Genomic DNA, 121,896 nt, shown 5'->3' with positions numbered 1-121,896 from the left:
GATTATCAACTGTGGAAATCTTCTCCATCTTCACTGCTCTTGAGCTTACATTTTCTCTAATGAAGTGATATCTAACATCGACATGTTTGGTCCTTTCATGAAACACTTGATTTTTACGCAACTGAATTGCACTCTAACTGTCTAAAAATATTTCCACTACACTATTCAGCACTCCAAGCTCTTAACAAGTCCTTGCAACCAAATAACTTCTTTCATGGCCTCAGTAATTGCTATATATTCAGCTTCGGTTGTTGAAAGTGCCACTATCGATTGTAGTTGTGACTTCCAGCTAACAAGTCCTCCAAATAAGGTGAAAATATAACTTGTAGTTGACCTTCTCTTATCAAGATCCTCTGCAAATCTGAATCCACATAACCTGTGATACCAACACCCTCTTTAGAATATCCAAACTTCAATCCTACACCAAAAGATCCTCTTACATATCTTAGCAACCATTTAACTCCATTCCAATGTTTTCTACCTAGGTTAGCCATAAACCTGCTCAAAACACTTATTGAATGAACAATATTTGGTCGTGAGCACACCATTGCATACATGAGTGACCCTATAACATTAGCATATGGAACAAAATTCATCTCTTTCATTTCAACTTCAGATTGAGGAAATTGTGTCATTGACAATCTGAGATGTCCTGCTAATGGTATACTTACAGGTTTTGAATTCTCCATGGAAAACCTTTTCAAAACCTTTTCTAAGTAGCCATTTTGTGATAAGAATAAAGTACGATCCTTTATGTTTCTTACAATTTCCATGCCGAGTATTCTTCTTGCATTCCCAAGATCCATCATATCAAATTCTGACTTTAGAATCCTCTTCACCTCTTGAATTTGTGACTTATCTTTGCAAGCCAATAACATATCATCGACATATATTAGAAGAAATATCATCAGACTTCCTTGTAACTTCTTATAATAGAAACAACCATCATAACTGCTCATTTTGAAACCAATCTTTAGTATAAAGGTGTCAAACCTTTTATACCATTGTCTTGGGGATTGTTTCAATCAATATAAGGATTTTTTAAGTAAACACACTAGATGTTCCTTTTCTGGCTCTTTAAAACCTTCAAGTTGAGTCATTAGATTTTTTTTCTTCTAAGTCTCCATGTAAAAAAGACAGTTTTAACATCTAGTTGCTCCAATTCCCAATCAAATTGAGCTACAATGGACATCAATACTCTAATTGAGGTATGTTTCACCACTGGAGAGAATACTTTGGTGTAGTCAATGCCCTCTCTCTGAGTATACCCTTGAGCCACTAATCTAGCTTTGAACCTTATGGGTTCATTCTTAGTGGCACCCTGTTTTCGCTTGAATATCCATTTACAACTTACCACTTTTTGATTTGGCTTTCTTTCTACAAGCACCTAGGTTTGATTTTTCTATAAGGATTCAAATTCTTCAGTCATTGTTGTGAGTCATTTCATCGATTCATTGTTGTTTATAGCTTCTTGGTAAGAGAGTGGCTCACTCTCTTCATACTCCATAGCAGTCAATAGAGCATAGGTAATCAAATCTACAAAACCAAACCTATCTAGGGGTTTTATGTTCCTCTTAGCCTTATCCCTTGACAAGAGATAATCAAGACTGGCTTCTTGTGAGTTGGTTATTACACCACCTTCAACATTTGAACCTATCACCTTAGTATCTTCTGTCTCTAGGCCATCATGTGCTAAATCATTTTTGTTGATCATGACCATCTTGAGATGATAACTCCACCTCAAACTCAAAATGGTCTTTTTCAAGTGTTAGACTCCTATTTTCAGAATCTTCCTTTGTACCTGCAGTGTTAGTCCTCATAGAAAGCATTTCATTTTCATTAAACACAACATCACGACTTATTATTATTTTAATACCCGGAGATTCCTTATTTCATAACCTATAACCTTTAACACCCTCTGGATAACCTAAGAAGATACATTTTATTAACCTTGGTTCTAATTTTCCTTCACTTTGGTGAACATTAGCTGTGCACCCAAAGATTCTAAGGTGATCATAGTTAGAAGGCTTTCCAGACCAAAACTCTTCTGGAGTTTTAAAGTCTATTGCACTAGATGGAGTTCTATTTACTAAAAAGCAAGTTGTCATTACAGTTTCAACCCAAAAATGTTTATATATGCCAGAACTATACAATATACACATGACTCTATCTAACAATGTCCTATTCATCATCTCTGCTAGGCCATTTTGTTAAGGTGTATTCCTTACTGTTTTGTGTCTTAAAATACCTTGATTTTTACAAAACATTTCAAATTCCTCATTGCAAAACTCTAGCCCATTATCCTTCCTTAACACTTTTACTCTTTTATTAGTTTGATTTTCAACTAAAGCCTTCCACTCCTTAACCTTTGTTAAGACAGTATGTTCATCTTTAGTTTTTAACAAGTATAGCCAAACTTTTCTAGAGTAATCATCAATCAAGGATAGAAAGTACTTATTTCCCCCATGAGTAGAGACTCTTGCAAGCCCCCATAAATCTGAATGTACATATTCCAATACATCCTTTGACTTGTGTATTGCAACTTGAATGCTAACCTGTGTTGCTTGCCAAGAATACAATATTGACAAAAATCAATCTTGTTGATGCTATCCCCACACAATAGGCCCTGCTTGTGCAATTCTTTTAGACCTCGATCACTTAAGTGATCAAGTCTTATATGCCAAAGAATTGTTTTATCAGTTTCAGTTCTTAACACCGATCCCACTAAACCTTTCAATGTGTGACCTTCTAGGATATACAACCCATTTCTCTTCTGACCCTTCATGACAACCATGACACATTTTGAAATGGTTAATTTCCTATTTTATGCTTTGAAGCTATAACCTGATTCGTCCAAAGTTCCAAGAGATATTAGATTTCTCTTCAGGTCTAGTACATGCCTAACTTCTTTGAGAGTTCTTGTCATTCCATCAAACATGTTAATAGCCACCGTGCCAATTCCAACCACACTACAACTGATGTTGTTTCCTAGCAACACCTTTCCACCATTAACTTCTAGATAGGATGAAAACCAATCTCTTCTTAGACACATATGCTAGGTGCAACCCGAGTCCAAGACCCATTCTTCATGATTTTAATTCAATGTAACAGTGAGTACCTCTACACCGTCATAACCATCATCTATAATGGCAACACTTCCTTGTGCTTGAGTATTTTCTTCTTCTTGTCTATCTAGACATATTCTTCTTATATGTCCCATCTTGTTGCAATGATGGCACTTGACATCCCTATAATATTTCTTATCTTTGGACTTTGATCTTGAACCAAATTTTCCTCATTTTCCATTGTTATTTTTATTCTGAGGTCTTCCTCTGGCAATTAAACTTTCACCACTATTAGTTTTGTTAGAAGACTTCATATCCAACACCTTAGCATTCAAGGCATTCTGAACATCATAAAATGTAATGGCATCTCTGCCACATTTTAAGGTTTCTTTAAAGTGCTTCTAAGATTTAGGTAGAGAGTTTAAGAGAATGATTGCCTTATCTTCATCCTCCACCTTGATATCTAAACTCTCTAAATCCAACACCAATTTATTAAACTCATCTAAGGCATCATCAATTGGCCTGGATTCTTCAATCTTGAAACCATATAAATGTTCCTTTAGATAAATGCAATTTGGAAAAGCTTGGGTTCTGTACAGTTCTACCAGCTTTTTCTAAACCCCAACAATAGTTTTCTCATGAGATACTTTTCTCATAACTTGATCAGAAAGACTTAATATGATCGAGCTGTAAGCCTTTCTTTGAACTTCTTGCCTTTCCTTTTCAATCATGCTTTCTGGAAGTACTTTATCAGACAGTAAAGTAATGCCCTGTTGAATCAAGATGGCCTCCATCTTCATCTTCCATAACCCGAAGTCATTTCTACCATTGAAATTCTCAATATCATACTTTGTAGTCGACATTCTTCTTTCCCTGTTCTTGATTTGGCTATGATACCAGATGTTGAGGTTTTATCCAAGTTCCTCAATAAATTGAGATCGAGCACCAATTTAAGAAGACAAAGAAAAACAATATCATAAATCAGAAAAAACAGAGCGAAACAAGCAGAATTTACGTGATTCAGATCTAAGATTTGAATCCTACATCCACGGATCAAGATCACCTCCAAAAATCCACTAAGATTGAACCATTTTACACCCTTAAGAATCTCTAAGAATTTTCAAGCTCTCCCTACAATACAATGAAGAAGACTCACACTCTAAAATCCTCTCACACATGTTCTCTAATTAAGAAAACTCACACACTTCTGTTTTTTTTTTTTCACACTTTTATACAAGTACATGGAAAAAACTAAGCAAAACATGTATGCTTTCAATTAGTTAATCAACTAACTTTGCTTACTTGGCCAATCAATTTTTGGACTACCAAATTCCACAATTCGATCTTGAATCGCTTTAGAATGTCTATGACATATTTCTTTTGCGACCTTGAAGAAACCATTATCTATTTGTTGGAATTCAATTCCAAGAAAATAGGATATTTATCTTTAATTTGTCACCTCAAATTGTTGTGTCATTGCTTTCCTAAAATCTTCAAATATATGTTAACAATTTCCTATAAAAATTAAATTATTCACATAGAGACGTACAACAATTACATCACCATTATAATTTGACTTGATGTATAGTGTGTTCTTAAAAGGAATAATTTTGAAGTCTATGTTATAATAAATAAACATAAATAGTGTGTACCAAGCACATGATACTTACTTTAACCTATACAATGGATTTTTGAGTTTATAAATTTATTTTTCTTGTCCTTCCTTAATATATCATGGTGGTTGTTCAACAAAAATCTATTATTCAAGTACACCATTAAGAAAAAAATTATTTTACATCCATTTGGTGAATTTTTTACTTTTCTTGTGTTACAACTGTAATTATCATGTGAATGGTGTTTGGTCTAGTAATTGGTGCAAAAAATTCAAAATAATCAATATGTGGCTTATGTTTATATCCTTTTGCAACCAATCTTGTCTTAAATCGATTAACTTTACCATCAGGTTTATATTTTGTCTTATAAACTAATTTAACACCCATTTCTTTTTGACTGGTAAAGTGGTTAGTTCCCTTATGTTGTTATTCTCTATCAATTGAATTTCTTCATTCATTACTTGAATCCATTTTTCATCACTTGCTACTTCTTCATACAAAATCGAATCACAATTTGGAAATAGACAAAAGTTAACTAAACCTTCATTGGTAATTTTGATATCTATCATGACTTCATAATCTTTTAGATGTATAAACATAATATGGGAACGTTTTGGGATCAAGTCCTTGTGATTTAGACTCATGCCCTATTTTTGTTTGCATAGGATAACTTTTAATTAGAGAATATATGCTTGAAATATAAATATTTGTTAAAGAATCCTCTTGATAGTCATTGTCTTTCACATAGTCTTTTTCAATGAAAACATTTTTTTTTTCTCATTTGTATTTTAGTTTGTTGGTACATTAGGTTATGTAATTTAAGTTAACAATGTAGTTCCATTCATTTTAGCATAAGACTTTTCTAGATTATATATCTTACTCTTCATTGAAGACTCAAGATCGTTGCGTCATCAACCGAGATGACATGAGAAAGTATAAAAAATGTCTGAGAAAGGTTAATAGAATTTATATAAGGTTTATAGTGAACTAAAGGTTTTTTAAACTAAGCAAAAATATTTTTAAAAGCTTTTAAAGACACTCAAGCACTTGTGGGAAAATTCTAATTTTGCACAATTGGATTAATTTTACAATTGTACCTCAATTTATTTTACATTTGTAATTGGATTTATTTTACAACGTATTTAAATTCATTTTGAAAATATTTATTTTACAATTATAATTGAATTTATTTTGGAAATTCTAATTTGAGTCCATTAGGTATTTGTATCCTATAAATACCTTACCCAAAAAGGTTTTTGATTTGATGCAAACATTTTGAAAAACCTAGTTTGTCTTCTCATTCCTGAAGCTCTCAAAAAGGTTATTGTATTTCTATTGGGTTGTGAAGGAGATCTACATCCCGTATTTATATGAGATCCATTGGGAGCACATGAGGTGTTGCTTCATGAATGTAGGAATGTCGTATAGATACTGGAGAGTGAGTCTTAAGGTAGTGTATGTCAGGTAAAATTGTGTACTACATTATCATATAGTGGATTAATTGTAGATTTGAGGTCTTTGACCTCATGGTTTTTTTTATCTCCTCATATTGTGTGGAGGTTTTCCATGTAAAAAAGCATTTGTCTTTATGTGCCTGTTGGTTTTTAATCTTTTTTATTTTTTAGAGAATGTGGTTATAATTGAAAGATGTTTTTTGAGAGTTTCATCATTGTAACTCTTCTCGTTTTTTTTATTAGTAAATTCTTGAATGCTGGTATACTTGATGGATGTAAGACTCATATTGATTGTCAACCCTCGTTAAAAATCTTATCTTTTTTCTTTATTTTTTTACTTGTGTGTGCATGGTTTGGTTAATGGTCTCGGGTTTAGAAGAATTCCAATGATAGAAATTTGGTAATACATTTAGAAGCGGAAACATTAGTCTAATTATTTGAAACTTACATGAATTTCTATTTTAATTTGAGTTGGTGAAGGGCATCCTTGTTTTCACCTATTAAAGCTAAAACTGTGGCCGCAATGTGCTTCGAGGTCAGCCCAGCCTCCTCAATCTGCTCCCTCTGTGATCCATGATCGATGTATCTATCGGGTAGCATCATAGCCCTCCACTGCACCAATAAGGACGACATTAAAAATATTAATTAAGGTGTTGTTTGGATATACCCCTTTTCTATTTAAAAAAAATATAAAATGGTAATAGTTGCAGACCTTAAGAGTTCCATCCAGCAATCCATTCAAGGCCAAGAAATGGGAGACGTGAGAGCCAAAACCTCCAATGGATCCTTCTTCAACAGTGAGGAGGACCTCATGCTCTCGAGCCAGCTGCCTGATCAAATCTCCATCAAGAGGCTTGCAGAATCGTGCATCGACCACTGTTGCTGATATGCCGAACCTTTGAAGTAGATGTGATGCTGCCACACAGCTTTGTACAATTGTGCCATAGCCCAGTATAGCCACCCTGGTTCCCTCCTCCAGCACCCTTCCCTTACCAACCTACATTCAATTTGTTTTAAAAGATATTCCCATACAAATGTTTATTTAGGCTAAAGTCCTGGTAATTACCTCTAAAGGTGTCCCTTTGTTGAAGGGAGGGATAATAGAACCAATGCCGTTTCCTCTAGGGTACCTAAAGCAACTGGGTCTGTCGTCAATGGCTGCAGCTGTGGCCACCATGTTCATGAGCTCGCGTTCACACGAAGGGGCCATGACCACCATGTTAGGTAAACAAGCCATGAAAGTAGTGTCAAAGGCCCCGCAATGGGTCGGACCATCCGCACCAACAAGGCCAGCCCTGTCCATTGCAAATCTCACTGGAAGCTTTTGAAGATCCACATCATGAACTACCTGATCAAAAGCTCTTTGCAGAAAAGAAGAATAAATAGCACAAAAAGGCTTGAGGCCTTCAGTAGCTAGACCAGCAGCAAAGGTGACAGCATGTTGCTCTGCAATCCCAACATCAAAGCATCTATTGGGGAAGCGTTTCTGGAATAGATTAAGTCCAGTGCCTCCCCCCATTGCAGCATGGATTGCTACAATCTTGTCATCTCTTTCTGCTTCTGCAATCAAAGACTCTGCAAAGTATTGGGTGTATGAGAGTGTGCTCGATTTCGACTTCAACTGTTTTCCTGAATGGGGATCGAATTTAACGACGCCTACAGATAGAAGATGAAGTGTTAAGCCAAATGATAACATGTCTAAATAATAATGAGGAAGTATAGCAGAAGTTTTCAAGACACTTCACCATGCATCTTATCAGGGGCAGCTTCAGCAGGAGCATATCCTTTTCCTTTCTCAGTAACAATATGGATTAGAACAGCTCCCTGCCCAGGAATGGCCTTAACCACCTTCAATATATGGACAAGTTCTTCCATATTATGGCCATCCACTGGACCAATATAGTGCAATCCAAGCTCTTCAAAGAAGCAGGCTCCTAACCCATTGATCATCCCTCTCAGGTACAAGTCTACTTTGGCAGCAATTTCATGGGCCTGGCCTCCAACTCGCTCGGTGATGGCCTATTTTATGAATATATAAATGGAGATGATCAATAAAATTCATGAATGTTTAGTTAATGAAGAATAAGCTAATGATCATAGGTTTACCTTTGCGGTTTGATGGAGCTGCTGAAATTTTCTACTGGACTGAAGCCTCTTTAGGGCTTTGCTTAGAGCTCCAACGGGAGGAGCAGGGCCGTCAGCGGTGGCAGTGGGCAGAGAGACTTGATTGTTGTCATTGAGGATGATGATAAGGTTTGAATCGAGATAACCTGCATTGTTCATTGCCTCATATGCCTGTCCTGCTGTCATGGCTCCATCCCCGATCACCGCAATCACATGGTTGTTCTTCCTTAACAAGTCTCTAGCAACTGCCATCCCTGAAAGGCATTGAAAGAGAAAGAAAACAAATTGCATGATTAATTAGTCCGTGCCACGTACATATTTTTAAATCTTGTTATTTGTACCAGTCTCATTTATTTTTACCCTTTTACCTTAGTCTCATTCATTTGTAATCTCATTCAATGTCTTAGATTTCAGCACACATGTTGAACAGTTTAGATTTCTATTCTGTAGGTATCATGCTACGGTACCATAACATTTTCCTATATATATAGGGACTGATAAATCTACAAGGTTTATGCTTAGACTTGTTGTCTGATTAAATTCTGAAATTTTCAAGTGATATGAATGTATTCTTGCCAAGTGGCGAACTTGGTAAGAGAGATAAGAGCAAAGGTCCATGGCTAAGACTTTATGATAAAAAGGTCTGTACCTAAGCCAGCTGAAATGCTGGTAGAGCTATGGCCAGCTCCAAAGGCATCATGCACACTCTCGTCCCTCTTGGGGAAGCCAGCAAGCCCACTAGTCTGTCGAATGGTATGCATTCTTGATCTCCTGGCAGTCAATATCTTATGCGGATATGCCTGCAACAGAAGAAATTCACTCAAGCAAATGATTTCTATGCTTTAAAAACATGTTTACAACAGAAAATATTTTTTTGAGAATTTGTTCTAATAACCGGATGATTTTTACATATAAATTTTGAGTCGCTTTTAGGTATACTACGATTGGAAACATGGAAAATAGACCGAAATTTTTTGCATTATACATAAGAGCATAATTCTACAAGGACAATGAATCAAGGAAACCATTTTTCATATTTGAGTCTATAAAACAAAATTTATTTTTCCTGAGAATTAGTTCTTGGAAATATCACAAATTAAAAGCAGATGCTGTAAAAATATACGAATTAAAATTCCAAGATCACCTGATGTCCAACATCCCAAATGATCTTATCATCTGGGGTGTTGAAGACATGATGAAGGGCAACTGTGAGCTCAGCCACTCCTAGGCTTGCACTGAGATGCCCACCAGTCTTTGAGACTACATAAACCAGCTCTTCCCGGAGTTCATCAGCCAACATCTCCAGTTCCTAAAAGTAAGAATTAAAATTTTGTAAATGAGAAAACTTGGAAAATATATGAAGTATAGCTTGAACAAACATCAATGTAATCTTGATTATATAGTTTACCTCAATGGAGAGATTCTTCATATGCTTTGGGTGGTTGATGGTATCTAAGATGGAAGTAGAAGGCTTTTCTCCAGAGAAATTGAGGGCCCTTTTGACTTTCAGTTTCTCTTGCTTTTGCTGACCACTACTCATGGCTCCAGGATTAGTCTTGTCTTCATCTGCATTATGGTCTTCGGCACTTGCTACAACATTCAGCTGAAGATTTCAAGAATAAAGGATAGAAGAATGCACATTAGATCTTGTGAACAATTCAGATTGTACGTGTTTTGAGGTAAAAGAAATATCTGAAATCTTATTTGGATTCATGTTCCTTCTCATTTTTAATGCCATTAGGTCACGATTTGATTAATTGGATATAACAAGAGATAGTATAAAAAAGGGGATGAAAAATATATTTTATTCTATGTCTAATGATAGGATAAATGGTTAAATATATTATCTATTTTTTTTTCTATATAAAATATGTTAATCTTAAGTTGTAATATAAGATATATATATATATATATATATATATATATATATATATATATATATATATATTTTCATCCATTTTTAATTTTTTTATATTACTTATTTTGAAAAATATTTTTTTATTAAAAAATTAAATTTGTAGTTAAAAATAAAAACTAAGAAAAATAGTTATGAAATATATTGTAAAATATATAAAAAAAAATTCATAGTATTATTTAGTATATAATTTTTTATTTTATAAATTGAATAATATAATATAAGTTTTTTATTTATAAATTGTAAATATTTTAATCATAAATATTATAAATAAATAAATATTAAATATTAAATTATTTAATAATTTCTAAGTATCTTTAAATGTAGGAGAAATTTCATAATTTTTTTAATAGTAAATATTGGAATATAATATAGTTTTCATTTTAAACAAATATCAAAACATTGAAAAGCAATATTTTATCTTTTTATTCATTTTATAAATTAAATGTAAGTATGAGATAATATATCTTAATAGATATTTAAGGCCTTAGGATATCCCATTGAATATGATATCAAATGATTTATTAGGATACATGTATCATATCTTATCATGTCAACCAAATTATAGGTTTGAAGTGTTAACTTTGATGGAAATTAGCCCATGGTTCAATAAATTTGTCATAAAAACTCAAAGGGAAAACATATAGTATGTGTATTTACTATAAATTTAGTATAAATTAAAGTCTAAATATGCAAGACATTTAAAAAGAAGATGAAGATTCTTTAATATAAATGTTTCTACATATAGATGAAATGTATAAATATGTGGTACATATAAAATAAGACTCTAGATACACAATTATAAAAAAAAAAGAAAAAAGAAAGAAAGTATTAATACAAATATTTCTATATACTGATAAAATGTATGAATATGCTGTGTGTTTAATAAAAGATCTTATGCATTTATAAAATAAAAGAAAGAAACTATTAATATAGATATTTCTATATATTAGTGAAATGTACGAATATGTTATAAGATCCTAAAAATACAATTATAAAATTTAAAAAAAAAAAATGAAAGTACAAAAAACTTGCATCTTCCAACACAAGAATAAAATATCATTTTCAATGGTTTTTTTTATTATTATTAATAATAGGGATTTGTTTTTTCGAAATCCACTTAATTATATATATTTCAAAATCCTAAATGTGTAAAGAATAAAATGAAGGAAAGAAAATGAGAGCTAGTGAAAGAAATTAACCTTCCACTTCTTGCAATGGAGAGAAGTTGACAACCTCGAAAGAGAAAACCCATCTTGAGAATGAAGCATGGGGGAGAAATTCCCTTTGAGAACACTACAAGAAGCCATTTTCTCCACTAAAAGGAAAAACCCTAATTGAAAGGAAGAGACTGTAAACAAAATTTGAAGAAGAAGAAGATTAATGGAGTGGCTTTTATAGAGAACTAGCACAAGCACTAAAAGAAATAAAGATATAGAGGAAAAGAATACTCTAAATATTGGATTATGAAAATCAATTTTGGATGGAAAGAAAAGTAATTTTTTTCCATATTTATTTTGGGTGAAGCCAAGAAGATACCATAATAATAATGAAGGGAGGAAAATAAACAAATTAAACGACCATTGATTTCCAAAATTGTTAAAAATTTTAAAATAATTTTAATTTCAGCCATTTGTATGAGTACAATATTAAGGCTCTAATTTTAATTATTGTTAGAAGAAATTTTTGGAATTTATTGTTGAAAACAAATTGGTTCATTAATGATAATTAAAAACTCAAAAATTAGAGGAAAAGAATATTAAAAAAGAAAAGGAATGGCTATCATTTTTGCAAATATATACTACAAAAGACCTCATCTTAACCATTAATTTCCCTTCAATTAATTAGATATATGTATTGACAAACATATTAATTTTGCCAATTAAAATATTAAATTTTGATGAATTAAATATATCAAAGTACAATTGTATTAACTATTAAGGACCAACTTTTATAACTTATTTGTCACTTTTCTAAAATATTTGGCTAATTACCAAATTAATTTTTTTTCCTTTTTTTTTTAAGGTGAATTGCTCTGGAAAAACATTTAGTTTTTCACAAATCCATTCGGATATTCTTTGTATTTTTTTTTTATAGGGAATAGTACATTGATATTTTACTCTTTCACAAATCTGAATAAGCATATTACAAAATCCATTTTTATGTAAGATTTATTTAAAATACCTATTTTACTCTATGGAGTATGTAAATAATAAAAATTCCAATTTAATCATAAGATTGGGTTAACATGTCATCCATTCTAATAAACATATCATGTACCAACAGCAAGAGAAAAAAAAAAATCTATTTATAGATATTTATCTTTTTAAAATTTCATTTATACAAACCCCTTTACTTATTTATTTTTTTCTTTTCATTTTTTTTTTTTTGTTCTGTTTTGTTTTATTTTGTTTTTTTATGGAATAGTATTTTTAAGCTATATATTCATTATGCAAAATTCTAATTGATACTATTAATTGGGATAGAGGTGGGAGCATGGATGAAAATATCGTGATATATAGAAGATATATTGCGTATTGGAACTTATGGAAACAATATTATGTGGAGAAATATTGATCAACGCGCTCACCCAGTAGGTGGACAACCACTGGGGCAAGTTTGCCCCTTGTTAAATATAACGCACCAAAATAAAAGTCATTATATAAACAAAATTTTAAAAGAATATTTTAAAGAAAAAATTTATTATAATTATTTTATAATTAAATAAAAAAATCTTATTTAATTGATTGCAAAAAATATACAATTCTTATGATAATTTCTTCATAGTGTTTTTAATATCATAAATAGATTAATTAAGTATTAAATATATATATATATATATATATATATATATATATATATCATAATTTATTTTATATTATTTAATATAATTGAATTAAATGGATCATAATTTTAGTATTAAATATATTTTAAAATTAAACATATTATAATCAAATATCATAATATTATTATAAAATAATATTTGATGTAATTTAAAAATAAATGTACACATATAAAATTCATATTTTGTTATTAACATATAGGATATTGTTATCAAATATGATAAATTATATCATATATATATATATATCAAATAATTCAACAAAATAACTTTAAAATATTTATTATATTTCTAATTACATTTCTATGAGATTTTATATATATATATATATATATATATATATATATCCATGAATTTTGATTAATTTTAGGTCTATCGATATTTTTTTCTAAAATATCAGTTGATATATTTATAATATATTCATAAAATTGAAATACTAACCGATATTTTTATCATTAGGTGAGAAGGGGCTGAATAGGTCCATGATTCCTAGAATTAATTCAAATTTAATTAATTAATCCAAGTCCAATCTAAACAATAATCAAAATTAAGAAAATAACTTATTATAAAGGATACACATATAAATTCCTTCAAATAATTTGGGGAAAAACTAGGGGTGGTAGTGTTGCAAAAATCTTCATTAGATCTAAAGATTATTATATTATACCAAGCAATGATTCCCAATTCAATCTTGGTAAAAATTTTCCTTCACTTTAAACTTCCATTGTCTTTGACTTTGCTCAATGAAAATCCAAACTCATGTATCAAAGGTATGAGTATTTTTGTTTTCAAAAACACAATTATTTTGAATGGAGTTCTAGGTTTTGAAATATGAATAGTATGAGAGTGAAAATTTATATTCTAGATCAACTATATGTTGCCCCCAATGAAAAATTGTGTTTTGGGATGTATTTATCTACTCAATACTTAAATGAGTTGATTGAAGAAAGGTTCCACAAAATATTCAAATTAAAAAATTTCTATGTTTGAGGGTTTTTAATATTTTGATACCTACCTTAAGAGAAATTACAAAAGTCTAAGCGGGCATGTGGATGTACGTTCTTTTCCCCAAATACAACGATATTCTAAAATCAAATTATTAAAGAAAATTTAATTTCACGAATCAAGTATTCACTCTTGCTTAATAATAAAAAAAAAAGTAAAAAAAAAAGTATTATTATAATGGAACTCCTACTTCACGTTTAACTCAAAGTTCTATTTCCAATATATAATTGCTCAATTTATTTAATATATTAAAATTAGTAAAAGAAAAGAAAAGAGAAGGTGGTTATGCTAACTCCAACTCCATATTCTCCTTAAAAAAAAAAAAAATCACTCACTCAGTGTCCACAACAATTTTTAAAAAAGAATAATAATAAAATTGTGATAAAAATATATAAAATTAAAATTAACATAAATATAATAATTATAAATTTTAATATAAATATAAAAAATCCCCACATAAATTAAATTTAATATACTGAAATTGAGCAAAATTATTTTATAATAGGTGTTGGTGTCTTTCAGATTTGAACTTACACTAACTTTTTATCTAAAACAACACAATGACTTAAATTTTGAATTGGGTTCTTCAATTCATATTTCCTTTTATTACATGCAGAGTAAGAGTCATTGACTTGATTCAATCCGGTTTTGCACTTTTTTTTTATCATGCACGTGCCTTATTTCATAAATGTTTTTAGGGATTAGCATAACTTCCCATGGTAGCTATCACACTACTATACCCACAGAGGTGAGTTCTTCAAGGATGATTTGCAATCAAGATCTTGCAAAAGTCTTGACTTGGATTTATTCAGAGCTATGCTTTTCCTAAAATATTATCACAAGAATAAGCACAATTACCATTTAATTCACCTTTCAAAAATATTGTTTTTACATCTGATGTACTTCTAATTTATAAATTAAAGTTATTGCAATTAACACTCTAATAGTTGTAACTCTAGTTACATGTAAAACAAATGTCAAAGAAATCTACTCCTTCCTTTTGTTTAAACCCCTTAGTAATAAGTCTAGCATTAAATGTTTCTATAATTACATTTGTTCTTAACTTTTTTTCTAAAAGATGAGTTAAAAAAAAAATCATAGTATTGTTAGTAATAGAATTCATTTCACTATTTATTGCTTTTTTCCAAAATAAAACATCCGATAAATTCATTGTTTCATTATATGTCTTAGATCATCTTCAACTAAGTATGTGAAAAAGTTAGCACCAAAATTCTTTTCAATTCTTCCTCTTTTACTTCTTAGATAATAATTTTCTTTATTTTTAAGTTTAAATTTGAAATAATTTCTACAAGAGAGTTAGAGTTTGAGTCTTCTCCTAATTTGGATAATTTATTTTTCATAGGGAAGATATGTTAAAAAATGTAGCATCATGTGAATCTAAAATATATAGAATTAATTGGGATTTTAAGAATTTATCACCAAAAATCCATAAGTCATGCTATTTAAAAAATATCCAATAAATATGGAGTCTATAGTTTTTGAACCTAATTTTCTCTTTTTATTTATTTGAATATGTTTACTTTACCTAGACACCCCACACTTTTAAATATTTTAGATTTGGGCATATGATTTTTTCAAATTTCATATATTGTTTTTTCTAAACTTTTATAAAGAACTCTATTAAGAATGTGACAAACAAAATAAAAGACTTCATCCTATGAATTATTTGATAATCCTAAAATAGTCAACATAACATTTACCATATCTAACAAGATTCTATTTTTCCTCTTTACAAATCCATTAGATTGTGAGGAATAGGGTGTAGTTATTTAATGAATTATCCCATGTTGATCACAAAAATTATTCATCTCTTTTGATATATATTCACTCCTCTATATGATATTAAAATTTTAATTTTACTTTCTAATTGATTTTCTATCAATTTTTTTTATATTTTGAATTTGTCGTGTAATTCATTCTTAGAGTTAATAAGGAAAATTCACCCCTTCTATATGACCTTAAAATTCTAATTTTATTTTCTGATTGATTTTCTATCAAAGTTCTATATATTTTGAGTTTTGAGTCAATCAGATAATTAAATATAACAATATTACCTCCATGGGTAATAATATTGTTCAAATCACATATATTACTATGAATTAGATGTAATAATTTTTTTTCAACATTTAGCTTGTACACAGACTTCATATTTTGTCTTAACTTTTATTTCAAGCTTATGCAAATTAAACCACTTTAAAGGTATACTTATACGGATATGGTTGCTTATGCACTTAGTGTGGTAGAAAGTAGTGAACATAAGGAACCTTATACTTATAAGGAAGTCTTCACTAGTAGAGAGTTTACACCATTGATTGTTACTACAAAAGAAAAGAATGAATCTCTTCAAAAGACCCATACTTAACAACTAGTTGAGAAGCCTAAGAATCAAAAGATTGTTGGTTGCAAATGCATCTTTAGAAGAAAGGAAGGAATTCTAAGTGTAAAGGATGTTAGGTTTAAACTTCAGGTGGCAAGGGATCACACACAAAAAGAGGGTGTAAACACTTCAATGAAGTGTTTTCTTCGGTTATGAAGCATAGCTCAATTAGTGTAATATTACTTACCATGATCACTTTAATTGATTTAAAATTAGAGCAACTTGATCATGTCAATACTGCTTTTTTACATGGTGAATTGAAAGAACAAATTTATATACATTAATTTGAGGGATTCATTATTTTAGGAAAGGAGGACCATATTTGTTTAGTGAATAAATCTCATTATGGTTTGAAGTAATCTCCTAGATGATATTATAAAAGATTTGATACTTTTACGATTAGTAGATGAATATTATAAAAGTGAATATAAAAATTATATCTATCACAAGGAACTATTTGATGACTCTTGCTTATTTATTGTTATACGTTGATGACATTTGCCGGTAAGAATATGTCTAATATCAACATCAACTTTAAGGAGAGTTTGTAATGAAACGCCTTGGAGTTACAAAAAATAATAGGGACAAAGATTACTTAGAAGGACTTGTTCCTATATATAAAAATATATATATATATCCATGTGACCCCATGAAGCTAATTTGGAGCTTAGTATCCATTGGGGTCTTGAAAAGAATGAGTAGAAGGCAAGAGAAACGCTAGCTAGGAATAGCTTCTATGAAAGCATTTCTGTTTCCAATTCCTGATTACCAGGTACAGTGGAAGTATGTGGTCATATAAGAAGAGGTGCCTCCAGCCCCACCCACTTGTCTTTCTCTACTTCATCATCAGTCATGTTCTGAATTTTGGCGTTACAATTCTTCTCCACTGTTAATTAAGTTTTCCAAAACCGAAACTGATCACAAGTTTCCACGTTAAGATTCTATTTGTTTGTAGTCATGATCTGCCTTGGTCTTTTCTCTCTTGCTGAATGAAATATAATTAATATTGCTCCAACCTGGGTTGGCGTTCTTTCTTATAAATCCCTTATATATCACAAGCACCCTCCACTGAATTTTAACTACAAATTCAGAGACTGGTTCAAGCATTAATCCAAAGGAAAAAAGTGAGTTAAATGTTCAGAAGATCAACTGCTGTAAATTAATCAATTATCGGAAGAGCAGTGGACTTGTGTGAGTGATTAAAAAAGAGAAAAAGGAAGAAAGAAAGAGAGGATAAGATTGAAAGTTCTGGAGTGTAGGACAAAAGTTTCTTTAATTTGAACCAAAGTTGAGATGAGGCCAAAAAGTTCTTTTGCCCTATAGAGTTCCCAAATTAGAAATCATGATGTTAACTTGGCTTATTGGCTTTGGAAGTTACTGGTATTTTTTTGTAGTGAACTGATATAATATCAATTTGAAAGTTGAATTCTACATGGCTAGCAATGGCCAAAAGTGGTTTCGCTGAAGGATTCATCACTGCACTTCCTCACTTTCTTAGCAATATCTGGTGTTATACAAGGCCAACTGTTTCTCCTCCTGCTATCCAGCTGTTTATTAAATTTGTATCTTCCATCACCGACACCGCCTTTACCTCATTATAAATACAGCAAATGAGCCCATTGTTATTCTTCACAAATCAAGCTTACCACCTGATCACATCCATGGCTTCTTTTTCTTCCACAGTGCTGCTGTTTCTGATCTCTCTTATGGCTGCCTCTTTCATAGCTGTTTCTGCAGGTACCCTTTATGAAGATATTGACATCAAATGGGGAGATGACCGCGCCAAGATACTCAACAATGGGCAGCTTCTTACTCTTTCCCTTGATAGAACCTGTGGCGCAGGGTTCCAGTCCAAGAATGAGTACCTATTCGGAAAGATAGAGATGCAGCTCAAGCTTGTTCCTGGCAATTCTGCTGGCACGGTCACCGCCTTCTACGTATGTTCCCGATTCTTACCTCATTCTGTGAATGAACTTATTGAAGCTATTATATGTACAATTACTTGAAAAAACCATCGCCATCATGTTGTGTTGCAGTTATCTTCACCAGGGCCAACCCGTGATGAGATAGACTTTGAGTTCCTGGGGAACCTCAGCGGGGATCCTTACACAGTCCACACTAATGTATATACTCAAGGGAAGGGTGAAAGAGAGCAGCAGTTTCACCTCTGGTTCGACCCAACTGCTGATTTCCACACCTATTCCTTTACCTGGAATCCCAAACACATAATGTAATAACTACTAATTCGTCATCACTTCAATTTGGGTTGCTTTTTTCTGGCTTCTGCTTAAGCTTGTTTGTTGGCTTTCTGGCTGCTTTTCCAGCTTTTCCGTTGATGACACCCCTATCAGAGAGTTCAAGAACCTTGAGTCAATTGGAGTCCAGTACCCGAAAAACCAGGCGATGAGCTTATACTCTAGTCTCTGGGATGCTGAAGACTGGGCGACTAGAGGCGGGCTTGTCAAGACAGACTGGTCGCAAGCTCCCTTCACTGCTTCCTATAGGAACTTCAACGCCAATGGCTGCATTTGGTCTGCTGGGAAATCCTCTTGCAGCTCAGTTTCTTCCTCTTTGATCTTGGCTGATAACTCATGGCTGGCTCCAGAGCTTGATGCCCGGAGCCAAGAGAAGCTCATGTGGGTGCAGAGGAACTACATGATTTACAACTATTGCACCGACACAAAGCGATTCCCAGGAGGTTTCCCTGCAGAATGCCATGCCACCAGCAATTCCTAGAGCAAACACTGTGATCATATATTCAGCTGTTTAATTAGTATTAGACTATCAGTTTTGTTTTCACCAATAAAAACAAAGTGAACCTTCTCTGGTATATATATAAAGAAGGGAAAATGCAGCTTTGCATTCTGAAAAGCCATGAATTTGCTAACATTTTGGCCCTGATCTCGCAAACAATTAGAAGTAATTATTATGTATGACTGAATTTTATGTTTCAGAACTCTATTTTAAATATGTTTTTATTAAAGATAAAAGATAATTATAATATTTTTAAAATTTTTAATTTAATAAAAATTGATTCCTCCCTTCATATTTGATAATGAATGAGTTCTTTTGAGATACATCATGTCAGGGAGTGCATAAGGTTTATGGTTGAGATTTCTATCTAATTGATAAATGTTACTTTTCAGTGTTTGAGAAACTCCGCCCAACAGGGCCTTAAGTCTCAATATACGAGTCAAGCTTGATCTCATCACCAACCAGTTGGTCCAGATAGGCCCGGTATGGGCATGGGAGGGCCTGACAGTGATCCACTTTGGACAAGAAAGTGGGCTTGACCCCTTCTCATAGTAGGTGGCCAACCATCCTGGGTTAGGCGTAACCAACCCACTTTGTTTGGTCCTTAGCATTCCAGCCCCATTGGGATGGGTCTTGTGAAATTTTGGTGACAGGACTCATGGGTTCATGGCCCACTTGTGTAAAGAAACCCACTTCACTTCAGCTTGGTCATTCCTGTCCCAAATGGGTTGGGTCTTGCATAAGCTGGGTGATAGAACCATGGGCTCATGACTCGGTTCGGTCATTAATGATGTCAAATCAGCGAGACTTTCCGGTCTGATTGCCCGAACCCCTTAGTCTAATTAAGCTGATTAAGTTTCCATTAAGAGAACTCAACTGTTCGGTCATTAATGATGTCAAATCAGCGAGACTTTCCGGTCTAGTTGCCCGAACCCCTTAGTCTAATTAAGCTGATTAAGTTTCCATTAAGAGAACTCAACCAAACCTTGACTTGGGTATTAAAAATATTGTTGAAATTGAGTGATGTGGCCCACCCAGTTACACTCCTGATAATATTTGTCTATGATTCTCATTTTCAGTGAATATATCCTGGATAGACCTACTCTTATTTATATATGTAATAAAGCCTGTTGCTGGCCCATGTAAGTGGCTTGGCAATTAAGAAATATATAAAGGTAGAGAGAGGCAGGTGAACAATTGTATTGACCATTCCAAAACCGCGTCCAGTAAAGAATGAATCTATGAATTCACTTTTGATATGATGAGGCGGCACCTAACCCAACTTATGTGATTATTATGGGAACAATCTGTGTGTGGCTTTGCCATACCCAGCTGTTCTCAACTCAACCATTTCAATATCAATTGTCACAAGGAACCTTCCACACCCTTCTTCTTCACGCAGCACACCTTCATTTGCTCTATATATATATATATGCTACCACGTTGAGGTGACCATCATCAACTTCAGTGCTTTGAAAAATTCTAGCTTCCACTCAGCCTACTCCCACCCATATCAATGGCTTCCTCTTCAATACTTGTGTTGATGTTGTCTATGTTAGTTGTTGCCTCTGGAGGCAACTTCAACCAGGACTTTGACATCACATGGGGTGATGGCAGGGCCAAGATACTCAACAATGGACAGCTTCTCACCCTCTCCCTTGACAAGGCCTCTGGCTCTGGCTTCCAGTCCAGGAATGAATATCTGTTTGGGAAGATTGACATGCAGCTGAAACTTGTGTCTGGTAACTCTGCGGGCACTGTCACTGCCTACTATGTAAGCCTCCTCTTTACCATGTGTTTTTCCATCAAGTTCTTTCTTGGCTTCATCTTCTTCTGAGTCACAAATCACCATCCTGGTTTGTGTGATTGCAGTTGTCTTCACAAGGGTCTGCCCATGATGAAATCGACTTTGAATTCCTGGGGAACCTCAGTGGTGATCCATATATCCTCCACACTAATGTGTTCAGCCAAGGCAAGGGAAATAGAGAGCAGCAGTTCTACCTCTGGTTCGACCCAACTGCTGACTTCCACACCTATTCCATCCTCTGGAATCCCCAGCTGATTATGTAAGTAGTACAGTAATTAGTCCCAAAACTTCAACCTGGGTTATGCTTTTTGGGTTTTTAAATTGACTTGATCATCTGGGGTATGTCTGTTTCAGCTTCTCTGTGGATGGCACCCCCATCAGACAGTTCAAGAACTTGGAGTCCAAAGGTGTTGCATACCCAAAGAACCAGCCCATGAGGATATACTCCAGTCTCTGGAATGCTGATGACTGGGCAACAAGAGGCGGGCTTGTGAAGACAGACTGGAGCCAAGCACCATTCACTGCCTCCTACAGGAACTTCAATGCTAATGCTTGTGTGTGGTCTTCTGGATCATCTTCTTGCAGCAAAAATTCCAGTTCTACTACCTCCAACGCTTGGCTCTACCAGGAGCTGGACTCTTCAAGCCAAGAGAAGCTCAAGTGGGTGCAGAAGAACTACATGATTTACAATTACTGCACAGACACAAAGCGTTTCCCACAGGGCCTTCCTCCTGAATGCACTGCCACAAACAACTCCTAGAAAGAGCACAGCCCATGTTGCCATTCACACCCATTATTTCGTTCTACTTCCCTGTAAATTTTGAACTATTTTTGTTAAGAAAAGCATGAAATCAATCCTACAGTATAATAATTATTACTTTGTCAATGAATGATATTAAAAGCTTTTCTGTCACAACATAGAACAAGGAAAACGTTGGGCTGGATTGACTATGCTTACGTGTTCGAAAACACTTTCGGGTTGTTTTGAACAGCAAAATATGGACGGAAATTCAAATATAACCACCATTGGATTTAGATTTAGAGTATGTTTTGTATTTATTTTAAGAAAAGTTTTTAGTTTTTTTAATATTTTAAAATTTGAAATTTTTAAACATTAAAATTATTAAAAATGTTTTTAAGAATTACTTTCAAACATACTTTTAAAATAGATTTACGATATTTTCTATTTAAAGTATTTCTACTTGAAATATTTCTTTTAGAAGAATTAGAGATTCATCTATCAAGATCTTCTATAAAAAATATTCTAAATAATTTTTTAACTTTTTAAAAGTATTATCTAAGTTTTATTAAATATCATAAGTTTTTTTCAAAAACAGTTTTCATATTAAAAGTGTTTTTAAAAAATAATACAATTATACGAATTCTTCAAACTACGACATACTTATATATGATATGAAAGTTTTGAAAGTATTCTCTATATTTCTAATTATTGCTAATGACATTATATAATAAATAATCGAAAACATTTTAAATTTATGCCCGAAAAATATCCTACTTGTATGCATATTTTCTAAGTTGGAAATTCGCCTTTCGTCCCAAAAAAAAACAAAACATTTGCATCCCAATTTAGAATTCAAACAAACATGCCTTTCAAGGACAGCTTCTAATAGAATAGGTCATCAAGAATTAATTGGAGGAGAAGAAGAGAACTTGAAATGGTCCAACGTCCAATGCAAGCTTAAGCACGGTGTCTAGTCCTCATCCTCATTCAGATAGGAACAGAAGAAAAAGGGCAAATATAAGCTTCCAACTCTTTGAAAATTGACACATTCAATGTAATTTTTCTTTGACACAGAAAAATGTGCCGTCATTTGGAATAAATTCTTTATTTTATGATATGAAAATTCCAAATGAAGTCTGCAAAAATTTGGTGATCCATGGGCCGAAGATGAATTAACAAGGCCCTCAATGGGCCTATTCCGGGGTGGCCAGCCCAGGCTCTTCTTTGTCCAAAAGTGTGGAAACATTTATTTTTCTTAAAAAGAGAACAAGAGGAAAAGGAATAAGGAACAAGGAATGAAGCTGGCATTCAGGAATGCAGGTGCCTCGTCCAATAAATCTCAAAAGGTGAGTAACCAAATTCTTCATATCTGTTGGAAACGTGCCTTTAGTTGCTACAGTTATGGGCAAACAAAAAGTTGCTGAATAATTGGTCAATAGACCAAGTCTTTAGGAATATTTTCTGGATATATATATATATATTTTGTTTTGGCTTGATATTAGGAATTGGTTAGACATGGCTAGAAATTAGCAAATTCTCTTGACTTTCTGTTATGTTTCAGCTCTATATAAAGAGCAATGCAATGAATAAAAATATACTTCCAGATACCAAGTTTTTCCTTTGCTGTCATAAATTTCTGCCCTGTTCTTGTGCCATATATCAACATTCTGGTATCAGAGCTCTTCTTCTTGAGGGATCTGTGAGTTGAGTGAATCCAGAAATGGAAACTGAAACAACTTTCTCCCATGTTGCACCACCAATTTTTGATGGTGATAACTATCAAGCCTGGGCTGTTAGAATGACAGTCCATCTTGAAGCATTAGATCTTTGGGAAGCTATAGAGGAAGACTATGATGTTCCCCCATTGCCGGCGAACCCTACGATGGCTCAGCTTAAGAGCCACAAAGAGAGGAAGACCAGGAAGTCCAAAGCTAAAGCCTACTTATTCTCTACTGTTTCAAGCACTATATTTACAAGAATCATGAACCTGGAGTCAGCGAAAGATATTTGGGACTACCTCAAAAAGGAATACCAAGGCAATGAAAGAACCAAAAATATGAAAGTACTCAACTTGATCAGGGAGTTTGAAATGCTGAAAATGAAGGAGACAGAAAACATCAAAGACTACTCTGACAAGTTGCTGGGCATAGTAAACAAGGTGAGGTTGCTTGGTAAGGACTTCTCTGATGAACGAATTGTGCAAAAAATTCTTGTAACTCTGCCTGAAAAGTATGAGTCTAAAATTTCTTCATTAGAAGAATCTAAGGATTTGTCAAGCATATCCTTGGCAGAATTGGTGAATGCATTGCAGGCACAAGAGCAAAGGAGAATGATAAGAAAAGAAGAATCGATGGAGGGTGCGCTTCAAGCAAAGGCAGAAAATTCAGGATGAGGCAAAGACAAGAAAAACAACAATAAGAAGAAGAATAACAAGACTGACAACAACAACAAAAACAAGGATGGAACTTATCCACCTTGCCCACACTGCAAAAAGACAAATCACCCACAAAGAAAGTGTTGGTGGAGGCCTGATGTCAAGTGCAGGAAATGTGGTCAGATTGGACACATGGAGCGGATTTGCAAGTCACAACAACATGAAGAGGCAAAAGCTTCTACTGAGCAACATCAAGAAGAGCAACTTTTTGTTGCAACATGCTTCACAACAAGTAACAGTTCTAGCGATTCCTGGTTGATTGATAGTGGCTGCACAAACCACATGACCAATGACCAAGAGCTCTTTAAAGAGCTTGATAAAACTATCATCTCCAAAGTAAAAACTGGAAATGGTGAATTTATTTCAGTTAAGGGTAAAGGAACTGTGGCTATAGAAAGCTTAACAGGTTTGAAGTATATTACTGATGTTCTATATGTGCCTGACATTGATCAAAACTTGCTTAGTGTTGGGCAGCTGATTGAAAAAGGTTTCAAAGTCATATTTGAAGACAAATGGTGCATGATCAAAGACGCGAAAGGTAGAGATGTATTCAAAGTGAAAATGAGAGCAAAAAGCTTTGCTCTAAATCTAATGGAGGATGAGCAAATAGCATTTTCAAGCACTGTAAGCAATGCAGAATTATGGCACAGAAGGCTTGGGCATTTCCACCATGTTGGACTTCTATATATGCAGAAACAGAATTTGGTGAAAGGTGTGCCATTGTTGGAAGACAAGCTAGCTGATTGTGTGGCTTGTCAATATGGCAAGCAAACTAGAAGACCCTTCCCTCAAACAGCATGGAGAGCAATGCACAAGCTGCAACTGGTACACACAGATGTTGGAGGACCTCAGAAAACACCATCTTTAAATGGTAGTAAGTACTACATTGCATTTATTGATGATTATACCAGATTTTGTTGGATTTATTTCCTCAAATCCAAATCTGAGGTTGCTAATGTATTTTGGAAATATAAAGCATGGGTGGAGAATCAAAGCAGTTGCAGGATGCAGAAGATAAGGTCAGATAATGGGAAAGAATACACAAATGAAATTTTTGATAAATTCTGTGAAGAAGCCAGTATAGAGCACCAACTCACAACACCTTACACTCCACAATAGAATGGAGTAAGTGAGAGAAAAAATCGAAGTATTATGGAGATGACAAGGTGTATGCTACATGAGAAGGAGTTGCCAAAAAAATTGTGGGCAGAGGCTGCAAACACTGCAGTTTTTTTGCTGAATAGGCTGCCAACTAGAGTTTTGCAGAAAAAAACTCCATTTGAAGCCTGGTTTGGTTATAAACCAGATTTGAAGAATTTAAGAACTTTTGGTTGTCTCTGTTTTTCTTATGTGCCACAGGTGAAAAGAGACAAACTTGATAAGAAGGCAGAACCAGGAGTTTTCATTGGATATAGCAACTCTTCCAAGGCTTACAGAATTTTCCAACCACAAAATGGAAAAATTCTTGTAAGTAGAGATGTCAAGTTCATGGAGGATAGACAATGGAACTGGGAGGAGTCAATAAAGATGCAACTGCCAAAGGTTCCACAATATTTTGATGAAGACATAGATGATGTCCCAGTTAGAGGTATAAGGTCCTTATCTGATGTTTATGAAAGAAACAATGTTGCTGTTTTTGAGCCTGCAGAATTTGAAGAGGCAGAGAAGGATGACAAGTGGATTGAAGCAATGAAAGAGGAGCTTAGAATGATTGAAAAGAATGACACCTGGGAGTTGGTGGACAGACCTCAACACAGAAAGGTCATTGGAGTCAAATGGGTTTATAGAACCAAACTTAATGCAGATGGTTCTGTAAATAAATACAAAGCCAGATTAGTTGTGAAGGGGTATAGTCAAGTGTTTGGAGTGGATTTCTCAGAAACTTTTGCTCGAGTAGCACGCTTGGATACAATCAGAATGTTGCTTGCTTTGACAGCACAAAAGGGATGGAAAACTTACCAGTTGGATGTAAAATCTGCTTTTTTAAATGGTTATCTTCAAGAGGAAATTTATGTAGAGCAGCCCGAGGGATTCCAAGTCAAGGGACAGGAGGAGAAGGTCTACTTGTTGAAGAAGGCCTTATATGGTCTTAAACAGGCTCCCAGGGCCTGGTACAGTAGGATTGATGAACATCTTCAAAGTCTTGGATTTGTTAAAAGTCCAAGTGAAGCTACATTATATGTAAAAGGAACAGATGCTAACTTAATTGTAGTTTCTGTTTATGTTGATGATCTGCTTGTAACAGGTAGCAATGAGAAACTGGTAAAAGAGTTTAAAGCTGAAATGCTCAAAGTATTTGAGATGACAGACCTTGGCTTGATGTCCTATTTTCTGGGTATGGAGGTGAAGCAAGATCATGATGGAGTCTTCATAAGCCAAAAGAAGTATGCAAAGGAAATTCTTAACAAATTTCACATGGATGATTGCAAAAGGACCAGCACACCAATGAATCAGAAGGAGAAATTTAGCAAAGATGATGGAACAGAAAAAGTGGATGAAAGCCAATATAGGAGTCTGATTGGTTGCTTGATGTATCTTACAGCCACCAGACCAGACATAATGTTTTCAGTAAGCTTGCTTTCAAGATTCATGCATTGTGCCAGTGAAGTGCATTTTCAAGCTGCCAAAAGGATTGTAAGATATATCAAGGGCACAACAAATTATGGCATTAAATATTCTTACTGTCAGAATTTTAAACTTCATGGTTATTCTGATAGTGATTGGGCAGGTTCTATTGATGACATGAGAAGTACAACAGGATTTTGTTTCAACTTTGGATCCGGAATTTTTTCATGGTCCTCAAAGAAGCAAGATGTGATAGCTCAAAGTACAGCAGAGGCAGAATATGTAGCAGCCAATGCTACTGTAAATCAAGCAATTTGGATCAGAAAAATACTTGCAGATCTACACATGAAGCAAAATGAGCCAACACAGATTCATGTAGATAACCAAGCTGCAATTGCAATTTCAAATGATTCTGTTTTTCATGGCAAGACTAAGCATTTCAAGATCAAGTTGTATCACTTAAGAGAAGAACAAAAGGATGGTGAAGTTAAACTGCTTTATTGCAAGACTGAGGATCAAATTGCAGATGTGTTAACCAAGGCTCTACCAAAAGCTAGATTTGAAACCTTAAGAGGTAAAATAGGCCTTTGCAGCTACTAAGGCAAGAAGGAGTGTTGGAAACGTGCCTTTAGTTGCTACAGTTATGGGCAAACAAAAAGTTGCTGAATAATTGGTCAATAGACCAAGTCTTTAGGAATATTTTCTGGATATATATATATATATATATATATTTTGTTTTGGCTTGATATTAGGAATTGGTTAGACATGGCTAGAAATTAGCAAATTCTCTTGACTTTCTGTTATGTTTCAGCTCTATATAAAGAGCAATGCAATGAATAAAAATATACTTCCAGATACCAAGTTTTTCCTTTGTTGTCATAAATTTCTGCCCTGTTCTTGTGCCATATATCAACAATATCAATTACTTTTCTATCATAGTTTCTATGGAAACAAACACATCATTCAGAACTTGAGGATAGCAGGCAAAAAAAATATAGGGATTTCAAAAAGATTAAATTGGGGATTCCAAGAATAACAAGAAATTATAATTTTTTATAAAAAGAAATTCTCAATCCCAAAACTAAAATCAAATGAAAAACTTGTGGCTTGAAAGGTTAGGAGAGTCTTGGTTAAAGACTAGCAGAAGGCCAACAACATAGGCAATGAATTGAATTTGAGAGAGAGAGAACCAAAGTTATCATTCTGTTTATATTCAAAGTTTCTACATGCAAACTCATGATATTAGCTGTATATGGAATTTTTGTTGGTCATCTTTCATATCAAGCAAACACCTTTTGCATACCATTTCTGTATCAATCTCATTAATTTAGACAGGCATAAAAAAAGAATATGGTTAAAGTAGAAAAAACACAAGCAGGACACGAGGAAAGTGATTAGCTGTGAATAAGATAACCAAGATATGAAAAAAGTGATTAGAATGTGAATACAATCAGTCTGATCTATGAGCATCCTGATTTACAATCAGCCTAATCTATGAGCACCTTCCTTGGTCTACCCAACCTTATTTCAAACTGTGATCGGGGTATAAACAATATGATATACTAAACTACACTTTTAGCAATCTTGAATTTCCGGCTTCATATAGGTCTATTGAAAAACAGTTTTTACAAATATTTTTTTACTCTTTAAAGTAAGAACAATGAGATTTTATTTTATTTTTTGTGTGTGTTTTAAGAAACAGTGGAGGAAAATATTTTAAAGGCTTTTGTATTGGACATAAAAGCAAGATATCTTCACTAAAGTACTGTTCCAATATAGAAGTGCACAGTTTGAAAATAATGACAACTGTTTTTAAAAACCGTTGACTAGACAATCTCTTGAGAACTGTTTTGAAAAAACATTAACATTGCCAAATGGGGCATATATTTCTTTCTTGTAGGTTAGTGTAATGCAACTGATCATCACATTGTTGTTTGGTTGACAAAGTAAGAGGATGGCATTTTTGTGAAGGCATGCTTGCCTGATACATATCAAATTTGTTGAGAAAGCAGCCCTATAAAACTTGGTAACTGATGGGAAGGTGGAAGAAGCAATGCTGCAGAAGTGTGTGAATGGTGTTTTATTCTGTAACTGAGCAGAAAATCAGGCAGTTCAATGCGTGACTGCACTGCCACAACCTGTGTTCATCAAAATGGAATGATCAGCAATCCTCATGAATGATGGAATCACTGTTCTTTTCCAAAACTTTGTATATCTTCACCCTCTATATAAGTTCTAGCTCATAGAGCTCAATCAAATATCGATTCAATGGCTGCTTTCTGTTCTTTTAGACGCGGTTTAGCAGGCCTACAAGTGTCTTTAATCATCAGCTTCTTGGCTGCTGCCTCAGCAGGTAACTTCTACCAAGACTTTGATATCACTTGGGGGGATGGGCGTGCTAAGATACTCAACAATGGGGAGCTTCTTACTCTCTCTCTTGACAAGGCCTCCGGCTCGGGTTTTCAGTCCAAGAATGAGTATCTGTTTGGGAAGATTGCTATGCAGATCAAGTTAGTCCCTGGAAACTCTGCTGGCACTGTAACTGCCTATTACGTAAGCCCTCCTCCCTTGTGTCCAGTTTTAATTTCTTGAAGGCTAGACGTGATATTTAGTTCTCTATGTGTGAATGTGTGGATGGTTTCAGTTGTCTTCAAAAGAGTGGGAGACTCATGATGAAATAGACTTTGAATTCTTGGGGAACCTCAGTGGTGATCCTTACATTCTTCACACCAATGTGTACATCCAAGGCCAGGGAAAAAGAGAGAAGCAATTCTACCTCTGGTTCGACCCAACTGCTGATTTCCACAACTACTCCATCCTCTGGAATCCACAATGCGTGGTGTGAGTAGAAACCGGGATACTTTCAGCATTTTCGCTTTCCTTTTGCATGATCCAAATCGATCTAAATCAATGTACTGGCTTGTTTTCTGTCCATTTCAGCTTCTGGGTTGATGGCATCCCCATCAGGGAGTTCAAGAACTTGGAGTCAGCTGGTGTTCTCTTCCCAAAGAGCCAGCCCATGCGGATATACTCCAGTTTATGGAATGCAGATGACTGGGCAACAAGAGGAGGCCTTGTCAAAACTAACTGGAGCCAAGCTCCTTTCGTGGCTTCCTATAGGAGCTTCAATGCTGATGCTTGTATATTGTATTCTGGAACATCTTCTTGCAGTTGGGACTCTCCTCCATGGCTCTCACAAGTGCTTGATTCCACAGACCAGCAGAAGATGAAATGGGTCGAGGACAACTACATGATTTACAACTACTGCACTGATGCAGAGCGGTTCTCCCAGGGCCTTCCTACAGAATGCATGGTAACTTAAAAGCCGACCCATGGTTTTATTCTTTCCTTGTTCCTCATCTTAGTTTCCACTAAAAAACTCCACAAAAATCAGTGTTACAATGTATATATATATATAGACAATATATATATATATAATAAAATATCAGAAATGAATACATTGTTGTGTGATGTTTGGCATTTTTCTTTCTTTTTTCTTGCTCTTAATTCAGTGCAAATAATAAGAAGTAAACTGCATTTGAAGCCATGAGAATCACCTGCCTTTTTCGGGCTGTAACTCGGCTTGTGCTATCAGTGTTTGTTTGTTGTCTGATTGTTGCGCTTGCAATTACCAACTGGCAGCGATGGTGGCTTGGAGAGGTGCTATTTGTCTTTCTCTCCCCTGTTGGCATTTAGGATCTTTCACATTATGACAAATGGCTGAGGGAAGCTGTGGTCCAGCACATTGTTACTGAAATGCCCTTTTGTGGTCTGGATCTTAAGCCAAAAGCTTTACTACAGTCAAAAGAAAATGATTGGAATTAAGTAATGATCAACACCAATTGATCACGACAAGCTTTTGTTAAGCTGTTAACAACTTAGATATACTGGAAAGGATTCCAAACCTGGTTGGGGGACAGGGCAGAGGTTAAAAGCAATGATATTTGCTGCTTACTTTTCTATTGTGATACCGTGTGATTGTGACGATTTCAAAAATATCAGAAGGAAGGTAGTTTTGGTTGTATTATGAGTACTGATGAAGGAGGCCCATTTGCAGATGGGGTTGCCACTGCCACCTGTATACAACTCATTTTTTGGCTCTCCAACTTTGAACCTTCCCAGCAGTAACCCCTCTCTCTCCACCATTAGTATAAATCTGAGCTGAGAGTGATCAATTTCAATTCACTGAAATCAAACTTCTCTTCAAACACCTCCTACCAACCATACAGCATATCCCTCAATGGCACCCATCTGTTCTTCTTCTTCAGCTGTTTCAACAGCCCTGCTAATGTCTGTAGTGGTGAGCTTCTTAATGGCTGCCTCAGCAGGTAACTTCTACCAAGACTTTGATATCACTTGGGGGGATGGACGTGGTAAGATACTCAACAATGGAGAGCTTCTCACTCTTTCCCTTGACAAGCCCTCTGGATCTGGTTTCCAGTCCAAGAATGAGTATCTCTTTGGCAAGATTGATATGCAGCTCAAACTGGTCCCTGGAAATTCTGCTGGCACTGTCACAGCCTACTATGTAAGTTCCCCATTCATATTAGTTGTTGCCCATCATCCTCCATTTGATGATATGTTCTCCTGATTAGTATGTAGTTCTCATTCATGTATGTGTGTAATTGCAGTTATCTTCACAAGGGCCAACCCATGATGAAATCGACTTTGAATTCCTGGGGAACCTCAGTGGGGACCCCTATATCCTCCACACTAATGTGTTCAGCCAAGGCAAGGGAAATAGAGAGCAGCAGTTCTACCTGTGGTTCGACCCAACTGCTGATTTCCACACCTATTCCATCCTCTGGAATCCCCAGCGCATTATGTAAGTACTATTATCCTAATCTCCAAAACTGCAATCTGGTTTATGTTTTTTGGGTTTTCGTATTGATTTGCTCATCTGGGGCATCTCTGTTTCAGCTTCTCTGTGGATGGCACCCCCATCAGAGAGTTCAAGAACTCTGAATCCATAGGTGTCCCATACCCGAAGAACCAGCCCATGAGGATATACTCCAGTCTCTGGAATGCCGATGACTGGGCAACAAGAGGCGGGCTTGTGAAGACAGACTGGAGCCAAGCACCATTCACAGCCTCCTACAGGAACTTCAATGCCAATGCTTGTTTGTGGTCCTCTGGATCATCTTCTTGCAGTTCAACCTCTCCATCTTCTACCTCCACCAATGGGGGATGGTACTCACAAGAGCTAGATTCCACAAGCCAAGAGAGAATGAAATGGGTGCAGAAGAATTACATGATCTACAATTACTGCGCAGACACAAAGAGATTCCCACAGGGCCTTCCTCCTGAATGCTCTGCCACCACCATGTCCTAGAGGGAACAGAACCTAAGGCCATTCACTTCGTTGTTTGCCTCTATAATTTCAAAATTATATTCTTTCATTCTTTATCGTTTTTGTTGCCATCAGAATTTCAGAAACACCACATTGTTGACAATGTAATACATGAATACAACAAAGATTACTTTCTCAATGAATGGCATGTATATCATTATCTCAACCTCAATGTTGAACCCCACAAAGTAACGAAGAGAGTGAAATCACAATACTATTGTTTCTACATTATATTTGGTTTTGAAAAATAATAAGGAAAATAAAAAATATGACCTCTTTTTCAACAGCTGCCCTCCTTTCCCTACCGAAATTAGTAAACATAATGTTGTCACCCAAGATTTAGGTATTATTTGGAAATTACTTTTTAAAATGGTTTTATGTTTCCATGATAAAAAAAAATAAAAATAAAAAAAGAAGAGGAAAACATGTTTAACAACCAAATATTAAAAAAAGATAGTTTTATATTTCTAAAAATTGGTTTCAAATAATATCTTTTAATTATTTCAATTGTTTTGGCTTATTTTTCAAAAATTATTTTAAAAAATAATTATACAAATATAAATAATGATTAAAAATAAATTATTTTTAAAATATTGAAAGTTATAAAAAAAATATTTTAAATTCTCAAACAAATTTTTATTCTTTATAGAAGAGTTTTGAAAATCTATCCTTAAAACAGTTTTGAATAATGCTTAAATTGTGTTGATTTGTGACCTGTTGGTTTGACTTGAACCATATAAAAAGCTATTGGCAATTGTAACAATGTCAACGTCATCAAAATAATGGCTCAAGAAGTAAGATACTTAGGTGGTATTTTTTTTTTTTTTTTTTACTAAAAGTAATTTGTTTTCAAAATTTAGGTTGTTTGATTTTCTATTTTTTCATAACTTATTATAAACATTTTACTAAATAAAAAATATGTAGTTTTTTTTAAATAAAAAAAATAATATATTGATTTTTTTTTAATTTTTAATACTTAATAAAAATAAAATACTATAAAAATAAATAATTTAATATTTAACATTATTAAGTATTAAGATTCTATTTAAAATTAAGTAAAAAAACAAACACCGCATTAGTATAAGATATTCTAACATTGTCCAAAAGAAATATCGTAACCAGTTGGTTTAAGCCTTCAAGCACATGGCCCACCCCTTGATCCATGAGTTTTAAAATTTAAACTCTAAGCCAACCCATCACAATTAAAAATTAGTTGAGCAGAGGGCAGTGAGTAGTTCTTTTCAGGAAACCAAGTAGATGGTGGTTTCATCGAAGCACAGAGCTTTTGGGCTGTTACTGGCTCCTACTATTATGACTTTATTTGTGGGCTTGGTGATTCTTTTTCGGATACAACTGGAGATGAAAAATAATAATGAGAGACACGGTTTCAAGGGTTTGATTCGCTTTTGTTTTTTACTCAGTGGCGGTGGTGGCTTTAGTTATGAGCGATGAATGGTGCTTGGGAAATGGGAAAGTGGATCTGCACTTTTCTCTTTTAAATCCATGCAAAATCCGCGTGAAAATGAACTGGGTTTTGCTATTTGATGACAACTGTTGTCTTTACATCTTCAACCGTGTACAGCTGCTGACTGAACCTTCTTCTCGATCTCCTTCCACTTTCCCCCACGACACCTACTATAAAACCCCCACATACCCACGCCATTCTCTTCACTTCCACGCTCAAAACTACTTCCATTTCTCGTCTCTAAATTCACATTCAATGGCTTCTCCTTCTACTTGGAATCTTTCACCAAAGTTGTTCTTGGTCTCTCTTCTGCTCGGTTCCTTTGTGGTTGCTTCTGTTGGTAACTTGTACCAGGATTTTGAAATCACTTGGGGTGATGGCCGTGCCAAGATACTCAACAATGGAGAGCTTCTCACTCTCTCCCTTGACAAAACCTCTGGCTCTGGCTTCCAGTCCAAGAATGAGTATCTGTTTGGAAAGATTGATATGCAGCTGAAGCTTGTGCCTGGTAACTCAGCTGGCACTGTCACTGCCTACTATGTAAGCCTCCTCTTTACCAAGTGCTTTTCCATCAAATGCTTTCTTGGTTTCATCTTCTCCTGACTCACAAATCACCATTCTGGTTTGTGTAATTGCAGCTATCTTCACAAGGGCCAACCCATGATGAGATAGACTTCGAATTCTTGGGGAATCTCAGTGGTGATCCATACATTCTTCACACTAATGTGTTCAGCCAGGGCAAGGGCAACAGAGAGCAGCAATTCTACCTCTGGTTTGACCCAACTGCTGATTTCCACACCTATTCCATCCTTTGGAACCCCCAGCGGATTATGTAAGTAGTACAGTAATTAATCCCCAATAGTGAAATCTGGTTTATGTTTTTTTTTTTTTTTTGGTTTCTTAATTGGCTCAATCATCTGGGGTATCTCTGTTTCAGCTTCTCAGTGGACGGCACCCCCATCAGAGAGTTCAAGAACTCTGAGTCCATAGGTGTTTCATATCCCAAGAACCAGCCCATGAGGATATACTCCAGCCTCTGGAATGCTGATGACTGGGCAACAAGAGGTGGGCTGGTCAAGACAGACTGGAGCCAAGCCCCCTTCACTGCTTCCTATAGGAACTTCAATGCAGATGCTTGCATTTGGTCTTCTGGAGCATCTTCTTGCAGTTCAACTACTCCCTCTTCTACCTCCACCAGTGGTCAGTGGTACTCACAAGAGCTAGATTCCACAAGCCAAGAGAGAATGAAATGGGTACAGAAGAATTACATGATCTACAATTACTGCACAGATACAAAGCGATTCCCACAAGGCCTTCCTCCTGAATGCACTGCCACCACCTTGTCTTAGAAGGAATGGAACCTAAGCCCATTCAATCAGATAGTTTGCTTTTGAAATTTTCTTCATTTCTATTCTTTCATTCTTTATCATTTTAGTTGCTATTACAACAGCAGAAATATTATATTGTTTACATTGTAATATATGGCACAATACAAATAATAAAATATTCTTTACGAATGACAAAGAAAAGAAAATTGTTGAAAATAACTGAGGAGATGAACCATTGTCAATGTAACTTCTAGCCCTTTCTCTGTTTCTGCTTGTTCTTTAACTTCTGACAGATATGGATTGGGCCTTACACCAAATTTAAAGAGTAAATAATCTTAATTTCTTTCCACTTCAATCACAAACAGCAAGAAACTTCAGTTAAGAGTCACCAAAACTATGCACTGAATCATTCAAAATGCTCCATGCATGATGAAGGCGGCAAACAAACAAATCAAAAATCACCAATGTTTCAAATTAACCTAAATGAAACCTTCTCCCCCAAATCCATGATCCCTATAGTTAATTGGCCATAAAAGCAATCATTTCCCTCACTGGCTTTTGAGTCTGATTCACTCTCTGATGAAAGATAGATTGATTATTAGTTACTATTACAAGAGATATGATTCATGAATACTAAGCCACCTGTGAATTTTGTAGTATGCTTTTTAAAACTTCAATAAGAACCCTATTCTTGAGACCAAGAAAAATTATCACCTGGTTCCATAAAATTTGAAGAAAACGGGAAAGAAAATACAAAGAAAAAGTAAAAGGAAAGAAAAAGTGAATAAAAATAAAAAAATAAATTAAAAGTTGATAAATTATTTTTTTGTTACTTCAAACTCATTTTATTTATTTTAACTCATCAATATAAAAATTAAATAATTTAAAAATATATAAGTTTTTAATTAGTTTTAATTATATTTGATTTTCTTTTATATTTTTTATAAGACAATCAAACATGAAAAAATTATTTTCCTTTACATTTTTTTTCTTTCCTTAGTATTTTCCAAAAACCAAACATAATCTTAATAAATTGTTGATTTACTTATAAATGAATAATTTATTAATTTATTGATAAATAAATATTTATTAATTTATAAAAAATATTATATTTGTATCATATAGTACTTGTACATAATGACTTATAAATCTAAAAACAATAGATATAATAAAAAGTTAATACTCTAAAATATAAAAGATGGTAGTTAATTATAAAAGATAGCAATATTCTAAAAAAAAAAAAAAAGATGTAGTGTCAAAACTTAAAGTGTATGTTTGATAATATTTTTAAATATTATTTCTAATTTAAAAGTATTTTTGAAAAAAATAAAATATTTGATAAAATTTAGAAATCACTTTTAAAAAATTAAAAAATCATTTTCATGTGATTTTCCCAAAAAGTACTTTTAGAAAGAACGTTTCCAATAAAAGCACTTCGAAAGACGGTGGGCTGTTTTTTATTACAACTGGGCATGATGATGGCTTGGGCAGGTGCTACTTATCTTTCTCTCCCTGTTTTGGCATTTAGGATTTCTAGACATAGAAAGACAGTGGGTGGAGTGATGTATGTAGGAAGCTCTGGTCCAGCACATTTTTACACTGGAGAGCTGTTTTTTGTTGAACTGTTTGATATATTGGAAACGGACAAAAGCAATTTTGGGGGGAGGTGGGGGAGGTGGGGGGGAGACAGGTAGACGCGGCAGAAGTTAAAAACTATGGTACTTCCTGAATACTTTTCTATTGCAAAACCGTGTGATTCTGATGATTTAAAAAGTATTAGGGGGGAGGTGGAAGCCCATTTGTAGATATGGTTGTCACTGCCATCTGTATACAACTCATTCTTTGTTCTCCCACTTTGAACCTTCCCAGCAGTACCCTCTCAATCTCACTATATCTCTCCCACCAAGTATAAATTGGAGCTCTGAGAGATCAATTTCAAGTCACTAAATTCAAACTTCTTCTCTTCAAACACCTCTGACCAACCATACAGCGTATCCGCCAATGGCACCCATCTATTCTTCTTTTTCAGTTGTTTCAACAGCCCTGCTAATCTCTGTAGTGGCGAGCTTCTTAATGGCTGCCTCAGCAGGTAACTTCTACCAAGACTTTGACATCACTTGGGGAGACGGGCGTGCTAAGATACTCAACAATGGAGAGCTTCTCACTCTTTCCCTTGACAAGACCTCTGGATCTGGTTTCCAGTCCAAGAACGAGTATCTGTTTGGCAAGATTGATATGCAGCTCAAACTTGTTCCTGGAAACTCTGCTGGCACTGTCACTGCCTATTATGTAAGCCCGCCTTTCATAGTACTTGTTGCACATCATCCTCCATTTGATGACAATTTGTTCTCCTGATTAGTATATAGTTCTTATTTATGTATGTGTGTATTTGCAGTTATCTTCACAAGGGCCAACCCATGATGAAATCGACTTCGAATTCCTGGGCAATCTCAGTGGTGATCCATACATTCTTCACACTAATGTGTTCAGCCAAGGCAAGGGAAACAGAGAACAGCAGTTCTACCTTTGGTTTGACCCAACTGCTGATTTCCATACCTATTCCATACTTTGGAATCCCCAGCGGATTATGTAAGTGCTATTATTCTAATCTCCAATACTGCAATCTGGTTTATGTTTTTTGGGTTTTTGTATTGATTTACTCATCTGGGGTATCTCTGTTTCAGCTTCTCTGTGGATGGCACCCCCATCAGGGAGTTCAAGAACTCTGAGTCAATCGGTGTTTCATACCCAAAGAACCAGCCCATGAGGATATACTCCAGTCTCTGGAATGCAGATGACTGGGCAACAAGAGGTGGGCTTGTCAAGACAGACTGGAGCCAAGCTCCCTTCACTGCTTCCTATAGGAACTTCAATGCAGATGCTTGCATCTGGTCTTCTGGAGCTTCTTCTTGCAGTTCAAATACTCCCACTTCTACCTCCACCAATACAGAGTGGTACTCACAAGAGCTTGATTCCACAAGCCAAGAGAGAATGAAATGGGTGCAGAAGAATTACATGATCTACAATTACTGCTCTGACACCAAGCGATTCCCACAGGGCCTTCCTCCTGAATGCACTACCACCACCATGTCATAGAGGAAACACAACCTTAAGGCCATTCACTTCATTGTTTGCTTCTGTAATTTCAAAATTCAATTCTTTCATTCTTAATCATTTTAATCGCCATTAGAAGAACAGAAATACCACATTGTTTACATTGTATATATACATACAATAAAAGATCACTTTCTCCATAAATGGCATGTAACAGTGTGTCAACCTCATATCATGGATCCTTTCAAAGTACTAGACAAAGAACAGAAGGTACATTGAAAAGGATTTCCTTTAGTACAAACCAGAAGCAGCTACAGTAGAATCCACTTAAACATTAATCTATTAATAATGCATATTTAAGTGATTCTAAAAAACGTTTTAGTATTTCTAACACTTAAATAATAATAAATTTTAGATGTTAAAAATATTAAAAGAGTTTTCTAAATATCAGGATTTCTGAATACATATATGGCGGTCAAAGAGATTTTAAAAGTCTTATCCATAATTAAAAAAATTATATATTTGGTTAAAAGATTTTAAATACTTTTGAAATTGGAATAATAACCTAAAATGACCCATTTTGGATATTATTACCCTTCCTTTTTCCTAAAAAATGGCATCTCTCTCATTCCCTTCCCACAGAGCCAGCCTATGGGGATATACTCCAGTTTATGGATTGCAGATGACTGGGCAACAAGAGGGGGGCCTTGTCAAGACTCACTGGAGCCAAGCTCCTTTCACGGCTTCCTTTAGGAGCTTGAATGCTGATGCTTGTATATTGTATTCTGGAACATCTTCTTGCAGTTGGGACTCTCCTCCATGGCTCTCACAAGTGCTTGATTTCAAGGACCAGCAGAAGATGAAATGGGTTGAGGACAACTACATGATTTACAACTACTGCGCTGATACAGGGCGGTTCCCCCAGGGCCTTCCTACAGAATGCACAGTAACTTAAAAGGCGTTCGACGCATGGTACTATTCTTTCCTTGTTCCCCATCTTAGTTTCCACTGAAAAACATGAGAGAAATCAGTGTTACAATGTAAAATAAATAGACAATATATATAATAAAAGATCAGAAATAAATACATTGATATGTGATGTCTGGCATTTTTCTCTCTTTTCTTGCTCTTAACCCATAGCAAATAATAAGTAAACTGCATTTGAAGCCATGAGAATCACATGCCTTTTTCGGGCTGTAACTCGGCTTGTGCTATCAGTGTTTGTTTGTTGTCTGACTGATGCACTTGGAACTACCAACTGGCAATGATGGTGGCTTGGGCAGGTGCTATTTGTCTCTCTCCCTGTTTTTTGGCATTCAGGAGATTAGAATCCTTCACACTAGGAAAAATGGCCGAAAGAAGCAGTGGTCCAGCACATTTTTACACTGAAATGCCCTTTTTGTGGTCTGGATCTTAAGCCAAAGGCTTTACTACAGTAAAAAGAAAATGATTGGAATCAAGTAATGATCAACGTCAAATGATCAGGATAAGCTTTTGTGAGCTTTTAACTACTTTGATATACTGGAAAGGACTCCAGACCTGGTTAAGGGGCGCGGCAGAAGTTAAAAGCAAGGATATTTGCTGAGTACTTTTGGATTGCGATACCATATTACCACGTTATTGTGATGATTTTAAAAATATCACTTAAGGCAATTTTGGTTGTATTAATTATTATGAGTACTTATGCCACTGCCAGCTGTATGCAACTCATTTTTTGGCTCTCTAACTTCGAACCATCCCGACAGTAACCCCTCTCTCTCCACCATTAGAATAAATGTGAGCTGAGAGAGATCAATTTTAATTCACTGAAATCAAACTCTTATCTTCAAACACCTCCTACCAACCATACAGCATATCCCTCAATGGCCCTGCTAATCTCTGTAGCAGTGAGCTTCTTAATGGCTGCCACAGCAGGTAACTTCAACCAAGACTTTGACATCACTTGGGAGAATGGGCGTGCTAAGATACTCAACAATGGAGAGCTACTCACTCTTTCCCTTGACAAGACATCTGGATCTGGTTTCCAGTCCAAGAATGAGCATCTGTTTGGGAAGATTGACATGAAGCTCAAACCTGTTCCTGGAAATTCTGCTGGCACTGTCACTGCCTATTATGTAAGCCTGTCTTTTTTCATATTACTTGTTCTCCTTATTAGTATGTAGTTCTCATTCATGTATGTGTGTAATTAATTGCAGTTATCTTCACAAGGGCCAACCCATAATGAAATCGACTTCGATTTCCTGGGGATCCTCAGTGGGGATTCATACATCCTCCACTCTAATCTCTCTCTCTCTCTCTCTCTCTCTCTCTCTCTCTCTCTCTCAGTGAGTTTGTTGTTTTGGGCAAAATAGTCTTATTATTATTAATTTAAGTTGAAGCCACAATATTATGAATATCAATTAAGCGAACAATGGAAACATGTGCACTACACTCCATCAAAGGTAATATTACCAAGTTATATGAAGATAATGTTACATGCATTGCATAGATTAAAGAATGATGCATTAAAGGTGATAAAATTAAGCATATATCACCCAAGTTTTTTTATATTCATCAACTCCAAAAGAATAATGAAAATTGTTGTTTAATGAGTAAGATCAAGTGACTATTTAGTAGATTTATTCACAAAGGCATTATCAATTACAATACTCAAGAAGCTGATTGGAATACGTCGACTCAAAAATCTTTATGTTGAGCTATTAAAGAAAATATAATCATGTCAAAGGGGAAGCTAATTGATAAGAAAATCATTACACTATATTCTTTTTCCCTTCATCTAGGATTTGTCCCATTGGGTTTTACTAACAGGGTTTTTAACGAGACAATTGCAGTAGTCCAAAAGAATATTATACTCTTTTTCCTTCACTAAAATTTTTTCCATATGGTTTTTCCTAGTAAAGTTTTAATAAGGCATACTCTTATGATCATTTGTAATAATGTATATTTCTTTGTGACTCCCTATAAGAGGGAAGATCTCTAATGAAAATTCATTCCGTTTTCTTTTATTCCACTTTTTTTTAGTATTTATGTTTATTCTCTCTTCTTTTCTTTGATTTTCTCATTCTTTTATTTTATGACATAAATATATTTGTTAAAATATTTAAAATTTATATTAAAGAAGAAGAAGTTTAAAAGCTATTTCTAAATTTAAAACATCAAAGTCAATTTTAGTTTAACTTTTAATTTGATTTTTTTATTTTATCATAAATTTGAAAATATTTTTTAAACTTTCATATTTTAAAAAATTAATAATAACAAATTTTATGCAATTTACTAAACCAATAAAAGATTTTATCCTCAATTTCACTTTATTACACAACTTATCTAATTTTACTTTATAACTAAATATCATTAATTTCATAACAAAAATAAGAAAATAATTTAATTAAGATGACCCACTATAACTAATAACAAAAACAAAATTATAACACTTAAACTATCCCTAATATTTTCTTTATTCAATCATTGCATTTAAGATGGTCTTGCACCATGCAATAATAATTCTAAACCTTTCATATATTAATTATAAAATTCAGTTCATAAATATATTTACTTGCTGTAATAAAGAAATTATTAGTAGCACATGAGTTCATGGCATCTCTTTTAAATTAATCCTATTTTCCAGTTAATAATAATAATAATAATATGGAAAAATCTATATTAGGAACATGTAAAATACAAATTAATAATCCTTTTTTTATAAAAATAAATAAATAAAATAAAATAAAAATCCTACATCTAGGTTACTTCTCAAGATATTTACCTATCTAATTTTTTTTACTTTTATTTTGTTATTTTAAAATTTTGTTTCATCTTAAAACTATAATTAATAATTGTGATTTTAAAATAGAAATTGTCGGGGCGTACCTTTCAGTACACTGGACTTAATAATAATAATAATTATTATTATTATTATTAAAAAAAAATTAAAAAGAAAGTAATTTAGACCTGGAAAATGCTAAAAGGTAACTGCCGTTTTGGCATTGTTGTTAGTTTCCATTTATTGTCTCTTTCTCATGATTCTAGGAATATTTCACACATTACTTAATTCTCTTCCCTTTTTAAATCCAGATGACTTTCACATAACTTTTATTTCCTTTCCCATATTCTCCTAGATTCTCCCGAGAAAAAAACAAGAAAATCTCGTCAACTTTCAAGAAGCTTTTGGAATCTGCAAGTTTTTGGACTTGATATGTCGGACGATTATGAAACCCCGAGTCCTGATGGAACCCAGTTTCCGGATGGCTTGAGGGTCCTGGCGGTTGATGACAATATAGTTTGTCTGAAAATCCTCGTAACTTTGCTTGAGCAATGTCGGTACAAAGGTCAGTTTCTGATGCTTTCTTGATCGATATATAAAACCCTTGATCTTATATTCAAGAACGAGTTGTTTCAAGAAACCCCTTAAATTCATGGTTAGATTCTGTAAGAACTTATGGAAAAATTCATGGTTGGATATTGTCTTGATATGTTTAATTCTTGTGAAAAAAATTGAACTGGGTTGATGCAGTTACTGCTACAACGAAGGCTTGTGAAGCTCTGGAGATGTTGAGGGAGAACCGAGAAAATTTCGATATTGTGATCACCGACGTGAAGATGCCGGACATGGACGGATTCACGCTTCTGAAGATCATAGGACTCGAAATGGACATACCAGTAATCAGTAAGTAACCTTAGAAACCGGCCATTAATGATCATCTGTTTCTTGATGATGATTCTCCGACCATGGATTGATTCAGATATGGTGATTATTTTGAGTTGCAGTGACGTCTGTGAACGACGACAGAAGCACGGTCTTGAAGGGGATAAGGCATGGCGCCCGGGACTATCTGCTGAAGCCTGTGAGGGTGTTGGAGATCAAGAACATATGGCAGCATGTTGTAAGGAAAAATTTGTTTGATTCCGGTAAGCCTGGCGTCAAGGAGGAAAAAGCTATGGAGATGGAGAAAAGCAAGGAGAAAGGAGGAGGAGAAGAAGAAGAAGAAGAAGAAGATCATCCCAAGGAACATTCTTTTGAAGATGGATCTGTCCGGAAGAAACAGCGGCTTAATTGGACGTCTGAGCTCCATATCAAATTTCTCAACGCCATTCACCAGCTGGAAACAGCAGATAGTAGGTGTTTGATTTAAAAAGTAGTCGTTTCTCGTAATGTGGTTTAGGTCTAACTCAATCTTACATGCCTTTTGTATCTGCAGAGGCGGTTCCAAAGAAAATACTTGAAATCATGAACGAGCCAGGGCTTAGTAGGGAGAATGTTGCTAGCCATCTACAGGTGAATTCAACTTCAGTATTCGTCCTCCATTATTCGGGTTTTATTCGCATACATATAGTCTAATCTAATCTGCGATTTGGCTCATGTAGAAGTACAGAAAAATGCTGAGGAAGAATTGCGCTAAAGTGAGCCAACAAATGGATAATAGTAACCTTGATCCGAGTAGAAGGGGCCGGCGCCCATCACATGCTGCCATCTTTTCTGAAAGCCAAGGCTATGGTTCAAGAAACCCGGATAGCAGATGGGAAGTAAATGGTGATACTAAAGCTGAGAAGCCTTATACACCTAGCTCTTCCCTTATGTATGCAAAGCCCCTCCTGCAACCTGTGGAGAATCAAGATATGTTGTTCCAGCAGTGCCTGCAATCTCCTCAATTGGCTGTGTCTTCAAGGATGCATTTGCCTGGGCTTGGAGGGCTCCTCTCAGCTCCAGCGTGGCCGGGAAGACCACCTTGTCCTCTGCCACAGTTCAGTGGGCCAAAGGTTAAGACCTGTTTTCCAGGACAACAGCTGCCTGATGGCTCCATGGATGTTTCTCCGCAATTTCCTAATTATAGCACCAGCTCTGAGCCTTGCCCTTTGCCATTTCCCGAGCCCTCTTTCGCATTCGCTGATTTCTCTCCTTCACCTTATCAAACACTACCAGATGCTTCAACTGGAATGGAGACTGTCAATCCAAATTTCTCTCTAGGTAACTTCATGAGATCCTTCAATTTTCCCAATATGAATGTCATCTGCAGATGAGAAACTAGCTGTTCAGATTTCTTGCAACTGAATCATTGGTTTGTTGTTTCAGTTCAACATGAGGGAGGCCTGGTTAACTTCAATCGGGGGCAAACAACAGCAGGGTGTCCACTCAACATACAAGGTCCAAACATGGAGAGCTTAAACGTAAATAGCCAGATATTTATGCAGCATTGTCAGGAGAATTTAGACACAGAGAGTAGCATCCATCTCAACAGTTGTAGGTCCATGGATGATGACCTTAGCGCAATGGTGAAACAGGTATAACAAAGTCTTGTTAAGAACCACATTCCTCAGCTAGTTGCAGACAACAGTGTTTTGCAATAGTTCTTTAATGATCTGTTATACATAAGGATCTCTCCTTGATCTGAGTACTTTTATATTGCAGTTTAACTACAACGGCCCCGCCTAATTTGTGATCAAGCCCTTGCCTTTTCCTTGAAGCTGCCTTACAACTAATCACACCATACAAGGCTGATTTGCTGATTATTATTCAAGTGGGGATAAATCCCTTGTTAATAGTGATACAGAGCTAGCTGCTGATTTGAATTAAAGATTAGATAGAATTTTTTATTAGATTCAGTGGAACACTCTGTTTATTGTAGAGATTGTCATAGCCAATGGATCAGTGAGGATCATTTCATGTTCAGTCTCTTTCATTTTGCTTGCTTTCATTTTATCAGAACTTGCGAAATGATAGTATGCCATTCAATGAAACCCGGTCCAGAAACTACTAAATGTTGAATTCAAAGCAGGACTCATAGATGGTACTGGTACAAAACAGACCTTAAAGAGTACATGTTACTTGAAAACCAGAAAACTAGAGAGAAAGGAGGAGTTCACAACACAAAAAACATAAGCGTAGACACATAGTTAACCGAAAAAACTAGCAGAGAAGGAAGCAGATTTTTGCTTATCTGAATTAATCGATAGGCTTGCGAGCGAGAACAACTGAATTGATGACTTCATTAGTAGGATGGAAAATGGTGAGAACCTCAAATCCAAGCAAGTCCTCCTCCTCAACCACAGGGTACAGGAAAGCTCTAGCCCCTTTCGCGCTTCTCACAAGTAGAGTTCCCCCTTCCTTCATATACTTCCTCACATGCCCAAGAATCTTAACCTTCTCCTCCTTACTCATCCCCACCAGTGCTGCCAAAAAGATGCAGTCATACTCCCCAAGCTTGTCCCTAACTTCCATTATATCGCGAGTCTCAAACTTCACGCGCCTCTGCAGCTCAGCATCAGAGGCTACCAATTGGCGAGCCACAGCGTTAGCTGATTCATCCATATCAAAGTTGTCGAAACAGGTGGATTTCATGTGATGTGTGGCCATTATAAGGGTGGTAAGAGGCAGTGGACCAGAGCCAATGAAGGCCACCTTCTTGGGCTGCACAACCCCATTGTCACTAAGAATTCTGTACTCCAAGTTGGCCAGCTTAACATAATTCCCATAGTATGGAAACAGGTTGAGATTGTTGAGGGCTTGGGGGACATTTGTGAGGAAAGTTGAGAACTCAAGCTCAAGTAGGCCTTCAGCTCTGCCACAGAGAGTTATGAGGCTTTGGCGAATCAGCTGAATTTCTTCTGGTAAGGCTGTGATGTCTATGGATGATGGAGGGGTGCAGAGCTTCACAAGGTGGGTGAAGAGGCTGTTGACTTGCTTTGAAGGCCTCAGGGACTCAAGCTTGCAGATGTTGGCATGGATTTGTACAATGCGAGCTATGAGAAGCTCAGTGGAGACATTGGTTTTGAGGGAAGATTGCTGCAGAGAAGCCATGGTTTGAACAGAGACTAGGTATATAAGTTGCGTGAGGAGGTTGTGTGTTGGCCATGAGAAGGCTTTTCCACTATTTATAGATGTAAGTTCAAGTGATTAGAATTTTTCTTTTTTTAATATGCAATTATTTTAATATTGATGTTCATCACCTGAAAAAGGGAAGAAAAAAAAGAAGAAAAAGAAAAGAAAGAAGCTGATTTAGAGGTCAACCAAGGCATGGAGCTCCATGCAATGGGATTCAAATAGCAACATGTGTCAAAGAGGGTTTGATGAAAAAACAAATTTGATGTTGGCATAGGTTGATAATTTTAATTTGATAGCTTCATATTCTTTGTTGGTTCACATGAGCTTAAGTTTTTAGACCCTTTTCCAGCCTGAATTTGTTCATTTAGATTCTGAATTATTCTATTTCATTTTTATCGTCACTTAAAATTTAAATATCCTAAATTTAAATCTCATATAGAAGCCAATATAATTTCGTGTTGAGCATAAGGTCCCAAAAATCAAATCCATCTTTAAACCAAAAGAACTATGTATAATTTTTCGGGTTTTTGAATCATATCAAGTGTTTCTTATCACTTATCCCATCTTAATTTATCACCAATTTGCTCAATATAATTTTGGATCATATCATGGTATCCAAAAGTAACATTTCAATAACTTACTATCTATGACAACAAACTTAGTCTAACATTTATTTTTGTATCTTTTTTTTTTTTTGAATATTTATTTAACAATCTAAATTAACATCCTTATAATTTTGTGTAAATTTCATGAAAAGTTTATGTTCATGGGTGTCACTATACCATATCCATTATAGCACACAATCACCAAAGGAGGAAACCTAGCCAGATGGGCATTGGCACAAAGATTTGTTTGAAAGAAAAAACAAAGTGTAGTGTGTTGGGTGCGTGGCTTTGATTCTTTCCACACGAGGTGTGGTGGTGCCTTGGGTGAATAGATATAATGAGGTATGCAGATACTCTAGCTTGGGTCATGTTCACACCTTGATGTAGTGAGAGACGCATGCCTCATGCCTCCTTTCCTATTTCATATAGTCAAATGTTGGATCTCATTCTTTGTTTGTTTTTTTTTAAAAAAATTTTGTTGAATATTCAATTACATGGTCCCCAATTTTAATTTACTTTTCCTAGTTTTTCACTTCTAAAATTTTTGTCAACTTTTTTCTCATCATTTGAAAATTTTTCATATGAAAAGTGATGGATATCTAATCCGTTTAGAAAAAATATCAACTTCTTAAATTTCTTGTTTCAAACTTGTTTGTAAAAGCAACTGACCCTTGACCTTACACGAAAGGGTTACTTAAAAATTTATATGGCGTGTGAGAGCAAATTTACTAAAAAATAATAATAAATAAATAAAGTTTTTAAAAATTTTGACAACGATTTATACTATTTCAAATTTTCTTTTGTTAGTTTCATACCATTTCAAATTAGACATGTTTCTTTCTTTCTTTCTTTTTCTAAAGTTAGAAAATAGAATGGATCATTTTGGAAAATATTAAAAATGTCATTTTTTTTCATGTTTCAATATATATATATATATATATATATATATATATATATATATAAAAGAACAAGAAAAAAAAACATTTTTTTAGACGTGTGTCTTATTTTCATTTCAGCTACTAATTGGACCTGGGCTTCTCGAGGCTCAACACGCTATGTTTTCAAAATTAAAAAAGAAAGAAAGAAAAGGTCACTGCACCATGGAATTGGGCTTGTCCAGCCCTTGGAGCCCAATTCCATGGTGCAGTCACCATGGAATTGGGCCTAAGTTCTCAAGCTTTAGACTTGCATTGATTCAACATTCAGCCCACATGTGTAACAAATTTCAAATTTTCAACACATTTTATAAGTTTATAATTGATCTTCATAAGATTATAGACCTTCAATATCTTTTATATATGTTATTGAATTTTATAAAATTTATTCATATTTTTTATATATATTTGAACTCTATAATTGCATTTTATGGTGATCACCAAGAAGTAATCACCATCAATATATTTTATTTACTCTTTTAAATAAATTTATAACCCTAAAATTGATTATATATTTTAAAATTATTATAAGTAAATATATTATATGATTTTGAGCCAAAGACATTCCATACTTTAGGCAAGGACTTAGGCTATGTTTGGTTCTTAGAAAATATTAGGGAAAGAAAAAAAATGTTGAAGAAAATAATTTTCTCATATTTAATTTTCTTATAAAAATACAAAAGAAAGTTAAATATAATTAAAATTATTAAGATATTTGTATATTTTTAAATTATTTAATCTTTATATAGAAGAGTTAAATAAATAATAAAAAAAAGTTTGAAATAGTATATAAAAATTATTTATTTATTTTAAATCTATTTTTTATTTTCCTTCACTTTCTCTTTCTCTTTCCTTTTACTTTTCTTCTCTATTTTCTTTCCCTTACATTTTCCCTCAAACTTTTCAAGAATCAAATATAACCTTAGGGAATGTTTGATAAAGCTTAATACTTATTACTTAATGACTTAAGTTGACTTTAAATTAAATTATAATTAAGTTATTAACTTAAAACTTATTATTTAATTTTTATTTTTAAGTTATTTGATAAAATTAATTTAAAATATATTTTAAGTCATCAAATTTATATATTTATTCTCATAAATTATAATTAGGGCAAAGGAAGTTGAGTAAGAATGGAGGTCATGGAGTAGCAAATGAGATCCTTAAGGTAATTAGGATAAATAAGGGTAAAAAGGTAAAATAAAGATATAAACTTAAAAATAAGTTAATTGTTTTTACTTATTACTTAAAATTGTTTTTTACTCTAAATCATATCATTAATTTATTTTACTAAACATACTTAATTTAATTAATAACTTAAATTAAGTTATTAAATCACTTTAAAAGTTGGTTTACTAAAGACCCACTTAGATACATAAGAGACATAACACAGAACTAAAAATCTTTCCTTAAAAACATTAAAGTTTAACGCAATCTAAAAGGAAAAAAAAATAATAATAATATGGCTCTAATTTATTATGTATTAAAAAAAATCTCAATAATAGTTTTTGATAACACTTGGTCAAAAGTAATTTTATTTTTTATTTTTAGAATTTTAGAAACAAAATCATTTTTAAGAATTCAACTCTTGCCAACCATTTTCTCAATTAATCTTACATGAAAGCAATATACAAATTTAGATAATACTATGTTTACAATCTATTCTTTGTATATTCAAGTATTTTTCAAAACACTCTATAAAAAACACCTCAAATTTATTTTGAAAAATAATCATATTTTCAATTCTCAATCTATCTTCAATTCAAAATCCGTTAAACATAATTTTAAAATTTTAAAAATATTTTCTATTCCAAAAAATAGAAAATTATGTTTGTTAATAATTATCAAACACGATTGGTTTTTGTAACATGAAAAGATATAGGGTTATTTGACAACTATTTTTAAAAGCAATTTTCTATTCTTCAAAAAAAAAAAAAAAAATAGGAAAGCATGTTTAACAACCCAAAATTGTTTTGCGTTTTTTGTTCTTAAAAACAAAAAAATAAGGTATTTTTAGATAACATTTTTAATTTTTTTTTTGTTTTTTTATTTATTTTCCAAAGGTTGTTTTAAAAAAATAATTATGCAAAAGATGTAAAATGATTAAAAAAACATTAAGCATAAAAATTATTTTTGAAACATATTTAAAAATATTAAAAATAGATTAAAAACATTTGAAGTTTCAAACATATTTTTTCTTTACAAAATATCATATAACAGAAAACTATTATCAAAAATAATTTTTGTAGAACTATTTTTGAAAATAGTTATCAAACATGTCAATAATGTTTGATATAAATTGGCCATAAATGTTGAGTGGCTAATGACTATCCTCTTTGTTGACTAGGACCTTTTGTCTAGGATCAAAATTTGAGTCCCCTCCATTCCAATCAATAATATATGTTTACTTACCGGGAAAATATGAGGGTAAAAGATTAAAAAAATAAATAGTAGTAGAAAATGGAATGTATTAGATTATGTTTGGTTCCTTCAAGACTTGAGGAAAAATAGGAAAAAAAAAAAAAGAAAGGAAAAGTAGAAAAAAATAAAAAGTAAAGAAAAATAAAAATATATTTAAAGTGAATAAATTATTTTCATATGGTACTTCATATTCATTTCACTTATTTTAATTTTTCTATATAAGTGAGATCGCATAAGTTTCTAATTATTTTAATTATATTTATTTATTTATTTCATATTTTTATAATAAAACAATAATAAGAAAATCATTTTCCTTAAGTCATATTTAGTTCTTGAAAATTTCAAGAGAAAATGTAAAAAAAAAGAAAATAGAAGGAAAAAGTGGAAGGATAAAAAAACGAAAGAAAATAAATAAATAAAAAACGTATTGTGAACCCCGCATTTCGGCTCATGCACTTTCACTCGATGGTGAACTCACTTTCTACTTGAAAATGATTTATTATTTTATTATTATTATTATTATTATATGTTTTTTTTTTTAGAAAATGACTTGAAGTCGTCATTTATTTTTGTTTTATTTTTAAAGGATAAACAAAATAAGAAGAAAAAAAACTTTAAGTGTGACTCCTTATTTAGAAAAGGTGGTCTGTGAAAAACCAAATCAGGTTCGGAGGTCATGTTACTTATTAAGAAGGTACAGTAAAGACCGTAGCACCTTTCTAAGTCCCTAAAAATGGGTCTCTACCGATGAAATGAAGCACATATGACAATTGATTGATCAAACGCGGATACCAAGAAGTGATCATACACAGGGAGCCAAGATGTGCATGGAGAACAATCAAAGTGTGAGTGGGTACATACCTTAGCAGCAAGCCATTATGCGCTATTATGGAAACAATGTTAACTCAAGTATAAAATTATCAGGAAATGACCGAAACTAGAGGGTTGGAGGTAAGAGGATTGATGTGCGGCCAACACGGACAAGCGGCATGCAATCACACAGAGGAGAGCAGTCATGCAACATACAATCAAGCAAAGTATGAATATACCACTCATGTCCATATACAAGCTATGACAATCAAAATGAATAATGACAAATACAACATGCTCAAAGATGATCAAGATAATATCCAAGCCAGAGAATCAACACATCAAGTCAAATGATATACAACAGTAAGTCTATGCATGTGAAGTGAACAGAACAATCATGACAAAATCAAAGTCACTATGCTAAGACAAGCAAAATAATCAATCAATACAATCAACGTGTCAATGTCTCAAACGAATATAGCAATGAAGCATAGAAACATCGCTATATCAGAATCCTCAATCAACACAATTAGCATGTCAATGTCCCAAATGAATACAATAACCAAGCATGCGTCCAATGATACCAAGAGCTCTCAATGTGCAATCAAGAGATAGGTACCCACTGATCGACCCATCAAACGCCACATTTGCCTCATCTTAAGTTTAAGCTTAACCCTCTAGTTGATCCCTAATAGAGTCATCATTTTGTGGACCCTGTATTTCGGTTCATGCACTTCCACTCAATGGCAAACTCGTTTTCTACTTGAAAATGATTTATTATTTATTATTATTATTATATGTTTTTTTTTTAATTTTAGAAAAAAGACTTGGAGTCGCCACTTATTTTTGTTTTATTTTTAAAGGGTAAACAAAATAAGAAAGAAAACTCTAAGTATGACTCCTTATTTGGAAAATGTGGTCTGTGAAAAATCAAATCGGGCTCGGGGGTCAGGTTACTTATTAGGAAGGTATAGTAAAGACCATAACACCCCTCTAAGTCCCTAAAAATGGGTCTCTACTGATGAAATGAAGCACATATGACAATTGATTTATCAAACACATATACCAAGAAGTGATCATACACTTGGAGCCAAAACGTGCATGGAGAACGATCAAAGTGTGAGTGGGTGCGTACCTTAGCAGCAAGCCATTATGCGCTATTATGGAAACAATGTTAGTTCAAGTATAAAATTATCACATGCAAATCAAAGAACAAGACTAAGATTAAGCAACATTCATTAAATATAACAATCAACAATCAGAAGAGAAAACTCATAGGTAGGGCCCTTACCAAAACTCAATTTATCTAACATGAATTGGTCTCACAAATTTCATTATTTCGGAATTAAGAAAATTTATTCTTACTTATGTAAAATCAAGAGAAATGGAAGATTACTTGAGGATCGAAGTTTTGAAAATTAAATTATAGAAATTGGAAACTTGAAAATTATTTGAAGATGAAATTTTTCTTCAAAAAAAAAAATAAATAAAACAATAATGATAATAATAATAATAATAATAATAATAATAATAATAACGGTAATGATAATAATAATAAATAAATGTGAAAATTGGAATTTTGGGAATTGAAAATCAAATTCAGAAATTGAAAATTTGGAATTTTGAAAGTTGTGAATTAAATTTGGAAATCGGAATTTTAAAAATAGATAAATAAATAAATAAATAAATAAATAACGAAAATAATAATGATTAAGTAAATAAATGAGAAAATTCGAAATTTGGAAATTAATTTTGAAAATCGAAATTTCGAAGAATTATAAAATAAAAAATAAAAATAAAAGTTTTAGAAGTTAAATTTGAGAATCAGAATTTCAAAAAAAGATTATTTGAAAATGGAAATTTGAAGATTAAATCTAAGAAAAAAGAATTTTGAAGAATTATTTGAGAATTGAATTTTTGAATATTTGATTTGAAAGGAATGGAGTTTCAAAAATTTATTTGGAGGTGACATTTTAAAAATTAAATTCGGAATTATGGAATTTTTAGAAAATTAAATTTAAAATTTTGGATCTTGGAAAATTAAATTTAAAATTAGAACCTTAGAAAATTATTTCGAGGATTGAACTTTGAAGAATTAAATTTAAGAAATTGGAGTTTCAGAAAATTGAATTTAAGAATTGGAATTTTGGAAAATTATTTTTAAGAATTGGAATTTTAGAAATTAAATTCAAGAGAAATTGGGGTTTCGAAAATTTAAACTCAAAAATTAGAATTTTGGAAAATTATTTTAAAAAGTAAATTTAAGAATAGAATTTCGAAAAATTAAGTTTTAAGGATTGGAAACTTGAAAAATTAAACTTTGATATTAAGGTATGAAGAATAATAAAAAATAAATAAATAATGAGATATGGTCTTTTAGGTGGTGCAGAGACCATGGCCATGTAAGAGTGGGGCCCACACTCATCATTCCTTACCAACAACACAAAACTGAGTTTCTTTGTAGCCAAATATCCCGCCACTTGCTTAAAAACATAGCTATTCTGATCCGACTCGAGAGAACGCATCATACACTCACAAACCTTCACTCTCTCGTCCGTTAATTCCTTCCAGTCGGACCTCAACACCACTCCCGACATCTTCGACCTTGCCATCTGTCACGACCCAAATTCCGGGCGACCCAAAATTTGACCCGTGACCCCAGGTCAAAGGTTTGACCCTAAGGGTTCCTTTTATTCCACGTTGGCAGTCAACCAAAACACTTTGGATTTTTTTTTTATACATCCCACTAGAATTCTCATAAACCACAATATCCCAAAACTACTCAAAACAACAAGATTAAATAAATATTCATTATAGTTCAAAATAAAAGTTCACAATTAACACTTAATCAAAATAAAGCTTCATAACAAATCCATGAGTCATAATTACTAAAACAAATCCCAAAATCCAAACAAAAAACACAATAACAGAAAATGTCACGCTCCACTAGGCCGCTCCAGGAGCATCCTGAAGTCCTTCCTGCTCCACCTGTGGATCCTCAAGAGAGATATCTGCATCTAAAAAAGTGTAACAAGGAAGGGGTGAGCATTTCCACATTGCTTAGTAGGGTGCCTAACACCCAAGGGGTTAAGGGGATTACTAAGTTTCAAAGAATACGAAAAGAACACTTCAACACCACAGGACAATTCAACAATATCAATCAAACCACATAGTTTAATATATAATTTTATACACAATTTCACAATATTCAACAATTACATGAATGCACATGAACGTATGACACACAGTCATACAATGCACTATTGTTCTTGGGCTTTCACCGAAGGATAAGCGTCCGCACCCAAATACACTCCCCATTCGGAGTCTTCCCGGGGTAACTTTTGGGTCTTTCACCCTAAGGATCTCTCTCCCTTCTTAATTCGCTCCACACGGCTTTCACTTCTCATCACTATTTCTTTTCTTTTTTTTTTCCATTTCATACACTTTTCACAATCTTCATAATTTTATTTATTTTCCACATAACCATGATGAAAATGAATGCCACAATTCCAAGGTTCCTCAATAATTCAACAATTTCAACATTCCCCAATAATCCAATAAAATAATTTCACACATTAAAATTTCTGATAATATCCCAAATAAATATTCAAAAATTTGCATATCAAAAATCTTGAAATTTTACCATACTTACGGAATTTTTCAACCATTATAATAATTTCTAATATTCGAAATTAACTAACTTTCTATCATAAAAATTCCAAAAATTTTCTAACTAATGCCTAAAAATTCACCAATCACTATTTTTGAAATTTAGCCTTAATTTTGGAATTTTTCAACCCTTCCAATAATTTTTTTACAATTCAAAACAATTAATTATCAATCAAAATCAATTTCCCGCAATTACAAAAATTCCAAACAAATTCCAAATATTCTAGAAAAATTCATACAATCCCCATAATTCCTAATTAACTCATAATGACAATATTTACAATTTTTTTCAAGGGAAAAACATAAAAATTTAAGTTTTAGGGTTAGGGTCCCCTACCACATATCTAAGAATTCAGCCGCTAAAAATACGATTGGCCATCGTAGGATTGTTCCCCTCGTCGAATAGAACACCCCCTCCAAATCTAAGCTGAAACGGAGGTCGTTTGACCACCCAAACGACCGGTCAAAGCTCCGGCGAGGTGAGATTTTCTACAGTGTCGTCGCCCCTTTTCTCCCAGATCTGCTACTGTTCCCTTCTTTTCCACTTAAGCTCATTTCTTTTTAATTCACTTACCAAACAGCCCACTCAAGCCCATTTCGTTTCCTTTTAAACAACCCACTCAAGCCCATTCCTTTTCCTTTTAAATAAGCCCACTCAAGCCCATTTCTTTTCCTTTTAAAACCCTATTTCATCCAAGCCCAAATTACTCCCTTTTTTTTTTTTTTCTTTTCTCTTTATTTTTATAAAACACACAATTTAATATTTTTCTCAATTTTTTTAGTAATAAGGAATTTAATTTAATTATCTATTTTTTTTAATTCTAATTAATTTTAATTAATTAACTTTTCATTTTTGTTTTCGTTTTTTTTTTCTTTTCCGGAAATTCCCAATTACTAAAATCCTAAGAAATTTCCACCCTAAAGCTGACATGACATAAAATTTTCAACTCACCTAATTGACCAAACACAATAAATTGAATTTCACCAATCCAAAACTAACACGTGTTCTTCAGACACTTTTCTTTTTGACTTTTCAACCATCATTCAAAATAAGACTTTTCAAACTAAAAATACTAACGTGACATAAAATACCTGGTCATTACACCATCCCTGACCGCACCGGAGTGCTCGGCACAGAACTGGAATCCGAAGTCGAATCCGCCGAATAGAACGCAGGCTTCACAACTGAATCCAGCGCAAAAGGAACGCGCCACGACTTGGCATAATCAGACCAACACTGCTCGCTCCGCAATGAAGTTGTTGGAGTTTTTTTTGCGATACCTCGATTAGTTCGAGAAGATGAAGGTGCACACCCGGATGTATCCCTTCTTCGGCCACCTACACTGGTCGGTTTCGCGTCTGTGCCCACTCTAACAAACTTAGGGAAGCTTGGAAGTACTCGTTAGCCACCTCCAGGCAGCTTTCGAGGAGAACGGGAGCTTATCGGAGACCAACCCGTTCGGCGCACATGTTGTGAGGTTGTAGCTTCGAGAGGTTCGTGATGCTCAGGCCAAGATGAGAGGCATAGCGTATGAGAAGAAGCAAAAAGCCATGGCAGAGACTAAATGAGAACAAGGACAACATAAGATAAGGAGGTAAGGATGAGCGAGAATGTGGTTTGATATGGTGATGGGTTCAGGGGTAAAGGATATTGGTCGACTTATTGGAAATGATTCGATAGTGGAGGTGGTGGGTATGGGGATGTTGGCATGGCGAAGGATATGATGGGTAATGAGAGCATGGAAAAATGGGTATGAAGAGTATGGGTTATCAGTGATGAAATGGGTTTATAGTGAAAGAAATGGGTTTAGCGGGTATGAAAGATAGGAGAGTGGTGGAATAGTGATGGGTATGATAAGAGTATGAAGGTTGGGAAAACGGTGAAATGAAGGTTCACCGTGGTCGTGCTTGGCCATGCAAAGGAGAAGGAAGACGATGACTTCATCAGCATTTATGTGATACCCAACACTCCAAAAACACCATAAACAGATAAGAAAGTGAAGAAAAAAACAAAGCATATATAGGAGAAAAACACACTGTTAAATCTAGCTCCATTTCATGATGATCAATGAGTTGGATACAGGTGGAAAGAAATGTTAAGCAGATTCAAAGCATTTAAAAAAAAAAAAAAACACTCACCAGTTTTTCAAACTAAATCAAGGAAACAGAGGAATAACTTGCAGCAAAAGGTGCATAAACGACCCAAAAACGTCCAGCAGAATAGCACACAAAATAATGAAATATATGGCTCACAGTGAACAAACCTAAAGCGTCTCCTAGAATCGGATTGAATTGTCCTTGAGCTCTCCTTCCTCTCCAGCAACCCACCTCACCTCTTCTCAGGTTCTCTCTCTCAAACTCTCTCAAAATTTCCTTTCCCCCACCTATCCCTCTCTCATGTCTCAGTCCCCCCTAAATCAGCCGACCTTGCCTCCTTCTCCCACGAGCCACTACCTACTCCATTGCTTCTTATTCAGGAGGATGTCATCACCTTCAACCACCCCCATGGTGAGCCATGCTTTTTGCCACATGTCCATGCAGCTTGGCTCCTCCAGGAAGAGGTCCCTCACTTCAAAAGAAAATTTTTAACTCTTACCCGAGTGGCCATGAAATACCCTTTGATGCAAATTATAAAAGCAACAATAATAATATAAAAAAACTAGGACTTGGTTTGCAAAAAGGGGTCTACACGTATTTAAAGTCAAATTTTAAACTCATTTTACTTCTTCTTACTCTTTTATATAAAGATTAAATAATTTAAAAATATAACCTAATTCAAATTATATTTGATTTTCTTTTATATTTTAATAATAAAATCAAATATAAAAAATTATTTTCTTTAACATTTTTTTCTTAGTATTTTCCAAAACCAAATATAGAGTAATGTTTTTTTCCCCTTAGTGCTTTCATAGAATGGGGCATAATACAAAAGTAGAAAAAACATAAAAAATAAATTTAAAGTCAATAAATTATGTTTGTATATTATTTCAAACTCATTTCATTTACTTTAATTGTTCTAAAATTATTTTCACCGTTCTAAAAAATATTAAATAATTTGAAAATATATAAATTTCTATAAAAAATTAATTATATTTAATTTCTTTCTATTATGTTTGGTTTCAAGGAAGTATTAAAAAAAACAAAGGAAATGATTTTTTTCATAGTTGGTTTTATAATGAAAAATAGTGATGAAAATCAAATATAATTAAAATTAGTTAAAAATTTATTCATTTTTAAATCATTTAATCTTTATATAAAAGAATTGAAAGAAGATAAATAAGTTAAAACTAGCATATAAAAATAATTTATTAATTTTAAATCCTTTTTTATTTTACTTTTTCTTTGTTTCTACTTTTCATATTTTCCTTTTCCTTAAAATTTGGGTGAACCAAGCATAATCTTTATATTTTTAAAGGTATAACCAACTATAATAAAATAATTTCCTTTAAAGATATTTTTTCCCTTTCTTATTATAGATCCCAAAATTTGTCCAGTGTCTTTTTATCCAAAGTTTTAGTCCCATATTTTATTCCAAGATTTTTAAGTCATTGAATTGGAATTTTTTTTTTTTACTCTCTCTTTTTATATTTATTTTATTTTATTTTTGGAAAGGGAGAAAAAAATAGAGTAAAATTACTTTTATATTTTAATAATAAAACCAAATATAAAAAATCATTTTCTTTAATATTTTTTTCTTAGTATTTTCCAAAACCAAATATAGAGTAATATCCTTTTCCCCTTAGTGCTTTCATAGAATGGGGCATAATACAAAAGTAGAAGAAACATAAACAATAAATTTAAAGTCAATAAATTATGTTTGTATATTATTTAAAACTCATTTTATTTACTTTAATTGTTCTAAAATTATTTTCACCGTTCTAAAAAAGATTAAATAATTTAAAAATATATAAATTTTTATAAAAAATTAATTATATTTAATTTCTTTCTATTATGTTTGGTTTCAAGGAAGTATTAAAAAAAAATACAAAGGAAATGATTTTTTTCATAGTTGGTTTTATAATGAAAAATAGTGATGAAAGTCAAATATAATTAAAATTAGTTAAAAATTTATTCATTTTAAATCATTTTATCTTTATATAAAAGAATTGAAAGAAGATAAATAAGTTAAAACTAGCATATAAAAATAATTTATTAATTTTAAATCCTTTTTTTATTTTACTTTTTCTTTGTTTCTACTTTTCATATTTTCCTTTTCCTTAAACTTTGGGTGAACCAAGCACAATCTTTATATTTTTAAAGGTATAACCAAATATAATAAAATAATTTCATTTAAAGATATTTTTTTCCTTTCTTATTATAGATCCCAAAATTTGTCCAAGTGTCTTTTTATCCAAAGTTTTAGTCCCATATTTTATTCCAAGATTTTTAAGTCATTGAATTAGAATTTTTTTTTTTACTCTCCCTTTTTATTTATTTTATTTTTGGAAAGGGAGAAAAAAATACAGTAAAATTACAAATTTTTAAGAGAAAAATAGAGAAAAAAAATTAAAATAGAAAATTAGAAATTTTTAAGGGAAAAATCAGAATTATTGATGGAAAATCAGAAGTTTTTAGGGGAAAATCAAATTTCTCTTTTTTAAAAAAAATATAAAATTAGGATTTTTAGGATAAACTCATAATTGTTTAGGGAAAAATCAAATTTTTTTTTTTAAATGGAAAATGAGAATTTTTTTAGGGGAAGATCAGAATTTTTTTTAGGGTAAAATCAGATTTTTTCAGTGAATATATATATATATATATATATATATATATATATATATATATATATATATATATTAATTAATTAATTAAAAGACCAAGATTTTGAGAGAGAGAATCATATATATATATATATATATATATATATATATATTAAAGATTTTCTTTATTTTTTTGTGTGACTTCAAACTCATTACAGTATTTTTACTCTTGTATATGGATTAAATAATTTAAAAATATATAAAATTTTAATTAAATTTATTTATTTTATATTTTTCATGATAAAACTAGACATGAGAAAATAAATTTTATTAATAATTTTTTTCTTATCTTATGTTTATGAAAATCAGACATAACTAATTTTTTTGTTTTTATAAAGACCTACGATTTTTTTTAAAATAGTTAATTTGAAGAAAAAAGTTCCCTTACTATTTAATCTTTTCATTTTATTTTTTTTTGGACCCATTTAGGAAAAAAATGTTAAAATAATTATAAACTCACATACATTAATAATTGTTTATGATTAAGCTATCTATATATTATATTTATTAAGTATGGGCCACTTTGTATGTAGAGGTCAAGTTACATGTGTCTCACATTATAGGCCTAAAACACATGTGGCCCAACAACCCAATGGGTATGTGTCCCTAAGGCATAGAGGAAATTGAAGTGTGGTATCACTGCTCTTAAGCATTAATAAAGATATTTTTTTCCTTTTTTATTATAGATTCCAAAATTTGTCCAGTGTCTTTTTATCCAAAGTTTTAGTCCCATATTTTATTCCAAGATTTTTAAGTCATTGAATTGGAATTTTTTTTTTACTCTCTCTTTTTATATTTATTTTATTTTATTTTTGGAAAGGGAGAAAAAAATAGAGTAAAATTACTTTTATATTTTAATAATAAAACCAAATATAAAAAATCATTTTCTTTAACATTTTTTTCTTACTATTTTCCAAAACCAAATATAGAGTAATATCTTTTTCCCCTTAGTGCTTTCATAGAATGGGACATAATACAAAAGTAGAAGAAACATAAACAATAAATTTAAAGTCAATAAATTATGTTTGTATATTATTTAAAACTCATTTTATTTACTTTAATTGTTCTAAAATTATTTTCACCGTTCTAAAAAAGATTAAATAATTTAAAAATATATACATTTTTATAAAAAAATTAATTATATTTAATTTCTTTCTATTATGTTTGGTTTCAAGGAAGTATTAAAAAAAATTACAAAGGAAATGATTTTTTTCATAGTTGGTTTTATAATGAAAAATAGTGATGAAAGTCAAATATAATTAAAATTAGTTAAAAATTTATTCATTTTAAATCATGTAATCTTTATATGAAAGAATTGAAAGAAGATAAATAAGTTAAAACTAGCATATAAAAATAATTTATTAATTTTAAATCCTTTTTTTATTTTACTTTTTCTTTGGTTCTACTTTTCATATTTTCCTTTTCCTTAAAATTTGGGTGAACCAAGCATAATCTTTATATTTTTAAAGGTATAACCAACTGTAATAAAATAATTTCCTTTAAAGATATTTTTTTTCCTTTTTTATTATAGATCCCAAAATTTGTCCAGTGTCTTTTTATCCAAAGTTTTAGTCCCATATTTTATTCCAAGATTTTTAAGTCATTGAATTGGAATTTTTTTTTTACTCTCTCTTTTTATATTTATTTTATTTTATTTTTGGAAAGGGAGAAAAAAATAGAGTAAAATTACTTTTATATTTTAATAATAAAACCAAATATAAAAAATCATTTTCTTTAACATTTTTTTCTTACTATTTTCCAAAACCAAATATAGAGTAATATCTTTTTCCCCTTAGTGCTTTCATAGAATGGGACATAATACAAAAGTAGAAGAAACATAAACAATAAATTTAAAGTCAATAAATTATGTTTGTATATTATTTAAAACTCATTTTATTTACTTTAATTGTTCTAAAATTATTTTCACCGTTCTAAAAAAGATTAAATAATTTAAAAATATATACATTTTTATAAAAAAATTAATTATATTTAATTTCTTTCTATTATGTTTGGTTTCAAGGAAGTATTAAAAAAAATTACAAAGGAAATGATTTTTTTCATAGTTGGTTTTATAATGAAAAATAGTGATGAAAGTCAAATATAATTAAAATTAGTTAAAAATTTATTCATTTTAAATCATGTAATCTTTATATGAAAGAATTGAAAGAAGATAAATAAGTTAAAACTAGCATATAAAAATAATTTATTAATTTTAAATCCTTTTTTTATTTTACTTTTTCTTTGGTTCTACTTTTCATATTTTCCTTTTCCTTAAAATTAGGGTGAACCAAGCATAATCTTTATATTTTTAAAGGTATAACCAACTGTAATAAAATAATTTCCTTTAAAGATATTTTTTTTCCTTTTTTATTATAGATCCCAAAATTTGTCCAGTGTCTTTTTATCCAAAGTTTTAGTCCCATATTTTATTCCAAGATTTTTAAGTCATTGAATTGGAATTTTTTTTTTACTCTCTCTTTTTATATTTATTTTATTTTATTTTTGGAAAGGGAGAAAAAAATAGAGTAAAATTACTTTTATATTTTAATAATAAAACCAAATATAAAAAATCATTTTCTTTAACATTTTTTTCTTACTATTTTCCAAAACCAAATATAGAGTAATATCTTTTTCCTCTTAGTGCTTTCATAGAATGGGACATAATACAAAAGTAGAAGAAACATAAACAATAAATTTAAAGTCAATAAATTATGTTTGTATATTATTTAAAACTCATTTTATTTACTTTAATTGTTCTAAAATTATTTTCACCGTTCTAAAAAAGATTAAATAATTTAAAAATATATACATTTTTATAAAAAATTAATTATATTTAATTTCTTTCTATTATGTTTGGTTTCAAGGAAGTATTAAAAAAAATACAAAGGAAATGATTTTTTTCATAGTTGGTTTTATAATGAAAAATAGTGATGAAAGTCAAATATAATTAAAATTAGTTAAAATTTTATTCATTTTAAATCATTTAATCTTTATATAAAAGAATTGAAAGAAGATAAATAAGTTAAAACTAGCATATAAAAATAATTTATTAATTTTAAATCCTTTTTTTATTTTACTTTTTCTTTGTTTCTACTTTTCATATTTTCTTTTTCCTTAAACTTTGGGTGAACCAAGCATAATCTTTATATTTTTAAAGGTATGACCAAATATAATAAAATAATTTCATTTAAAGATATTTTTTTCCTTTCTTATTATAGATCCCAAAATTTGTCCAAGTGCCTTTTTATCCAAAGTTTTAGTCCCATATTTTATTCCAAGATTTTTAAGTCATTGAATTAGAATTTTTTTTTTACTCTCCCTTTTTATATCTATTTTATTTTATTTTTGGAAAGGGAGAAAAAAATATAGTAAAATTACAAATTTTTAAGAGAAAAATAGAGAAAAAAATTAAAATAGAAAATTAGAAATTTTTAAGGGAAAAATCAGAATTATTGATGGAAAATCAGAAGTTTTTAGGGGAAAATCAAATTTCTCTTTTCAAAAAAAAAAAAAATTAGGATTTTTAGGATAAAGTCATAATTTTTTAGGGAAAAATCAAATTTTGTTTTTTAAATGGAAAATGAGAATTTTTTTTAGGGGAAGGTCAGTATTTTTTTTAGGGTAAAATCAGTTTTTTTTTCAATGAATATATATATATAAATAAAAGACCAAGATTTTGAGAGAGAGAATCATATATATTTTTTTTTAAAAATATTTTCTTTATTTTTTTTTTGTGACTTCAAACTCATTACATTATTTTTACTCTTGTATATGGATTAAATAATTTAAAAATACATAAAATTTTAATTAAATTTATTTATTTTATATTTTTCATGATAAAATTAGACATGAGAAAATAATTTTTATTAATAATTTTTTTCTTATCTTATGTTTATGAAAATCAGACATAACTAATTTTTTTTGTTTTTATAAAGACCTACGATTTTTTTTAAAATAGTTAATTTGAAGAAAAAAGTTCCCTTACTGTTTAATCTTTTCATTTTATTTTTTTTTGGACTCATTTAGGAAAAAAAATGTTAAAATAATTATAAACTCACATACATTAATAATTGTTTATGATTAAGCTATCTATATATTATATTTATTAAGTACGGGTCACTTTGTATGTAGAGGTCAAGTTACATGTGTCTCATATTATGGGCCTAAAACACATGTGGCCCAACAACCCAATGGGTATGTGTCCCTAAGGCATAGAGGAAATTGAAGTGTGGTATCTTTTAGTTTTTTTTTCTGACAAAAAAAAAAAAAAACAGATAGGTGGTTTACTCCTATATTGCCTTAGAAGAACCATATTTTTTCAAGATCAACAATGGATTTATGTTTGTCTACATTTTCTTCTTTACGATTTAACATGAGATTTCTGACTTTTGGTTGATAAAATATTTGGTAATTTATAAAACTATTCTACAAAAAAAAAAAAAAGAAGGTAAATTATGATCCAAAATGAAGAGAAAACTCGTTTTTAAACTATTCTTAATTTTTTTTTTTGGTTAATATAACACATTTTTAAAAAAATAGAAACATATTTAACAAATTTGACAATTTTTTTTATTTTATAATTTGTTCCGAAAATAAGTTATTTCTTATAACAAGCTTGAAATATTTTCATTTGTTTTTCATATTTAAATTTTCTAACAAAATTTGTTGTTATTATTATTTTTAATTCCACTATTATTATACCACCAGTAAACATTAATAACTTAAAAAAAGTCCAAGACTTATTATTATTATTATTAATTCCACTATTATTATACCACCTGTAAACATTAATAACTTTAAAAAAGACCAAGAAAGTATTATTATTATTATTAATTCCACTGTTATTATACCACCTGTAAACATTAATAACTTAAAAAAAAAAAAAATTCACTGCTCTTAAGAATATTTTTCAAATGTTTTTAGGAACAAATTTTGATTAAAAATTCAAACAGGAAAATATTTCTCTCGATATATTTTTCATCAAAGTAGTATGCCCTCTTATATAATACAAAGTTCTTAGATTATCCTTTATATTTTTAATTATTCCTCAAAAGACTATAAAAACATTTGAAAATATCTCAGATTTTAAAAACTATTTTTTTTTTAAAAAAGGTCAAACATGTTTTTTAAATTAAGAATTTCCATTAAAAATACTCTGGAAACAAACCCATAGAATAAATTTTCCAACCTAACTGTATCCAATAGGCATTAATTTTTGAAGCCATCATGTAAAGTGATAAACACCACACCCATTAAATTGCAACCTCCAAATATGACAATTTGCAAAGAAATGAAAAGGATTTGTGAAGCAAAACGTGCAGTTGTAATCATCTTTCAATTTCAACAATTTATAGGCACAAGGAGTAGGGAACTCTTGCTATTAATATTTTGATGTGGGTGTCAATGGCCCAGTTGTGTGGTTTGTTAGATGTCATAATTAAGGATATATGTCCTTTCTTTTCCTCACTTTGATTCAATTCATGCCAACTTTTGCTTTTTATCTACATGTACATGTGACTCTAAACAGATTTTAAAACTACAAAATTAAATTTTATTTTTATTAAAAAAAAATGGTTAGAGAATATTTATTTTTTAAAATTGTTCTCTAATTTTTTACAGAACAAATCTGTGGAGAAAAACCTAAAATGTTTTCAATCTACTTTATATTTTTAAATAAATTTTATATATGGTGCTTTATTTTTAATCATACTTTATATTTTTATAATTATTTTTTAAAATAAATCTCAAAAAATAATTAAAATAAATTATTTAAAAATACCATATTGCTTTTAAAAACAGAAATTTCTCTTTATTTTTACGAACAAAAAATTATTCACTATTTTCTAGTTGTTAAACTTATTTTCTTTTTCTTTTTTTATTCTAAAGAATAAAAAACTCTTTTCAAAAATAATTACCAAATTGGGCTTAAGATTTCTTAGTTCAAAAGTGATTGTGGAACTAATAATTTTTTTTTTAATATTAGTAAAATTTAAAAATTCCTTTAAAAAATCTAAAAAATCACTTCAATTGATTTTTATAATGTGTTTAACAATCTTTCTTTGTTAAATATTTTAAGTGAAAACATTTTCTCTAAAAGTGTTTTTGAGAGAAACTTCTATCAAATGTTTCTCCAAAAAGTAGTATAAGTAATTTTTCAACTGTTTAAAAGTTGAACAACTAATTTTTCTTCAAAAACACTAAACTATTTTTTAATTCAAATGCTCTATCAAAGTAGTTTTGGTAAAAGTATTTTGACAAAAAAAATTACAACTAAAAAGGCTTTTACCATAATGTAGACCCCCTTTCAAGGGCCGGGGACTTTAGGTTTTTTTATATATACAATAACATTGGAAAGGTGTCTCGGGATCACTAGCAGCTAGCAGCACCTTAGGCAAGTGGGGGGACCCCTTTCGGCATGAAGGCAGCTACGAGAGATGGGATGTGCAGCAAGTCAAGATAGAGGGGCCATGCTGGTGATTGGAGGGCCATGCTGCTGATGCGAGGAACAGTAGGGCAAGTAGTGGCTTGCCAAGGAAGATAGAGGGGGGATCTGAGGGAAAGACAAAGAAAAGAAAAAAAAAGGGAGAAAATGGAAAAAAACAGAGTAAGGGTAGGGGGGTGAGTTTTTCCTGAGATAGAGGGTTCTGGAAAATTTTGAGTGCATGAGGGAGAGTGAGAGAGAACCGAGAAGAAGAGTTTGAAAGCCATGGAGAAGCTGTAAGCAAGAGGAGCTATAGGGAGGTGATTTCGAGCTGAGCAGAGGAGGAGCTTCTCGTTTTGGTCCAGGTATTTTCTATGCTAGATACACAAAGCCTATGCTACACTGCAGCTACTTGTACAATGTTTCATAAGTCTGCCATGGATTCTTTGTGTTATGCCACTATTGACTTGACGACAATAGTTTCCAAGGTTAACAATGCAGCTGTATTTACAATGACCCAATGAGCAGGAAAAGTCCTTCGGTAAGTTTTTTTTTTTTTTTTTTTTTCTCTTTTACCTAGATCTCTCAGGCTTGGTATAGTTCCTGGTCCATCTTTGTTACCCGGATCTTCTCAGCCATTGGTTTATACCATCAGGAATTCCATAGATGCAGTTGGTTTTTTTTTCATGGAATGTTAAAAGATCTAGACATGGGAAGGAATCATCCATTCTTTCCATATCCTGCTTAACAGCTTCTTAGTGGGGATAGTGGTGTTGTTGGGGCCTTTTGAAAAGATTGCACTTTTACCACATTGAAAGAATGGATAACACAGCACTATATGAGCATGGCTACCCTCATCTCACCACCCATCAGAAACACCACCCTCTCATTTTCATCATCCCTTCCGCGAGCATGAGGACTGTACATGCACGTCGTCACCCTTCCTCTTTCCATCACCACCTTTTCTCTCTCTAAAGCACCTCTCCATTTCGCTCCTTCTCTACCTTCCTCTCTGTAGATCCTCTCTTTAAGTCATCAATGGGTACGCGAATCCCATCTCACCAGCTCAGCAATGGCCTTCACATATCTAAGCGGCAGGATCAGCACAAGGAGCGGCAGCCGACGACAGGGTCACGTGCAGCGCCGACTACCGGAGACGACTTGAAGAAATCCGGCGGCGTCGGGGGGCGGCGGTCAGGGCAGTTGGAGCCTTCAGGTTCGATGGGGGAAGGTGGTGTACGGTTCGTCACTGACGAGCTTAAACGAGGAGGCGAAGTTCAGGCTCAAAGTGTCAAAGGCGGCAATGTGGGTTTTTCTGGTGGTGGCGGGTGCAGATTTGAGCCCAAGCCCAAGTTTGTAATGGAAATGGCTGTTTTGGGGCGGGCCCATGGTTCGGATTTGGGCTTGGGTTTGGAGCCTAGCCCACGCATTGATGAGGAGCCTCATTGTTCCTCAAACTAGCTACCCTCATGGTCCAAGGCGATGTTGGGTTAGCCCACTTGGCTGCCCCAGCTCTAAAAAAAATCTCTAAACTCCTAATCCTCATAATCTATTTATTATTTATTTTTTTATTACACCTTATTACATTATTACCTACCTTCTTTAATTTGACTTGAGCATAACTAACGGATAAATCATTAGGGGTAAACATCGTTTTTTGAAACACAAAATAATTTATATTTTAATTATGTCTAATCACCATATATGAAAAACTTTTGTATAAATTAATTTATATTGGACTCAAATAAGTTTCTACATTCTAGACTTTACATTCCATTTTCAAAACTTAGGTCTTTAAGTAATCCTTCAAAAATCCTATGTTTGAATTTAATCCTTCAAATACTCGTTAAAATCTCATTTTCATTAAATAGAGTGATTAATTCCATATTTATATAGTTATTTAAAGTCTAACCCTTTTAAAAAAATCTCATGCCTCAATTTAATTTTTCAATAGTTCGTTTAAATCTTATTTTTATCAAATAGAATCATTATCTCATACATATATAGTTATTTAAAGTCTAACCCTTTTAAAAATCACAGGTCTTAATTTAATTTCTCCATAAGTCGTTTAAATCTCATGTACGTCAATTAGAATTATTATCACGTATTTATCTAGTTATTTAAAGTTTAATCCTTAAAAAATTCCATGTTTTAATTTAATCTTTCAAATCCTAAAAACTCTACAATTCAACTCAATTTTATTTTCATCACTTAGAGTTACAATCCCGTATTTATTTAGTTATTTAAAGTCTAATCCTTCAAACATTCCGTATATTTTTTTTTAAATTTAATTTTTCAATCCCAAAAATTCTACAATTTGTTTAAATTTCATTTTTATCAATTAGAATCATCATCCTATATTTATTTAAAGTCAAATCTTTCAAAAATCTCAATTTAACTTTCAACCTTCGAAATTCTATTATTCGCCTAATTGTTATTTTCGTTAACTAGAATTCTTATCCCCTATCTTTTTATTCATTTCAGGTCCAACTCTTTAAAAATTCAATGTTCTAACTTAATTTTCAAACCCCTAAAAATTCCACTATTCTTTTTATTTCGTTTAAATGTTATTTTCGTTAATTAGTATTATCATCCTATATGAGTTTAGTTATTTAAAATCCAATCCTTTAGAAACCAGATGTCCTAATTTAATTTTCAAACCCCTAAAAATTCCACTATTCTTTTTATTCGGTTTAAATGATTATTTTCGTTAATTAGTATTATCATCCTATATTAGTTTATTTATCCAAAATCCGCCCCTTTTAAAAGATCCAATGTCATAATTTAATTCTCAATCCTAAAACCCCACTATTTGTCTAAATGTTATTTTCTTTAATCAGAATTAGTATCCTATGTTCCTTTACTTATTTAAAGTCTAATCCTTCGAAAATCCCATGCCTTAACTTAATTCTTCAATAATTAGTTCAAATCTCATTTTTCATTCATTAGAATTATCCACCCCTATTTACCTATCTATTTAAAGTCTAATCCTTCGAAAATCCCGTGCCTTAACCTAATTTTTCAATATTTCGTTTAAACCTTATTTCCATCTATTAGGATCATTATCCCATATTTATTTTGATAATTTAATATTTCAATAATCCGCTTAAACCTTATGTTACTCAATTGGAATCATTATCCTACATTCATCCACCCAAATATTGTTTTGATTAATCGGTAACATTACTCCATACTTACCCATTTATTTCTCTTAAAAATTTCAATCATTAGAGTCTAATTCTTCAAAATTCCGATTCCTGAATTTAGCTATTTGAATTTCCAATTGTTCTATCTCCGAACTTAACTTCTAGTTTCCCATGCTCCAATTCCCATATTTACCCCGCTACTTATTATCGTCATTATTATTATCATCTATTTCATTATTTCTATAGATTTTGTCTTCGAATGATTTCTAAGATATCCATTTTTTACACATCAACCTTCATAATTTCCATGTCTCAAATAACTTAAGATTCCGATCCCTTTCAAAATTTAACTCCCATAATCCCGATCTTCGTAACTTAATTTTTCTTAAAAATCCCGAACTTTCAAATAACCCTTCAAAATCCCAATTTTCTTTCAAATTTAATTTCTAAAAGTTCTCATTCTTACATTTAATTCCTAAGAATCCAATTTTCGAATAATTTATAAGATTCTGATTCTCAAATGAATTTAAAAAATCCAGTTTTTCTTCGAACAATTCTAATCCCTGTTTAGTGATGCATGGATATGTTTTGTGCTCTATATGGTGTACTAACCCTCTCTATGGATAGCGCATGGTGGCTCGTTGCCCAGGTATGTACCCATTTTCCCTCTAATCGTTGTCTATACATGTCTCGATTCTTACGTGTGCATGATCATTCAAAGTATTCATTGACTTACTCATCAATTGTCACGTCAACTTCATTTTATTAGTAGAGACCCGACTTTAGGGACTTAGAAGGGTGCTACGGTTTTTTTCCGTACCTTCCTGATAAGTAACCTGACCCCCGAACCCGATCTGGTTTTTCACAGACCATCTTTTCCAAAACAAGGAGTCACACTTAGGGTTTTCTTTCTTATTTTGTTTACCCTTTTAAATATAAAACAAAAATAAGTGGCGACTCCAAGTCATTTTTAGTCAACAAATCAATTTTTCAAGTAAAAATCGAGCTCGCCATCGAGTGGGAAACGCATGAGCCGAAATGCGGGGTCCACACATAATCACTCCTAAATAAGCTCTAAAATATTTTAAAGAAAATTCTCTCTTTCTCTCTCTACATATATTTGGAAATAAACCCTTTCTAGTTTTGAAGAAATAAACAGTGTCAAAAGTACAATTAATTCTAATAGTTGGAACTGTAGTTATAGTTCCACTGATTCATTGAATGTATTTATGACCCTTGATAAAAAATTTCATGACATCATTTTCAATTTGTTATTAAAAAATTAAAAAAAATGATCTAAATAATATTTTTCCTATTACAAATGAAAATTAATAACAACAAAAAATAAATAAATAAGAAATCATATTCCAATAAGATAATCAAATAATCATGGACTTTCCTATCAATTATACCTTGCCTATGAAATTGATCTAAATAATGTTTTTTCCAACTTCAAGAAGTCTTATAATAAAACAAAAATGAAATAAAAATATATAAAAATTAATGCAAAAAAAAAGAAAGTGAAAAATCATAATATATGTTTTAGGAAAAAGTGAATTTTCATGCAATCATATAAAAATAATAAAAAATAGAAACCCTTTAAAAATAATTCAAATTTTATGTACTCATTGGTCAAAGATGATATATATGGTAGTTAAAGATAGTACTTATATCATTAAAATATACTACCTGAATGGTTAAAGGTGGTACTTTGACCAAAATGTGCATGAAATAACATTTAAGATTTAATGTTAATATTAATTTAAAGCTAAATGAAAGATCCGACCATAGATGTTTATAACTTTAATATTATGAAATTTTGGGTTTTCGATTGGTATAATAGCCTCAAGATAAATCATGGACATTGTTACCAATGTAAATATTGTTTATCATGGATTGACTAATTCTCACAGTTTTAAAAATGCATGGGTCTATATATGATTGATAAGTTGATTTTTATAAATGCTAAAAATTTTGCCCTCAACTATAGTGATTCCATGAAAGAGACTATAACCGGGACTAGATATAAAATTGACAATTTAAGTTGGTTGTGACATTCAAACTTACATTCAATATGAAAGTGCTACTTCCTAATAGCATAATCAAGGGCCATTTCCTACTCCTTCATTTGATTTAACATTTTCCCATTCATTTATGTTTGTTAGCGTATGGCCCTGTTTTCATGATGTGAAGGTGCCCCAAAATAAAGACAAATTAGAAGAAACTAAAAGAAGTAATTGGAACTACCCTTTGGGTCAATTTTGTTCGCATGTCTTCAAGTTTTGACCAAATAGATCTAACTCTCATAATTTGAAATTTCGTCGAATGGTTTCTCTATTATTTTTATTTTTTATTTTCACTTACCTCATTTTTCACTTAAAATAAAAGAGATATTTAATAAAATTTCAAATTCATAAATCCTAAGCATATTTACCCAAAAGAGCGAGAATTATATATGTCTCTATCTTGCATATGTTGGTAATAATTTCATTAAAAATATTTTAAAGGAGACTAATTAATGAATTTTATATTGATGGAAAATAAGGATTCAGATTACATTTTGAAATGCTCAAAATCTAAATCAATTGTTTCATTAACAAATTCTCTACCTAAGTTATGAATGAAATTACAAAAAGAAAAAAAACTCAATTTACATAGTATAAATGTTTTAACCTTTGTTTTTATAGAGAAAATATATATATATAAAAAAATTTAAATGATTTTCTTGTAGAAGCGTGTTCTTTCGAACTTGACAATTTATAGATAATTTTAATTCCCTGAAACTATTTCCCCATTTCTCATTTTTGTTGGATTAGGTCAGGTCAATCCACTTGGTCATCCAAACCCAACTCCAACCCCAACTCCAACAAACAAAAAAAAATGTTCTCAAAGTGTTTCCAACAATGGTTTCAAATATCACCAAAAACTTATTTTGATGGTAGATAAAAAATTACTTTAAATCATTCTTCACAAATAGTTTTAAAACTTTGTCAAATTCTTTCAAATATTTAGAATTAATGCTTAATTGTTTTTTTATTTATAATATGAAAAATATGTTTGATAATGATTTTAGAAAACGTTTTTAATATTTCTAATACTTAAAATTTTTATCATTCAAGTGTTAAAAATGTTAATAAAACGAGCAAAAACACTACATGCTAAAACCTCTTCTCTAAGGATGGGATTTTTTTTCCTAAAACCCACATAAAAGTCAGGAAAGTAACTCAAATAAATAAGTAGGCATTTGCGAAACAGGCGGTTCTCATATACCCAGTTATTAGTTATTACTATACTAGGGTTGACCCAGAAGTGTCAAGTGGTGATGCCACCACTTCACCTCATAACTGCAAATCCAGACTCATATACAGAGTGGGACAGCCCTTGCCGTGCCTCCTTAATTTCTGAATCAATTCCATCACGTTGGTTTCCAATCTGTATCTCATAAGAGCCTAGCTTCTTCCCATCCCCCAAGCTCTCGTGGACCTTTCTTGGCCATTGATTTTGCGTCTCTCCCTACCCACTTGGCCTCCTCAGTCCTCACCTACATATACAGATGCATGTCGGTATTGGGTGTTGGCCCTAGAACAGTCACACCCCACCTGAGAAAAGGGATGATGGAGTCTTCTTCTGGGATCTCACTGGCCAGAGCTGAAGCTTTTCTGAGGCTTTTTGCCATACTGGTCTTGGTCTTGACTGCTTGTTTGCTGGGCTTTGACACCCAAACCAAGCTTCTCTTCTCCACTATTAAGAAGACTGCCACTTTCAGAGACTTGGGTGCTCTCCAGTGAGCTCTCTGGCTGATCTTTTCATCATCTGTTCTTGCTTTTTTTGTATTGAATGATAATGATTTTTCTAGTAAACGTTTGGTTGTTTTTTCACAGAGTCGTGGTTTATGTTGATTCTGTGGCTGCTGGGTATAATCTCCTTCAACTAGGCAGGGGTTTTATCTCTGCTAAGTTGAAAGGGAAGCTTATAAACGTGTCATATGTCACTCTTCCTTGGGTTTGTTTCCTCTTAGATCAGGTATGTCTTCTGTTTTTTGCCTGGTTCATGGCACCATACCTTCAGAAATTCAGTCATCGAATATTTGAACATATTTTCATTTTTCTTTCTTCTTTTTTTTTTTTTTGAAAATTCATTTCCATGTTTTTCTTTAAGTTTGACCCCCTGGACAAGCCTATGCTTTAGTTAAACCTATCTTTTAGGTGACCATATGATAGTTTAATAAGGTATCAAGATCTTAATATTTACTATTATCATTATGTTTACAAAAAACAAATAAAATATCATATTGTTCAACTAAGAAAGATATTTATAATTTAAAGTCAATCATTTGGATATTAGATTTTCCTATAAATATTATAAAGTTTGGTCTCGAAGATTATTTCGAAGATTTCTTTCCGTTAAAAAAAAATGGTAGCAAAATCTTGAATGTTAAGATGTCATTTCCAGATCTCATTGATGCTTGTTTTGTAATTCTAAAAAAAGCTCTAAGACAAGATTTTAATGCTTTAACTCAAATATAAATTAAAACACATAGTTGATGAATTAATTCAATTCTCAATTATTTGAAATTCAATTGAATTTTTTTGCTTAATTTTGTAGTATTGGATGATAAAAAAGGGTAAAGATAAGGCACCCCAATGGATCAATGCAACTTTGAGCTTGTCCCTTTATTTCTTCTTAGTGTTGGATGTGGAGGAGAGCCCATCTGATAATCAACCTACACCAACTAACTTTGTTGCAATAATTTAAGCTTATTATCCAATAATTTAAGTTTTAAAGATAATTTATAGTTTAACATGGTATCAAAAATATTATCAGCTTGGTATATATTATTGAATGATTATCTATTATTAAAACATGATATATATTATGTATTTAAATTTTAATAATTAAAATTGTTAGAAAAATTGATAATTAAATATGATAAGGAACTTCTAGCTAACCCAAATATGATATGCCGAAATTTAAACTTTAGTCAAAATTGATAATTGAACGTAATATAACCGAAGTCTCAAATTCAAGTCCTTTTCTCATTTATTGTCCATGGATCCCACAAATGGATATATCGATTTATAGGTCAACAATCGATAGTTTAACGTGGTATCTAGAGTCCCATTAGCTGAATATAAATTATGTCATTGTCTAAAACTTAAACTTTTCGGTTAATTGATCGTTTAACATAAAGTCAAATCCTCGATTGTATGAACCGAGGTCCAAGTTAGAGAAAACAATGAGGCAGGGCGATTGGACATATCATAGCCATTCAGTCTTCTTTGGAGTAATTGCTTCCAGAGCCACTAAAATCAATGTTGATCAGTTAAAGCATGCATGGTAATAAACCAGGCCACCTGCATTCATCTCTGTCAGTTATGGTGCCATAAATTATGTGGTCCTTTCCTTGTGATCAAGCTACTTTTGATAAAGCTAAACTCTACCAAATGGACTCAACCAACGCATATGTCCAGAGCCCACTGTCTCTATCAAATATTAATGAGTTATGCTATGCATCTCTTTTGAATATTTTAGGCAAATATGAAAAACCTCTGCATAGCACAAGTCATTTTCCTATTTAAATACTCAAGGCTTTTGCTGAGGGTTCTATATATAGCTGTCAATATTGATTAGCATGAATGAATTGTTTTGGAATCTTTGACCCCTTGAATGCCTAGAGAAGACAAGTCTCTTAGGAATCTTCCCATACCATCTTACCACCATCCTAAAATCATTATACCAATTTCGATAAATTTAAAGTCTATTTGATAGTGATTCTTATAAAAATATGTTCAGTTTATAACGTTTTTACAAGTTGTACTTTTATTATTGCTCATACAAATTTAGGGCTTGTTTGAGAGTGATCCTTGTAACAGTATGTTTAGTCTATGGTGCTTTTGCAAGTTGTTTTTTTTTTTTTTTTATTAAAAATGTTTTTGTAGAAAAATGGCTAGTGTTTGGGTATATATATATATTGATGTTTATAAAAGATTAAGGTGTTTGGTAAAATTTAAGATTTATTTTTTAATAATTTAAGTTGAATTTATGTTAAATTATATTTAAATTGTTAATTTAAAATTTGTTATTTAATTCTTACTTTAAGTATTAAGATTGTTTAATAAAATTAACTTAAAATTTATTTAATTTTTTTTAATTAAATAATTAATAAATAAATAAAAGAGAAGAAGAAGAAGAGGACTACTAGAACTGTTGTAGTCCCTTGAGAGTTGAGCCAAGAAAACAAATGGGCCTAAAGGTTGGTCAATTTTTAGTCATTTATAAAAGGAAAAAGACATTTTATTTGCTAATTAATTGTCTCTCAGTGGTGTAGATTATATACGTTTCACTCACTACTTTAATGTGATGGGAAACAGGCAGCAGTGTACACCGTATTTTCAGCAAACACAGCTGCATTGCAGGCCTCCATTATAGCTGTCACTGGTGAGAGCAGCCTTCAATGGATGAAGGTATGCAACAGATACACCAGGTTCTGCATCCAAGTTGGTGGGGCTCTTCTCTCTGGCTACCTAGCCTCCCTCCTCATGGTCCTGCTCTCTTCTCTGTCTGCCTTCTCTTTGTTCAGACTCTACTCACCTAAACAATTTCACCTCCTAAAGCCCACTTAGTTCTTTTCCATCAAGGCTGATAAATTATGTGCCTTTGTAATGTTGGCTTAATGCAGAATGTACATTGTATTTGTATCCATGCAAATACCTCTCTCTATAAGGTATGTCTGAGATAGTGTCAAACTTTTGCGTTTAGCAATAGTAGAAGTACAAAGAGAAGTAAAAGTAAATGTGATTCGATGTAATTATGTTTGAAAAGTGTATTTTAGAAACGTTTTTATTAAAATTAAGAATAATTTTTATATTTTTAAAAGATTTAACTAAATAAAAATCTTTTTCCCGTATCAAAATTGAGAAAAAGTATAGGTTTTCTATTTTTTCAAAATAAGGATAAATCAAACTGAAAAGTAGAAGTCACATATTCAAAATTTTTATTTAAATTCTCCAAAGTGTTATATTCTATCTTCATATATTGCTTTTAATGATGGAAGTAGTAGTAAAAATAGTTTTGTTATTTTATTATTCATATTTTTAATTATTTTTTCTATTAAAATTTGTATTATTAGGTGACATGTAAGATAACTTTTTTGGAGAATAATTTTCAATTGTTTGAGAAAAATTCTATTCCACAAGTCAAATATCAAAAACCCTTTTCTTAATATATTCTCCATAATGGTATTCCATAGTTACATAAAAGTTTTAAATTCTTTTCAATATTTTCAATTATTACTCGTAATACTTTACAAAAGCATAATATTTTAAATTTATTCTTTAAAATAATTTGTTTCTAAAATAAATTTGGACCCATTTGATCATGTTTCTTGACACTTGTTTTTTTTTTTTTTTTTTAACTTAAAAATAGTTTTTAAAAAACAAGTTTAAGAAAACATGACAAAAGGGACTCATGTTTTTCTTTTATTTTTAAAATTAGTGAAAATAATTTCTATTTATTCTCTAAAAATTATTTTCTATTTCACTTTGTTTTTAAAACTTGTTTTCAATAAACAGTGTTAGAAAATTTTTAAAACAATTTTTAATCGTTAAAAACAGAAAATTATTTTTAAATCATATAACCAAACAAACTCTTAATTTTTATTTTGAGTGCATTTGATATAAATGAAAATGAAGATGAATTACTGTACAACGTAGAAAAGAGAAAAATCTTAATAAGAATGGTTTTTGGTTTTTATAATAATAAAAAATATTCATAGAAAATTTTTGTTTTATCAATTAAATAGTAAGTAATTTAATATGAATAATAGAATATGAAAAAACTTCCATATCTTATTGCACCAAAATTAAATTTATATTATTCTATATTTGGAAATTATCTATTGTGAAAGCCAAAGAAGAAGAGATAATTATTTAAATTAGAAAAAAATTTCATTCTGTTTTTTTATTAACTTTTCATTTTAAAAACAATAACTAAAAAAATAAAAACAAATTATTATATCTTAAATATCAAAAAATAAAAAAATTTAATTTAAGAAAAAGAAACTAAAAAAAGGTCCAATCAAAACGACGCCGTATTAGCGTCTTCCGTAGACTTTCCCCGGAAAGGGGTTCCTCGAGCCTCTTCCTCCTCTCCGACTTCAGCTACTCATTACGTTCGGTTTGTTTCGCGAGAAAATGTGTAAAATATAAAAGATATGGAAGCTTTCATGCCTGTTCGTTCATTGTAACCCCAGTAAAGAATATACTCCACCCAGGTGAGCCGGGGCAACCTTTTGTCTTTTTTGAATTGGGGTTTTCATTTCTTGTTTTGTTTGGGAAAGGTGAAGATATGAATTTTTTTTTTCCTTTGTTTTCTTTGCAACCAAACGGAGGGGTTATCGATTTGCAAAGTGGGTCTCTCTGATACTGTTTCTATTGCCTGCCAGTTGTTTCTACTGGCAGTGGTGAATTTTATTTTATTTTATTTTTTAAAATTTTTTTCTTTGATTCCTGAATTCAGGATTGGTTGGTTGCTCTTATGGAGGAGAAGCCAGCGCGCTCTATGAAACGCCCACTCTCAGCAGATGATGTCCTCAACAAGCCCCCAATGTAAATCTCTTCCTCTCAAAACCCTAACTCCTGTTTTTTTGCTTTGTCTGATTCAACTCTTCAGCTATTCACTGATTCAATTCAGTCCATTATTTGTCTAATATGATGATTCTTTGCGTTCTTTAAAATCATTCTCTTTGTTTGGTTGCTTAGAGGAAAAGGGAACAGATTGGAATCTAAGGGAGTGTTTGGCAACTGGTTTTAAACTGAACAGGAAAGATTTTTCCTACTTATAAAACACGGTTGACAAAATTAGGATTGAAAATAGTTTGTTTTATGAAAATTGGGTGATTTTTTAGAACAAATTTAAGATATTTTCACATGTTTTTTAGATTGTTTTGACAAACAGTTAGAAATACGGAGAATTATCTAGAAACATTTTTCTATGCATAAGTGCATGGACTGCATAGTGCCTTCACGAAAATAGGTCAACACAATTTACAAACAGAATTTTGTTCATGAAGACATCATAAAACTATTTTTAAGAACTATTCTCAAAAACTGATTTTTGAGAACTGCATTCAAAAACATTGCCAAACAGCCCCTAAATCTTTCTTATTAATCAAAGGCAAACATTCAGATAGCAAAGCAACAAAATCCGGATTAATGATGCATATGGCCTAACTTACAAGTAAAATGAGCAAAAGTTCAGCATAAGTCAGGCCATGGTTTTTTACAGACCAATTGGCGTCGTCTTGGTGGTCTCTGAAAATTCTGATGATCTGATCACAGGACATTCTCTTAGGTCATCAAAACTGATACAATGTCGTTTCACCGTCCTCATGAAATCATCCATATTTTCATGTATCAAAACATAAGGGACGTGTTTATCGTAGCAATATAGCAAGCTATTTATCCCTCCATTCCGCCACCCCTAGTAGTCATGTGAGCCTTGTTGTAAATTCTCTTGCATTTCAGTCTCTTTGAAGCACATGGTTTCAATATTGTGACCATTTGATAATAGACTCATGTCTCATTGAGGATCCTTTGGTTCTTTTTTTTTTTTTGTTTCTTTTCTTTTAATGGGAAATATTTTCTAGAATTTTTGTAGGGAAAATTGATTTCTTGTGGAAAGAGTTATTGTTGCTTTCACGATTCTATCTATGTTTTATGCCAATATACCATCTAATTCATGGAGATTCATATAAAGTATTTACATTTTTGAGGAAAGGTTTTAGGCTGTTTATGAAAAGAAGTAGCTACTGGAAAATATTTTTTCTTTAAAACTCCATTTGTGGTAATGAAAATTTTCCCTTTGAAGCTTGGAACAAATTGCCATATCACTCAAAGGAAACTATCTTGGGAAGAATTTCCATGTAAATGTTTTTGGCTGAAACAAAAAGAACATAGTTGGTGCATGCATGTATGCATATCCAAGCCTAATGATGAGGTGTGATAACTATTCTCCATGACACAGTATCATTTTCAGAAGCTAGTTTTCATCTAGTTGCATAACCTGGATGCAAAAATGCTTTTATTTACTTTGTAACCAGTTCATGAATTTTCTTCTGTTTTTTTTTTTTTTTTGAACAGGCAGAAGAGAGTGAAATTTCCGAAGGGTAAAAAGGTGAAACCAGGAGATGAAGTTTTAAATGCAGGAAAAGATGAAGATGTCCCAAGTGAGTTGAAAGATCCACGTCTCGCTGCGAAAGAACGTGCAAAACATCGGACTCAGATTACTGCTGAACTCTTCAGTGAAGAAAGTAGGGGGATTTTTCATGACATCTCAGCTGCAGAAATGAACTATGAGGTTTGTTTCTGAGTCCTCTTTTTAGATTTGTATAATTATTATTTTCTTTCTTTTCTCTCTTCATATGTTGCTATCTCAACAACCTCATTATTGATATGGCTGCCATCGTATTAGCCTTTTGCTTTGTTTTTTCTTAATGAAAGAATTGCAAAATTTTTTATCATAAATTACAAGAAAATTTCATGTATACCAACCATAATTGTTCAAGGTGAGCCTCTTTTTTTTATTTTATTTCAGTTTATTGCAAGGCTTTTGATTGGCCTCTTCCCTATTTGGGTCTTCCATTGGGGGGAACACAAAGGCTTGTGATTTTTGGGATCCGGTGATTGAGAGAGTTGTGCAAAGATTAGATGGGTGGAAAATCATTGGGTGGAAGGATAACTCTTAGTTTGCTTCCTCTAACTGTGTCCACCATATCCCCATTAATCTCTGTTGAAATTAATGGCCCAAAGGAGTTAACCTCTTCTAATTCCCAACCAGGAACATTGGTGATGGACCTGGGATTCTAGTAACTTCATGCCTCTGATTGACTCAGATTCTCCACCCTTGTAGCTTGTCTATAATCCCTATTCTAACTCACCTTCAGAGTAACTTCTCAACACCACATTTTATTCCAAGATTTTACCTAAGCCCATCCCCCACTTTGTTGCATTTGTATGTAGAGACCTCTTACATATTACTCTTCAACAACTCCATCCCTCGTGTTCCCATGCCTTTCTAAAATTCCACAATCTCTTGCTTCCCTCACTCCTCGATGGTGCTCTTCTCCACAAACTGTCCCATTTCACAATGAACCTCCATGGCTATTTCCTTGGCAATGGTTTGTTAATGACTGAGATCTTTAATACTTTAACTGCTCCACTTCTTGGAGAAAACACCAACTCTCAATCAGCCAGGTGCATCTTATCCCCTCCTCAAACCTACCGCACAGAAATCCTGACATTTTTTCCCAATCTTTCTCACTAGAACTGGGATAATAAAAATGGATATGAAGTATATTGGTGGACTAGATTGAGTACTGGTACGAGTTACTCTTGCTCACTTAAAAAGATACCGCCTTTTCAACCTTTTGAGCCTAACCTTTATTTGACCCCAAGTTTGTTGAAGGAAGAGTTCCCACCTTGAATTCTGACATTAATGCCAAGCATTGGGTATCCTGTAGGAGCCCTGCAGAAAATAAGTTTAATCTTCCCCAAAATTCAGCTTCAACCCTAAAACTGCCTTAAAAGCAGAAAAACCTGAATATGAGATATCTCAGGTTTTCAAGGAATCTACTTCAATACCAAAAAGTAACATTAGCAACATTTGCATCCAACTAAAACTGAGGTAAACTCCTGATCCTCTTCTCTTGGCTGCATTTGGGATCTGTTCACAACATTCCCTTCCACTGCCTTTTTTAACCAATGTGCTGAAGTATCCATCAGCATATCCAGACCTTAGTGCCCTAGAGCACCCATAAAAAACCTGTGGGAGATCCACTGATTATTACCAAGAATATAATTGGTGAGATGAGCCAGATGATCAAACCCACCCATTTGTCCCTAAAATCCGTGGGAAATGAATAAGTACATAATTAAATTCTAATGGAAATGATCATAAACCCTTTTGTATATCTATATTTTAATGTCAAAATATTATTTTGCATCCGGATCCACATTTTAGGTTCTGACATCTCTCCACAAGCATTCTAGGAACTGGAAATTCCTACCACCATCCCAAGCTTCTCAACTAAAATCTTTGCTAGAAATATATATATATATATACCTCTTCCCAAGTTTATAGGCCTGGAATCTTGCAATTTCTTCATCCACTCCCTTTATGTTACCACAACGATGGAATAAAGGTGGCTTTTATACTGTTATGAAAATTCAGTCACATGAAATAAGGACCCATTCTTGTCAGATTCCCTATAACAACCTCCCAACTCTACCGGCAAGACACTACTGCCAACGCATGTGATGCTAAATCCTTATCCTTCCTAAATCTTTTAGTGCTATCATCAGTTCTTCACCTAAACCCCTCTCAATCCGCCCCCTTGTCTTTGTACTGAGGTTGGGGATAGTAAGGTCATCTAGCCTAAATTTCCATCCCATTGGTTCCAAATACACTTCTTTGAAAAGCTAAGTTGCTCACTACTAGTCTCCTCTTCCCTAATCCTTTACTCTCTGTCAATTTTTGACTTCCTAATATAATTGCTTCTCCATTATGTAGTTTATATGGGCCCCTCTTCCCACCAAAGAGCTGTGAACCTTGTCTCCAATTGATATTACAGTTTCATCAATCTCCTATATTCCTTTTTATTCTTCATTACTTTGGGCATCTCATCTCCCTGGAAGGGGTAGAGGTGGTGAAGGGGCTCATGTGTCCTACTTATTGTTCACCGATGACACTTTGGTTTTCTGTGGGGCTTCTCAGGATCAGATGAAGCATTTAAGTTGAACTCTAATGTGGTTTGAGGCCATTTTGGGGTTGAGAATTAATTTGGATAAAAGTGAGTTAATCCCAGTAGGATGTGTGGAAAACGTGGAGGCTTTGGCTGCAAAACTTGGTTGTAAGGTCGGAAGTCTCCCCTCCTCTTATTTGGGATTGCCTTTGGGAGCTCCTTTTAAGTCCTTCGCTGCTTGGGATGGAGTGGAGGAGAGGTTTCGGAAGAGATTGACAATGTGGAAGAGACAATACATCTCTAAAGGAGGGAGACTCACTTTGATTTGGAGTACTTTGGCTAGCTTGCTCATTTATTTCATGTTTGTGCTTACTTTACCTAGGACGGTCAGATTGAGGTTGGAGCAGATTCAAAGAGATTTTTTGTGGGGAGGTGGGCTCTTGCGGAAACCTCATTTTGTAAGATGGATGCTTGTTTGCTTAGACAAAAGAAAAAGGGGTTTGGGGGTGAAGTGTCTTTCTTCTCTTAATAAGGTGCTTTTGTGCAAATGGAATTGGAGGTTTACAAATGAGAGAGGGGCCTTTTAGAATCAAGTGATTTGGGGAAAGTATGGGGAGGAGCAAGGAGGTTGGTGCTCCAAAGAAGTGAGGGATGGGTATGGTGTGGGGTTGTGGAAAACAATTAAGAGGGAGTGACATGTTGTGAGCAATAGACTCTCCTTTGTGGTGGACAATGGTCAAAGAGTGAGATTTTGGAAGGATAGATGGTGTGGAGATTCACCTTTTTGTGTTACTTTTCCTACTTTATTTGCTCTAGCTGCTTCCAAGGACGCTTGGGTAAAAGATGTGTGGAGTTTCATTGAGGGAGGGGGGAGTTGGAGCCCGCATTTCTCTAGACCATTCAATGATTGAGAGATGGATGAGGTGCACAGATTTTTATTGGGCTTCAATGGGAAGAGTGTTCGGTAGGATGTCGAAGCTAGGGTGCTTTAGATAGAGACTAAATGTGGGAAGTTCTTTGTTAAGTCTCTCTACGAAGCCTTAGAATCAGGCCCTTCAGTCTCTTTCCCATCAAATGTCATTTGGAAATCTTGTGTGCAACCCAAAGTGAGTTTTTTTGGGTCGGAAGCAACTTGGGGGAAGGTTCTTACTTTGGACCAACTTCAAAAAAAAAGGATGACCTTTAGCAAATAGATGCTACCTTTGCCAAATGCACGAGGAATCGATAGATCATATCCTCCTCCATTGTGCCAAGACAAGGACTCTTTGAGCGTTGTTTTTCACTCTCTTTGGGGTGCAGTGGGTGCTGCTAGCCTCTGTTAAGATGACGCTCTTGGGGCGGGATGGGTCTTTTGTGGGAAAAAAGAGAAGGGAAGTTTGGAGAGCAGACCCTTTATGTATTTTTTGGACGGTTTGGAAGGTAAGAAACAGAATTGCGTTTGAAAATGATTTGCTGTCCATTCAAAGACTTAAGAGCTCTTTTGTTTATTTTATATGATCAGAGATGAAATTGTTCATAAAAGATGGTCCTTCGACTTTAGTTGGTTTCATTGATTGGGTGGGATATCGATGAGGGTGGTTTTTTTGGCTCCTCTGCTTTTGACGGCTGTTTTTATGTCCCAACCAGGGAGGAGGGTGCATCTCTTTTGTATTTTTTTGAGTTGCTATTTTAGCGTCTCTTTTCAATACAATTTCTTTTCTTCCACTTAAAAAAAAAAAAAAAAAAAAAAAAATCTCCCTGGAAGGCCCATTTCCCTTTCCCTCTATGTCCCAATTCTTAATTTCTTTTTGCCTTGTAACTGTTACACTACCATAAACTTCTCTTTTCCATTTGTCAACATTTTTGTCAGCTTCCACCTTCTTTGCCAACCTAAAACTTTAAAGTACCAGTGGACTTTTAGCTTTCACACCAAGCTGTTCTATTGACAAAATCATCTGCCTTGAGCCACATTCTTCAAACACACACAACCTTATTCCCATTCTTAATCCATCAATGTCAAGCAAGTTTGGGGCAGTTCGGAGCATGAGCTGATGTCATTCTGGAAAGAATTCATAAGGACATATCTACAGAACGATTTTCTCATTCTGATGTGATCTGACAGCAATTGATCCTGGAAGCATTAAGTCAGCACAAGCACATAACTTATTCATTGTGTTTCATTTTCTTTGATTTTTGATTGTTGTTATCTAGATTTGCACATTCTAGTTCCTTGATTTTTGCTCTTACAGTGTCCAATATGAACTCATTTGTCAAAGTATATTCAATTTGTCTTTTTCTTATTATTATTATTATTATTTTTTTCATTTTATCAGCTGATCTACAAGGTGTTTTTTAGTACTCTAATCTGAGAGCAGAAATTGGTATTTATGTCATTTTCTTCTCTGTTACAGGTTTAACTCTCTACAACTACATGTTTATTTATGGTGCTTTATATGCTGTTTAATTTCAGTATATTTATAATTAAAATGTTCCTTTCCTTGGATTGGCAGCATTTTTACAGTTTCGATAACTGCCGGTTTCATCAGTTATTGGGTCCAAGGAAAGGCAATGACGGGGGATTTATTTTGGCAGGGTGATGAGAACTTTGATGATGATGGGATTCAAATAGAACCTTTTAATCTGAATCAAGAGAGGGAAGAAGGCTACTTTGATTCAGAGGGAAATTTTGTGGAATATGTAAACGAGAAAGAAATTAAGGTACACAATATAGTTAGTCTATATTCAATTTTCAACTATAGAATAAAAACCATTTATGACAATATTTTGGGACAAGTTAAAAGCTTTTTATAAAATTTATTTGAGTTATTGTAGGATGCATGGCTTGATAGTGTTGATCTTGAACCAAAATTTGACAAAAGAAATATGGTGACAAAAGTTGAAGATGACACCCAAGACCTTACAACAGCAGCTATTGGAAAAATAAAGAGACGTATTGCCGACCTGCTTGAGCCAGGAGAAACGGTAAACTTCTCTTGTTTATGTTTTCCAGGATCCACTGGAGCATTACCCAAACTATCATAATTTTTAATGTCTTTTAATATGGATCTTTATATTACAGAGCTAATATAAATTATGATGTGGTGAGTTTCTATATGAAGGTTTTTTGTGCCCCCCTAAAGTATCAAATTGGAGGGTGATATTGCTGAACTGATTGTCTATGTTGACACTATGGATTTTTTTTTTTGGGTACCACCCTCAAATTTTGTTTGACACTATATCCTTTTCTATTACAACATTTCCAAAGATGTGTCTATTCCATCTCTTTCTATTTTCCTTCAGTGCTTTCATGTCCTTATTCAACCTGAAATTCAAATTCCCATAAAATTTATAGACCTTCCATCTCTTTTTTTATTCTGTCCTCAAAGCCCTTGGATTTGGCCCACATATTGTCAACATGAAAGGGCTTACTTTGTTCTAGGTCTCCAAAATCTAGCATGATATGATGTTGTTGAAAGAGAGAGAGAGAAAGGAGAAAAACCTTAATTCTCATTCATTTAATATCTACTTACAATTGAGATATATATATATACAAGGCTAAGAGTCCTAACTACCATACATGTGACCTATATTAACAAGGAAAGATAATATACTATAAATACATTATATTCAACACTCCCCCTCAAGCTGGAGCATATACGTCATATGCACCAAGCTTGTTACAAATATATTTAATCCTAGGACCTCTGAGAGATTTAGTGAAGATGTCTGCTAGTTGATCATTTGAATTGACAAAACTTGTAGCAACACATCCTGATGCGATCTTCTCTCTAATGAAATGACAGTCAACTTCAATATGCTTGGTCCTTTCATGAAAGACTGGATTGGATGCAATATGTAATGCGGCCTGGTTATCACAGATGAGTTTCATCTGTTCATCCTTTCCAAATCTCAACTCCTGAAGAAGATGTCTTAACCATATGAGTTCACATGTTGCCAAAGCCATAGCTCGATACTCGGCTTCAGCGCTAGATCTGGCCACTACATCTTGTTTCTTACTCTTCCAAGATATTAGATTACCTCCAATAAAAACACAGTACCCTAAAGTGGAACGTCTATCTGTGGGTGAGCCAGCCCAATCTGCATCTGTGTAACCAACAACTTGAGTATGACCTCTGTTCTCGTACAATACACCTTGGCCTGGTGTACTTTTGATATATCGAAGAATACGGATTACGGCATCTCAATGGCTATCACATGGTGACTGTAGGAATTGACTAACAACACTCACAGGAAAAGAAATGTCTGGACGAGTAATGGTGAGATAGTTCAATTTACCTACGAGCCGTCGATATCTCCCGGGGTCTCCTAAAGGCTCCCCCTGTCCTGGTACAAGTTTGACATTCGGATCCATAGGTGTGTCTACCGGTTTACAGTCTAACATACCGGTTTCTTCCAGGATGTCTAAAGCATACTTCCTTTGGGAAAGGACCACACCAGAACTGGATTGAGCTATCTCAATTCCCAAGAAATACTTGAGTTTCCCCAAGTCTTTGGTCTGAAAGTGGGTAAAAAGATGTTGCTTTAGTTTCTGAATACCATCCTGATCACTGCCTGTAATGACGATGTCGTCCACATAAACAACCAGATAAATACACTGCCCCAAGGAGTTATGATGATAAAAAACTGAATGGTCTGCTGTACTGCGAAGCATGCCAAACTCTTGAACAACAGAACTAAAACGGCTAAACCATGCTCGAGGAGATTGTTTCAAGCCATATAGAGAACGGCGTAACCTGCACACTAAACCAGACTCCCCCTGAGCAACAAAACCAGGAGGTTGCTCCATATAAACTTCCTCGGCAAGATCACCATGAAGGAAGACATTTTTAATATCCAACTGATAAAGAGGCCAAGAACACATAGCAGCCATGGAGAGAAGCAAGCGGACAGAAGCAATCTTGGCAACAGGTGAGAATGTGTCACCATAATCAGAACCATAAACTTGAGTATAGCCTTTAGCAACTAAGCGGGCCTTAAGGCGATCAACCTGACTATCAGGACCAACCTTAACTGCATAGACCCAACGACAACCAACTGTAGATTTACCAGAGGGTAAAACAACAAGATCCCAAGTGCCATTAGAGTGCAGAGCAGCCATTTCATCCACCATTGCCTGTCGCCAGCCTGGATGGGAAAGAGCTTCATGGGTGCTCTTTGAAAGAGAAACAGAGGATATAGCAGAAACAAAAGCAGAATAGGGTGAAGATAATCGATGATAACTCAAAAAATTGTAAATAGGATGAGGATTACGAGTAGAGCGAGTACCTTTCCGAACAGCAATGGGTAAGTCATTAGGAGAAGGCAGAGCCGGGGCAGGTGAAGCCGAATGGATAGGAAGTGAGTCAGCAGGTGCCTCAGGAAAAGGGAGAGGAGCAACGACACGAGGGCGACGATGATAAACCTGAAGTGGTCGAGGGGGCATAGCATCAGGTGGGGAGACAATGGGAATGGGCAAGACTTCAGAAACAGGAAGAGACTCAGAAGTGGTGGAAAAGAATGGTGAGTCCTCAAAGAAGGTGACATCAGCGGAGATAAAGTATCGATGAGTCTCAAGGGAATAACAACGATAACCCTTCTGAAGTCTGGAATATCCCAAGAAGAGGCACTTCATGGCTTTGGCGGAAAGCTTGTCCTGTCCAGGAGTGAGAATATGAACAAAGCAAGTACAACCAAAGACACGAGGAGGAAGGAAATAAAGTGGTTGGTCAGGGAAAAGAAGGGAGTGAGGAATCTGATCGTGTAAGACAGAGGAGGGCATACGATTAATCAAATAACAAGCGGTAAGAACAGCGTCCCCCCAAAAACGAAAATGAACGTGACTATGGAGGAGGAGAGTACGAGCTGTCTCAACAAGATGTCGATTCTTGCGTTCAGCTACCCCATTTTGTTGAGGAGTATGAGCACAAGAAGACTGATGAAGAATCCCATGATGAGACATAAACGAAGTAAATTGGGCTGAAAAATATTCCCTGGCATTGTCACTGCGTAACACACGAATAGAAATATTGAACTGGGTTTGGATTTCAGTATAAAATTTCTGGAAAATAGAGAATAACTCAGCTCGATTTTTCATTAAAAATAACCAAGTACATCGAGAATAGTCATCAATGAAAGTGACAAAATACTGAAATCCTAAAGTAGACGCAGTCCGACAAGGACCCCAAACATCAGTGTGGACAAGCTCAAAAGGAGACTTTGCCCGATTATTCAAACGCTTTGGGAACGAGACACGAGTATGTTTCCCAAGCTGACATGACTCACACGGAAGCGACGACAAAGTGGAAAAACGAGGAACCATCTTCTGGAACTTGGAGAGACTAGGGTGGCCCAGACGATTGTGAATGAGGAGAGGAGCATCAGTGGAAATGCAAACTGCAGGAGATGAATCTGAGGTGAGGTGATAGAGGCCTTGAGACTCACGTCCTATGCCAATCGTCTTCCCCGTACTCCGGTCCTGCAAGGTCACAAATTTATCAGAAAAGGTAATAGAACAATTAAGAGTACGAGTGATTTTGCTGATGGAAATAAGATTAAAAGGACATTCAGGAGTATAAAGGACAGAAGTGAGAGGTAGAGAAGGCAGAGGAAGGGCCAAACCAATACCTTTAGCCACAGTTTGAGAACCATTAGCTAAGGTAACAGTAGGTAAATCAGAGGTAGTAGTAATAGAGGAGAAAAGATCCTTATTACCAGATAGGTGATCAGATGCTCCAGAATCTAGAATCCAGGGTCCAAGAGAAGATGTGTGGGTAAGGCAGGTAGAGGCATTACCAGGCTGGGCAACAGAGGCAATAGAAGCCTGAGATGTCTGAGATGCGGAGGAGCTCGGAGGCTGAGGCAGCGGAGAATCAGAGGACTGGGCCATATGGGCAGTGCGAGGAGGTCTTCCATGTAACTGATAGCAACGATCGCGAGTGTGGCCAAGTTTATTGCAATAGGTGCAATGAGGACGTTGGCCTCTACCTCGGGTACCACTGCGTCCTCCTCGAGAGGTAGTTTGAGAAACTAACACAGAAGAATCTGAAGCGCTATCAGATGGCAAAGTCTGAGTGGACGAGATACGGAGGAGGCGAGCAAACACATCATCCAAGGACGGAACTGATGAACTACCAAGAATCTGATCACGAATAGGCTCAAGATCCGGACGGAGGCCAATAAGAGTAAGGACCATGAAGAACTTGTCAAGCTGTGTTTGTTGAGCCCTAACATCAGGAGTAAGAGGCATCACAGTCAAGAACTGCTCCTTAAGAGAGACAATCTGACCAATATAAGTAGATAGATCCAAGTCCTGTTGGCTGAGATGGACAATAGCAGAAGCCACCTTATAAAGACGCTGGATATCATTCGTGTATAATCCTTTGGCCTGAGTCCAAAATTTAAAACAAGTTTTATAGGCCTGAAGATGAAGAAGAATCCGGGGATCAACCGATTGCCATAATACACTACATAACTGTGCATCTATCTTCCTCCACTGTACGCGGTCAACCTCAGGGATATCTGCCTCCTGGGTAACCAAGTGATCCTCATATCCTTGACCCATAAACCAAAGTTCAACAGAGGCAGACCAGGAAAGATAATTTTCACTGCCAACCAATTTCTCTGAGGTAATCATAGGAGATCCAGAGATAACAGAGGTAAAGATCTGATTTTTGGTGGTCATATTCACGTATTTGGATCGAAGAGAGCCCTAATACGGCTTCAGATTGCGGCGTGGCACCACCGAAAAAGGGAGACGGCCTCAGATCGCGACGTGGTACCACCAGAAAGGTAGAAGAACACTTCCCAAGGCACGTGCAGGGATTGGGGTGGAGAGAAAGTAGCCGGAACTTCGTCGGAAAGGCTGTTTGGAGGGCTGACGGAGACAAAAATCCCCAAAAGAGGTACGTGCAGGGCTCGGATGGGAGAACCAGGTAGGTAGGGATGCTGGTCGGCGGCAGGCGAGGCTGGAGGAGGAGGCGCGTCGCCGGAAAAGGCCTCACGCGCCCTCACGCGCCGACGCGTGAGATGCAGTCGCCGGCCGGAAAATGGCGCGTGGATGGCGCGTGGATCGTCTTTTGATGCCGGTGCCTTCACAAAAGTTGGAGATCTCCTCCAGGCGCTCCTTCTGGTATGGTCAGTGTCGGAAAAATAGGTCGCCGGAAAAGTTCGCCGGAAAGTTCGCCGGAAAATTTCGCCGGCGGTGAGTGGTTTCTAACGATGATCCGACTGACCGGAAAGTGTTGGGAGATGGGGAGGGTGACCGGAAAGAAACACAGTCACCGGAAGGTTTCCCGGAGTTGATGACACGGGAAACAGGAAAGAATTAGGTTTTCTTCCTTGGCTCTGATACCATGTTGAAAGAGAGAGAGAGAAAGGAGAAAAACCTTAATTCTCATTCATTTAATATCTACTTACAATTGAGAGATATATATATACAAGGCTAAGAGTCCTAACTACCATACATGTGACCTATATTAACAAGGAAAGATAATATACTATAAATACATTATATTCAACAGATGTGATTCAATGTAGATCTTGGAAAAATACTCAGGACAAGATCAGGGAAATGATCCTCCCGTTCTTTTAATATGAGGAGATTCCAATTTTGGCCACATGTCAATATTTCCAACCACCAATCCTGGTGAATCTTCCTTCCATAGGCAAACCATTCTAGTTGTAATTAGCAATAAAATCAGAGTTATAAGTTTAAATACTATAATTGCCAAGTTCAGATGTCGACAGAGTGGGAGTGGGTAGGCTTGAATGCAAAAAGTGAGAAATATTGTTATTAGGACAATATTAATATATTGAAGAAGGTTTATTGGAAGATGCTGGAATTCCAGTTACATACTGAAACATAGATTTAAATTGCTTATTCAAATATCTTGTAAATTTTTTAGCATTTTTTTATTGGTAAATGCACAAAATATATTAATAAAGCACCAAAGAGGCACTCCAAAGCACACAGGACGTATATAACGGTCGCCACAAGGCACCAAAAAAGGATAAGAGAAACAAAAATACTCCCTCCCTCGACAAGAACCCAACCAATCAATGAAGTTGAATAAGGAAAATGGTCCTTCACCTATATACAAATTGGTCCAATACATCAAATTACAAAGAAACCTGGTTAATAGTCTTTGGTCCAAAAGATCCTCATTATCAAAAGCTCTTCTATTTCTTTCCTTCCACAATGTCCAAAAAAGGCATAAAGGGGCTCCATCCCACACTTTTTCCTGTTTCCTTCCAACAAAGTAGCCATGCCACCCTAGCAAAGTCTCTCTTACATTAGATGACAGCACCCAAGAAACACCAAACAAAGAAAACAAAAGCTCCCACAACATCCTTGCCTTTTCACAATGTGGCAAAATGTGATCAATTGACTTCTCTTTGATAAGACAAAGAAAACAGCTATTAGCCAATATCCATCCTCTCCTTTGAAGCTGGTCAAGAATCAATACTTTTCCCCAAGATGCCTCCCAAGTGAAAAAACACGCCTTAGGAGGAACCCATGCATTCCAAACAACCGCTTTTGGAAAGGAAACTGATCTCTTAGGCTCAATAAAAGTGTAAAGAGGCATGACAGAGAAAGTTCCATCTTTTGTCTTCAAAATACCACTTTATCCTCCTTGTCTCCCATAACCACTTTATCTTTCAGCCTTGCGAAGGAACGCTTCAAACCCTCAATCTCCCAATCATTTAGATGCTTGGAAAAAATTGGGGACCAAACACCCCCCTCACTTGATTGAGTCCATAAATCCATTGCCCACGCCTCCTTTGAGCTAGCTAAGACAAATAATGAGGGAAAAGAAACTCCCAATGCCTCACCCCCACACCAAATATCCTTCTAAAATTTTACACTCCTCCCATTGCCACCTAAGAAGGAGACTCTACTACCAAAAAAACTCCCCCAATCTCCTTATGGCCTTCATAACCTAACCCGGTACGCACCTCTCACCTCCTTAGAAGACCAACCCCCTTCATTTTCCCCATATTTCCCACAAACTACTTGCCTTTAAAAAGCCTCCCTTTCTGTAGCAAATCACCAATTCCATTTACAAAGAAGTGCCATGTTGAGTAAGGGAAGGTGCTTAACTCCTAAACCCCCTTTACTCTTATCTAAACAAACAGTAGCCCAATTCACTAAATTACCCCAAAGAAAATCCTTTTGAATCTTCTCCAACCTCAAATTGACTAACCTTGGCATCTGGAATAATGACATGAAATAGATAAGGAAACTAGACAATGTGCTCCAAATGAGGGTGAGTTCAATCCCTCCCCTTTACAAATGTATTGTCCTTTCCACATTGCCAATCTTTTGCGAAGTCTCTCTTCCACTCCATCCCAAGCTGTTGAAGAGTCATGAGGGCACTTAAGGGAAGACCCAAATAAGTAGAAGGAAGCTCACCCACCTTACAAACCACTTTAAAGGCCAACTCATTTAAGTTTTCCACCTCCCCATTGGGATAATCTCGCTCTTGCTAAGATTAATTTTGAAACCCGAAATTGCCTCAAATCACATGAGTAACCAACTTAAATGGGTTAGTTGATCTTGAGAGGTCTCACAAAATACTAAGGTTTCATTAGCAAATAGCAGGTGAGAAACCTCTAATCCATCTCCACCTCTACCATTCACCTTAAAGCCTAATAAAAAACCACCCTCCTTAATAGAATGTTGAGCGCTTCTATGGCTAACACAAACAAATATAGAGAAAGTGGGTCCCTTAGAGCATTGAAGAAAGCCAGAAGAGGTGTCATCCACCAAAACTGAGAAGCTTACTATTGAGATGCACCATCTACTCCAACAAATCCACTTTTGACCAAATCCCATTTTCTCTAACACTGATAACAAAAAATCCTAACTTACATGATCATAAGCCTTTTCTATGTCCAACTTGCTCCTATCAAAAAAAAAAAATGTCCAACTTGCACAACACCCTAACATTATTGCTTTTTAGCATTGAATCATTTGCCTCATTGGCTATAAGCATTGCGTCTAATATTTGTCTTCCCTCCACAAAGGCATTCTGGAACTTGGAAACCACTTTGCTCACCACCTTCTTAAGCATGTTTGTCAACACTTTAACCAATAGCTTATTAAGGCTATTCACCAAACTTATAGGCTTAAAATCTATAAGATCCCATGCCCCCTCCCCCCCTTTCTTAGGAATCAAAACCAAGAAAGTTGCATTGATGCTTTTTACAAATCTTCCCTGGTTATGGAAATCTCTAAAAAAATCCCATCGCCTCTTCCTTCACAAAACCCAACTAAACTTTCAAAAAGCCATTAAGAAACCATCTAGAGCTTTGTCCCCATTCAGATCTGAAAGGGTGACACCTTGCTCTCCACAAATGGCTCCTCTAGCTTTGCAGCTTCCTACCCATTTAACCTGTCAAAATTCATACCCTTAATGTTGGGGTGTCAGTGCCACTCCCCTGGCTCTATTAAGAGATTCCTGAAAGCCCGAACAATTCCCCCCCTTAATCTCAATTTCCTTTGTAAAAAAGACCCCATTAATTTTTATCTTAGACAAAGAGTTCCTTCTTCTGTTTGCATTTGCCATCTAATGAAAGAACTTTGTATTTCTATCACTCTCTTTTAACCAAACTTCCCTTAATTTCTACCTCTAGCTCATTTTTTCCAATAGAGTCCATTTTAAAAAATCCAATCTTGTCAGCTCTCTAGTAACCACCTCCTCTGTAGATAAGGCCCCCAACCTTTCTTTAGAATCCTAGAAACCCACTTGAGCAAGAGTCGAATTCTTTCTTATTGCAACAATGCTGAACACCTCCATGTTCCAACTCTTCAAATTAGATTTTAACAATTTCAATTTCTCTGCTAGTACGAAGTTGTATGGACCCTACCCTAGAAACCCATCCACTAGTTCTTCAACAGTTCTTTGAACCCTTCCTCCTTAAGCCACATATTTTCAAACTTGAAAGGAGTGACACCTTTTCTTAGACTACCCCCATCCAACAAAATCAGCGCATGATCTGAGACTGGTTTAGGTAAGATATATTGCATTACTTCACTGAATTGACTTTCTTATCCCTCAGAAACCAGAAAATGATCTAAACTCGACTGTGACTGATTATTCAAACCCCCACTCTTAGTAAAAAATCCCCCAAGTAACGGAAGATCCCTCAACTAAAGATTCTTAATGACTTTTGAAAATCTTCTCATGGCCTCTGAAAACCTACTAGCACCATTGTGCTCCCTTGGAAATCTGACGGCGTTAAAGTCACCTCCTACACACCACAGATCATTCCACAGTTCCCTGATGACCCCTAACTCCACCCATAAGCTCTCTATACTACTGCCTGAAGATGGACCATACACTCCCATGAATATCCAAACAAACCTATACTCAGTTCTTAAAATGACACAAAACTGAATACTCCCCTACTTCCATGTCCAACAACTCAAACACCTTTTTGTCCCAAAAAACCAGGATCCCACCTGCAACCCCTTTAGAATCCACCACACCCCATTCTAAGAATCTTTCCCGAACCTAAACTTCGCACCAACTTAGAGGACATAATCTTAGTTTCCTGAAGACAAACCAAGTCTACCCTCTAAGATTTAATCAAAGACTTTATAACCATTTTCTTATTACTGTCAGTAGCCCTTCTGATATTCCATGACAAGATTCTCAACTTCATTTATCGCTTGAAGAAATAGCCCAACCCTCTCTGCCTCTTCCACCCATTAAATATGATCTGTTGTAGTTCATTGACCACTCCAACTTTTTTAGCACTCTCTTGGAATGTGATAAGACAAAATTATTCTTTCTTCTATTGAATACCTGACTATCTTGTCCCTTCATTACTTTGATTCTATGAAGAGAGTCAAGATCTCTTCCTCGAACCCCTCTATCAGCATGCCTAGGAAATTACAAAAGGTTACCAACCTTCCAAAGGACCAACCCTCTGTCGAAAGCTCTTCCCCCTCTCCAACACCGACAAGCCTTCCCCTCTCGGTATCTTACCCACTTTCCACACATACAATCTCCTTTCCCTTTTTTGACGGGATCACCACTGTCCTTCTGTCATTCAAAATCATCCTTAGTGGTTTTGAATCAACCTGAAGAATTTCTGAATTCCTTTTTTATTAATTTTTTAGGTACACACCATACACATATATATACACAAATGACTGAATAAGAAAATATCAATCTAGCTTGATTCTCTCCTAAAATTAGGAAACTGAATCATCCTAAATGATCTCTCCTTTTTTATTCCTAAAACACTTTCCTAAATTAAAAAACCTAACTTTGAATGCTAAATTTCAACACTCCCCCTCAAGCTGGAGAATATATATCATATAATCCCAGCTTGCAAGTTAAGTCATCGAAGTTAGGCCTAGGTAAAGTTTTGGTGAGGATGTCTGCGGTTTGGTGCTTGGTAGGAACATAGTTCAATTTAACCGTCTCACTAGTCACCTTCTCTGTGATGAAGTGTCTGTTAATCTCAACATGCTTGGTCCTGTCATGATGCACGGGGTTCTTTGCTATGCTTATAGCTGCCTGATTATCACACATCATCAGAATTGGAGATGAACTCGTTTGTCCCAGTTCACTAAGAACCCTTTTTATCCAAATCCCTTCACAGATTCCCTGTGCAAGAGCTCTGTACTCAGCTTCTGCACTACTTCTGGCTACAACTGATTGCTTCTTACTCCTCCAAGTAACAAGATTTCCCCAGACAAAAGAACAATATCCAGAAGTGGACCGCCTGTCAATGATGTTTCCTGCCCAATCCGCATCTGAGTATACTTCAGTGTCACGGTTCTCTGTCTTTCTGAAGAATAGACCTTTCCCTGGTGTCATTTTTAAATATCTAAGAATCCTATAGACTACTTCCATGTGTTCCTCAGTGGGGCTGTGCATGAATTGACTTACAGCACTCACTGCAAAGCCAATATCTGGCCGAGTGTGTGAGAGATAAATCAAGCGTCCGACAAGCCGTTGATATCTCCCCCTGTCTACCGGTGTACTTTCTTTCTCGATACCAAGTTTCTTCTGACTATCCATAGGAGTATCAATTGGTTTGCATCCAAGCATACCGGTCTTCTTAAGAAGATCGAGTATGTATTTTCTTTGAGAGACTACAATTCTCTTCCTTGATCTAGCCACTTCCATACCAAGGAAATATTTCAAATTTCCAAGGTCTTTAACTTCAAACTCTTCTGACAAATATTTCTTCAACTTCTGTAATTCCTCCATATCATTCCCAGATAGAATAATATCATCGACATAGACTATCAATATGACCATTTTCCCGGCATGAGACTTCTTGACAAATAGAGTATGATCAGCCTGACCTTGTTTGTAGCCCAGCTTCAGGACTGCTTTTGTGAATCTATCAAACCAAGCTCGGGGAGATTGTTTAAGGCCGTACAAGGATTTTTGGAGTTTGCAAACCTGATTCTTTGCCATACTTTCTTCGAAACCAGGTGGTATTTCCATGTAGACTTCCTCTTCTAGGTCGCCATTTAGAAACGCATTTTTTATGTCTAGTTGTTGCAAGCACCAATCTTGATTGACAGCCAATGAGAGAAGAATCCTGATAGTGTTCAGTTTTGCAACAGGAGCAAAAGTCTCCTGATAGTCTATCCCATAGGATTGTGTAAACCCTCTAGCTACCAAACGAGCCTTGAATATCTCGACTGATCCATCTGCTTTGTATTTTATGGTGAAAATCCACTTGCACCCCACGGGCCTCTTCCCAACCGGCAAATATGTAATAGTCCACGTCCCATTCTTCTCAAGTGCATCAATCTCATCTTGTACTGCCTTCTTCCATTCTGAAATTTTGAATGCCTCTTGTATTGTGTTGGGAACCTGAGTATCATCAAGAGAAGTAGCAAATGCTCTGTAAGATGGTGATAGCCCTTCATACGTAACATAATTCCCAATTGGATGATCTGTACATCTCCTAACACCCTTCCTCAATGCAATCGGCAGAGTAGAATCATCAATGCTGGGAATTAACACCTCTCCAGCCCTATCCTCACCCATGTTCTCTTCAGGAAGACTTGAATTGGAGTCAATATATTGGCCACATGTTGACTGTGATCCATGCTCTAATTCCTGTCTTTTCCTCCTCCTGATGTAAACTTGTAAGTTCTCATTAGCAAGTTGTGGGGCTATAGGTTGAATAGGCATGGGAGACTGGATGGTCACAGGAGAAGGAACATTTGTGTGTTGGGCTGGCTGGACTGATGACGGCATGGGTGTGGACAACTCAGTGGGCGTGAATTGGGAAGGATTTGGTGACTCTGAGTGAAAAGAAGGTACACCCTCAAGAAGAGACTCCCAAACTTGATGTTCATTCATGCTCTCCCCCTGAACATGAGATTTGGGATAGAAGAAGACATGTTCAAAGAAAGAGACGTCCATGGTGGTGTAAAATCTTTTGTTGGTTTGAGAATAACATTTGTACCCTTTTTGGGTTGGAAAATACCCTAGGAAAATGCACTTATTGGCTCGAGGAGCAAATTTGCTACGATTTTGAGGATACACATGAACGAATGCCGTGCAACCAAATACTTTGAGTGGTAAATCAGAAGAGGCTGCACGGGTGTGAGGAAATTGTTTTAAGAAAAGTTGACGTGGGGATTGAAAAGTAAGCACTCTGGATGGCATACGGTTAATCAAATAGGTAGCTGTGAGAATAGCTTCCCCCCAGAAATAGTTTGGAACATTAGAGGAAAACATAAGGCACCGGGCAACCTCCAAGAGATGTCTATTCTTGCGTTCAGCCACCCCATTTTGTTGTGGGGTGTCAACACAAGAACTTATGTGGATAATCCCGTGATTTTGAAGATAAGTACTGAGACTATTAGTAAAGTATTCCTTTGCATTATCTGACTTGAGGACTTGAATTTTGGAATTGAATTGATTTTGAACCATAAGATTGAAGGTTTGAAAAATGTGCCCGACCTCTGACTTTTCTTTCATAAGGAAAACCCATGTTACCCGTGTATGATCATCAACGAATGTCACAAACTATCGAGTGCCAGAAATATTTTTTATCCGAGAGGGACCCTACACATCACTATGTACTAGAGAGAAAACAGTCGAAGGTTTGTATGGGATTTGAGGATATATTGTTCGAGTATGCTTTGCAAACTGACAAATTTCACAGTGATAAGATGCTGGATTTTTATTGATAAATAATTTGGGAAACAATTTTGCAAGGTAAACAAAGCTAGGATGACCAAGGCGATAGTGTAACATTATAATCTCACTATCTTTATTGACCTTAGAATTTGACACAGAATTGAAAGACTCTAACATACTCTGAGACTGTACGCAACTTGCTTGAGAGACTTGGTTTGAGAATTGGCCACATGAGAGGAGGTAGAGCCCGGAACACAGTTCAGCACTGCCAATCATCTTCCCCGATTTCAAGTCCTGAAAAACACACGAGTTTGGATAGAATTTAGTAACACATTGGAGATCACGGGCCAATTTGCTAATGGACAAAAGATTACAATCCAAGTTTGGAACATGGAAGACAGAGTCAAGATATAAGTCTTTAGTAAGTTTTATAGAACCTGTCCCGGCAATTTTTGACTTTGAACCATCAGCAATATGGACGGATGAATGACCATTACTTGGCTTGTAATTTTGAAGAATGACAGCATCTCCTGTCATGTGATCAGAAGCACCTGTGTCCACTATCCACGGCTTCATTCCTCCTCGACTAGCAGTGAGGGCTATCCCGGTAGTACTGCCACTGCCAACTTGGCTTAATAGTTTCTGTAGCATCTCCATCTGCTCTTTGTTGAATGGACTCGGCTCGGGAACAGATGTGCTCTCAGAGTTGGCAGCCACGTGTGCTCTGCCATCTCTGTCAGACCGTGACTTTGGTTTCCAATCAGCCGGTTTTCCATGAAGCTTCCAGCAAGCCTCCTTATAATGGCCTGGTTTCTTACAATAATCACACCAAGGCCTATCTCGTTTCTGACAATCTCCACCACTACTGTCAAATGACCGAGCAGCAAGGGCAGAGGCATCCAATGTTGGGGCAGGTTGCTCTTTGGATCCCATCATCACTTTCTTTCTACTTTCTTCACGCCTAACCTCTGAAAAAGCCTCCCTGAGACTTGGAAGGGGTTTAATGCCCATGATTCGGCCTCTAACATCATCCAATTCCCTGTTTAGTCCTAGGAAAAACTTGAACAGTCTCTTTTGTTCCACAATTTTCCTGTATGTTGCTGCATCATCCGAACATTTCCATGAGTGAGTCTCGAATAAGTCAAGTTGCTGCCAATACCTTGTGAGTGTGTTGTAATACTGAGTAACTGACTGCTCTCCTTGGCGGAAGTCATGTAAGGCTGATTCAACCTGAAAAAGTTCTGAAGTATTTTCAGAACTTGAGTAAGTTTCTTTGGCTGCATCCCAGATGTCCTTTGCAGTCCTAAACAGCAAAAAATTTTCACCTATGTCATTGTTCATGGAATTGATAAGCCATGACATGATCATGTTGTTTTCAATCTTCCACTTCCTGAAACCCGGTTCTGTAGTTTCTGGCATGACTGCTTCTCCAGTGAGGTACTCATCCTTTCCGTTACCTCAAATGAACAGCAACACAGATTGTGACCACTGTAAATAGTTATGGCCATTTAATTTGTGTCCTGTGATGAGAATAGGAGAGGAATCACTGCCACCAAGGTTTGGAATTTCAGATCTGCCCCTTGATTCTGGTGACGTGACGCTGGATACTTGTGATGATGCCATTCCGTATTTTGTCATGGACCGGAAAGGTAGAAGAACACTTCCCAAGGCATGTGCAGGGATTGGAGTTGAGAAAAAATAGCCGGAGGACGCCGGAAAAACTGATCAGAGGGCCCGCGGAGGCAAAAGAACCCCAAAAGAGGCACGTGCAGGGCTCGGATGGCAGAAACAGGTAAGAAGGGTGGCTGGTCGGTGTCAGGCGAGCCTGGAAGAGGAAGCGCGTCGCCGGGAAAGTTCGCGCGGGAAAGTTCGCCGGAAAATTCGCCGGAAAAGTTGCCGGCGGTGAATGTTTTCTGACGACGATTCGACCGACCGGAAAGCGTTTTCTCCCTTGGCTCTGAGAACAGGGACTGATGATCGGAATGAGAGATGGCCAGAGAGAGAGATGGTCGGATTGAGAGATGGCCAGAGAGATTTGGCCAGAATGAATGATGGCCTGAATAAGAGGTGGCCAGAAGGGATTAGGGTTTCAGAAAACTGACTCTGATACCATGAAGAATTTCTGAATTCCTTTTTTATTAATTTTTTAGGTACACACCATACACATATATATACACAAATGACTGAATAAGAAAATATCAATCTAGCTTGATTCTCTCCTAAAATTAGGAAACTGAATCATCCTAAATGATCTCTCCTTTTTTATTCCTAAAACACTTTCCTAAATTAAAAAACCTAACTTTGAATGCCAAATTTCAACACAACCAAAAGAGGCATCTTTCTAATCGGGTCTTCCACCTAACCACTAAACAACGGAAACTCCTCTTGTAAAGCCTCCTCCCACGTGATCTCTAGAAGAATAGAAGAAGAAGAAGAAACTGAATCCCGCAAAGCAAGAATAGGGAGTGAGAAAGAACTTGGAAACCTTGCTGCTTCCTCCAAAAGGGCCTCGTCAGTGAGCAGAAGACTAAATGTCGACGACGAGCATGCCTGAGAAGGGAGCAATTTGGCAACGACAAGCGGATTGAACTTCAAAGAACCCCTCTCCCCCTTTAATAAGCCCTTCCTGTTAAAAGCCTCATGGGCCACACTGCCCTGGCCTAAAACACCCTACCCAAAATCTATAGGAGGAAAAGGCTTGCTTGGCCCACTTCCAGGGGAAAGGGTTGCTTCCCTTTCCATTGGGCCTCCACAACTCCCGACCTGTACACTGCAACTACTTAAAGGGATATGGGCTCCAACTGAGGCCAAATACTCTCCCTCAGTACACGCCTCACCCAAACAGCCCTTTCCATTGCCAATTGGGCTCCTGCAGATGTCAACTCCCCTTGACCCCTCTGTCCTAACCTTTTCAGAAACACCAATCGCCCCTCCTCCTAACAGCCTACTCCGGCACTCAGAGGGTGACAGGCACATCCCACCTTTTGCACCAACCCAACCTCCCTTCTCACCTGTCTGGCTCACGCCGTCAGCCCTAACCTCCAAGCCACCACTCACCCTCTTCGGCACCACTTGAGAGAAACAACGAGGTACTTCCCACCATAACTGGATAGCAAAGACACCTTGACCCCTCTTTGGCACCACTGGATTGCATCCACCACCTGCAATGACCCTGGTGTTGAATTCCCATTTGATCTCACCAAAACCTTGGCCCACTGTAAATGCTGAAGATAAGCAGTTTCTTCATCCACTCACCAATCTTTGTGAATAGCTCACGGCACCAGAGGCGAAGACGAAGCCCCCCACCCTTCTCACCCACACCTCCTTAGTAAGGACTCCTCTTTGAACGCAGCCTACCTGGGGAGTCCACCTTTCCAAATGCAACACTTTCTCCTTAAATCTTCTTACCCCCTTGAAAGCACCCTTTCAGCATCATAGCTCTCTTCAAAATCATAACATAGGATACTTTGGTCACTGTTGAGGTTTCCTCAAAAGAAGTTTAAGAAATGACTAACCACTAGATATCTTTCCTTACATGGCCAATTCAATTCTCATTCAGAATGTTTGTTCATTTATTCCCAATATCTCAACTCTTGGAATTGTTGAATAATTCTTATTTGTGGCTTGATTTCATTTTGTATTTCACTATGATTGATTTTGAGGGCCATCAAATTCATGTTTTCTACCTATTTTATTATATTAAGGTTAATTTTGTTTCTCCTTACAGGTTTTACAAGCTTTGAGAAGATTGAAAGGAACTTCAAATAACAGGAAGGAGAAGATGTCAGCAGAAACAAAGCTTCTTTTTGACCAGTTAACTGAAGATGCTATGAAGCTGTTGGAGAATGGTGAATTCAGTTAAGTGCATTATTTTGATAAGCTTTTAGTTCATTAAAACCACAGAATAATTTCAGTGTTATATGATACTTGATGTTATCCACCTGTTCTTATTCAGCACCAAGGTGATATGTTGCCTTTAACTCTATTTAAGGTACTATTGTCTAATTTTTCAGTCATATAATGCTACTCCTTCGTCCATTTTTTATTTTTGTTTTTTCCAGATGTATACCATGAAAAGCAGGAGGTTTTTGAGCGTGAGGCAGGTTAGTCCCTCCTTCTTGCCTTTTTTTTCCACAACTGTCTCTCTATGCTTCCTAATTTTTCTGTTTCTAAGAATCTTCTTTCTATGAGCACCTATAGAGGTTCCTTTTGTACAGAAGTTTTTTCCCTTTGGAATTGTTTAAAATTACCATTAGTTTTAAAATACATTCAGATGGTAATAAGGAATTTCTTCAGATTCTGTATTATGTCTTGTATGCAGTATTGTTAAGCTGTGAATAGTAGGCTTCCTCTGCTTTTTTGTAGTTCATATTTTCATTTTATTCTATATGATTGGGACCCTGCTCTTGCACTTTACAGCATCTCTTGTATTCAGTTGCAGGCTACTGCATATTTTATTTTAGATTTTTATTCAGGTAGGATAAATAAGACTTATTTTTCCTTTCATCTTTGGAATTGATTACATATTCAATTATTTTTCAAAAAAAATTCTTGATATTTTGATTTTCCTTTAGCATTTCTTTTTGTGACTACATGGGATCAAACTCATGGGTTCTTGGTTGTAGTGATATCTGTCAGCTGATCTGACCTTTTCTTCAGCTCTAAATGAAACAAATAAACTTTCCATTTTTTATATTTTGTATTTTTCATTTTGTGTTATATGCTTTTCTGCAGGCCATTTTTTCAAGGTCTTCCCTTATATTCACATATATATGGAGGTTTCTGTGTAAAGCTGGGCACTTATTAACAGAGCTCTTTTCTGTTTTCTCATTTTTGTTATTCCAGAAGGTTATGAGAGGTTAGCTCAAGCAAAGGGAGAGGGCACATCCATGGGTGCAGTTCAAGGAGCATCTGGTTCTGTTATGGAACGGGACTTGTTCTCTGTAACATATCTTGGAGCAGCTGCTTCCATACTGCCTGAGACAGCTGCAGGTTCTTCAAACCTGAATGGATCTACTACTGAAATTTCAAACAATGATAATGATGCATTTGATATGTTTGGAGAAGATGATGAACCTGCTCCTGCTAATTTATCCTCTGATGGTGGTAATTTAGCTACTGTTCCTAATTCTGATATGATCGATCAACCACTTTCAGAAGTCCAAGGCACAAGTTCTGAAAGTAAACTTTATTGGTTTAGAAGTTGACTAAATGAAATGACAGTTGTTTGTTTGATGACCTGGCCTTTCTTATATTTTGTAATTGCTTTGTCTGCAGCTGGAGCTTTGCAAAATGATTATGTCTATGACGAGTCTTCTGGGTACTCTCTAATTGAACCTTTGAAGTAAAATGTGATGGAAATTACCTATTCACTTTCTAGTCATTGAAGTGTCTTCTACTTCGGGAAAATTTTGGTTTGAGTAGTCCTAATATACAGCATGTCCCTTTGGGAAGTGATGTCATTACTGCATCCTTGTGTTTTTGTGGGAAAATGCAGACTTATGTCTTGTAAAGATTATTTATTTATGTGACTACAGTACTGGACCGGTCAAAATTTGAGACTGTTTGCACATGCTATAACTACCAGCTGAATGATTTTTCTGTTTATGAATTCAATTGAGTTCCTTATTCTTTTCTTTTTTCCTTTTTCTATTTCTAATCAAAATATCTGAACACATGATGCTCTTGTCTTTTTCATTCATGGAGGATGCAAATGCAACGTGTGTATATTGTTATCAGTCTGTTGACCACTTCTTAGCAGCCTTGTTTGTGTCTACTTGTAGGGTTTTGAGGAGACACCTTCTGATTGTTTGTTGTGGGTTTTTAGAACTTGCAATTATTGCTTCCTTATCTGAATAACCCATCTAGCATTGTATGTCCACACTCAATTATTTTCTTGCTAGATGATGATGATAATTACTACTACAACTATTATAATATCTGCTTTTATTACTATTATTATTCCATTTTATTTTTCTTTTATTGTTGTTGCTGTGTTGTTATTGTTATTTTTATTATCATTAATTTGGTGGTAAATGGTAATTCTTTCATCCCTGCACCCAAGACACCCACACTTGTAATTTGATGTCTTGTCATTTAGGTAGACACATTTCTAATTACAGGGTTCAACTTATGATAATCAAATTTGATGTAGAATTTTAGGTAACATTAGTTAACTATACTCTTCTTGTCCTTCAGGTACTACTATAGCAGCAGTTTGGGCTACTATTATGACCCATCTTCAGGACTGTATTGCTCTGCAGCATCTGGCCAATGGTAACATGTCTTGATGTTTATTTTCTGTGACATTGTTTGAATTTACCCCACTTGTAAGTTCATAAAAGGGTCAGTTTTCAGTCAATGTTCTACAGCATGTTGACCATACATGTCACCAACTTTATTAATTTACCAAATTTTGACTGCTTAGGTTTTTAGAAAAATTTGTTGTCTAATACAACATAAGATATCTCTGGTTAATTGGAGGTCTTGGGTTCAAGTCTTCCCCCATCTATTTATCTGTATAATTATGTCCGATCACAGGTGAGATTTGTCTGACTGGTATGAGACTGCACACAAGGTTTTGGAAAATTGGTGTGTTGCTATTGTGGTTTGTGTTTACTATGATGGGTATGGGCAGGCCTGCATGTGGTAGGGGTCTTAAAAAAATTGGTCTACTGCTACTATGGTTTATGTTTTCTGATGGGTATGGAGTTGCACATGATGGGGTTTAAGAAAAATAGGTCTACCACTACTGCAGTTTGTGTTTGCCACACATGATGGGGGTGTTGCAGCATGATATATATTGCTTAAGCTTGTAGGAAAATTTGTTTTCCAATAAAAGTTGTCTGCTTGTATGCATGGTGAGGTTGTATTTAATATATAATATGCATGTGTCTATATATATCTTTGTGAACACTCCATTGATTGAACGATTTTAGTTTTCAAACCATCAATCCACAAGTACATGCAATAATAGTAAGCATACATGACCCACAGACTTATACCCCTTTTTTTTCCCTGTCCTTCTAATAGGTACTCATTCAACGAGGAGACAGGCACATATGATGAAATTCATGAGGTTGCATCCAACACAAGTTAAAGCTGAGACAGTTTTTTGAGGTAGCAATTGAGGAGGTTTGTACAGAGCAGATATCTGTAGTGTGAAAAAGGGATAGTGGAAGGTTTATACGTACATGGTGAGTACGTTTTCTTTAGTTGAAAGCTTGACCTTTTACTGGGTTTCTTACTCCAGATCTCCTGAACTTTCTCTGTACCATGTTTCAACTCAATATGTTGCTGGTTGATTACTTGAGAGACAAAGAAATCATGTTCCCTATCAGTTTTGGGCGACTGTGGAGGCAACTGTCCTTTGTGAAATATATCATGTCTTAGGCAATTCAATCTGCACTTTCTATTATTATTTTTCTGAAGGTTCCATGTTATGCTGTTTTAGTAACATCTTGTTTTTTTTTTTCCTGATAATTAAATGGGATAGAAGGATTCTCCATCTGTAAGAAGAAATAAATTTGGGCTTCTAGTAGTTGAGAATCCCTTCTACATGTCATCTAGCACTTCATACTAAGCATCCACTTGAGGGTGCTTCTCATTAAAAGCGCAATTAGCTTGTAGTACTTTCGGCAATAGCATTTCTACTGAAAGCACTTCCATTAAGAATGATTTAAAGTGCGAATGCAAACTAAAAATGTGTTTTGAAAGTATTTTAGGTACTGAGATATAGAAAATCCAAAGAAAAGCAGTGATTATTGAAAGAATGTACTTACTAAGTGGTAGTTCAAAAATTGCTTGAATTTTAATTTTGGTGGGCATTGTTTGTATCAATTTTTTTTTAATTTAATAGTATTTAGTATTAAGTTTTCTTTTTTTATAAATATTTTATTTTTGTTAAGTATTGAAGATTAATAAGTAGAGGGTCACGTTGAGATTGTGTTTTGATTGTTTTAAAAAATTATTTTTAACATTTAGCAAAAAGTCGAATATTTTTGTTTATTTTTTTTAATAATATTTTTTAAAAGATGGAATAAGTAAATGAAAAATTAAAAACAAATTATTTAAAGTCTAAAAACAAGTATCATTAAATAAAAACAAGCACCATTTTTTATTTTTAAAATTTTTTCACACATTTAATTTTTTGTTTTTAAAGAAAATCCTTTTAAGGAATATGAAGTACATCTAATGTTTTAAAGAATCACTCTCAAGTGCACTGATGGATGATTGATCTAAGGTTTGGGTTGGCTGTCATCTTATTTCAAGAATTTCATGTATATGCCTAAATGCTTGGAACTTTGAATTAGACTAAGAATTTATTTGATAATGATTTTAACATTTTTTTAGCATATGAAAATAACTCTTTTGATGAAAATTTTCAATTGCTAGAAAGGAAGTTAGAAACCCTTCCTAAATCCTTTCTTCTTGAGCCTCACATTAATGATGAATATTTTCATTAATTTTCAAACTATGAATATCATGGTTTGTACATGTTTTAAAAGACAAAATATGAGTTGTACATGTTTGAGAAAAAGTGTCAATCTTGTTATTATTATATATCTATATATATATATATATATTTTTTTTTTTTTAAAAAAAACATATGTTTTGTACATGTTTGAGAAAAAGTGTGGTTATTATCATTTAAAAAAAAAAAAATGATAAATCAGAAAAGGCACATGTATGTTGGAAAGTCTATTCAAATATCATGGAGAGTTGGGCTTGATCCTTCAATTACAAGTACAACACTGCTTTTACGGTTTGAGAAGTTGTCCCACAGAGGGTTTCATATATCTCTCTATTCATCTATATAAATATAATTAAATTATGCTCCAAATGAGATGAGAATTGCTGTCTAGGGGATTGACGTTCTTCTAACTTTGCAGTCCAACTTTGATCCCTCACTAATTTCTCCAACTAAAACACTAAAACCCATGAGCCAAGTTGATGGAGTTCATGTGCAAATTTAAAGAAACAGCTTAATGTCACATTCTGGTGCATTTCCTTAACTATCTGTGCGGTGCTTGGATAATTCAAGATACTTGAAGTTGTTAAGTTAGCTTTCCCAAACCAAGCATTTAAGGGCCATCAAGTCTTAATAAAGCACATTCGTACAATAAAAGAGTTTACATTGCCTTCCTTCGCACATTTCTAGCATCTTGAAGTTGCCAAGTGCCACATGGACCGCTTAAGTCCATTACCTCAACTTTGCAAATTAACCAACCATTTCTTCACAATCCAAGTCCCTATCTAACAATCAATGGCCCAACTTACAAACCCTTTTTGAAGTTATCAGTGCTTTGCCACCAACCCCTTAACCTCGTGTAGATTAACAGTAACTGCTCTACACAACTTTCAGCTCTTAAAGCCTTCTTTGATCTTGTAATAAATGCTCAATGACAAATGAAGGTTCCCTCAACATGTTTGCATGGTTAATTAAGCTGTTAGAGGCCTGGCTGCATCCATTGATCTAGCAGATGTGATTAAATTTGGGGATGTGGGTAATGCATAACACAAACCTCACAGTTATCTCACAATCCCCAAAATCAGGTAGATGCCTCAGGCATCCAGCAGCCTCTGGTAAAGCAGGTGGTGGTATAATTATAGGCTCTAGCCTATAAATATGCGAACAATCGGGTTTTACTGGTATGAAAAACCTTGTCCCAATATGAATCTACTTGGCTAATCAAGAAAGTAATGAATTAAAGGTTGAAAAGTATTTTGTTTCAATTAATTCTCTAGTGTTATCTTGATTGAATAGTCCGTCCATCAGTCATTTCGTCCTTGCCTTAACCTTAATGTGATCCAAGTACTATAGACCCTAGTGCAGAATACTGTATGATAAAGCAAAGAATTATTTGCGGTCCAGAGATCATGGGGTTATTCCATGCCTGCAACTGCATGGTGAAATGGATGATACAAGAACTAGAGACTTGCAGAGTAGACAATACTGATAATTGGTATCCCCATTTAGGAAATTTAATGCCAAGAAAGTCGACATATTCTCTTGCCTTGCAGATAGGCAAAGGGGCATCATCATCATCAAGCTTTGTTAATGGAACCAAAATTGAGACAAGCAAAAAAGTGCAGAAAGTGGGGATGTAAAGTGGGTTGAAGCAGGACCCTACTGAGGACTCATGGCACCAAAAGGGAACATGAAAAGAAAACACAAAGGTGAGTTTCAACATCAGGGGAGGCCAAGCTGGGTAGGCATACACGCTAGGTAGCCACTTAAGGAGATGAGTGAGGTACTGTTCACATATCCCTTTGGAGCTTATAATACCTTTAAGTACAGCCATATAACAAGGAGGAAAACAAAAGGTGGGGATGGGGATGGGGATAGGGGGGAAGTGGATATAGATGAAGATCAGTAATAGAGGAAGAGTGGATGATCAACCATGGTGATGACCAGAGCACAGTAAAAGTCATTATCCACGTGTAGTCAGGCGTGACGAGAAGCAAGAATCGTCGCCCTGAGCTCCTCCATAACCCCATAAATGTATATAAAATCCGACAAATCACAAACATGTCCACCATCCTTCCCATCTCATCAGTTTCTTCTAAGGAAATAACATATGTATAGGCCAAAAATTGGAGGCTCCCCCCTATTCACTGGCCTTACCTAAGCCTGCCACTCATCCATGTGAGTCCCTCTCTCCTCTCTTCTTCCTTTTTGCTTGATTTCAACAAGTGGGCATCCTTTATTTTTTCTTAAAGTATACTGAAGTGGGGTGTGTCCAATTAGCTCATGGAATTAAAGAAAAGAAAACAAGGGAAAATCACCGATACATAAGGTTATATGCATCAAGGTTTTTTAGTTCATGCACTGGGTGTTTGTTAAAGTACAAGGGGGAGACATCCTGCTGATTGCTTGGCTATTATATGGTTTTACAAAGGAATTAATGTTCATACAACGGAATCTTGGACTAACCATCTTGCAACAGTCTCAGTTTCCTGGTATGTGTTGTGTCTGCGATTAACAGACAGACGTTACCGCAATTATAGCCGACCTGCAAGATTATGATCCCACAATTATCGTGTCATAATAATAATACTATTGTTGTGTTACTGAAGGAAACCCATTCCTTGTAGGAATTATTATAGCAACAGCTTAGGAGCATACAGTGGATTTAATCTGTCCCCTTCTACATAGTTTTAAATCCCAACTGCATGTGCTTGTCTCAGTTATATTCAATAAGTAAATGGCTCTTAACAATTGTAAAATATGTGAGAAGAACACATGGGCCCATATAGACTATATAATAACCATCTGTTCTTTGCATTCCCCAGAACTATTTCTGATTTATTTGCCTTTCTGGCTCTGACCATGACTATGAAATGTGATCAGCCCATTAGGTATTTGTAGTTCAGAAACTACATGGAGATGTTGACTTTGGGACTTGGGCAATAAGCATATAGAGGATGGGATTAATAACCCTAGGATACTGATCATGATGGGTAGCATACAAGCAATACTGTTGTAGGCCAAATTGTGAAAATGAGATTTTTCTTTTCTTCTTTGCACTGGAAATAATGTGTGGAGTTTCAAAGCGTCATGGGCTAAATGTCTGTTTTCAAGTTGCATAATTAGTCTAGTCAAGATGGGTTATCTTCATGGCCATCTAATACTTAGATTAGAAAATTGATCAGGGCAAGACCTTAGGTGTCTCACTGGTGAATGAGATAGAGGAGAGAGAGAAGTGAGTGTGTGTGTGTGTTGAGGATCAAAACAATGTGTGATTGGACCCATGAATAGATGGGTAAAATAGGTAGATTCACATGGTAGTAAAGACAGTTTTGTTGTGTTTTTTAAAACAATGGAGCTGCTTAATTTTTTCTTTTTTATTTGGTTTGGATTTAGGAAATACCATGGAATTTCTCCATGAACCGACAAGGGGTTCGAATGCTGCCATTAATGGAGGCGACAACGCTTCGATTCTCCACTGATCTTTGCAGGTATCTGTCTCTCTCCATCTCTCTCACACTCTCACAAGTCCATCTCCTTTTCTCTCTTCTTGCTTTCTGTGTTTGCAGCAACAGTATACACCTACATCATCATCATCATCTCATATAATGCAGCACAACCTCAACCTCTCCCCCTACTTTAAATCTCTTCTCTTCTCATCTCTCTTTCTTCCATAGAGACTACCTTTGATTTGTTACCACCTTCCTTCCCACCAAACAGCTCTCTTTCTTTCTATTTAACCTCCTCTATCTCCTCCCCCACCTACCTCTTCATATTATCTTGCTCTTTCTATCTCACTTTCACTAAACCCCATCTCTTGATCTTCAGTTCTTCTACAGACTATGGACCATTTTCAACCCAATACTTCTCTCCATCTCAGTCTAGCTAACACTGAAGTCAACCTAGAACTTGTCCTTGAGCATTCTTCTTCTTCATCCTCATCCCCTTTAAGTCCAGCTGAGCCTCGAGTCTTCTCCTGCAACTACTGCCAGAGGAAGTTCTACAGCTCACAAGCCCTTGGAGGACACCAGAATGCTCACAAGCTTGAGAGGACTTTGGCCAAGAAAAGCCGAGAGCTAAGCTCAGCTGTGAGGCCTCATGGAGGGCCAAACCAACGATCCAACGCCAGTGGTACCGGCCTTTTTCGACGTACTCAACAACCCGTTGTGGGGTTTGAGCATCAAGGACATGCTGGTAGGTTTCAGAATGATATGAGCTATGGCGCCAGGATAGAGATGAACTATGATTCTAGACCTGAGAATGTCCAGGAGGAGTTCAGCCATCTTGACTTGTCTCTAAGGCTTTGAATTATTAAGGGCCCACTTGTTTCAGTTGTAATTTTTCATTTTTGTGATTTTCTTTTCAATCAAAAGTATTTGAATCATGAGAGAAGAGTAATAGAACTGCAAGGAATTCATTCAAACAGCTGCTCCAAACAGTTGAGGTTGAGAACGTCAATCGATTATCAGAGGAAGAAGGGGAAATGAATCAGATGAGTACTACTAGCTTTTTCTCTTCATTTTCGCCAGCCACATTTTGTCAAATTCTTCATAAGCATCAAGAGCTAAATTCTAACATAGAAAAAATGACGAGAAATGATCCATAATAGACAGAACCTGATCAGCTGGACATGAATGAAAAGCCTCTAAAAAGGCAAATGCAAGACAAAAATGTTGCCATTAAAGCATTTTCCAGCAAATTTGTCCTCATACACGTTTTGTATACAGTCCACCACATACTGTACTCCACCAGAGTTGGACCCAAGTCTCAGATTTCAGTAGTTAATTTCTACATTTTTCTTCCTTCTTCTCATTATCATACATACACTAAGGATGTGTACCTCTTTCTACCCTCCGATGTCAGCCTTAATTATATTTTCTCAATTAATCTATAAAAAGAGGCACTTTCACTCATCCCTTGGCATTGGGATATTTCATGGATTGATGTTACCATTTCATACTTCACTTTTTTACTTTTTGTATTCCACTTTAGAGAGAGAGAGAGAGAAGGGGGGGTGCTTGACCAGATCATCAACTGTGATGGAACCTATAGAATGTAAATGGATGAAACAAAGTGGTCAATACATATGTGATGAGAAATATTGACACAGTGAAAGCTGAAGAAGCACACAAGGAATATGATTTAATAAAGTGAAAGTTGCAAAGTTGAACAAGTCCTTCTACTTCTTTGCTTTTTTTAATTCCCCCCCTTTTTTTTTTCTTTAGCATCTTACTCTCTAGGTTCTATTGAAATTTGTGCTTTTAATTAATATTTCCAGCTCCTTAATCAAGCAGTTAGTTGAAGGAGTTCATTTATTAATTTCTTTTACAAGCTTCATGTCCCATAGTGTATTCTGTTAGAGAGACTGATTTTGAGTGAGGCTTCCAGTCAAAACATTAGTGAGATATATATTTTTTTTTTTAACAAATTATATATATTCCAAATCATTTCCATCCGAAGACCCATTTTTTTCTAATCCTTTGATAAAAAGCTTCATTCTATTCATAAAAAGTTAGAGGTAGAACCAATAAAAATTTCTTGTTGGATTCATTCATAGAGTTAAATAGTTTATTCAAAAATTGTTTCTGAACCAATCACTAAGAATTAATGGAAAAAGAAAATTGATCCCATACAAGATAGGTCTCAAAATAAGGTGGAATCATATATTTTAAAAATAAAAAATCATAATTTATGAAATAATTTTGTCTTATGCATGCCACAATCTTTAAAATGATTTTACTTTTGAAACCTCAATTTTTATTTAATTATTTTCTTATTTATTTTATGTTTTTAAAGCAATCATTTTATTTATTTTCTTTCTCCTAATGTATGTTAATTCTCAGCTTATTTATATTCAAATTTTATATTTAAAATTATTTTTTCTATATTCAACCATACCACCACTCCTCTAAATTGTCTTTGATAAAAATCATGGAGTGTTATTGAGATTTAATCTAAATTGATAAAACATATTTGCTAAATCATTAGTATCAAATTAGTAACTTATTTTGGATTAAATTAACAATTGAACAAGATATTATGGATAAAAAAAGGAAAAAGAAAAAAAAAAGAACATGTTAAGTCGAGGTATTAACCTATCTTGACTTTGATACAAAAACCCGAGATTACAAGGTCGAAAATAAATATGAATTTTATTAATGGGTATATATCTATTAATTAATGAGAAAAATCAAATTGAGATATATTTTCAAAATTTTCCAATTGATTTTCCCATGGAGTACTCACTCAGAACCTTCACTGTCTTGGTTGTCTCCTTGATTCATCTTATCAATTGTTTCTTATACTCATAGTAGGCATATTGACAAAGTAATTGCTACTGTGGTCCTTAAAAATGGAAGGTGATGGTCCAGTGTTGGCCAGCATTGGGTTTGTGGTCCTTACTAACTCTACAACTTTATCAACAGCTTATCTCTAAGGGTTCTCCATTCACTTCATTTCCAATACGTGACAGTTTGATCTATTAGCCAATTCATGCAAGAGCTTTTGAATTTATTAATTAATTTTAAAATGCACTTCATTACAAATTATAGATCTACCTATTTTAGACCATAGTGTATATTAATTAAATAAAGTACCAAAAAGTTTCCCATGATGAGAAGTCCATGCATGGACTTTTAAGCTTTATTTGATGGTTTTTTTTTTTTGGCTTAATTATTTGCATTTTTCTTTGAAGAAATTAATAAATTATAATTTCCAAGGAATAATATTGATAATTGAAGAGTTTTTTTTTCCAAAAGTTAATCAAAATAGACCCTTAATTAATGTGTGTTTCTCCTTAATTGTTGAAATTATTTTTAATTTTGCAATAGTTACTAAGACATTTTGCTCATAAGAAATTAATAAGCCCAAGGTTAATTTGTACAACCATGTTTATTTTTCTTTAATTTTGTAGTTTTCAAAAATCAGATTTTGAGAATCATCTTGACCCCAGTTTTCTATTATTTAAAAAAAAATTATTTTTTTTGGGAACTCAATTTTAGAAAATCTCATTATTCCATATATTTTTAAAAAGATGATTTTTTTTTTAAAAAAAAGGAAGTAAAATTTATTCTCTAAATGATTTTTATACATTATCCTTGTCTCCTTGATTATTAGAATACCCTATGAAAAATAAGAAAAAAAAATTAATTATTTTTAAAAAATCAAAGGTCTTGCTTGATAAATGTTTTGGAAAAAAATTTTGAAATTTTTTTTTGAAAGCAATTCTTTAATGTTTTATAAAATAAAAATATGTTGGAAAACTTAAAATGTTTTTTAACCTGTTCTTAATATCTTTAAATATATTTTAAAAATAATTTTTTGTGTTTAATAGTTTATTTTTAATCATTTATATAATTATTTTTTTAAATATCCCTAAAAAAGAAAAGTAAAAACAACTAAAAATATTATCCTAAACATCATTTTTTTTATGAAATGTCTTTTCTTATTTTTATTTTTTTAATTTTAAGAACAAAAAATTATTTTAAAAAATAATTGTCAAACAAACCCTACTTTTTTTGTTTTAAAGAATAAAAATTATTTTTAAATATGGAGTAAAAGAAAATTTATTTATTTACTAATTTAAAAACAACCCCCCATATTCTAATTTTTTATTTTCCCAACCGTACGTACCACTTTTCTCAATAATGTGGAGGCATGTGACACAATAATTTAAAGCCAAGTACCATTGGTTTGGTTAGAGGTTGGACAAACTTTAATTATGGCTTGGAAAAATAAAGAGAATTGCACCCCAAATTTCAACCATGAATAAATGTTTGCTTTTATATATATATACACATATACATATACGGTGTTTACCATCATCACTAAGTAATTCTCCATTCTAGGCAAACATAGTGCTAACTCCCTTGAGATAATGTTTCACTTCCACATGAAACTCCCACACATCACCATACCCATCTCCTGATTTGATGCTTTGTACCAAAGTTGAGAGAACTTAAGCCAGGTTTCAAAGCTCAAGGATTAGGCAATTTCAGACGTAATAAATGCCCAAGGGCCCAACACCATCTCCACTAGTCAGGGTTTAAGCCAATAAATTTTCAGATCTGCACTACCTTGAAGGCTATAAGCCATGCCCACCAAGTCTGTCATTATCATTAGTAGCCTAGATTAATTCAAAAGGCTATGACCCCTTTGTTGTGTTGTTTTCAATCCTGCCATTATGGGTTGCGTGTGAACTAACATCCTTCTTCATGTAAAAACTACACTGAGTTTGAATTAAGCTACTTGTGACTTAAGAGGAGATTAGGTGGTTTTCTTAATGGTCTTGGTCATTAAACATGGTGTTAATGATGATGGTGAGATGTGTAGCCTGGCTTGCATTAATGTTGTATATGTAGGAGATAGTGAAACCCTAGATTGCATAACTAATATGGCTTTGTTAATAGTAATAATATAAGAAGTAAAGAAATTGAATGAGATTAGTGGAAGAAATTAAGATTGGTTAAGTATGAATTTAATTTTATGGTTCTTTTTAATATATATTTTCTCTTTATTTCACTTAAATGTAAATTAGAGATATCCGTCCCCTCGATGATAGAATCATGTCATATCACTGCATTAATATTTGTATTTTATTAGATTAATAATACTAATAAATGTTGTATTCATCCTAAATTTATTTGTTGAAATCATTTGAAACTTATATTGATGTTATAATGATTTTGAGAATTTGCTTAAAAATAAGTTTGAACCTTGATCTAAACCCAACTCAAATTGAGACCGGGTTGAGAAAAATTAATTCAAACTTAATCCGAATATTGAAAATGTTTATCCAAATCTGCCCAAACATCAGACGATTCAACCCGTCCAAGTTGCACTTCTATTTCATACCAACTAATTATTATATGATTTTTTTTAATGAAAATTAGCTATGTTACATGATTTGGATTACAAAGAAATTTAAAAGAGAATAAGTTGTATTTCCAAAATTCATCATAATAAATATTCACATTAAAAAAAATTAAATAAATAGTTTGCAACAAGACACTTAACAATAAATTTAGAACATAGACAATCCCTACCGTAAATAAGAATGAACTTCCATCCAAGATAGAAAAAGTGAGGAAAAGCCAAATACAGAGGGGAAAACATCCTAAATCTTATATTTTGCCATGTAAAATATGTTGGATTTGTTCTCATAACTTGTAGACTATTTATAATAGGAAAATGTTGTAGTTTATACATGTGTAAACATTTATTTTTTTTAGCGAAAAACAGTTTTTGTTGCCTGGTCCAACTAGGCAAGGTTGTTGACCATTACTTCCATTGTTGGGATACGGATTAATGATCTACAAATCCCAATGATCTACAAACCCCATCTAATAAAATTGGCATCACTTGGATTTGAATTCATTAATTTCATAGACCTACCACAGGAACATAATGCTAGCGAGAGAGACTTTTGGATTAGAATTAGAGAAGAAATTATTATTAAGTGAACTAAATACCCTTTAACAGAAGTTAGGTTTCACCCAAAATATAAGAGTATGTTGGACAATGATTTTAAAAATATTTTTAATTTAAAAAGAGTTTTTGAAAAAATACTAAGGGTTTGACAAAATTTAATAAATGTTTTTAAAAAATTTAAAAATCACTTATAGTGCTAAATAATCACTTATAATAATTTTATTTTTTTAAAAGAAATATTTGTTTGATAATGATTTTAGAAAATATTTTAATATTTTAATACTTGAAATTTTTTATCTTTCAAGTATTAAAAATGATAAAAACACTTTTTAAAATTATTGTTAAACGCATGTGATTCTTCTAAAACCATTTTCACTAAAAATACTTCGAATATAAATACTTTCAAACGTATTGTAAATAAAAATACTTAACACATTTTAAATATTGAAACAGTTTTTGAATTCAAAATTTCATGGACTCAGCTCATTTGGAAGCTTAAAGACTTTTCTTGTTTTGTTTTAAAAAATACTGGCAAACACTTCCACATTTTATTGTTTTGTTTTCAAAAAGAAATTTATAAATACAGGGAATGATTAAAAATAAAATATAATAACTAAAAATTGTTTTTTAAAAAATAGAAAATGTAGAAAATAGATTAGAAATATTCCAAAGTTTTAGAAATGTTTGTTCTATAAAATAAAAAATAAAAATAAAAAACCTGTTTTCATTTTGATAATTATTTTTGAAAATCTTCACAAAACTGATATTTTATTTTATTTTTATTCCCTTTCTTTTTTGAATATTTCCAATGTGGGGATGGAGCTTAAATCTAGAAAATAAAAAATAAAAAAATCCCATATGGTAGGCTGGATAGACCAAGAAAGTCAAATATGTGAGAACCAAATTTTATTTAGTTAATTTTTTTTAAAAAATATTACAATTATTTTTATTTTTAATAAAGTATTTTAAACATAAAATTCAATAAAACAATAATAGCAATTATTTTTACTTCTCCTTTTGCTATTAGACAAAAATATTAAACCAAGATCTCTATCTTCATGAAGGCTTTTTAGCATATGGACCAAAATGAAGATGAGATTCTAATTGTATGTTGGTAATATATGTTAAAATGTTTAATTTTAAATAAAAGTTCAAGAAAATAAAGATATTCTACTCATGCAATAGTGCAATTGCGCACCATTGCACTATTTTAATTGAAAATTAATAATAATAAATAAATAAATAAATAAATAAATAAATAAATAAAATGTGGAAACAATTCTATCATAAAAATAATAATGATGTATGATCATAAAAATAATCATATATATATGATTGAATTATCTCTCCCATATATTAAATATTAACTATTTAACTGTTATATTCTAAAATAAAAATTATATTACATTCCAATACTTTTTATCGAAAAACAAACTCTATATATTAACAATATTCATAATTAAAATATTTAAACTTTATAAATACATTTTTTTATATTATGTTATTTAATAAAAAAATTATATATCATATATTAATATTATTTTAGTTTTTTTAACCATAAATTTAATTTATAATAAAAAAATTATTTTGTAAAATGAATATATTAAAAAAATTGATAAAAATAAATAAATTATGATATATGGAATGTGCATATCTCATATCCTAGCATAAGATTAGCATATGTCATTTAGAAGTGATAGAAATAAAAAAAAATAAAAAATAAAAATAAAAACTGGATAATAGATTTCACTACTTATTATATTTCATATTTGGTTGAACATATGATATGATAAATGATAAGATAATTTATCATACCTCATTACCAACTAAACATGAGATAGAATATAATAGGGAGAATTATGGTATAGGGTGAGCTATGAGTGATAATGACCCAATAGGGTCATCAACTTTGATAATTCTTTTAATGGCCTCAAAATATAAAAACTCAAATATACCCTTATAACTTTCACTTTAAAGTCAAACATATCCCTACTTTTTATTTTCACTATTTTGTTTTTTCTTCATTTTATCTTTTTCTTTTCTAGTTATTATTATTTTAAAGATATTATAAATAACTTATTCAGAATAATAATAATAATATAATCTTAAAAATTATTATTTCATTCTAATAATTAAAAAAATAAATTTATTATATTTTTTATTAAGAAGATTTCATAAGAAAATATTAGAATAAATATTTTATTTTATTTTTATCTTTTTCTTAAATAAGACTTCAAAAATTTTGAGTTGTTTAATTTACAATATAATTATTTAAAAAATATTATAATAAAAATTTGTTTTTATAACTTTGAGTTGTTTAAGGCATATAGTAATATATTATTATTATTATTATTATTATTAACATATCAAATAAGAATAATATTAATATATACAAACAATATAAAAAATTATTTATAAATTATTTTTTCATTTATTATTATTTTAAAAACATTATAAAATAACTTATCCAAAATAATAATAATAATATATAATATAATTATTTTACAAATTATTGTTTAACCTTATAATATAATTATTAAGAAAATATTATAATATTTGTGACCAAGGTTTGATTAATCTCGGTTTTAATGATAACAAAACAAGGTTTGGAATTAATCATTATATTTCAAGTGTGATTAGGTAAGAAAATTTTCAAAATAGCAATCACAAAGATAAAATCAAGTTAAAGAGAAATCAATAAGAAGAAGACCTCAAAGAGAAATGTTTTTCAACACCTAAACTTTATAGGATCTCTTTGTAATGTTTGTAGGTGCACTAGGTCTTTCATGTATTACATTATTAATTTATGTACCAAAATCATGAAAAAGTAATTTTGTTTTAAATCCTTTAAAATTGGATGATTTCATGTTTTCAACTAAAATCTTGTGTCAAATGTTTTCCAAGCTTGTTTAAAAGGTTTTAAGTTGACAATGATAGTTGTTGAGCCAAAAAAAGCTCAACCGGTTGAATCGGATGAGGAATCGGTCGATCTATTCAGCTCAACTAGTCGAATGGTGCAAAAATCTTTTCTCTTTCCATAATGTCTATTCAACCGATCAAGGTTGAACCTCAACAGATTGAGCTTGACCTCAATCGGTCGAGGTCCGATCAAGGGACGGTCGAGGTCCAATGGTCATCTGTCTAGTATTAAATGCTAATGGCTAGTCAACTGGTCAAACCCTCGATGGCTAGTTTGATTGTTTTCCTCTATAAGAAAGACTTAATCTTCATTGTTTCAAGAGTTTAACCTTCCTAAACATTTCTTGAATATATTTGAGCCTTGAGAAATTGTCTTTTAGTACATCATTGTTCTAAAACTTGAATATTATTAGTGCACCTTTCAATCCTAATTTTTCTTGTATATTTGAACCTAAAGTTTTGTACTATGATTTTGTGATATTATTTCTTATCTTTTATAAATCTTTGAAAGGAATAATTTAAGTGTGAAGTATCACTTAGGGATACTCAAGTATGGGGTATCACTTGAGAGATTGTTTAAGAGTGAGATATCTCTTAAGGATTGTAAAAGGTGTTTTGAGCCAAAAATCCAAGAGAGTAGATTGGAATCATAATCCAATTTTATTACTTGAAGGTTTGGTTTGGAAGTCTTGAAATAATGAAACCTGAAGCTTGAGATTGAAGTTAGAGGAGAGTGGACGTAGGTCAGGTTGCATTGAATCACTATAAAAATATTGTGTTTGCATTCTCTTTTCCCTACTCTTTTACTTTATATGCAATTGTCTTTATATTATTTTATTATATATTTACATATAATTGTTTGTTACATTCATATAATTTAAATTTGCAAAAAAAGATCATCACTCTATACAACCCTCCTCTATAGTGATTACCTTATGTTAGATTAACCCAATTTTTATAACAATATTTTTTTTTATAATTGTTAAAAAATGAAAATAAAACATGTCGTAATATATTGTACTTTTAGTATCCTCAAGTTCAATATATAAGTATCATACCTATTAAATAAGAATAATATTCATAGTAATAAATACAAATAATATAATAATTAATTATAAATTATTGTTTCTTTTAATTATTATTTTAAAGATATTATAAATAACTTATCCATAATAATAATAATAATATAACATAATAATTTTACAAATTATCAATTCATTTTAATAATTAAAAATATAAAGTTATTATATTTTTCATTATATAGATTTCATAAATTTTGAAATGTTTAAGTTTGCAATATAACTATTAATTTCAATCATTTTTATAATGAAAATTATAAACTTTAAAAAAAAAATGTCTTCTAAGGCTAATTATAGTAAAGAGAATTTTAAGGAATATAAGGCTGCTATTCACAAGTGTTTGTTTTAGAAAAATTAAAAATTAAATTAAGTTATGTCTTAATGTATTACATATTTAAAATATTAATATCGAAAAATCAATGTATTTTTTTAGTACCTATAATTTGGTTATAAAATTAGTTGTATTAATAATATTAATAATAAAATTAATAATATAAAACTAATATCATAAATAATAATAGTAATGAGGTGTTCATGATAATAATAATAATAATTATAATAATTCAATTAGTCCTAATGTAGCATAAAAACAAAAATAATAATAATAATAATTTTTTAATAAAGCTTACATGCCTTAAGAATTAAAAAAAATAAAAATTATCTTTTAGGGTTTTTTAGTTGTAATAATAAAAATATAATTATATTATTCTCAATATAATATTAAAAATATGAATAATAATCATAAAAATAGATAATATTAATATGAATTATATTAATAAATAACATGAATAATTCAAAATATTGATATTATAAATAATAATATTAATAATTAATAATAATAATAATAATAATAATAATAATGTGTAAAGAAGTATAAAAGAAAAACAATAAAAAGGTAAAATTAAATAGGAATAAAAGGCAAAAGATAAAAAATGATATCATTGGAATTCTAAAATTGTCAACTTTTGAAAAGACTTTATAGGAATTTGCAAACATGGTGACCCTTTTTGGTCACCCTTAATGAGAATTCTCCTGATATAATATCTCATCTCTTATCATATCTCATGTTATATTCAACCAACTAAATATGATCAAAATGTTTTTAACTTTTTTTTTTTTATGTTTTAAAGTAAATTTTAAAGGTAGTACTTTATTTTTAATCATTTTTCATATTTGTATAATTATTTTTAAAAATAATATTCAAAACACAAATAGAAATAACTAAAAACAACTAAAAAAATATGATTTTGAAACATCCTACTTTTTGTTTTTTAGTTAGAGGAAGTGTTTTCCTATATTCTTATTTTGAAAAAACAAAAAAAATTGTTTTAAAAAATAATTACCAAACAAGCAGTAGGTGTCTCATCTTCTAATTTTTAGTTATTTCTATAACTTTAGTATTTAGTTCACTTAGAAGTGGACAACATGGGAATCGCTTTTCACTTTCATTTGAAATTTGCAAGGTTGAGGAGAAACCAAAGGAAAACTCCATGGCCCCAATGGTTTGTTAGAATGCAAGGTAAGGTAGCTAGGGTTTATATGACTGGTGGCAAACAAAAGAACAGCTCAAGTTGACCCTATAAATTGACACATCTCCTATTGGAAACTGAGGTGTCTCCACTGAGGTCCTCTAAGTGGGTAAGGTGATCACTGATACATTCCTTTTCTCTCTTCACTTTCCCACTTTTTCTCTCACTTTTCTAGGGTTCTTATTTCTTGGTTCACACTAACTACAACAACACATGCACATTTTCTCATGTTCTAGTAATGGACATTAACTATATCCTCAAGACTAGTTTTCTCATCATGAATGTTCTTGCTCCCAAGTGTAAAACAACTAGGATGCCTTCATATGTGAACATACCCTATGCATGTATCAATGGAATATGTGGCTCCAAGAATTTTATTTTATTTTATTATTATTATTATTATTTTACATGGACAAACTAATGCTCTTTTACACTTTTCAGGTGCCTTTGTAGCATATCATTTATTATTGATTTTCCCACTACGATATGGTTCAAAGTTCAGACATGGAAATCATAAGGGATTTGAAAATTTTAGTGGATTAGGTTTTCTTTCATGAACACCTTTTCTTTTTTCTTTTTCCTTTTCTTTTGTCGTGACATTAGTGCATTCCAAATTTGTAGGAATTTTTCTTGGACAAAGGAAGTTTGGATTATTAATTGGATCATATATATATATAACCTAGCTTGGGTCCCTTCCATTTGTTATGTAGATTTTGTTTGTAAGCATGCATGTAGGAGCTCAAACATAAATTAAGTGTACATTTGAATATATTTTCTATTTTTTTATTTTTAAAATTAAAATTTTTTATATAAAAATTGAACATCTTATATAAAAATTAAAAAAAAATTCTTTTAATACCTTATTTGGAGGAATCGGTTGACAGCTCAGTCAACCTATTCACTAGTTACTATATGTAATAAAAATTGTTAAGGTAACCATTAGGAATCCCACAGTCCAATAGTGAACCCCTCAATTGATTGACTCAACATAACCTAACAATCCTAAGGAGAAGGGAAAGAGGCCACTCTAAAAGTTTGCTAACCGACCACTCTATTGACCTATTCCACCGGCCACCACAAAATCCTTCTTTAGATGCTTAGGTTTTGGCTCTCCTACTTCGACTAGA

The 121,896-nt window shown here is 33.5% G+C and overlaps 15 protein-coding genes across 21 annotated transcripts; 13 read left to right on the top strand and 2 right to left on the bottom strand.

Moving 5' to 3' along the window:
- Window positions 1-6,516: 6,516 nt before the first annotated feature.
- On the bottom strand, window positions 6,517-11,546 carry LOC100263394 (probable 1-deoxy-D-xylulose-5-phosphate synthase 2, chloroplastic). Its single transcript, XM_002270300.4, has 9 exons — window positions 11,374-11,546; window positions 9,665-9,859; window positions 9,401-9,565; window positions 8,906-9,056; window positions 8,239-8,510; window positions 7,878-8,151; window positions 7,199-7,788; window positions 6,845-7,129; window positions 6,517-6,744 (listed from the first exon to the last, which is right to left on the bottom strand). The coding sequence occupies exons 1-9, from the start codon at window positions 11,479-11,481 to the stop codon at window positions 6,589-6,591; spliced, it is 2,196 nt and encodes a 731-aa protein (XP_002270336.1). The 5' UTR covers window positions 11,482-11,546; the 3' UTR covers window positions 6,517-6,588.
- A 6,275-nt stretch (window positions 11,547-17,821) lies between these two features.
- On the top strand, window positions 17,822-19,287 carry LOC100261550 (probable xyloglucan endotransglucosylase/hydrolase protein 23). Its single transcript, XM_002274118.4, has 3 exons — window positions 17,822-18,353; window positions 18,453-18,646; window positions 18,741-19,287. Exons 1-3 carry the CDS (start codon window positions 18,027-18,029, stop codon window positions 19,150-19,152), a joined length of 933 nt encoding a protein of 310 aa, XP_002274154.2. The 5' UTR covers window positions 17,822-18,026; the 3' UTR covers window positions 19,153-19,287.
- A 1,306-nt stretch (window positions 19,288-20,593) lies between these two features.
- LOC100241119 (probable xyloglucan endotransglucosylase/hydrolase protein 23) lies at window positions 20,594-21,893 on the top strand. The gene is made up of 3 exons (XM_002270263.4): window positions 20,594-20,944; window positions 21,043-21,236; window positions 21,332-21,893. The coding sequence occupies exons 1-3, from the start codon at window positions 20,687-20,689 to the stop codon at window positions 21,735-21,737; spliced, it is 858 nt and encodes a 285-aa protein (XP_002270299.1). The 5' UTR covers window positions 20,594-20,686; the 3' UTR covers window positions 21,738-21,893.
- A 1,546-nt stretch (window positions 21,894-23,439) lies between these two features.
- LOC104878630 (uncharacterized) lies at window positions 23,440-24,111 on the top strand. The gene has a single exon (XM_010649226.2). It carries the CDS (start codon window positions 23,440-23,442, stop codon window positions 24,109-24,111), a length of 672 nt encoding a protein of 223 aa, XP_010647528.1.
- A 4,851-nt stretch (window positions 24,112-28,962) lies between these two features.
- On the top strand, window positions 28,963-30,475 carry LOC100251376 (probable xyloglucan endotransglucosylase/hydrolase protein 23). Of its 2 annotated transcripts, none has more exons than XM_010658523.3 (4): window positions 28,963-29,271; window positions 29,363-29,559; window positions 29,659-30,031; window positions 30,361-30,475. In XM_010658523.3, the coding sequence occupies exons 1-4, from the start codon at window positions 28,987-28,989 to the stop codon at window positions 30,412-30,414; spliced, it is 909 nt and encodes a 302-aa protein (XP_010656825.2). In that variant the 5' UTR covers window positions 28,963-28,986; the 3' UTR covers window positions 30,415-30,475. The 2 variants fall into 2 exon arrangements, with proteins under 2 accessions (XP_010656825.2, XP_019078383.1); XM_019222838.2 differs by lacking the exon at window positions 30,361-30,475 and adding an exon at window positions 30,231-30,347.
- A 433-nt stretch (window positions 30,476-30,908) lies between these two features.
- On the top strand, window positions 30,909-32,207 carry LOC100266747 (probable xyloglucan endotransglucosylase/hydrolase protein 23). The gene is made up of 3 exons (XM_002273706.5): window positions 30,909-31,246; window positions 31,350-31,543; window positions 31,639-32,207. Exons 1-3 carry the CDS (start codon window positions 30,959-30,961, stop codon window positions 32,048-32,050), a joined length of 894 nt encoding a protein of 297 aa, XP_002273742.2. The 5' UTR covers window positions 30,909-30,958; the 3' UTR covers window positions 32,051-32,207.
- Window positions 32,208-33,533: 1,326 nt separating this feature from the next.
- On the top strand, window positions 33,534-35,067 carry LOC100256520 (probable xyloglucan endotransglucosylase/hydrolase protein 23). Its single transcript, XM_002270146.5, has 3 exons — window positions 33,534-34,073; window positions 34,172-34,365; window positions 34,471-35,067. Exons 1-3 carry the CDS (start codon window positions 33,591-33,593, stop codon window positions 34,880-34,882), a joined length of 1,089 nt encoding a protein of 362 aa, XP_002270182.2. The 5' UTR covers window positions 33,534-33,590; the 3' UTR covers window positions 34,883-35,067.
- Window positions 35,068-36,779: 1,712 nt separating this feature from the next.
- LOC100261619 (probable xyloglucan endotransglucosylase/hydrolase protein 23) lies at window positions 36,780-38,119 on the top strand. Its single transcript, XM_010658524.3, has 3 exons — window positions 36,780-37,150; window positions 37,257-37,450; window positions 37,546-38,119. The coding sequence occupies exons 1-3, from the start codon at window positions 36,863-36,865 to the stop codon at window positions 37,955-37,957; spliced, it is 894 nt and encodes a 297-aa protein (XP_010656826.1). The 5' UTR covers window positions 36,780-36,862; the 3' UTR covers window positions 37,958-38,119.
- Window positions 38,120-38,394: 275 nt separating this feature from the next.
- LOC104880799 (probable xyloglucan endotransglucosylase/hydrolase protein 23) lies at window positions 38,395-38,959 on the top strand. The gene has a single exon (XM_010658611.2). It carries the CDS (start codon window positions 38,529-38,531, stop codon window positions 38,868-38,870), a length of 342 nt encoding a protein of 113 aa, XP_010656913.1. The 5' UTR covers window positions 38,395-38,528; the 3' UTR covers window positions 38,871-38,959.
- A 743-nt stretch (window positions 38,960-39,702) lies between these two features.
- On the top strand, window positions 39,703-40,266 carry LOC104880800 (xyloglucan endotransglucosylase protein 1). The gene is made up of 2 exons (XM_019222952.1): window positions 39,703-40,029; window positions 40,111-40,266. The coding sequence occupies exons 1-2, from the start codon at window positions 39,778-39,780 to the stop codon at window positions 40,264-40,266; spliced, it is 408 nt and encodes a 135-aa protein (XP_019078497.1). The 5' UTR covers window positions 39,703-39,777.
- A 1,626-nt stretch (window positions 40,267-41,892) lies between these two features.
- LOC100266808 (two-component response regulator ORR22-like) lies at window positions 41,893-44,579 on the top strand. Its single transcript, XM_010658613.2, has 7 exons — window positions 41,893-42,240; window positions 42,426-42,578; window positions 42,680-43,027; window positions 43,111-43,187; window positions 43,277-43,877; window positions 43,983-44,191; window positions 44,319-44,579. Exons 1-7 carry the CDS (start codon window positions 42,108-42,110, stop codon window positions 44,340-44,342), a joined length of 1,545 nt encoding a protein of 514 aa, XP_010656915.2. The 5' UTR covers window positions 41,893-42,107; the 3' UTR covers window positions 44,343-44,579.
- Window positions 44,580-44,604: 25 nt separating this feature from the next.
- Window positions 44,605-45,846, bottom strand: LOC100244492 (nicotianamine synthase-like). The gene has a single exon (XM_002270055.5). The coding sequence runs from the start codon at window positions 45,705-45,707 to the stop codon at window positions 44,853-44,855; it is 855 nt and encodes a 284-aa protein (XP_002270091.1). The 5' UTR covers window positions 45,708-45,846; the 3' UTR covers window positions 44,605-44,852.
- Window positions 45,847-71,890: 26,044 nt separating this feature from the next.
- Window positions 71,891-75,225, top strand: LOC100244426 (CASP-like protein 2C1). The gene is made up of 3 exons (NM_001397868.1): window positions 71,891-72,282; window positions 72,380-72,521; window positions 74,870-75,225. Exons 1-3 carry the CDS (start codon window positions 72,056-72,058, stop codon window positions 75,119-75,121), a joined length of 621 nt encoding a protein of 206 aa, NP_001384797.1. The 5' UTR covers window positions 71,891-72,055; the 3' UTR covers window positions 75,122-75,225.
- Window positions 75,226-76,546: 1,321 nt separating this feature from the next.
- Window positions 76,547-104,763, top strand: LOC100259875 (uncharacterized). 5 transcript variants are annotated; one of them, XM_010658528.3, is made up of 11 exons: window positions 76,547-76,770; window positions 77,016-77,104; window positions 78,638-78,854; window positions 83,809-83,934; window positions 84,049-84,198; window positions 101,071-101,200; window positions 101,405-101,446; window positions 102,189-102,449; window positions 102,621-102,663; window positions 103,542-103,619; window positions 104,376-104,763. In XM_010658528.3, the coding sequence occupies exons 2-11, from the start codon at window positions 77,034-77,036 to the stop codon at window positions 104,440-104,442; spliced, it is 1,185 nt and encodes a 394-aa protein (XP_010656830.1). In that variant the 5' UTR covers window positions 76,547-76,770; window positions 77,016-77,033; the 3' UTR covers window positions 104,443-104,763. The 5 variants fall into 5 exon arrangements, with proteins under 5 accessions (XP_010656830.1, XP_002269975.1, XP_059596608.1 ...); XM_002269939.4 differs by having other exon boundaries at window positions 102,189-102,524; XM_059740625.1 differs by having other exon boundaries at window positions 76,596-76,905.
- Window positions 104,764-107,654: 2,891 nt separating this feature from the next.
- LOC100249581 (zinc finger protein 2) lies at window positions 107,655-110,236 on the top strand. 2 transcript variants are annotated; one of them, XM_059740815.1, is made up of 3 exons: window positions 107,655-107,991; window positions 109,210-109,304; window positions 109,383-110,236. In XM_059740815.1, exon 3 carries the CDS (start codon window positions 109,656-109,658, stop codon window positions 110,118-110,120), a length of 465 nt encoding a protein of 154 aa, XP_059596798.1. In that variant the 5' UTR covers window positions 107,655-107,991; window positions 109,210-109,304; window positions 109,383-109,655; the 3' UTR covers window positions 110,121-110,236. The 2 variants fall into 2 exon arrangements, with proteins under 2 accessions (XP_059596798.1, XP_010656831.1); XM_010658529.3 differs by having other exon boundaries at window positions 107,678-107,991; window positions 109,210-110,236.
- The last annotated feature ends 11,660 nt before the right edge of the window (window positions 110,237-121,896 follow it).

This window comes from Vitis vinifera, chromosome 11, assembly GCF_030704535.1.
Source record: "Vitis vinifera cultivar Pinot Noir 40024 chromosome 11, ASM3070453v1".
In the NCBI taxonomy this organism is placed as follows: Eukaryota; Viridiplantae; Streptophyta; class Magnoliopsida; order Vitales; family Vitaceae; genus Vitis; species Vitis vinifera.
This window is presented reverse-complemented; position numbering and strand designations above follow the sequence as displayed.

Excerpts from the sequence above, each read along its gene's own strand:
- LOC100263394 (XM_002270300.4), bottom strand. The coding sequence starts at position 11,481 with ATGGCTTCTTGTAGTGTTCTCAAAGGGAATTTCTCCCCCATGCTTCAT. Across the intron at positions 9,057-9,400 it reads TTTGGGATGTTGGACATCAG|GCATATCCGCATAAGATATT; the intron begins GTGATCTTGGAA and ends CTTCTGTTGCAG. Across the intron at positions 7,130-7,198 it reads ACAAAGGGACACCTTTAGAG|GTTGGTAAGGGAAGGGTGCT; the intron begins GTAATTACCAGG and ends AATTGAATGTAG.
- LOC100261550 (XM_002274118.4), top strand. The coding sequence starts at position 18,027 with ATGAGCCCATTGTTATTCTTCACAAATCAAGCTTACCACCTGATCACA. Across the intron at positions 18,354-18,452 it reads GCACGGTCACCGCCTTCTAC|TTATCTTCACCAGGGCCAAC; the intron begins GTATGTTCCCGA and ends GTTGTGTTGCAG. Across the intron at positions 18,647-18,740 it reads TGGAATCCCAAACACATAAT|CTTTTCCGTTGATGACACCC; the intron begins GTAATAACTACT and ends CTGCTTTTCCAG.
- LOC100241119 (XM_002270263.4), top strand. The coding sequence starts at position 20,687 with ATGGCTTCCTCTTCAATACTTGTGTTGATGTTGTCTATGTTAGTTGTT. Across the intron at positions 20,945-21,042 it reads GCACTGTCACTGCCTACTAT|TTGTCTTCACAAGGGTCTGC; the intron begins GTAAGCCTCCTC and ends GTGTGATTGCAG. Across the intron at positions 21,237-21,331 it reads TGGAATCCCCAGCTGATTAT|CTTCTCTGTGGATGGCACCC; the intron begins GTAAGTAGTACA and ends TGTCTGTTTCAG.
- LOC104878630 (XM_010649226.2), top strand. The coding sequence starts at position 23,440 with ATGGAAACTGAAACAACTTTCTCCCATGTTGCACCACCAATTTTTGAT.
- LOC100251376 (XM_010658523.3), top strand. The coding sequence starts at position 28,987 with ATGGCTGCTTTCTGTTCTTTTAGACGCGGTTTAGCAGGCCTACAAGTG. Across the intron at positions 29,272-29,362 it reads GCACTGTAACTGCCTATTAC|TTGTCTTCAAAAGAGTGGGA; the intron begins GTAAGCCCTCCT and ends GGATGGTTTCAG. Across the intron at positions 30,032-30,360 it reads GCCTTCCTACAGAATGCATG|CGATGGTGGCTTGGAGAGGT; the intron begins GTAACTTAAAAG and ends ACCAACTGGCAG.
- LOC100266747 (XM_002273706.5), top strand. The coding sequence starts at position 30,959 with ATGGCACCCATCTGTTCTTCTTCTTCAGCTGTTTCAACAGCCCTGCTA. Across the intron at positions 31,247-31,349 it reads GCACTGTCACAGCCTACTAT|TTATCTTCACAAGGGCCAAC; the intron begins GTAAGTTCCCCA and ends GTGTAATTGCAG. Across the intron at positions 31,544-31,638 it reads TGGAATCCCCAGCGCATTAT|CTTCTCTGTGGATGGCACCC; the intron begins GTAAGTACTATT and ends TCTCTGTTTCAG.
- LOC100256520 (XM_002270146.5), top strand. The coding sequence starts at position 33,591 with ATGAACTGGGTTTTGCTATTTGATGACAACTGTTGTCTTTACATCTTC. Across the intron at positions 34,074-34,171 it reads GCACTGTCACTGCCTACTAT|CTATCTTCACAAGGGCCAAC; the intron begins GTAAGCCTCCTC and ends GTGTAATTGCAG. Across the intron at positions 34,366-34,470 it reads TGGAACCCCCAGCGGATTAT|CTTCTCAGTGGACGGCACCC; the intron begins GTAAGTAGTACA and ends TCTCTGTTTCAG.
- LOC100261619 (XM_010658524.3), top strand. The coding sequence starts at position 36,863 with ATGGCACCCATCTATTCTTCTTTTTCAGTTGTTTCAACAGCCCTGCTA. Across the intron at positions 37,151-37,256 it reads GCACTGTCACTGCCTATTAT|TTATCTTCACAAGGGCCAAC; the intron begins GTAAGCCCGCCT and ends GTGTATTTGCAG. Across the intron at positions 37,451-37,545 it reads TGGAATCCCCAGCGGATTAT|CTTCTCTGTGGATGGCACCC; the intron begins GTAAGTGCTATT and ends TCTCTGTTTCAG.
- LOC104880799 (XM_010658611.2), top strand. The coding sequence starts at position 38,529 with ATGGCATCTCTCTCATTCCCTTCCCACAGAGCCAGCCTATGGGGATAT.
- LOC104880800 (XM_019222952.1), top strand. The coding sequence starts at position 39,778 with ATGGCCCTGCTAATCTCTGTAGCAGTGAGCTTCTTAATGGCTGCCACA. Across the intron at positions 40,030-40,110 it reads GCACTGTCACTGCCTATTAT|TTATCTTCACAAGGGCCAAC; the intron begins GTAAGCCTGTCT and ends AATTAATTGCAG.
- LOC100266808 (XM_010658613.2), top strand. The coding sequence starts at position 42,108 with ATGTCGGACGATTATGAAACCCCGAGTCCTGATGGAACCCAGTTTCCG. Across the intron at positions 42,241-42,425 it reads TGAGCAATGTCGGTACAAAG|TTACTGCTACAACGAAGGCT; the intron begins GTCAGTTTCTGA and ends GGGTTGATGCAG. Across the intron at positions 43,028-43,110 it reads CCAGCTGGAAACAGCAGATA|AGGCGGTTCCAAAGAAAATA; the intron begins GTAGGTGTTTGA and ends TTGTATCTGCAG.
- LOC100244492 (XM_002270055.5), bottom strand. The coding sequence starts at position 45,707 with ATGGCTTCTCTGCAGCAATCTTCCCTCAAAACCAATGTCTCCACTGAG.
- LOC100244426 (NM_001397868.1), top strand. The coding sequence starts at position 72,056 with ATGTCGGTATTGGGTGTTGGCCCTAGAACAGTCACACCCCACCTGAGA. Across the intron at positions 72,283-72,379 it reads AGAGACTTGGGTGCTCTCCA|AGTCGTGGTTTATGTTGATT; the intron begins GTGAGCTCTCTG and ends GTTTTTTCACAG. Across the intron at positions 72,522-74,869 it reads TTTGTTTCCTCTTAGATCAG|GCAGCAGTGTACACCGTATT; the intron begins GTATGTCTTCTG and ends GATGGGAAACAG.
- LOC100259875 (XM_002269939.4), top strand. The coding sequence starts at position 77,034 with ATGGAGGAGAAGCCAGCGCGCTCTATGAAACGCCCACTCTCAGCAGAT. Across the intron at positions 102,664-103,541 it reads GTCTATGACGAGTCTTCTGG|GTACTACTATAGCAGCAGTT; the intron begins GTACTCTCTAAT and ends CTTGTCCTTCAG. Across the intron at positions 103,620-104,375 it reads TCTGCAGCATCTGGCCAATG|GTACTCATTCAACGAGGAGA; the intron begins GTAACATGTCTT and ends TCCTTCTAATAG.
- LOC100249581 (XM_059740815.1), top strand. The coding sequence starts at position 109,656 with ATGGACCATTTTCAACCCAATACTTCTCTCCATCTCAGTCTAGCTAAC.